Raw genomic sequence first — 123,396 nt, 5'->3', positions numbered from 1 at the left:
AACTTTTATGTCTATATTATATCTTAATACCGTTTTGCTTTTTTATATTCTTTAGCTCGGCGAGTGCTTTACCACTTTTCAACAACTGTATGATACCGCAGAGACGACTATATACAAGTAAGTTTATCAATATAAAATTAAGGATGAGCACAATTTAAGGTATTGCAATTGCCAAGTGCTATTTAATGGGAAATAGTTGCAACTTTTAAAAAAGTCAATACTTAACCAATACTATTTCACTAAAAATTTATTTTCTCCTGTTGCTGTAGTAAAAAGTATGAAAAGTAATTGCAAAAGTTCTAAATATTATATTAGGCTGATTTCATTTTAATTTCCAAAACACGTGATTTTTAATTTTAATTAGTTATTAATTGATTCAAATATAGATTGAAATAGTGTTTTCAAGACTTAAATGCAAGTTGTCCTATGAAATTTAGATGTCAAAATCAGTGTGTGAGTACATGACACATTGCTGTTTGAAGAAAATAAACTTAAGGTGGCTCATAAATTCAAAAAATAACTTCTGCATTTTAGTGATTAATGTTTCCAAACAACTTTAAATGAAAAGAATTATTAATTTTACTTACACAAAAAAATCTCTAACTATTAATATTAATGACACTCAAAAAAATTATGATTATATACACACACATTTAAAACGCTGTAACTTATAAAATATACGTCTAATGACCTTACAAATTTCAGAACATCTTTATGCTCATAACACAAAAGGTCTGAAGCAGAATTTTATTTAAAAAAATTTTCTATTAAAAATAGCTGATAAAAGCAACGAAAGCAAAAAAAATCATTTTTTATTTAAAATAATTATTCAAAATATTATCAGCTTTATGTAACTCTGCTACAATCCGTCAAATAATTGTTAAGGAGCACACCCTGAAGTTATCATGTGCAATATTGAAAAAGAGGTTTTGACGATAAGATCCATTTTTTTAATTGTATAAAACATTAGGGATCTTTTTAGATTTTTTCATCTTCTTAAGATTTTTTGTTTGTTTATGTCTTGATGTAAAAAAGTTTTAAACTTCTAAAAGGTTTTAATGATAAGATCGTTATGATCTTCTTTCAAAAGCCTTGTTTGTTTGTTTTTTCAAACAACGCCCAGTGGCAGAATTGCTTCAAGACTGGACATTTGACGAAAATGAAAAAAGGAGTTATACAACATTTTTTGGTGGTAATGTATGAAAGAGTCTCTGGTCAATATTATCCACGTGTGTTATTTTAGGGTAAGACTGACCTTTAACACTGTAAAACCCATAAACGGTCTTGTCACAGAGCACCGCAGAAGTGCATTAACAGGGAGTTCACGCCTCCTTCCTTGCCAGAGTTCGTTTCGAACCTGGATCTCCTGCTTCTAAAGCAAGCGCTCTAACCAATGCGCCACGGCCGCACAATTATATTAAAAGGTCTTACATATTAATAGGTCTTTAAAAAAAGCGCATTTAAAATTTTTTATTTAAATTTTACTTAGACACAGTTTCAATTTTTTTCATGAAATTCCTTATGATTACAGATTATAAAACTTTTTTTTTGCACTTGTTGAGCCTTTTTGTGTGTATTTGTGGAAATGTGTTAGTTACATCATTAGAAACTGGGTAACAAAACCAGGTCATGAACGCATGAACTAATGAGGTTCTTTTTTTTTGTGTAATATTTATTTTTAGCATTTTTAAACGAATAAAACTAATCGAGTTTTCGAGTAATTTTTTTGAGTGACTTTTTACATTTGAGTTACTGTAATTGAAACGATTAGAATACGTTTTGACATTACTTATTCATGGAAGTTTTTGATTTTCTTCTTTGTTCTATTATCACTTACTGGTTTTTCAAAAAACTATATGCAAAGTTACTCGAAAATACATTAAAAACGTCTGACAATTGTAAATAAATGTTTAAAAATGTATGGTGTAGTTTTTCTTAAGTCTAACAAGTGCCTTAAAAATGATTATTAAACTTAAAAATCCAAAATTAAAAAATTATTTTTGTTAAGTTTTATAGCTATTCTGCCTCACTATGCGACGGCAAATGTAAACAAGCAGAAGATTTAAAAAAAAAACGCTTCTATAAAAAACAAAGAATAATATACAAATAATAAGTAAAAATAAATAAATAAAGGTACTAATACACTACCAATAAAGGTACTGATACACTATCATGATGCAAAAGCGATTAGGTACTAAGTTAATTAGATAGTAATGGAATATAGTTCACTTTAAAAAACAGGAAATCCCTGTTGCAAGAGGCGTTGCTATAGAAGTTAAAATGACTGTACTTTAAAAAAATGAATTTTACGTGTAATATTGTGTTTAAATGTACATGAAGTTATATATTTTCTGAATCTGAAATAAACTTCAGTTAAAATGCCATTATAAAAAAAAATTTTGATTTTTTATTGTTATTTAACCTACGAGCCACCTTTTTTGATCACACTTTCATACACCCTATAGAGAGTAAAAGATACCATGAATGAAAATGTCTTATTTAATGTATCTGCAAAAAAAGAATAAAAAAATGATGATTAAAAAAGAAAAAAGAATAATCAATAGTATTGAGCAATGTAAGTAAAATATATTGAATTATTTTCTAATTCAAAGTTTCTCACATTTACATTATTAAATTGGCTTGTATACGTTGCATGATTATGTTGTTGCAAGCAGGGCCGCACAGTGAGTCAGAAAGGTGAAAAAACGGCAAAAATTATATAACTATCATATATAATTATGTGATACATCAATATTATCGTATTTTGGGTCAAAAAATTTAAATTTTTTATTACAAATAATTTTTACGCGTACCTATGACGCGTAAGGCGCGCGCATACGCGTGTAACTGTCTTTTACGCGTGTAAAATATAACCTAAATTAAAAAATCGAATTCCTTTATCCAAAATACCATATTAAAGAATACCACATATTTTTTAATCTAAATATTTCTTGTGCCTAAGGTTCGCACTACTTACGCGTATACGCGTTAGAGACTTTTACGCGCACAATGACTGACTTAATTTAAAAAAATTAAATTCCTCAAACCAAAACATTTATTAATTAAAAAGAAAAACTGGTTCGAAAAATATTTTAATATTATATAATATTAAAATATATTAAAAACAAAATAAATATTTATATTATCTAATTTTTCTTTCAAGAAAACAAAAAAAGAAAACCTAATACTAATAAAAAGGCTTTATTTCATTATTACAGCATTAACAAAGATAAAACTTCAGGGGTAAGTGTTTTTCCATTTTCAACCTTGTCTTTTTTAAAACAAGTGTTTGATATTACAGGATCACTTATAATCAACAAGTATTGGTACTGGTTTTTCATAACATTCTTTCTAGATATCTTGGCTGTATGGTTTAATCTAGCTTTGCGAATTTCTTTATTTAGAGCCTCTTGTGACTCTTCAGAGAAGCAACCAATTGGCAGTTCAACTCATAACAGGAGCATACTCCTATTAGGATTGTCCTCAATCTAATAATTACATCTACTGCCACTCCCGTTATATCAGCAAAAGTTTCAGCATTTTTTAAATGCTCTTCTGGCAGTGTTTCCATTGTTAGTGTTGCCAAAACTCTGTTTGGGCATATCAACTATAAGACTTAGCTCTTCTCTAAACCTCAGTTGAATGTTCGTTTTTTTACTTTTTACTAATGCTTTTTCAGCAGGGGATTTGGCAAAGTATTTTTTAATGTTTAATTTATATCATAAATGTAAAATATATTCAAAACATCTGAGCCAGCAATGCAGAGTAGAAAGACCCAAAGATAAAGCTTTTTCATTGATTGGTTTAGATCTGATCAATGCTGGGTTATTAAGTTCACTGGGCTTACCTCCGCAAACATTACATGATTGCGAGGACAGAGTGTTAGTGAGGGCATTAACCACTTTACCATCAAACATGGTTAAATCTAGTTTGAACTTAAATGTGATAGTCGTATCCAGTTTGACTTTCTCTACTTCTAACTTTACTTCAAACTTGACTAGTCTATTTTTTTCTGCTTTTAAAAGTTCATATTCATTTCTTATCAATTCTTCCGTTTCTTTTTGATATTGGAGATGGAGGGGTCTACAGTAATGTGTACTAGAGGGCTTTTTATTTAACCATACATTTTTGTTCATGATGGGTAATTTAAGTGGAACAACAGCTGTCTGGAAAAGACTTTGTTCATTAACTTGGGCTTCACCAATATTTGTATAAGTGTATTTTTGTTTATAGACACTTTGACTGGAGGTACCATCAAAACCACCTTTAAAATGAAGTAGACCTTTAAACCTCCCCCTAATTTCAGCAAACATTCTCATAGAGTCTTGGCATTCCGTAAAAGTTAACATCCTTGTCAGAGTATGATTAAACATACCCTGTAGAGAAGTTGAAGCAGATGTTTCTGTCACAATTAAACCCTCAGGATAACATTTGTGTCTCTCATTCTTAATTTCATGAAGTGAAGGATAAATATCTGCATTATGTATTATCGATGAATTTCTAATAATTTGATACTGTTCATCAGAAAGGTCACACTGAATTTTTAAGCTCAAGGCATCTTCGGTTTTCATTTTTATCGGAAAATTTATCTTTTTGATTCTATCTTTTTCAGAGTTTGTAGCACTTTTCACAAGATCAACGAAGTCTTTTTTGCTAGGATCTCTAGTGGCTTTTTTTATTGAAGCTAATGCCAATTAATGTAAGCAATGAACTATTTTAAGTTATTTTATACACAAGTTTTAATTTTAAAACATGCACTATGCCATCAAACGTTGCATATATTGGTTTTTGAGGTTTGATAATTAGCACCATCTGCATGAGCGTGAGTTTTCTTACTAATAGGAACTAAATGTATAATTTGTGTAATGAATGAAAGCAATGAACTAATATTCGCTACTTTATACGGCAAGTTTTAATTAAAAACGAAAAAAAAACCACAAAAAAACCGAAGTATTTGAAAGGTCTTATTTTAATTGGGGCAAGTTTGGGCAAATGATTTTTATTTTTTCTGCCCTCATGTATACCTATTAATGGGAAAATATTAAAACTACTATGGAATCTAGTGGAATCGTTTAGTTTTTAAACTAAACTCATAATTAAATTAATTTAAAAAAATCAATTTATGACACATTTTTGAGATCTCAGTAATGAAAAACTAAAAACAAAATTTATTGTCAAAAATGTTGTTAGTAGTTGCCAAACATCTTAAACATATGACTTCAAATTAAATTTTGAACTGTTTTTACCCATGTCAATCTTAAAAGAGTGACGCAAAAGCTAGATTTTTTTGAACGAGTTTTCCGATAAATAAAATAAAATAAATAAGTCTCGGAAAAAGACGTATAAATTGGTGAAATCTTGAAAATTGTTCACAAAAAAGTTAATTATTGACTTTTAGTGGTATTTAGTAACATTATAATTAAATTAATTAATTTCCAGCAATACTTTTTTTATGGGGGGTTTTTTGCCGTTATTTATGGATTTTGACTCACTGTGGGCCGTCCCGGAGAGATTTTAAAGGAGGAGGGCGAGGGGGTGACGTATCTGTTTTTAGCCAACTAAGGCCAAAAAAAACTTTTTTATCGACTAAGATCTAAAAAAAAGGTCCTCGTTAGCGAACATCAGCCGACTGCCAACAATAGATCCAATTTTGCCAACTCCGGTGAGCATATTGGTCACCGGAGTCGGTGATCAATATGCTCGCCGGATAGTGATCTATTGTTGGCGACTATTAAATTTAGTAGGATACCCCAACGCCCCTCCCCCTTGGGACGCCTCTATTTGTAAGGTGGTATGCCACCCAGACAACACAGCGTATAACGCAGAATTCTCAATTGGTTTAAAAATTCCTAAATATAATAAAAAAACAACCTATGTCAAGCATGGATTTAAGATGGTACAATAAACACGTAAAATACATCTATGTTTTATTTTACCACTTTTATTCTTGTTTATTTTATATAGTTAACGGAACTGCTTATTTTTAAATTAAACTTAACGGAATTTATCAAAGGGCTTGGCGATAAGATATATTAGTCTACTTCTCATCCATGCTACCTATATATCTTGTTTGTAACTTACGGAATGTATATATTTACACGACAAAAAAACAACAATTACCAAAATATAACAGGTTAAACTTGTGATGCCAAGGGATCGTCCATAAAGGACGTCATTCAGAATTTAAATACTAACTAGAAGTAGGAGTTTATTGGTTCCCTTCCGCGGAGATTTTCATTGAACATAATGCGCTATTTTTATTGAATATAAGAAAAATTTTTTTATTTTTTTCTTGCAATAAGCATTCAAGAAGTGCGGACTAGTGTTATTCTAGTTTTAAAAATCTTTTTATTTTTTATTAAATTTTTTAGTTTCAGTTTTAGTTTTTGAACTCATTTTAGTTTTTATTTCGTTTTTGTTTATTCTTTTTAGTTCTAGTTTTAGTTTTTATTAAATTTTTTAGTTTCAGTCTTAGTTTTAGAACTCATTTTAGTTTTAGTTTTTATTTCGTTTTTGTTTATTCTTTTTAGTTCTAGTTTTAGTTTTTAAAATCATTTTAGTTTTCGTTTTTATTGAAATTTTTTAGTTTTAGTTTAGTTTTAGTTTTAAAAAACCAATTTTGCTTCAGTTTTCGTTTTTAAAACTTTTCAGTATTGTTTTTTTAAACATTTAATGTTCGTTCTTTTTTGATCGATGTAATTTTATATAAGCTAGCCTATATTTTGTAATGTGTGTAAGTTAGTGTAACAGTTTAGATATACTTAACAAAGTTAACAGCATTGATAATCATTGCTCAATATTTCATATTATAATATTTTATAAAATCTTATTCTTATTATTATATATATTCTTATTATTATAATATTATAAATCTTATTATTATTATATTATAATATTTTATAAAATCTTATTTAATATTATAATATTTTATAAAATTTTATTCGATAATCGAAAGTGGATATAAAATTCTTTAAAAGAGAATGTACAATACCCCGCTAAAACTTTAAGCAATAAAATACAATTGTAGTATAAAATAAATATTGTTGGAATTAGATTTATGATGTATAAACTATAAAACTTAGAAATAATGTTGGTTACAATAATGTTTCACAATAAAATTTTCACAGAAATGGTTAACTATTCTTTATTTGTAACATAATTTATTGAAATAAAACATTATTCTTGACATAATATCAGCTTTTGCCTAGAGTGTCTATGAAGCATACATGAGCTAAATAGGGTACATAATTAATCTAACAAATAATGGATTTTTATTACCTAGATTAAGAAACTAGATTATTATTAAGCTTGAGAAAAACTCTTGTTTCCAATAATGTTGACATTCTGTTTCTTTTGCCCATTGTTAGATCCCCGCAAAGCGAAAATATTCTCTCAACGTATGCTTCACTGGCAGGAGCTGACATTAAGTCAAGTGCTAGTGGTGCTAATATAGGATAAGTCGTTTTGCGTTCAATCCAAAAGTTGATAGCACAGCGATCGCCTTTATATTTATTGCAAATAGTTGAACTATGAATTTCCATTTGATAACACAACAGTTCTGTTTCGCAAGCTGCTTGCATAGCATGTACAGTTGACTCTCGGCTGGTGGATGAATTATGGCTACAAAGATTGTACAAACAACAAAATAAATAGATTGCAGTAGGCTAGCTGTTCAGTCATAGAATACAGGTAGTACATCGTAAATTTATAATATGTACATATAATTCTTCTAATATTCTTTTTTGCTATATATATAAACAAATGTATTAATGTTATTAAAACACTTAATTATTTATTGATTTTAAAATTTCAACTAATAATCAACAATTAAAAAATAGAATATTATTATAAATGCATAGCCTATATCATTTAATTATGTCTACTTTTAGAAAATCTTTTCTATCTAGTAACTACCTATCTAGTAACTACCTATCTAGTAACTACCTATCTAGTAACTACCTATCTAGTAACTACCTATCTAGTAACTACCTATCTAGTAACTACCTATCTAGTAACTACCTATCTAGTAACTACCTATCTAGTAACTACCTATCTAGTAACTACCTATCTAGTAACTACCTATCTAGTAACTACCTATCTAGTAACTACCTATCTAGTAACTACCTATCTAGTAACTACCTATCTAGTAACTACCTATCTAGTAACTACCTATCTAGTAACTACCTATCTAGTAACTACCTATCTAGTAACTACCTATCTAGTAATACCTATCATCTCTAACGATGCTTATTTTGCCAATCAAGTACTTAAACAGCTTAGGAGGTGGCTCAGATAGCAAGTCAGATGTGGGTCTAGTGGCATTGGCACCAGTTGAAGTTGAAGCAATAGCCCCCATATCCAATTGTTCATTTTGAACTTCTGGTAACTGATAGCTATCAGCTGGAGTGTGAGCATAATCGATCCTACTACTGCCTTCATGCTCAGTTTGATTTTCTGGGCCTGGCTGAACCTGATATTGATCACAATTGTATGACAAAAGAGTAATCTAAAAAAAATCACGACTACGCTGACATGACAATTGCAAACAGTTAAACATTTTTTTATATAAATACATGACTATGTTTACAATGCGCCTTTGAACCTTGTAAACAGTATTCCATACAAGGACGGATTAGAGACTTATAGAGATAAGGCATGCTATCGGGAAAATCTGCTTACCTTTCTTGATCAAAAAAGGATGTAAGAAAGCTTAAATGTATTTAAATCAATATATTTCTGAAAAATTAAGACTGTAAAGATTACATATTAATAGGAAAAAAACAAAAAAAAATTAAGTTCTACAAAAAATTCTGACTTTCTTATTGATGCCTCCCATAAGTTTCTGGAGTGATTTTTGTAAGTTTTAGCAGCGTAATTCCATTTTTTCTTCAAATCTGTAGCTGATTTTACTGTTTTTCCACTTAATTTCAATTTCTTTTTTATGATGCCCAATATTTTTCACTAGGACGTAATTCGGGGCAGTTTGGAGGATTCATCTTTTTCGGAACCAACATCACTCCATTATCATCGTAAAACTTTTGAGCATTTTTTGAGTAATGTATTGTGGCTAAATCAGGCCAAATCAATACTGAAGTACTTCTATGAGCGTTAATTAGTCGTTTTATACGAGAAAGACAACATTTCACGTATTCCGAAGATTTCATTGTGCCCAAACAAACATGAATTGGCGATTTTTTGCCGCAAGAGCAAAGTGCCTGCCAAATCATCAATTTTTTCGAAAATTTATCAGTCATTATTTTAGAAGCATAGTAGCACTACCCAGGAATTTGTTTAAAATCCATTTTAACATAAGTTTCGTCATCCATTAAAATGCATCCATTATGTTTTGTTAACAAGTTGTCATACAACTTTCGAGCTCGACTCTTTGCAGTTGAATTTTGTTTATCGTTTCGACTTGGCATTTTAACTACTTTAAAACTTTGATATCCAAGTCTCTGTCGCCATTTGTGTACAAAAAAATTGGAAACCTTCAGTTTTTTTGCTCGATATCTATCAGACCAATCAGGATAATCTTCCAATGAAGTCTCCAACCGTTCGAGAGCTCTAGGATTTGCTGTGCGTTTTTTTCAACCATTTCCTTGTTTTCTCTGAATAGTTTTCTGTTCTGTAAACCGTTTAAGAACAGTATCTACAGTTCTTCTTGATATTTTTAATGATCTCGCCAACTTTCTATTCGATAAAGTTGGATTTTTTAAGTGTTTGTCCACAACCAAAAATCTTTGTTTAGTTTGCTCGGTTGACATTTTGAAACTAAATAATATTTTTAATTATTTTTTTCTGCCAAAATGTTCTATTATACAAACACTACCGTTATTATACAAAAAACGACCGTTAACTAGCTTTACCACACCGCAAAAGGTGGGCAGATTTTTCCGATAGCATGCCTTAAAAAATATATAACTTTATTAAATTATTATAACATTAAATTTAGTTTTTTTCTTATTAAAACATATATTTAAATTGATTAACCAAAATTACGTAAATATAATAGCAATATTTATTTATTTATATTTTATTGACTTTGTCTTATTATCTTAATTGTTTAGCTTAATATTTATTAATTTATTTTAAATACTTTATATTATAATTAGTTTAGTATTTGATTCTTTTATATAGTTACGTTTAAATCTTATACATAACAATACATTAACTTTAACACTTTACTCATTCAATAAACTCTATTATGGAAAGTTTTCCTTGCATTGTATGCCACAAAAATGTTGCTAAAAATCACAAATCTATTCAGTGTGACAAATGTAATTGCTGGGTACACATCAAATGCAATAACATTAGCAGCAAACAGTATTCTGATTTAATTTCTGATCCACAGACCTGGTTCTGTATTATTTGTGATCCTCAACCTAGTTCAATTAAAACACTTAATTTAAATGTTTCAACTAATTCCCCTAATCTCAATTATTTGTTTAAATGTCTAAACAAAGTAAACAATCGTGTCTTAGATTGTAAGTACTACAATGTTGATGATTTTAATGCCTTAGATCTTAACCTAAACCCATTAAATTTCTTACACTTAAATATTTCCTCACTTTCTTTTCATATAGATGAGTTAAAATCTTTAATTAGTTCCTTTAAATTTCCTCCCTGTGTTATTGCTGTGTCTGAGACAAGGCTGAAACAACATGAATCACCCATAAGTAATGTAGAAATTGAAAATTATGTGATAGAACATACACCAACTGAGTCCAGTTGTGGCGGTGCCCTACTTTACATTAGTTCTACTTCTATATATAATAAGAGAGATGACCTTTTATTGTACAAAGCACATGAACTTGAATCAGTTTTTATAGAAATAATAGATCCTAAAGGAAAAAATACAATCGTTGGTTGTATCTACCGTCACCCTTGCATGTCAATTCATGATTTTAATAAAAATTTTCTTAATTTATTGGAAAAACTTACAAAAGAAAATAAAAATGTTATGCTTATGGGTGACTTCAACATTAATCTTCTTAATTATGAAAACTCGCCTGAAATATCATTTTTCATTAATAATAACATTAATATTTTTCATTACATTTCATTGCCAACGAGAGTCAATGTAAATTCAAAAACTCTAATTGATAATATTTTCATTAATTTTCACTCTAACAATATTATATCAGGTAACCTAATAATTTTGTGCTAAATGATCTCAGATCATTTAGCACAATTTGTTCAAATCCCAAGTTTTCACTCCAAATATACAACAGAAAAGATATACAGAAGGTGTTTTCGAAGGTTCAACAATGATGCTATTCTAGATGATGTTAAGAGTATTCCTTGGTCCCAATTAATAAAAGAAGAAGACGACCCAAATCAATCTGTTAAATTATTCATGCAAAATTTTGAAAATATTCTTAATATACATGCGCCATTAAAACCTCTTACAAAAAGACAAATTAAATCTAAAAGTAAGCCGTGGATAACTCAAGGCATTTTGAAGTCAATTAAAATAAAAGATAAACTGTACAGAAAATTTCTCAATCATTCGTCAACTATAATAAAGGAAAGAACATTTAATTTATTTAAAGCATACAGAAATAAAATCAGTAATTTATTAAAAATAAGTAAAAAAAACTTTTATTCAAATTTCTTTCAAAACAATTTACACAATATGAAAAATACATGGAAAGGAATTAGAGAAATAATTAATATTAACAACAGTTTCACAAAAAAATAGTCTTTTAATCTTATGATCAACAACAACTTAGTTATCGATAATAAAACTATTGCTAATTCATTTAATGATTATTTTTTAAATATATCAGTGAATATTTCTGAAAAAATTGAACCTTCAATTAATAAATTTAACGATTTTCTTAAAATCCCAAATTTTAACTCATTTTTCCTTTCACCTGTTACAAAAGAAGAAATTGAAGCAATTATTTCCGTGATGAATGATAGGAAAAGTATTGGCCCTAATAGTCTTCCCACTTCAATTCTTAAACTATCTTTAAAAATTATATCTGAACCAATCTCTAAAATGGTTAATAACTCATTTAAAAAAGGAATTTTCCTGACGTTTTTAAGATTGCTAACATTATTCCAATTCACAAAAATGGGTCAAAGCTTGAACCATCTAATTACAGACCTATTTCTTTGTTATCCAACATCGGAAAAATATTTGAAAAAACTATGTACAAGAGACTATGTACAGCTTTTTTGATACCTTTAATTGCTTTCATAAATTACAATACGGATTTAGACGTAATCATTCTACTACACATGCGCTAATTGATTTTACAGAAACTTTAAGAAACGCCCTTGATAAAAATAAGTTTGTTTGTGGTGTTTTCCTTGACCTGCAAAAAGCATTCGACACAGTAAATCACGATGTTCTTCTTGCTAAATTACAATACTATGGTGTACGTAGAATTCCACTTAAATGGTTTAAATCCTACTTAAATAACAGACTTCAATACAGTTAAGGAAACATCCTCAATAACCAAAACTATAATTTCGGGAGTCCCACAAGGGTCAATATTGGGGCCTCTGCTTTTCCTTGTATACATCAACGAACTAAACACCTGCATTAATAATGTTTTAACATACCATTTCGCCGATGACACTAACCTGTTAATTGTTGAAGATTCGCTTGAAAAAATGCAGTTAAAAACTAATGAGGCCATATTTTCTGTTATTAATTGGCTCAGAGCAAATAAAATTTCACTAAACGCTACAAAAACTAAAATAGTTATCTTTAAAACCAAAACCCAAAAAAACAAGGAACAATGCACTTTTAACATTAATGAAAAAATATTAACTTCGTCAAAAACTGTGAAGTACCTTGGAGTTTGGCTGGATGAGAGTCTTTCTTTTAAGTACCATCAAACTTACTTACAGACTAAGCTAAGCCGATCAGATGGAATGTTAGCCAAGATCAGACATTTCGTAAATTTTGAAACACTTATGAGTATTTATAATGCCATATTTGGATCGCACCTTAGGTATGCGTGTCAGATTTGGGGTAAAAAAAAAAAAAAAAAAGGTCCGTTAAACCAGCTAGTTTCACATCAAAACAAAGCCCTTAAAATTATTCACTTTCAAAATTTCCTATTTGACAATGTTTCTCTACTGTATAAATTGTCTAAAATTCTTCGGCTTAACGGCAATATTACTTATTTAAATTGTTTATTCGTATGAGATTCTTCATAATAAACTTCCAATTTCCTTCAAGAATTTTTTCCTTCAAATATGTTTCCTTCAAAACAAACATTCTCACTTCCTAAGATCCTCTTCATGCTACAATATCTTTGTAGAACATACTAGAACAGTAAAATTTGGCAGCGAATCAATTAAACATCAGTGCACCAATGCTTGGAACAATCTCCCTCATTCTTTTAAAACTGAAAACTCAATTTCTCGATATAATTTTCTCAATAAATTAAAAAAACACTATTTGGATAGCTACTAGAATAATAACATCAATAAAAGCAATATATCACTGTTAATAGTCTTATTAAAAATACTCTCTCTTGTATATTTTATTTATTTTATCTTTTTTTTTTTTTTTTAGAATCTTTACATTTATGTACAGCTTTTTTGTCGTCCTTGTACAATGATTGAATGTGTATATGCGTATGCCTGTGTGGGTATATGTATGCGTGTGTGGGTATATGTATGTGTGCAAATGTGTGTATATGTGTATGTATGTGTGTTGTGTCTTAATATGTGTGTGAATGTGTATGTATATTTATGTATGTGCGTATGTAGATAAGTATAGACATATTTAAATATGCCATTGTTATTATTATTATTAACTTTATTTTTATTAATATTATTATTTTTATTAATACCATTATTTTTATTGTTATTAATACCATTTTTATTATTATAGTTATTATTAATGTTATTATTATTGTTAACGTTATGATTTTTAGAGTTGTTATTATTTTATTCTTAAGTTCTTTATTATTATATTCATTATTATTAGGTGTTTACGCATCATTAGTAATTATACTATTTGTAAACATCCTTGAATTGTAAAATCATGTAATTCAGAATATATTGATTGATTGATCGATACTGGATCCATGCAACATGAAAAATATTTTGTTACTGCTGCTTGTAACCGCTGTTGATTGTATTGCTTGCTGTCCATTGCTTTTCATTATAAAACTTGTTCAATTTTGTTTGAATTTTAGTAATTGATGTCACAGATTCAGATGCGGACTTCCCGACAGTTACAACTTTTTTCTTGCAAGATTCTGCTTTTCGTTTATCATCTTTTACTTCAAAATCTTTATATACTTCCTTATGTTTTGCTTTTAAATGTGTTTTCAAGTTGGAAGAATTTTGGCCTTCTAATTTAACATTGCAAACTGTGTTATTTGATATTTGCACGCGGCAAATTGATTTACCCATCGACTCGTTTTTAATCCAAATTGTGACGCCCAGATAATTGTAACATTAAAAATAATTAGTTCACTAAACTACTGTTTAAAACTCAAGTTTTAATACCGTTACCGTGGAAAAGTGTTTACATTTTTACCGTTACCGTGTTATTACGGTAGAATTAATACCATAACTGCGGTAATTACCGCGGTAACCGCGGGAAACCGCTATAACCGTTCCTGTGTCACTCTCAATTGGACACATATAATACCTGGTAATTAACTTGTGAAGAGTAACATTAATAGAGGGGAGAATGAAAGGCAAAAAATACCTAGGACGGCCTCGGAAGCAGATGTTGGATTGTATCCTTATGAACGCAAGTTATGAAGTAATTAAGAAAAGAGTTGGAGAAAGAAAAAAACGGAGACAATGGAGTAAAGGACATGCCTTTCGGCGGAGAACTGCATGAATAAATAAGCCATATGGCGCCTATATAGTCTTTGTACAGTTATACTTTATTAATATTTGTTACAACGTAATTATTGACGTGAAGAGCCAAAGTCATGCAGTGCAGCCGCACCGGCTGCACTGTATGACTTTGCAGAGTTCTTCACTATTGAAAAACGCGCGCGCGTGAAGCTGTATCGCCGTTTAGTATATTGTGGTTGTATCAGCAATAGTGATCCCACAAGCATCAGATCTCATTACAGCGCCTGCGTCTGATCGAGTATTTAGCATATACGTAAGGTCCCTGGAATCGTAAACGGTGCGTGATTTGACCATTGACGGCTGGAAATGAAAACCGCAATTTTATCATTCTCGTTTTCATAAGTCTTTCGTTTTAGTTTTTATTTCGTTTTTTATAAAATCTTTTTAGTTTTAGTTTAGTTTTAGTTTTCAAATTTATTTTCGTATTAGTTTAGTTTTAATTAAAAAAAAATTTTTTCGTTTTAGTTTTTTAGTTTTAGAAAAACAGTTCGTTAACGACACATTTTCGTTTTCGTTTTCGTTAACGAGAATAACACTGGCGCAGACGCGTTTTTATCTGTTTAAAAAAAAAATTGTTTTACTTAAGAAAATTTAAAAAAATAAATAAATAAAAAAAACTTGTTGTACGTTAAACCATTATAACAAATGGCAGTTACACTTGCACAAATTAAAAAAATGCTACAGGAAATGTTATTGGAATTTAGAAAAGAAACAATGGCGATGCTGAAACAGCAAGAAAATATATTTGTCGAAATTTTAAGTGCAAACACGAAAATCATCAATAAGCGGCTTGATAAAGTCGAACAAAATTTTAAAGAAAATGCTAACCAAATCATAACTTTGGTAAAAGATATTGAAGACGTAAAATTATATTTAAATTTTCAAGAAAAACTTTTCAATAAAAAAAAATCGTCTACGAAGAAAACAACAAACGCTTTGAAAAGGAAAACATTCTAGCGGAGAATAGAAACGAAAAATACAGAAAAATCGAAGATAGACCTCGAAAAAAAAATCTGCGAATTGATGGAATACCAGAAAGTGCAAAAGAAACTTGGATTGAAAGCGAAGAGAAAGTTCAATCATTTTTATCTAATAAATTAGGACTGAATGGAGTTGAAATCGAGCAAGCTCATCGGACCGGATTGAGAAAGAATGGGCGTCCAAGAACAGTTTTAATTAATTTGCTTAGACATAAAGATGAAGCCAAAATCTTTCAAGAATCGCACAAATTAAAAGGAACAAACATGTAAATAAAACGAAGATTTTTCGCTTGATACCGTAATTATTAGAAAGAGATTGCTGACTGAGGTCAAAAAAAAACGTCAAAACGGTGAGAATGTTGCCGTCAGGTATGACAAAATCAATAATCTAAAATATGCTTTCCTAAAAAATAACAAAAAACTTATTAGTAAAACTAATAAAAAATAAAACATGATCAATCTCATAAATAGCTGTAAGAAAATAATTTTTAACAATACCATGGCTGAAACCAATATATCAAACATTTTAAATATGTCTCACAGAGATAATATTCTTTTAACAAATGACATCGATCCCGATGTAAACATTTTTAACAAACTTTCAATCAAAACTAATTATTTTTATGTCTGAGGCTTCTTAATTCTTCATCGTCTTCTTTTTCGCTGTTAAACCTAAATATCCGATAAGCATAAAGTACTATTAAAATATTCAATAAATGCGATAAGTACTATTGTAATAATCTTATTTGCTTGTTTTATTATATCTATTATTGTTTGTATTACTATTTTTATAATTATAAATGCTGTTTTTATTTCAGAATATAGTAATATTGTTTAGTATCATTATCATGCTAAAACGTAAGAAAAACGAGGTATGGGACTATTTTGAGATCGATTTAAATGACACTAACTCTGCAATATGCAGCATTGACAAAACGGTTATATCCAGGGTGGTGGCAGAATTTCTTAGTCATGCACAACATCTAACATGCTAAACCATTTAAATGCTTTTCATAAATCTGATATCAAAAATCAGAAACAGGATAAAGATAGTGTTATCGATTTTGATATATGCGCAGATAGCTCTACTGCAAAACCATCTTCTAAATCCAGTCCTAACCCTATTTGTGATACTCCTACGACCTTGCCAAGGGAACCTCAATCTACTACACTCACATCCGTTTTACAAGTCTCGGACCTAAGTCTGAGGATGTGAAGATCAATACTAGAATCTCTTCTTCTACACTTAGTTCTGTAAAAATGAAGCCTAGATCTTTATCTCCTAAACAAAGGACATCAAGGTATACAATACCAAGCAGAAAATATTTCTCGACTATTGAAATTCTTAACATTTATCAGAAGGTATCAAGTAAAATTCGTTTCTTGGCAAAGAAAGCTGATCATGTTAGAATAACTACCGACATGTGGAGCTCCACAGCTAATGTTGATTACATGAGCCTAACAGCACAAGATATGAAACAAATTCACATTTGTCTTGACGTCGTACCTTTTCTTTACGAGTCCTACACTGCAAATAACCTTGTTAAATTTATGAATGAATCACTTGAGCATTGGGAACTACTTGAGAAATTCAATGTAGTAGTAAGAGATAACGCCAGAAATATTGTCTCTGCTATGGAAGGGAAGTAGGGAAGTTTTCAAACATCCATTGCCTTGCTCATACACTTCAGTTGGTTGTAAAAGATGGCTGTCTCGACAATCAACGGATTTCTTTACTAACTGCTGCATTTAGAAGAATAGTAGGACACTTTAAACTTTCGGTTAAATCGTACAAACTTTTGAGACAATCTCAGGAGATTTTGGGACTTTCTAAACACAGGCATCATTCAGGGATGAGCCAACTATCAGGAAATCAGGCAAGGGATCAGGCATCATTCAGGGATGAGCCAACTAGATGGAAAAGCACCTTCCACATGAGAAACCGTTTAATTGAACAAAAAGATGCAATTCTGTTGGTAACGCCACATTTCCCAAAAGCTGCTCGACAAAACGAAGAATTGTCAACCGAAGAATGGGACAGTCTGGTTTCTCTCGTTGCTGCTTTTAAATTTTTTGAAAACGTCACGCTTACAGCAAGTTCGTTGAAAGTAACCACATCAGAAGTTACCCCAATAATAAATGCAGTTAACATGTCACTTGATTGCATCAAGGACTACGAAAATTTTAAAGAATCTCTGTGTGAATCTTTGCATCGTTGTTACGGAGATTGCAAGAACGAACCTATATATGTTTTTGCAACAATACTAAATCCCAGATTTAAAAACAAGATTTTTAAGAGCAGGAAGATGGCTGAGAAAGCTGTTACTTTATTGATCGGTGAGTTGAATGCACTGGAAATAGACGAAGGTCTTGAAATTAAAGTTGCTGAAAATCAAGAACGAACCATACCTGCTCCAGGTGCTGTCTGGTCATTATATAACCAAATAATAAACACAAATTCTGCAGTAAGTATTGTATGTGCTTCTATATTATTATTGTACTTTAAATATTGCAAAATATTTGACTATATTTTTCTGCGTAGCGACCTTGTTTGTCAAAGTCCGTGTTTCGGATTTAAAGAATTTAGAGAGGGCTGTTACCACAATTAAGAACACAAAATAATTAAAAAAAAAATGAGTAGCCTCCTCGACTGAAGTGGCCCCCTCCGCCTTGGGGAGGTGAAAAATATGAAAAAAATTAATTTTTTTCTAAATATTTTAGATACCTACTGCGTATTGCCCTATGTCAGACGAAGTAGCAGTGTACTTGATAAAACCTCGCAAGTCACGAAGACGTGTTTGATTACTGGAGCAAATCCAAGTTTCCTAATATTAAAAAACTAGCACGAAAATATTTAGGGACGCCTCCATGTTTGCGGGGGCTTATCTACGACCGGAAACGAAGCCGGTTAACTCAGGAACGAGTGCAAATGCTTGTGTTTTTGTGTTTTTCTAAACTATCAGTACTAATGGCAGTGACTTATGTAAATACTGAAAATACAACATTCTGTTTATCTTTTTTTTTTTTTTTTTTTTACAACACTCATTATTATATATTTCAAAAACAAATAATATTTACATGTCTCCAGTTTATATACATGTCCACCACAAATATTTACAATATCTAAAGAGCGTTAACAATGCTGTTTTACGCATGCGCGTTTGACATTTTTACTCATGCGAGTTAAAATAATAAATTCGTGGTTTATAATATAAAGTGCTGGCTATTAACCCATGCATTTTAAAAATATACGCAAGTCCGTCGCACCACAGGGCTACTAGGGACTTGCTTGTCGTTGTCGTTGAAAATATATGTTATTTGTTGAAAATATATATCAACATATATTAGTAGTACTATGTAGTTGTAAGGAAACTCGCACAAGACTAAGAAAAGTCTTTTCATCGAGAACCTTTAAAATACAAAATAAACTAAAAATTTAAAGAGTAAAGACATACATTAATTTTTTGAGGTCTACTGTTCAGAAAAAATTTAACTATGTATAGTTGCTAACATTTTTTATTTATTTATTTTTTTATATTTTATGTTTTATTTCTTTTTTATTTATTTTTATAGCTTAAATTGTTCTTTTTACATTTTATTATATTAATTGTTCTTTTATATTTAATACATATCGATAAAATTGGTTTTGTTAATTATGAGATCTTTTAGTTTTTTCTTCAGGGCAATAAGATTATCCAATTTAGTAAGTTCTATATTTTGAGGTATTGTTTTGTTGTATAAATAGGGGCCACGGTATACAATGGGGAACTCCGCATTTTATTTTTAGTAAATTAGAATACTTATTATCGTTCGAAATAACACATTGTTGTCTGTTGCACAGATAACTTTTAAACCAATCTAGGCTAGTATTTTTTATTCCGTATTGTTCCATTTTTTTTAGTAAGATATCATGATTAATTGTGTCAAATGCTTTGATGGGGGTTTAAAACCCCCAAAAATTATGACAATATAAAATTTGCAACCCCCTCATATTGATGGGGGTTTAAACTTTATATGGTAATAATTTTTGAACGCTTAAATATTTTACTATGGAATTTAAAATTTATCGATGAATATAAGTCTAGTTAAGAATAGTACAAAAAATATTTCGTCAACTTGTTGCTCTCACGTTTGGGGCAGGGGGCTAAATTTTTGGGGCTTTTTTGTTCCGAAGCTCCAATCATCGCAATTTTTTGCAAAGCACCCTTATTTGACATAAGTATAAACATATAAAAGTTTGGAGTTTGCTCCATGTCTGGAAGTTTGCTATCTTAAAGACCGAAAAATGCTTTGGGCGCCCCTGGCAAGAGTAGTCCCTATTTATAAGAATGGCGATGACTCTTTAGCATTCAACTATAGACCTTTATCAATTCTATCTTGCTTTTCAAAACTTCTTGAACGCATCATGCATAATAGATTATATAACTATTTTGAAATAAATAATATTCTGTATAACAAACAGTTTGGTTTTCGCAAGAGCCATTCAACGTATCATGCAATAATTGAATTAGTCAAAAAAATTTTGAATGATTTTGAAAATAATGAATATACTCTAGCCTTGTTTATTGATTTAACCAAAGCATTCGATACAGTTGACCACGAGATCCTCCTACACAAGCTAGAGATATATGGACTAACAAACAACAATCTAAAATGGTTCAGATGCTACTTAAATAAAAGAAAACAAGGAGTGTTGCACAACTCAGCATGTACACGATTACAAACAATTAGTTGCGGTGTACCCCAAGGCTCAATTCTTGGACCTTTACTGTTTTTACTCTATGTAAACGATATCTACTTGACTTCAAGCATACTAAACTTTACTCTTTTTGCTGATGATACGAATACTTTCTTTACTCACTCAAATATAAAAACAATACTTTCTACAGTTAATCACGAGCTGCAAAACTTAAATGAGTGGTTCAAAGCTAATAAACTTTCCTTAAATATCCTCAAAACCAAATATGTGCTATTTCACAAGCCATCTAACTCTGTTAACTTACCACTTCAACTTTCCAAGCTTATGATCAACAACATTAATATAGAACGAGACCATTCCATGAAAAAATTTTGAGGAGCTTTTCTTTGGAACAAAATAGTTTTGAAAAATTTTGATTTTTCCCATGAATGGAATTACACTTCATTCACAAAAAAACAGAAAGAAATAATTTTATCTTTTGAAGACTTAACTTTATATTTTTAACATTTTATGAAAATATGAAACTTATTATATAATGTAATATACAATCATATCGGATTCACTATTTATGTGTTTATGAAATAAGTACTATTTTATACAAACTTTGTATTTGTATATAAGAATCAATTATAATTTCTTTACAAATTTATTTATATATTCTTACGAAATTTATGTTTTTCGCAAATTTGACATTTTTGTTTTATTCTTTATTTAATGTTATTTTAATGCAATTAATATTCACGAGCGGTTCTCGACGATAAGACCTAAAAGTCTTCTGCGAGTCTCCGCGTTCTATTTATTATGTTTTTTATTTTTATACTTATATATAAGTTATATACAATTTTATACAAAGTTATATACAATTTTATATATATAAGTTATATACAATTTTATTTTTATACTTGTATATAACTTATATACAATTAAAAAAATCGTTATACAATAACAAATATAATAAAATATATATATTTTATTATATTTGTTATTGTATAACAATTTTTTAATTGTTACTGTATAACGATTTTTTTAATCTTAACTATCTTATTGTATACATTTATTTAATATTTAAGAAAAGAACAAAAAATTCTAAAAAAAAAAAAAAAAAAAAGACTTTACCTAAAATAACTGACTTCTCTATCTCATCTCGAGGACCGAGGCTATGGAATTCGATCCTTAAAAAGGAAATAAAAAACATGAAGTCATCAGATCTTTTTAAAGCAGCAGTCAAACAGCACCTATTTAACTTAAGTGACTTCAACATACTCTCCTATTTTCAAAGATGAAATCAATAATAACTAACTAAAACAAATTTATCCCTTTTGGATGACTACAAACGATGATTATACCATGGTTTATTTCTACTTACGAATTCTACTTATGGATGATTATATCATTGGTTTATTTCTACTTAGGATTTTTTAATGTTAATCTCACGTGAAACTTATTGCAAAATTGCAAATGAAAGGGGGCTTGATGATAAGACTACAGTCTTCTACTTACTCCTGTCATTATTCTAATTCTTATCTAATTTATAAATGTATTAAAGCTAATTGCATATAAAATAAGCAGTGACGAAATAAATTACAAAAAAAAAAAACTACTCTAAAAATCTCTGCGCACCAGAGCCAACATTCTCCTTTTTCTAGCCGTTAGTTAAACTTAGTGTGACGTCCTTTATGAATGACCCCCAAGTTTAAGCTGCTTTATTTTAGTATTTAAAAAATTTTATTTTGTATGTACAAGTTTAATCTTCAAGCTACGCCAATCGTCTAAAAAAAAGTGCGCCTCATTTGTAGGGAAGAGTGGGGAACTGTGTAGCGCCTCACTCTCCTCTACAACCTCATTAATTATTTTCTTGTAAAATCTTATCAAAGATGAACCTATAATAATGGGTCCAATCGCCATTCCCTCCAAGAACATTTTAGAAATAATTTTTTTTTAAAGAATTATATATTCATCATAACATGTTGTTTAAAAACGTAAGTTAAAAGGGAGTTTGTTTAAAAGTCATATGAATCTTTAATAAAATTGTGGGGTGCAAATTTTGAATCGGACGAAATCAAAATTTGCACTTTAAAATTCAAAAGTTATGTCATATTTTGGTATCCAATATATGACATTACTTCATAGTTACATAGAAAAAAAAATACATAAAAATAATAATATTGTACTTAAGAAAGTACAATATTATTATTTTTAAAAAAATTAACTAACTAAAATTTTTGGGCTTGTCTGCACACAAATCATTTTCCCTGAAAATTTTCTCCCCACCCTCTTCCGCGCTAGATGGTGTGATCCACAGAATAAAACTAACCTGAAAGTGCCCCAACCCCCTTACTAGATGGTCTGGATCCAACCCTGTATATAAAATAAGAGACAAGCTTTAAATGATGTTTAATGAATATTTAGTTATTTAAAAACAGTTAAGAGTTGTTCAATAAAATAATTTTTCAGGCGATAAAAAATATCCTTAATTTAAGTTTGGATTTTGCTTTTACCAAAGCTAGATATTTTCATGGCTTTAGAGTGCTTTTTAAGTAAAAGGATTTAAATGATTTATAAGTCTAGTTTATATAAAACTAAAACATAAAATTTAAAAAAGTTGTATAAAAATAAACAATGAATTAAGCTAAATAAGTACAATCGTTTTCTTTTATATAAAATAAGTTATTCAATCAAAAGTTAAAAAAAAAACTTCTTTTTTTGACATTTTTTTTTAATTGCAATTTTTAAACGTATTTATATTATTTAAAACTCTTTATTTATATTTTATCTATTTATTTACATTTTTACTGCTGCTGATCTTAAGTTAGGATAATTACAAAACTCATTATTTCTACAATAATTAATGTAAACGGAAGCGTTGGTTTCCGCAACAAGTTTTAAAGCTTAATACTTTTAAGAAACTGTGTATTTATATTTGTATACTATAAGTATGTATACTATATATTTATATATATATATATATATATATATATATATATATATATATATATATATATATATATATCATGAAACAAAATTTTCATATAATACTACCTTCCACTTCAGATAATATTAGATAATAAGCTTCGGCGTCCCGGAACGTTATTCCCGAAATGAACCGGGAATCACGTTATCCCGGTAGGAATGTACCAGTAAAAATCAATCGGGACAAAAATTTTTAAAGTGCGGAAACATCTTGGTTCAATCGGGACGAGGTTGGTGCGGTAACGGTTAAAATCGCACGTCTCGGTTCATTTCCCGATTGGGAAACCGCACCAACCAAGATCAAACCGCACCAGTTTTTTTTTAATACCGTGACATAACGTGACGTTCCGTTACGTTACCGCACTTTTCCAAAAATTTTGTTTTATAAATTTTTAAAATAAAAAGTTTTTAACACAAAATGCGCGTTAAAGGCAATTGTTATTTAACAAAAAAAATGTAAAAAACCAAGAAGTAACGGTTTGTCCCGGAACGCCACGGTTTGTCACATTAATCTTGATAAGTTATAAACCGAGAATCACCTAAGTCCCGAAACGTCACGGTTTGTCACGTTATTCTTGGTTCGTCTTGGTTCATAACCGCACCAAATATTCGAGTGCGGTTATTCAATTGGAACGTCACGTTATTCCCGGAACGTAACGTTTCAATCGAAACAATTTAAAAGTGCGGTAACGTCTTGGTTTAATCGGGACAAAAGATGCTGTCACGTAACGTCACGTAACGTTATTTTTTTGAACCAGGAGACCGAAGCTCATTAGATAACATAACTTTTTTTATGATCACGTAGCTTTGTTATTACTTTTAACCAATCCATGACCTGAATAAATGAACTCGTGTGTCGAGAAATGGTCGAGAAACTTTATTACAGCGAATATGCATAAGTGCAAACTGGAAAAAGTGCAAATTGGTGTTATTTCGAGCTTGCATTAGTGTGACTTTGCATAAAGTAGTCCAATATTTGAAACTTTTTTTTTTTTCGCACTTAAGCCAATTCGCACTTATGCCAGTTCGCACTTATGCCAGTTTTTGTAACTGCCTTGCACTTATGCCATTTCGCACTTATGAGTTTCGCACTTATTCTACCATCCTAAGAAATTCTCGTTTAAAACGCGTATGGTGAGCCAAGCGAGTCGCTCATCAGAAAGTTTAAAAGCGAAATACGTTTATATAACGCAGTCTTACAACACAATAAATTTATTTAAAATTTAGACAATAAAGTTTATTTAATAATAAAAACTATATAAAAATTTGAAGAACCAAAGTATGAATATCTATGTAAAATATAAAAAGTATGAATATCTATGTAAATATAAAAAGTATGAATATCTATGTAAATATAAAAAAAGGTGAAAAAAAAGTTAAAATACTTTAAATACTTATATAAATAAATCGTTTTTAAAATTTAAAATAAATCGTCTTTAAAATTTTGTCTTTTGTGATTGTTTTAAATAATCGCAATTTAAAAAGTTATTTTTTAAAAATTTAATACTGTTAAAACCGTTTTTATAATATAAAAAAAAAAATATTTTAAAAACATAATTTATTTACAAGAATAAGAACATAATATATTCTATATATAATATATTTTATATAAACATATTTTATGCACGTTTTTGTAAACAACATTTAAACTTTTTGGAAAAACTATATTCAAAAGCGATTTAAATAGATCAAATGGTCAAACTCATTCATTTAAAGTTGATTTCCAAACAATTTATTTTTCTTTCTCGTTTTGTCTCGTCGTTTCACGCAAAGAAAAAACTATCTATGTAAGAAAGTACAAACTAAATCTATTTAGTTGATACTTTCTTACACTCCCAGCAAACATTCTATAACGGAGTTATAGTGGATCTATTTAGATATTTTGAGCAGTCTTTAGTTTTGTTCAACGGTTACTTAATGAATTATTAGTGGCAGCCGCCAAAAGTGGCTAGCCCATGATTAGCCACATGTAGAAAAGTTTTTGGCTTCCACTAATGGTCCACTAAGTAACCGATGAGCTAAACTCCAATGAGCCGCTCAAAAATGGATATGTAGGTCCACTGCAGTTCGACTAAAACAATGTTTGCTGGGTTAAGTAGAAAATGATACTAAAACCAATCAAACAATATCAGATAAAAATATTAACAAAAAATACTAATCTAAACTTAGCAACAAAACTAAAAAAAAATTTTAAACATTGATGACACTCATACGTATGAGTGTCATCGATGTTTATAAAATTTTTTAAATTATAAATTAAAAATTTAAAATATTTTATATTTTTATTATATATATAATATATAATATTGATATAATATATAATATATAAATTATATATTACTTTGATGTATATAATGTGTGCATATAATGATGATTAAAAAAGAGATTTTTGATACTTTTAATAAAGATATTTTGCTAGATCTTCAAGCGGCAATAGAATATAATTGTTTTTATAAAATATTGCTCAGTATTATACAATTACGTTTTTCAAAACTAAATCAATAATATTCTAATATTATCCTAAAAATACAGCTTCAGGCAATTTGCAATGGGATAAAACGCATTGATGACCAGATATTAAAGTTATGAAAGGCTACATTTTCAAAAGTAAAGAGATTTGGGTTTCGTGGGCAACTTTCAATGACCTGTTGAATACTTAGAAAATATATATATATCTAGAACTTTGACAAAGTATATTATAATATTTTTCAGGGAAATCTGATATAAATAGGCCAAGAAGAACATAGTTTTGTGTAGTGTTAAATAGTTATCTACATAAATCTATTGAGCCATAGCGAGTTTGATGTATTCAACTTGCAGTATCTTTAGAAAACTGCTTATTTATAACAGCTTGCAAAGCGTTCTTATGCGTTGCATCTGCATTAGTAGCCTTAACATTAAAATTTACCACTAAATAAAAACTTTATTGATATAAACAGGAGCATTGTTTACATCACCATAAATCATGTGAAAATATTGCAAAAAAATACCCAGCAAAAATTGCTTTAGTAGATTTGCAGTGCATCTATATAGGCATTTTTAGCGGTTCATTGGAGTTTTGCTCATCGTTAACTAGTGGATCATTAGTGGCAGCCGCTTAATAGTGGCTAATCATCATCTAGGCGCTTTTGACTGCTGCTACTAATGGTCCAATAACCGATGAGCAAAACTGCAATGAACCGCTCAAAATTCTTATACAGGTTTAATGAAATTCCGCTATAGATTGTTTGCTGAGTAGCGTAAGTTTAAAAAAAATTGTCTTCCATGTGAAAATAACCGAATTTTTAAAAATATGCAAACTGAAGTCTCAAGCTTCGCTGATTTTTCCATCACTCAAAGATATTAATAAATGATCATCCAAGCTTTATCATCTATTTCTGACTGGTTCCTAGCATATAAATATTTTAAGTTTACCTAGAACCAACAAAAATCTGCCAAATTAAAAAATGATTTCAACCTTACCTTTCTGCTCTGTCTTTTTATAGTTTTTATAATTAGGAGAACATTCATCAGAGAAATAATAAAATTCTATTCTCTAAATAATTTTTAATGCCCTTTTCAATTTTCTTTAGAAATTTGTATAAGATGCTTTAAAGTATTCTGCTGCATATTTTTAAGGTGTAAGAGTTGATGTTTAATTTTACATTATAATGGTTCAACCTTAAGTTTTGCATTTATTAAAATTGCCAATTAATCAAGTTCATTTGCTTTTTTTATTACCAGGATGGCTGAAAAAAGTTGGGGGTTCACAAAAGTTATCTGATAAACCTGAGTGTCGTTCTCAGATTTGTCAATCAACTAGTCCAAAATTGCTCAAAACTTGAACTTGAGTTTTCGAAGAAACCCTTTGGGAGGATTAAAGTACACATGTTCCCATTTCAAAAAAAGAAAAAATTGAAATCAAACTATTTCGTCCAAGAAAGAAAATTGATTTTGAATATTTAACATTTTATAAAGAAATGACGGTTGACATAATTATTGAAAAAATTGATTTTGACTCATCTAAACTGGAAATACCATCCAAATGTTTCTATATGTAGCATATTTGTGCGCTGGAACATTCCGTTATTACGTGAATGGGTTTAGAAAAATCCTTAGTTTAAAAAAAATATTAGTTTACTAAGTGGTAGTTGTAGAAATTTTGTTTGCATATAACAAAAGCATAATATTCATAATATTGAGTCTTTTTTATCACAATTAAGTTAAAATGATAAACACTAAACAATTTTAATTCACATTTATTCTTCCAAACAAATAAAAATCACATTGATTATTTCTTTTTACATTCTACAAATGTTTACTGTTAAATTCGACCTCTGATGGTTCCAATTTCATTCCATATTCTGGGTGATGAGAGGGCCTTTTAAATCTAGTCCAATGAACACTGAAGCTGTGATGAATTTTGTTCAGCAAGCTGTTGCTACACAACAATGTTTTTCAAAAGTTTGTGACACTTATTCCCAACCAATTGACCTCCATGAAAAGGCTGACATTTGATGTGTAGAGCTGATAGCCACTCATGAACCTTTGACCAGAGGTCCTTCAGTGCTTTGTAGAGGTGATTAACAACACACAGGAGTAGATGAAGTTCCATTGGAAAAATAACGTTTAAGACAAGCATTCTATCTTCCACAGAGGTAAGGGGATGATGAATGATATTTATGAACTGCTTTGCTTTTTTTAGATCCTTGCCAGAATTTTCAAAGGCTTTGAAACACTTCCGTAGTGTACCAAAAATGCGAAAAATGCCTTTGAAGGACAGATGCTTGGAGTCTATATCACACCATGTGCATGGATGGGTACTAGCATATGACTGCAATCCACACAGGATATTAGCTACTTTCATGTCACATGAAAGAAAGTATTTCGTATTATTTGGTGTAATTAGGCTTGGGATTGTTCTCAGATTTTCATAATTTTCTGGAACATCTTCAGCAATGGCTACAAGAAACTGACGTTTAACACTACTGTCTTTTCCAAGCTGAGAAGTCAATAAATATCTTTTAGGTGGACAGAGTGGTTGAGACGATAGATCCTCCTGGATTCCAAGAGTGATTTTAAGAAAACCGCCGCCTCCATCTATGCCAAGTTTTACAATGTGATCAGTAAAAACTTGTCTTCTCTTCAAAATTTTATCTGTAAATGCAGAGAGTTCTTTGCAGTGGACCACTGTTTGATGACTGATTTTATTCTGTTCATGATGAACATCAGTTGTTGCTTGCGTAAAGTGATCAGAAAGCTGTTTACCAAGTTGAGAGAATTTCTCACGAAAGTTGGTCTCAACTATCTTGGATTTTTTGACGCTCGATTGAAAGCTGTAGCAAGTTTTTTAATTCCTGTATTTGACAATCCTGTGTTAGATTGCACATGCACTAAATCTTGGGCAGTCAACTCAGATTCTTTTTTGAAGAGTTCCTTTTATCATGCAGGGCTTAAAAACCTAGTAGAAGTGAGAAAAATGAAATAGTCCATTCTATGTAGAATTTTCTTTTACTTTTCATCAATTTGGTCAAAGGTAAGTATTACTGTATTCCTTTAAACAAAGACTTGTTCATGGGAAGTTGATAAAAGTAAATCTCCCTGAAGGTAGATTTACTGTGTGTGGAAAACCTCTTCTAATGATTGTTAAGCAGCCTGATCACCTTTTCTCAGATTTTGATGATGATGATGATGATGATGATGATGATGATGATGATGATGATGATGATGATGATGATGATGGAATGCTTGATATTTTCAAGGGGTGTCTCTCATTTAGCTTGAGGTGGTTAATTTTGCAAATGAGACAATCGTAGTCCTAGCCTCTTGCTGAGGGACGGGTTTCAATTTGTTCAAAATTAAAGATACTTAGAAGTGTCACATTTTCGCCATTGTGCCTTTTTTGAAGGTTAACTCGGTAAGTTACTAAGCGGTACTTTATACGAAAATCGAAGAAAGTTTCTAAACATTTTAATATTATCAAAAGTTAAGCATTTTTTATAATTATATAACAAAAAAGAACAACAAAATTTATGTCATATTTTAATTTTTGTTCTGTTTTTAAAAGTTTTCAAACAGTTAAAAACCGTTTTTAAAAACTTTAAAAAAAAAAACATATAGATTTCGTTATAATGTTATTTTTTTAATTTTAAGCATGATTGACAAGTTATGAAGAAAGCTACCTACTATCTCTTGGTTTTAAAATAAATTAAAAAGCTTATGTGAAATGAGATGGATTGAACAACATGATTCTGTGTTAAGTTTTAAATCTTGTTCGTTAAATATGGCAGAAACTCTTGATCTGATATCTCAGTGGAAAGAACAGGATTCTTTAACAAAGGCCGCATTACTAAAAAAAATGCAATATCTGAGCCCTTATTTGTAATAACACTTTGTTTATTAGCCAAGGTGTAGCCACGCCTGTTAGACGCCTTAGGAATGCCTTTATATATCCACTGGGTTATATAAAGTTTGTAATATAATATTATAAAATAAAATAAAAATAAACGTGGTACATAATATATGAAAAATAAATATAAAAACTACAAAATTAAAATAGAAGAATTATACAACTTAACAAATAAGCAAGTAAATAATTGAAAAAGAAGAAGAAGAAGAAAAAAAAAGAAAATAACATTGAAGCAAAAAGAAAAGTTAGAGATGAAGAAAAAAAAAAGAAAAAAAAAAAAGAGGTGAAGGGGTTAATATTCATAATTGTATTATTGATTACATTAAGTGATGTACATTATATTAAGTGATTTTATTGCAATAAATAAATGGTTCTGTTTCAACAAATAAATAATCAACAATAAAGCAAATAAAGTGGTTATGTTCAATACAACAAAACTAATAAAGTGGTTATGTTCGACAAAATAAATAATAAGTGAGATCATGACGTGATATATTTTTGGTTTTTTAATTATTTAAGATTTTTAATTATTATGGACATTTTTGTTTGCACTATTTGTTTGGAATAACTTCAGTAAAAAGTGTAACTTGTGTAATTTGTACGTAGCGTTAGTAATTCTAAAGATGGCATCAGAATTTCATATGGGTGACCAATTTACTTCATTTAAAGAAATCCAGGATACTTTAGAAAATTACATGAAAAAATATCATGTCCAATATTATAAAAGAAATACAAGAACTTTATCCGGTTTCAAAAAACATTTTCCATCAAAGAAACATCTTGATATTCCTGACTGCCTTATGGAGAATATAGGATTCAACTGCATCCACGGTGGGAAGAAGTTTAAATCAACCGCTGTTACAAGACTAAAGCAAAGGTATGCTTAACTTATTTAATTTTATATCTACTTTTATGTATTAAATTCATATATGGCGATGAATAGAAAAAGTCTGTTTACCTTCATTCAACACGAACTCAACAGCCTCAGATGAAAAATAGAAAAAATAGAATTAAAGCAATAGGATTTTAATAAGTATATATAAGAAGACAAACAGACGAGTCAATTGATTATGTCACAACTAAAAACAATAAAACTTTTTTCAGACTCTTTCTAGCTATGGATGTCACAGTTTTGTTTGCTTCAAAAACTAGGCTTTCTTCAAAGCTGCAATTCTGTTAAAAACATTACTAAGCAAAAAAAGAAAATAATTTTTATAGTCTAAATTTTTTGTTAAAGAAGTATGTAAAAAAATTATTTTTATTTCTGCGGTTTGTTGGAATTTATATAAAGTTACATAGATATATGGACTACGGAAGGGAAAATGAAGGAGAGCCGTGGTGGATATGCCCCCTCCTCCATTGTTTAGATGGATATTTTTGTGTAGGTTTTTAATTGAACAATATGGTGTTTTATGATTGTTTTTTTGTACTTCGGCCCCCACTAAAATATCACGCCTTTTCCGATGTTATATATGTATATATATCTTTTTTGTATATATATCTTTCATTGAAATTCACATATATATATATGTATATATATATATGTATATATATATATATATATATGTTATATATATATATATATATATATATATATATATATATATATATATATATATATATATATATATATATATATATATATATATATATATATATATATATATATATGTCTATATATATAATTATTGTAAATATCGCAAAAATATGGTGTTTTATAAAATTTTGTAGTAGATTTTACTATTACGTTTTAATCATTAAAAATATTTTGTTATTTTAATTCGAAACTTTTTTAATAACGTTTTCAAATCGTTTTGCACATTTCACTATCCAAAATCATGCGCAAATTTAAAAAAATTCTATTACAAAGCTACCGTTAGCCGAAAAGCGAGTTTTATACGTAAGTTGCATTTTTCTTAAGCAATGCTTCATAAAAAATAATGTTACTTATATGAGCATAACTTTTTTTGTAATTATTCTTTTTACATAAAGTTTTCACCATTTTATTACAAATTATATATGGTTTAAAGCTCTTTCGAACCATATATAAAACTTAGATAAATAAATGGTTTGAAATTTTTACACACGTACCTAAATATACAACCTAATATTGAGCTCTGGCAAATCAGTAATGTAACATAGCAGATCATAAATTTGAACTTTCTATATGTTATTCTAATACGGTTAAGATTGGTTATTATGTAAGAAAATTGGTTATTTTATTTGATAAGATTGGTTATTATGTAAGAAGATTGGTCATTATGTGAAAATCAAAATTATGTTAAAATTAAAGAGACAAACAATATTTTTTGTTAAAAAGTTTGTACTTGTCATTTTTATTTGTAAGAAAAAGTTATTGGTCTTGTTGCATCTACCTACCCCATAACAGGGTTGTATACTTCTCACATGGCGATTAACAGAAAAGTTCTGTTAACCTTTATGCAACATGAACTAGGAAATATAAAATTAAAGCTATAGAGTTTTAGAAGGTAATAATAAAAAATTAGACAGATGTCTAAAAAGTAATCAAGATTATCAAGGTAAGTCAATTGATTATACTACAACTAAAAGCGATAAAACTTTTCTATATACAACCTAATATAGTTTATATAAAATTAAATAAGTTAAGTTGTACTAACTTAACTTAATTAATTTTATATCTACTTTTATGTATTAAATTACAATTTCATCAGTGATAATTTTATCATTAATATTACCTGTATATATATATACATATATATATACATATATATATATATATATATATATATATATATATATATATATATATATATATATATATATATATATATATATATATATATATATATATATAAGTATATATATATATATATATATATATATACATATATATATATATATATATATATATATATATATATATATATATATATATATATATATATATATATATATATATATATATATATATATATATATATATATATATATATATATATATATATATATATATATATATATATATATATATATATATATATATATACAGGTCTTGTGATGAAGAAATTCGTCAAGCGTGTTATATCGCGCTCGTAAAATTATAATATGTTTTCATCGGGCGTGATTATGTGCGCTCTAGATAACGTCGGCGAGCGCGATTATGAAAATTGCTAAAGGCGATACTCATAAAAAGCTTTTTCCTTTTTTTTTTTTTTCATTTGTTACATAATTTTTTCGTCAAAAAATGTTTGAATTAGTATCACACTTATGAAACTACTTCAACGAAAGAGATTTTTATAATTCCAAACTTCTTGTATATTGTCAGATCGCGATTTTATTTTTAATTTTATGTTATAAAAAAATAATATCAAACAAAAACGCAACTTCTTATAGATTTAGTATTGAAGTATAATTTAGTGACTTAGTTTTGCTTCGTTGTTTTGATATATGTATTTTAAAATGTTACTCTGTAAACTTAATTAACGGTTAATGGTTTTCATATTTCTTGATATTTTTTATTCAAATTAATTATTTAATTTTTTTCTAAAATTTCTTTTTAAATTACGTTTTTTTATCTTAAAAATATAACGCAAGAATAATTTGAAATAATAGTAAATAAGAATAATAACTTTTCAATTAATAAATATTGACTTAATCATTGAATAAATCATTACTTAGTTTTCTTTTCGAATGTCCTTAATTGCGAACATTCTAAAAAACAGAATCGTTTTAAATTTGAGTTAAAATAAATAATAGTTAATAAAAAATCTATACTATGAACAAAAACTAATTTTAAAAATTACTCTATTATTAATATTTATTTTTATCATAAACGATGTGTGGAATATTACAAACAATAAATCAAATAAATTTTACTTGATATTTTCACAAGATTAAAAATACTCCGCAGTTTTAATTTTCTTACAATGGTTTTCTAATTTTCTATTCTTATTTTATTTGCGCATTTTTGTATTCACATTGTGTTTCCACGTGCACATTCCATTATTGAAATTAGTGACGATTAACGACTTTAAACTGCTCATTCATTCATTACGTTAGTGCAAAAGAGAACGACGTTGTGCTTTTTATATTTTATATCAGTTGTTTGATAACAGAATATCTTTAATAAAAAATCTTTTTTAAATATTTTATGAAAATAAAAAAATAGTCTTGAACTATTGGACGAGCGTTATTTTATACGCTCGTTATAAGCTGAACGAGTGTTGTTTATCGCGCCTAGAACGTTTGAAAATATATGTATATATATATATATATATATATATATATATATATATATATATATATATATATATATATATATATATATATATATATATATATATATATATATATATATATATATATATATATATATATATATATATACATATATTGATCCTTTAGCATTTTTGGAAATTAACCAATAAAAAACAATCAAAGTTAATAAAAAGTGAAGTTGTCGAAAAAAGTTGAAATAAAAAGTGAAGGTTAAATGGGTGGGAAAAAAGTTTAAAGTTGTTAAAAACATAAATGAATTTTACAACTGCTTAAAGTAAATGCTTCTTGCATTTACTTTTTTTGTGTCATATATATATCATCAGTGTATACAGCCTTGTTACTATTGGTAAATATAGCTTCAGCTTTGGCAAAATCTTGGATTCGGTACATTCTTAGATAAAAACAAAACAAAAAAAAAAAATATTTACTTTTCCAGAACATTCCGACAAAATTGCAAAGTATGCATTAACTTTCAACTGAGTGATGATGGGAAGAAACTTCAAGTTGTTAAAATGATTGAAGAACACTCTCATTGTATCACAGAGGTAATTTACTTGTAATAATTTTATAAAATAGTGATATAACGTATTACAAAATGATTTTAAATAAATTTGTTGCAGGAATCATTTATGCATCTCCCACATCAGCGTCAATTGGATGTAGATGAAAAAAATGAAATGACTCATATGCTTGCTGTAAAAGCTAACAAAAAGTTGATACAACAACATATGATGAAATCTACTGGGAATATTATTACACTTAAGGATATTCAAAATATAAATCAAGCTTTTAAAAATCAGGATGATAACAATTTGACAACTCTGTTAAGTGAAATGCTTAAACAGAAGGATTCTGTGACAGAGGTTGTTATTAATGATGACAATCAACTTCAGGCATTGTATTATCAGGAAAACAATATGATGAAGTTATTTGCATATTATCCTGAACTGCTTCTCCTTGATGCAACATACAAGCTTAACAACTTGCGTATGCCACTTTATGTTTTAATGTGTGTTGATGGAAATGGTGAAGGAGTAATTATTGCACTCTGGATTGTTGCTAATGAGGAGAGAGTAATCATAGAAGAGTTAACAAACATATTTAAAGAATATAACGATACCAGTGGTGTTCAAGTTGTTGTGACAGACAAAGATATGGTTGAGAGAGATGTGATTAGTGACAAAATTCCAAATGCTTCTCTTCAATTATGTCTTTTTCACACCTTGCGCACATTTCACAGGGACATAACTGTTGAAAAAATGGGTATAAAGGCAGAGCAGAGACTTCTTGTCTTAGAAATTCTGCAACAGTTAGTTCACTCTGATAATGAGGTTGCCTATGATATGCATTATGATGACCTTAAGGCTCTTAAATTGGAGCCTGTCATAGACTATTTTAATGTAAATTGGCATGGCATAAGAATGCAGTGGGTTGAAGGTTTAAAAAAGAAAAAGTTGAATCTAATGAACAGCACAACAAACCGTGTTGAAAATGTAAACCAGAAGTTAAAAAGTGTCATATCCAAACACTCTGGGATGGTTACATTTTTTTCGGATTTGATTGTTATCATAAGAGTATAAGAAAATGAGTGCAGACATAGAGCCATATGTGTTTTTCATAAATCATTCACTAGTTTAATGTCCAGTTCACAGGAAGAGTATGCCGCTTTAGTAACACCTTTCGCAATGACTCACATAAATGCACAGTTTTTAGCTGCAGAGGAGTCTGATTTAATTCAGCAGGAAACAACCAGTATTTCATGCAACTGTGATTTTGCTACTTCAACGGGCTTGCCATGCAAACACATTTTTAGATTCCGATTGAATAGTGGAGAGAGCTTATTTAAAGAGTGCCTTGTTTTAAAAAGGTGGAGATTAGATTTTTTTCAAATGACCCAAAATTTAACCAAGTCCACTGAGTATTTGCAGTCAAATTTCATTAGTGTTTCATCTATTCAGCAAGATTGTAGAAAGCCTCTGTCACAACAGGCAAAATATAGAAAAGCGTTCTTGATATCTCAGAGAATTGCTGCATTGGTTAGTGAAGCACAGGGAAAGCAATTTAATATTTTGCTATCAAAATTGTTAGAATTTGAAAATTCTTTACAGGTTTTTCCAAATAAAGAAGTAAATGATATGGTGTTAGATATCGGTGAAGCTGATGATTTTCAAAATTCAATAGTTTCTAGTGATGAGTTGATCTCCAATTTTTTGGTTCAACCTCATACACAATCTCCATCTGTGAGTCAAAGCAAAAAAATCAGCCTATCAGCCAATGAGTCAAAAGTAAATGTGCTTCCTCATTTACATTTACAAACTCTGTTATTGAATAACAACACTGCAGCTAACTAACTATCATTTGATGAGTTTATTCTAGGTGAGTATTTTTCCTCATTACGTTATTAAAATTTATAATTGTTCATTTTTTTAGAATTGATTTTTTTTTCTGCCAGATCCCAACCTAATTAAGATGCCGTCACATATACCCAGGCGTGGGCGACCAAAAGGATCAGAAACAACAGTTATTGGATCACCCAAAAGAAAGAGAGAAGCCACTTTTAAGTTGTTGTCATTTTTAAAGATGTCCCCGACAGATAAGAATACAAGTACTAATAAAAAATATATAATGGTAGAATAAATAATCCTATAAGATTTACATTACCTAATTAATAAAAAGATTTATATTACATAAATATCGTAATCCTTGAAGTTTTTTCAATACTGTATATAAACTAAATATGTTATACTTATTTATATATTGCTTTTATAATTTTTTAATTCTGTTTCAGTGCTGCTTGGGTGGTTAATAAAACCAAATATCTTGGTATTAGTCCTCAGTGCTGAGCAACTTGTTGAGATTGTTTATATTCTACCTTGGCTAAAAATTCCAACAAAAGTGACATATGAGCCAGTTGAAATAAAAAGAGTAAGAAAGTATTTTTCTTCGGTTTCTCGGTCATATCTAACTTGTAAGCTTGAAATAATCAAGCAAAGGAACCTTTGGCTGTGCCAAGCTTGTGACAACGAACTCTGTGACACATTTGTGATATGTTGTGATCATTGTCTAAGTTGGTTTGACAGAAAATGTGTCGGTTTAAAGGCTGCTCCTAAGAGCAAAGCATGGTTTTGCAAAAGCTGTTTAAATAATAAGTCTATGAATTTAATATCCAATCAAAGGTAATCAAGTTTTATGTAAAAAAAACTGTTTAATGATGTGCGGTTAGATATTTGTTTTTCAACAAGTTTCCTATTTTGAAATTAAATGTTTATTTACAAGTGTTACATGCATAATTTGGTGTTACATTTTTGTATTTTCAAAGTTTTTTTAAGTTTTTTCTTTTATCTAGCACTATCTATCCAGCTGAACTTTCATCTAATAATGAGGATCAATTTTGTACACAAAATTGTGACATCTTCCCGGCCAGCATGCCCAGATGGGTTGTATCCCGGGATTGCGTTGGCATCCGGGCATGGGCTTGATGTGGGCTTGTCATACGATTTTATATGGGTCCCATATGGGCAAATTATTAAAATTACGGAACTCATTATTTACTATTATTATTATATAATTTTCGTATTCCGTCATTTATTTTGATTGGAATATAATAAAATAGCATTTAAAACTTGTTTTAATTTCGAGTGTTCAGTTCATCCAAGGCAGCTAGATTATGAATTATTATATTATGCATCAGGAATTTGTTAATTTGCAATTTGCAACGCTATAGTTATAGTGAAATATTAATTATCAAATTATTTTGAAAAAAACAGCGAACATTTAGTAAGTATTAATGTTTTGTTTTGAAAATAGTATATTTACTATACATATGTTTTATAAGAAACTGATCAATTTGTTTTAAACGTCATTGCTTGTATAATATATTATTTTATGATAAAAGGACAGAAAATAACTTACTAGTACTTGTACTGATGTAATTATTACCGTCAACTGGGGTGACTATGAACGCTTTTTAAACATTTATGCATCATATAACAATACAGTTAGTCTAACAGCTAATTTTTTTTTTTTAACAGAACATTATACTATCTAGCTTCCATAATTGGTTCTAGGCCTGGTAAACATTATAAATTAAATACCTTAGTCAATTTTTTCAATATCAAGCTTATAATATTGATCTTTTTCATAGAAAAGGCCACAACACTGGAGGTGATAAGGTTTGCTACATTTGTCGCATTGAATCCATACGTCGTCACTTAACTCCACCCATTTTTTGTTACAGAAAGCACAGTACCAATCACTATCTTTGTTGTTTTTCTCTGTTGAACTTGATGGCATTGACTCATCTAAACAAAGAACTCTTTTTCCTGGTTCAACCTTTGGACCGCGTGTTTTTTGTATTGCAACTGGATTTGTACCTAAGCCTAGATTGTTTTTCAGAATCTCTAAAACGGATTCGTTAAGAACCATTACAGTGTTTTTACCACCAGAGTCTTTATTTTTTCCAGGAAGTCGTTTTATCACCTCTGTTTTGTTCATAGGGTAGATTCCTGTTGCTCGAAATCCGGAAATTAAAGCTTCTGGTTTCAAGGTGTTTACTAACTTGTTTAAAAGAGTTGGCATGTGTTCTTTTGGAATAGCCCCTTTAATACGACTTTCTATTCTCCACTTTGAAAGTACTGTCCTCCACGACTGCTTTAGCCCTCTAAATACAGCAACATCTAGTGGTTGGCAGAGATGGGTTGCATTAGGTGGCATTGTTACAAACTTGATGTCATGTTGAATCGTGGCTTCAATAACTTCTGGAGAAAAGTGTGAAGCCAGATTATCACCAATCAGCAATGTTGTTCCTGTTTTTAAAATAGCAATAGGCAAGAATATCTCCATGAACCATCTGGTAAATGTTCTACCATCAAACCACCCGTTAGTGGTGATATCGTATACGGTTCTAGGTGGTCCACCATGAGTCCAACCCTGGTAGAGATTTTTTGCTTTATAAATAACCATAGGCGGCAAAAATTCTCCAACAGCGTTACCAGCAAACATTATACTAGTTGATTGCTTTGAATGTTCCTGTTTGTTTTCAACGCGGTGTCCATTTCCACGACGAACAATAACAGCTTTGGACCCTGGATTATCTGTTATATTGGTCTCGTCATAATTGTATATGTTTTCTGGAGGTATATCCATTAACTCTTGGTATAAGTTGTTAAAATAACGGTTAAGGGTTTCTTCATTGACTAAAGCCCTACTATGCTTTACATTGTCAGCAACCCTTTTTGTCAGACAATGTCTTTTCATGAAAGACTGAACCCAATCTACACCAGGCATATTATTTTTAAATATAAAGTCTGTTATTTTCTTTTTATCACAATAACATTTAACTAAAAGTCGAATGTCCAAAGAATCAAGAGGCACCCTCCAATCTGTCATATAAGTAATTGTTTGAACAATTAAATTTTCTGTAGAACTGTCAAGTCTGGTTTGTCCACCATGCTTTTTTGGAACTTGATTTCCAAGTTTTACGTTTTTATGGAGAGTTCCTAGCGGAATGTTATAAGCTTTGGCTGCTTTCCTTATAGTAAACCCGTGGTTTTTCACTTTATTTACTGCTGCTTGTAAGTCTTTTTGAGTGTATTTTGTTTTGTAAGCTCGGCTTTTTTCCTTTCTTTTGTAATTTCGAGGCATAGTTCCTTAAATTAATAAAAAAAAACTCGAATTCTTGATAAAAAAAAATGCTATTTTTAAATGAGCAAATAATCATTTACAGACAAACTACACCCTCAGTTTTGAATTCATTAGAACAATATGTACCTGAACTTGATGTGTAGCAACTTTTATAGTGTTTTGATACGCGCTTCTTAAGATATAGCTTGATAAGTCAACAAACTACCCGAACAATGTAACTCATGCTGTTGATATGCGATAAAGAAAAGCCGAGAAAGGAAAATATTTTGCGCAGCCTAAAATTATGTTGCAAATATTATATTTAATGCAACTGGATCAAAATAACACACAATTTAGATCTATTATGTGTGTTGTTTCACCTTTTAGTTAACTTGGTACTGATGTTCATAGTCACCCCGCTGTTCATAGTCACCCCCCGTTGACGGTAGGCTTTAATTTATTGGTTAGTGGTTAGTAATATAATGCATTAAGTTAATTATCCGGTATCTTTAAATAATTTCAATTTAAGCTTTCAACAATTTTCCGAGATGCCATCGATCATAAAATATGTTGGTTATGTTGTCATAAAATTTTTAATAATATATTTTATTTGTGAATTCACATTTTACTGCGATAAATTTTTTATTATCTAAGTTAAATATTTATAGAATATGGCCAAAAATTTTGAATGTTGTTAAAGAACAAAAAGGAGGCGAGTGAGAAGGGCAGTGGATGAGTTACTAAAGAGTGTGAATGAACGTAATGAAGAGCCCGACATTAACAATGACTTAGGTCTGTGTTATGAATCAGTTAATAATATAATGACTAGTGGAGATGTAGAAATACGTTCTTGCATATTGGATGAAAATGAAATTGATGAAAATTTCAAAATAATAGATAATAATCTTTCAGATGTATCATTGCAATGTTTAAAGTAAAAGCCAATTATTTAATAGTGAAGCAAGTACGTATGATCTTACTGATGGAAACTATAGCGACAATGAATCCAATTTCAGTGAATATTCTGACAAGTTCGTAGGCAGTAGCAATGATGAAGAGAATGTTTGTAAATGTGATATTCGTGATCAGCTAGCTACGTGGGTAGTTAGACATAATATTTCTACTACTGCAGTAACAGCTCTATTGCATATTCTATGGTTGGCAGGTTTAAATGTTCCTAAAGATGAACGCACTTTGATGGAAACACCTAAGGTTTCTAATATCATCGCCAGAGCTGGTGGATCATACTATTATGTTGAAGTAAAAACTGCCTTATTGAGTGCATTATCGCAATTAAATGAATCGACATTATCAGACATTTCTGCACTATCTTTAAATATAAATGTTGACGGCATTCCACTCTTTCATAGTTCAAATACGCAACTTTGACCAATACTCGGGTATGTAAATGAATTACCTAGAAAACAATTTTTTTATTATTGGACTTTATACAGGCAAGACAAAGCCAACATCAGTAGAGAAATATTTAAATGATTTTATTTTAGAAATGAAGTCTCTGTCGGAAGGTTTAGAATACCGTGGAAAACAACATGACATATTTATAAATGCAATAATTTGTGACGCCCCAGCTAGAGCTTTTATTAAATGTATAAAAGGACATTGCGGTTACAATGGCTGTGAACGCTGTATACAAGAAGGGGTCCATTTGAAATATAGAATGATGTTTCCCAATACAAATTCAACACTACGTACTGATGCGGACTTTATCATGCAAAAAAATGAAGATCGCCATATCGCACTTTCACCGTTAACTGAATTGCTAGTAGGACTTGTTACACAATGTCCTCTTGATTACATGCACCTTGTATGCTTGGGAATAGTTAGGCGGATCATATCTTTATGGATCAAGGGCGATTTAAAAAAAAGATTGTCTGCTAACACAGTTAATAAAATATCTGAAAAACTTATATCACTTAAAAAATATTTTCCTAAAGAGTTTGCGAGACGCCCAAGATCACTGTATGAGTACCAACAATGGAAGGCAACAGAGTTGTGCCAATTTTTATTATATACTGGACCTACTATTTTATTTAAGTTGGTTTCTGATAATGTTTATCGTAATTTCTTACTGTTAAGCGTGTCTATGACATTTTTACTTAATCCAAAGTTGTGTAATAAGTTTTGTGATTATGTTGAAAACCTGCTAATAACTTTTGTGAAAAACTTTGAAATTAAATATGGGTCGCATGAACTTGTATATAATGTACATTCAATTATTCATGTAGTAAATGAATGTAGGAAGTATGGCAGTTTGGATAATGTGGCAGCATTTCCTTTTGAAAATTATTTAGGGCAATTGAAAAAACTGGTTAGACACCCACAAAATCTTATTAGCCAAATACTTCGTCGATGTGCTGAAAAAGAAAGATGTTGTAAAATTGAAGAAAACAAGGAAATTTGTAAACATTTACATCAGCACTACTTAGGTCCATTGCCTGAAAATCTTCCACAAAATATTTACGAACAGTATGGCCAACATAAAGGAGCTAGTTTGTTTATTATGGTTTCACCTGGAAATAATTGTTTTAAAATTCATGAAGACATTGTTCTTGTGCGAAATTTATTGAAGTCATCAAATTATGATACAGTAATTGTATATGAAAACTTTTTGGAAGCTGTCCCCTTTTTTACATATCCTTTGTCGTCATCAAGTTAGGAATTTATAAAGTGAGAAGATTATCAAAGAAACTAAGTTATATATCTATAAAGGATTTGAACCAAAAACATATTTTATTGCCATTTGAAGATGGCAATATTGCAGTACCATTGTTGCACAGCAATTAATAGTTTTTGATATTAAGACAATTTTTATTAATTAATAAACTTTGCAACAACATAATTGGTACAGCTGTGTGAATTGAACTAAACTTTTTTAGTAGGAAATGTTTGCAGTTGTTGAATTCATAACTTACGGAACAGTAGACATCATTCCAGTAGAATGGTTTACTTCTGCAGAAGAAGATGAGTGTTTCTGGCCCGACACTGAGGCAAAACATAAGGTTTCGAAGTTAGTGCAGACCAGTGCTAATCCCAATAAGAATTGGAATAAGTACAAAATTAGAACACTTGGAAAAGCAGGTTTACATAACTAAATGTAGTAATATTGTATATATAGTTTATTAATGAAATGTGTAATACAGAATAATTTTTCAAAGTGATACAAATTTTTTGTACTTATTTATAAATTGCAGTTAAATTAATTAAATAATAATATAAATATAAAATTTTATAGAAATGAAACGCATGCATGGTATACTTTACAATAATTTTAGTTACGTATCAGAGAGCGGTGGAAAAATGCAAAGTAGCTGAATATTCGTCTGATTTGCAGACAGATCGAGAAGAAGATGGTAAAAGACGTAAAAGGTACATTTCTGCATTCATATTATATAAAAGAAATCTTGTGATGTATTTCACATAAAATTTACAATTTAACTAATTGAAGTAATATATTACAGAGCAAACAATGATAAATTCAGAGTCTAAACTAAATTGATTTACTTTTTTAAAGTTAATTTCTTATGTGCTGTATAGTATAATACCTACAAACGTGTTACTACCATAGGCCAGTGGTAAAGGTTAATGTAATTATATATTGCAATTTGCATGGTATTGAGACAGTCAGCATGTTTCATGTGTCGTATAAATTATATATTAGAGCTATTATAAAATAACTGACAAGGCAAAAGGTTTGTTAACCGAATTAGTAAAACTATAGCAGAATTGATTTGATCACTAAACTAGCTTTGTATCAAGTTTCTGTACCGTCTCATTTTTTCACAAACACTTTGTACTTTTTAGAAAAATTATTGCACCGGCAGATGATACTAACAGTGATAGTGATACAAGTTCAAAAATGACATCAAAAAAACAGAAGAAATGTCATAAATTATCTGACCGGCAAACTGAATTTTTACCTCCAGCACCCCCCACTGAATTTAGTAAGACAATATCTGCTGCTGAATTATCCGTGCAGCCACACCAAACCTCACAAGGTCAGTTTTGTTAATTAAATTTCTCATAACAAGAGTGTATATAAATTCTGCATTGTTGAAGTTACGGAAATTTAATTAATATATTGATGTAACATTTTACCTTGGCATAATTTGTAATTTTGAATGGCTAATCCAGACATTTATAATTTAATTATACTATATATATATATATATATATATATATATATATATATATATATATATATATATGTATATATATATATATATATATATGTATATATATATATATATATATATATATGTATATATATATATATATATATATGTATATATATATATATATATATATATATATATATATATATATATATATATATATATATATATATATATATATATATATATATATATATATATATATATATATAACGTCTGTTCACAAAAAATCCGGAATGAAAAATTGTTCTTAATTGAATACAAAATTAATCGATTTTTGACAAAAATTTAACTAAAATGAGTGACTGGACATTGTTAACTATTTTATAACTGAAAGTGGTCCTAAATCAGCGGCTTTTCGAACTTTAGTTTTGACTGAATCCATTAGGTTGAAAAAGTAGTCTGGATCAAACTCTTTCAACTTTAATCGAATTCTATTCTTAAGGTGGTCAAGATTTTTCGCAGTAAATCCATTTCCATAAACTTTTGCTTTTTAATGTGCCCAAAAATTTTCAATTGGCCTTAACTGCGGTACATTTGGGGGGTTATCTTTAGCGTCGACAAAGTTAATACCTAAAGTGTTGTAAGTTTCTAATGTGTGTTTTGCATAATGACATCTCGCTCCGTCAGGCCAAAATAAAATTTTCATGTTTTGATGCTTGGAATTTATAAATGGAAGAAGTCTTTTTGTAATACATTCTTTAGAATAAGTTTTTGCATCCAGTGCACAGTTTTTTACAGCAAAATAAGGCGATGAATGACCAAAACGACTGATTGCAATCCAAACGAGAACTTTCTCGTCAAACTTTTTTTTGAAGTTGAATTTAATGTTAGGATCAGTTTGAGAACTATCCTTTGTATAGTAGCCAGAGTTTTGTGAACAATTTGCACCATTTACACAGAAATAAGATTCATCATCCATGATGATTTCAAACTCATTTGATGGCTTGAAAAAAGTTTTTGAAAGTTTTAATAAGTTTTTCTTTTGTTTAATTTCTTGCTTTTCTGTTGTTTTTGGTGCATTTTTTCTTTTGGTATACTTTAGTCCATGCATACTTAATAATCTATTTACGTATGAAACGCTTACCTTATATTTTAGTGCCAATTTTCTTTGCGAAATCCCGATTCTCTCTTCTGCTCTTGCAATCATGGACTCTCTCTTTTCTGGTGTAATTTTAAAAGGTTTTCTGCCGCAACCGATTTTTCTATTCATTGGCAAATTATTTTCAGACCTTTTAATTATGTCATAAATTGTAGATTTAGCGATCCCATTTTCTTAAAATGATCCACTGTAAATTTCTTTCCACTGTTTATGTTTTGTTTATAGAAATTTCCAATCACATTTCTAACATCGTTCTCTTTTAGATGCTCCATGTTTATTTGAATTAATTATTTAAACTCAATTTTGCCACAAAATGAAACTGTTGTTGTTGACCGATTAAATTTAAAAATTTTGAATCGAAAATTCGAAATTTAGAACAATTTGTGTACATTTGAAATCAGTCCGGATTTTTTGTGAACAGACGTTATATATATATATATATATACACACACACACATATTATTGAATATGCAAAAGAGATGTAATATGCTAACGAAAACAAGATAATGGCTTTTTTAACGACTACTTTTTAATTCATCCAAAAGGTAATATTTATAACCAAACTTTGAAATGATTATTATCGATCTGGTCTGGTGATGACACTAAAAGAAATAATTATTTCTGTGTTAAATTACATTACATTAATCTAACACTTAAATAGTTTTACTTCACTGAAATTTAAAATTTTCAAGACTACCTTTTTAAGCGTGTTACTATTTATGAAATTATTGTTTACAATTTGATAATATATGCATTAGTTAATTAGTTATATTGTTAGTGAAAGTTAGTATATTCTTTAGGATGCATTGCAATGGACACACGTTCAGAGAATGCAAATGAACGAACTGAAGTAGGAGACACAGTTTCAGAAAATGCAAATAAACAAACTGAATCAGAGGAATCAGTTTTATCGCAGCAAAGTGAACATGTTAAGTGTATGTTTATTTTACGGTTTCGATTACATTTTATTTTTACTAATGCCTAAAAAAGTAATTGTTATGGCATACAACTTTAATGTTGAGATGCATAGTTTTGATTATATAGTATTATTGTTTATGAACAGCTTCTGGTGATGTATTGCGAAGAATAGTTCATGCAGACCAAACATCACCACTACTATCAAACCAAACTACACCGGTGGGGCACCAAAAGAATATACTGACCCAGAAGCGTCAGAACATTGTTCAATGTTAGCATTTAAATTTTTGTTTTGCAGTGTATCTATATGTAAGACAAAATTTACGAATTCATTACTATTATGCTTTTTTTTCAAATATAGCAGCAAAATCGGCAACTACTGACTCTTTAATATTACGAATTTTAACGTCAATGGAGGAGATGAAGCAAACTCAAAAGGAAATTCAGGAGACTCAACGCATTCAGACCAACATGCTGCAAATATTGCTGCAACATTGCAACAAGAGTGCAGATAAGACAGAGCTTCCCGATGATGTAGTCTTTCCAATGCAATCAATGGATAACTTTCAAGAAATAGAAGAACGGCTGAAAAATAATGACTTTGCTAATGCATTAGTAAGTTAAGAAATTTTTTTTAAATATTATAAAAATAATGCTTGAAATTTTTTGCATTAAATCAATTCTGAATATAGTTAATATTGAAATTTGTCCATCCAATGTATTGAAAGGATGTTTTACAGTTATCGCTAGTTATGTAGATTTTGTTTATAATTAAAAATTTGTTTGTTTTTTTTACATAAAAAATATTGCCCAATATATTTCATATTGTGCATAGATTGGCTATTTGAGTGATTTGGGTGGGCGTGATATTTGGGAAACAACAAAAAGGATTATGAAATTCCTCATGGTAAAAAACTTGGCTATCTTGTTTAACATGCAGGGAACTAAAGGCAAAAGATCGTTCAGCACATCAAAAATTTTCACCGTCATTTACAGTGAGTTGGGGTTTTGATACATCAATGTAGTTATGCTTGCTTCTAACTGATGTTACATTCTTTAGCTTTGTTATTGAATTAGAATATCAGTTAAATGTCAGAATTTGAATACTTATTTTACACTTTAAATAAATAATAATTGCCAAAGTTAATATTCATATAATAAAATGAAAATATTACATTCATGTTCAACAACCAAATAATAAAAATAATAATTTATTTTTATTATTTGGTTGTTGAACATGAATGTAATATTTTCATTTTATTACTAATTTTTGCTGTTTACATTTTAATTATTTGTTTTATTATTAATGTTAGAAGCCATCAAGAAAAGTGCTTGCACAAGGGACTGTAACCGAAAAGATGTTGAACAACAAGTGGGAAAATGGTTGGGAGGTGCCAGAGACCGGGACGGTGGTCGCACAGAAAGAGATAAGAGAGAAAAGCAAAAGAAAACAAATAATGTTGATGCAGATTAGCACTTGATCTTATTACGTGCTCATGCAGATATATACTATTATTCCGTTTTATTGTTCAATGTTCATTATGAACAATTATTATGCTTTCTTTACGAGTAATAGATACAAATTGTATTGAGCATTAAAGTGACAGTCCAGCCAATTTTAAGTTGAGTGTCATTATTAGAATTGTGTCTATAAAATTATTTTGATTATGTTATTTGTTTTTTCTAAAGTTATATTTTTAAGAAACTACTTTGTTGAAAATTGCAAATTATAAATAAATCTGTAGCCAACGAGTGCACAACAATAGCTAGTATTCTAAGCCGTGATGTCAATAACACGTGCAAAGACGAAAACGGACCAATGCATGTTGCATAGCAAAGCATTTACGCTGTCCTATACTTGATATTCTGGTTCAGTGACGTCACTAAACCAGAATATTAATTAGATTTTACGTTAGAAAAATACATTTTTTAACTTGCGAGCAGTTAATAAACAAAAAATGAGTTTCCAATAATGCTTATTAAAGCGAACACTATAAAATAACATCAACTTGAAATTGGCTGGACTGTTACTTTAAATATACAGTCTTATTTCATTATTTTTGGTGCTTCAATTTACTTGCTGCATTGTACATAATTATAGTTTTATCATGTTTTCAATAACTTTATAAAGTCATCGAGAAGTATCCACGATGCCATTATTGAGCTGTAAAATATTATATATATAAGTGTTTCATTCTGTAAATTCATAAACAAAGTCAATAGTACAACATTTTTTATGTACTCGTGTAATTAACAACTTTTGTTTTTAGAGTACTTGTTAGTTGTAATATTTCTGGATTTTATGCATAATCTAGCTGTAATATATTGTTATATATGATGCAAACTTGATTTACTATATTGTGGTGCTAAATGCATTCGAGTTTTTTGAGTTTACTATTTGGTGAACAAATATTATGCTTTCTATTAAACTTGCAGTCTTATTTCATTATTTATGGTGCTTCAATGTATTTGCTGCATTGTACATAATTACAGTTTTATCTTGCTTTCAGTAACTTTGTAATGTCATCGAGAAGTATCCACGATGCCATTATTGAGTAATAAAAAACTTTAAAATATGTCTTTAATTAAAAGGGTCAAAATTTTTTTATGTACTCGTGTGATTAACCAGTTTTATTTTTAGGATACATGTCATATTTCTGGATCTTCTGTATAATCTAGCTATAATATAATGTTTATATGAAGCAAACTTGGTTGAGTAAATGCATAAAAAAACTATATAGTCAAATTATTTACTGTTTTCCCACTATAAATGCTTTATTTCAAAATGTAACAGTACAACACAAGTTTTGTTTCTGCAATTGTATTACCTGCATATATATTGTTATAACATGCAACTAACTTTAATGGCTTGTTCTGCCTGTAAGCATTATGTATCACCTGGTATTACTAATATGATGCTTATTTTCCTATGGTGGCTATAGCTGTATACATACGTATATGCAATGTGATCTTGTTAAATAAACTTGTAACTTAATGACTATCACAATCTAATGTAATAATTATAAAATTTTGATATTTAATATGCTATATAAGCTATCCTAAATTCGTACAAAGTTTTCAAAAAACTATATAGGCCCCACTTAGGTTGTCCATCTGGGACCCGTGCGACGGCATATGGGCCCTACATGGGCTGCCCACTGGGGCAGCCCATATCGGGCCCATTTGCGCCCCGCGGACACTTTTGCAAGGGCCCCAGATGGGCACCCCATGTGGGGCCCATGTACAAGCCCATAAAGGACCCATATAGGTCCCATATAGAATGCTGGCAGGGTTGTTAACATCTAAGCTTTCTGCAGCTGAATTGCAAGATATTTCAACCAAACAGATGCTATCAGACAATGTGATTCACACAGTTCAAAAAATGATAAGAAATGTTTGAAATTTTTTAAAAATTACTGTCTCATTAACAACTAACTATATAATAGTTATTGAATTAAAATTTATTATGATTGATTTTAAATATGAAATAATGATTATGATAGAAAACTGATATTAATAGATTTAGGGATATAGTATTAATAATAGTTATTGAATTAAAATTTATTATGATTGATTTTAAATATGAAATAATGATTATAATATCGTAATCCTTGAAGTTTTTTCAATACTGTATATAAACTAAATATGTTATACTTATTTATATATTGCTTTTATAATTTTTTAATTCTGTTTCAGTGCTGCTTGGGTGGTTAATAAAACCAAATATCTTGGTATTAGTCCTCAGTGCTGAGCAACTTGTTAAGATTGTTTATATTCTACCTTGGCTAAAAATTCCAACAAAAGTGACATATGAGCCAGTTGAAATAAAAAGAGTAAGAAAGTATTTTTCTTCGGTTTCTTGGTCATATCTAACTTGTAAGCTTGAAATAATCAAGCAAAGGAACCTTTGGCTGTGCCAAGCTTGTGACAACGAACTCTGTGACACATTTGTGATATGTTGTGATCATTGTCTAAGTTGGTTTGACAGAAAATGTGTCTGTTTAAAGGCTGCTCCTAAGAGCAAAGCATGGTTTTGCAAAAGCTGTTTCAATAATAAGTCTATGAATTTAATATCCAATCAAAGGTAATCAAGTTTTATGTAAAAAAAACTGTTTAATGATGTGCGGTTAGATATTTGTTTTTCAACAAGTTTCCTATTTTGAAATTAAATGTTTATTTGCAAGTGTTACATGCATAATTTGGTGTTATATTTTTGTATTTTCAAAGTTTTTTTAAGTTTTTTCTTTTATCTAGCACTATCTATCCAGCTGAACTTTCATCTAATAACGAGGATCAATTTTGTACACAAAATTGTGACATCTTGTTAACATCTAAGCTTTCTGCAGCTGAATTGCAAGATATTTCAACCAAACAGATGCTATCAGACAATGTGATTCACACAGTTCAAAAAATGATAAGAAATGTTTGAAATTTTTTAAAAATTACTGTCTCATTAACAACTAACTATATAATAGTTATTGAATTAAAATTTATTATGATTGATTTTAAATATGAAATAATGATTATGATAGAAAACTGATATTAATAGATTTAGGGATATAGTATTAATAATAGTTATTGAATTAAAATTTATTATGATTGATTTTAAATATGAAATAATGATTATAATAGAAAACTGATATTAATAGATTTAGGGATATAGTACAGTGTAACAACTGTGAAGATTGGTTTCATGGTATTTGTCAAGGCCTGCTAGAAAATGTTTCCGAAAATGAGATTTTTGAATGGTCATGTCCAGAATGTTTAGTTATGTACAGTTTGTAGTTGCTATTAATAATTTTGTAGTATTTGACATGATTATCTAATAATTCTTCTTGTGTTTTAATATTTTATTTTCTTGAAGTTTTATAAAATATTGATTACAATAATAAACAAAATAAATGTAACAGTTGTAAAAATGATTATAGTCATATAACTAATTGCAATTTGAATAAGATTAGATTTAGAATATTATTTAAGAATATTATTTATCTAAGATTAGATTATTAGTGTAGAACTCATTAAAATATGAGTTGAGAATCCATTAAAATATGAGTTTAGAATCCATTAAAATATGAGTTTAGAATTCATCAGAATATGAGTTAAGAATCCATTAAAATATGAGTTTAGAATCCATTAAAATATGAGTTGAGAATTCATCAGAATATGAGTTAAGAATCCATCAAAATATGAGTTTAGAATCCATTAGAATATGAGTTTAGAATCCATTAGAATATGAATTTAGAATTCATTAGAATATGAGTTGAGAATTTATTAGAATATGAGTTTAGAATCCATTAGTATGAGTTTAGAATCCATTAGAATATGAGTTTAGAATTCATTAGAATATGAGCTTAGAATGCATTGGAATATGAGTTTAGAATCCATTAGAACATGAATTTAGAATTCATTAGAATATGAGTTTAGAATTCATTAGAATATAAGTTTAGAATTTGTTAGAATTGCAGCAGCATTAGATTTTTTTATTTGCTTACATTTTTATATTTGTATTTTTAATGTTTTGAAAATTCTGCTCCTAATAGCAGAATTTTCAAAACAAGTCCTAAGGCTGTTTAGCACGTTATGTTTAATAATCTAAGTTTTTATGATATGAAAGAGGTATTTTAAACAATTTTCAAGTAAATTTTAACAGTTTTCAAGAAAATCGATATAAAGAAATTTAATTTTATTATAAAAACATATATGACACCTTTTGGATCTTTAATCACCCTCTACAACATGACAAGAGCCCTTGTAACATAGTTGCATGGTGAACGGCATATTGTGTAAATTCCGTATGATCCATTAATTAGGCAATGTGAACACACACATCCTAAGGGTTGCTTTTGTTATGGTTTTTATGTGTGTAATTGTGTTGATGTAAACTATGCTCATTACAGCTAATGGTAAAGTCTGCACACGCTGATTTATTTTACTTTTTGATCAAATAAATCCTTTTTCTCAATAAGTTAAGATTACAATATAACAATCGTTAAAGAAATCAATTTTAGTATTTTTTGAGTGCGTTAAACGTTTTTAACTGTCCTAAACCTATTAGCGAACATTATTCTGCGAGTGTATACATATCAGTTGCTGAATGTATTTTATTTTTTACGTTTGCTATTTTGCCAGTGTTTGCAAATTCTTTTGATGCGCTATGCCGCTTGTTTATACTTTTCGCCTATTGCATTTTCAATTTATGTTGCAAGATATAACAATATTTTTAAAATAAAAATCTCATCAAGTAATAAAAAGGTTCCCTTACCCTTGTTTTTCGAGATAGATAGCTTAGCAATAATTACCTTCCGTAAGATCTTTGAAAGAAATTTATTGGTAGTCTGCTCGCATATCGTTATAAAAACTTCCGTAACAAAATACTGAAAATTTAAGTAACTGAACCAAATTAAGTCTTTATCGGCTATCATTTTCACCTATATATGGTATTTGTTTTTAAAATTTCGCCTGAGGCTGTAAAGGTAAGGCCAACACTAATGTTTGATCATAGTCCAAGGACTTTAGTTACATACAGTTTTATGGACAAGACTTACGTATTGTATGAGACATTATTCCAGAGCTATTTTTTCCCTCAAATTATTCAATTTTAAGCTATGTTGTGTAATAATCTATACGCAATCAATAAATAAGAAAAAAAGGCAAATCAATTTCAGATTTGAGGTGTTTTTTTTTTAATATTGCTTTTCCATTAACTCTTTATATTCTGAGCTTTATATTCAGAATATTTTTTATTCAGGATAATATCAGCATCTGTCCGACAGTGTTATATCCGCCAGAGGAATAGCTGTCAAGTTTGTAATCTGGCAAGTGTATCTAGACGTAACCTAACGTAAATACTCATCGGACGTATATCCCTATCACTGTTTGTCCGGTTGGTCACGTGGTACGCTCGCCGGACGAATAGTGCAGAAGATATTCCTCCGGTCGCCGGACGCGTAGACACTGCCTATTATTAAACAAGGTCTTTTAACAAAACTTCCGAGGTTAAAAACCGTGGCACCACTAAAGGTTTTTAAAAATTGAGGTAACTCAGCTTCAATATATTACACGGCACTAGCATGAGCGGACAACAGCAACAACAAATTTTAAAAAGGTAGTATATGATTCAATATACGGTATAATAATAATAATAAAAACAACAATTATAAAAACATAAAAATTTCAACAACAACAAAAAAAATTAAATAATTAGAAATAAAATTTAAAACCAATTTAAATTTAGATTTTATATTATATATATATATATATATATTTTTTTTTTTTTTATTAATAATATTTTACGTGCATACAAATTAAATTTTAATGCACGAAACATTAAAAATAAATTTTAATTAATGCTTCACGCAGTAGTTTATAAATACATTTATTAATAATATATATAAAGAAAGTAAATTGGTTGCTATTTGAAAGAATTTTTCCAAACATAACGTTTTCCATAAGTTTTTGACAGCTTTTTAAAAGAAAGTATGTGAAAATGTAAAGCTTTACAAGTTTTAAAAGAGGGGTATGCAATTGTTGCAATATTTTCCCCCAACTTATTATTTCTGCACAGCAGGATAATTTTTCCAGAACTTTGTGAAAGTTCTTTGCCATTAACTTTCTTTTAACATGCATTTCAGGAAAAGTGTTTCATAAATGAAAACTATTCTTATATATAACTATATTCTTATATCTATCAATGGTAGCATGTTAAATAGTAACATAGCCAAGGATTCTTCTACTTTTTCACAAACTTCTTGTTTGAGCCATTTAAAATCTATTTTAAAATTAGCATCCGCTAAAACTTTCACTCTTTATTGTTTTTTATATTTGTTTTATACTCTATGAATCTGTCCATTATCAAAACACTGTTGTCATATTTGGAATAATTAATATGGATATTGACAAACTAATTACAAAAATTATTTAATAATTTGTAATGAAAATGCGATTTTTTTAATTAATTAAATATCTGTTGAGTTGTTTTTTTAGAATATTTTCACCAATTAATAACACTCATCCAAAAGTATGGCATCTAAAAGCTTGCATTTAAATAAAACCTAAAAAGTTGTCCAAGAAATTCTTTAAAAAATGAAATATTTCAGAAAAGTACAAGAAGTCACCAACATTCTTTTTATAATTGTTTATTGCAGCCAAAATTCGAACCAATTATATTGGTTAGACTTCTGGCTCAGAACCAAGAGGTCCAAGGTTTGATGCATGCTCTAGCCAAATAAGTGATATTGGTAAGAAAAGAGATACCCAGAAGAGTGTTTAATTTCCTGGTTAAATACCTTTGTGTTGCTCTATAATAAAACTATTAGGTCTTATTGGAGCACATTTGTAATACAAACAAACAAAAAAATAATGATAATTAAAAATGCTATATAAAACTATGTATTATACAAAATTTTAGGTCTTTTTTCCCCCCAGAACACCATCATAACAGTCTTTATAAGGCATCCTTATTTGACACAAGTATGCACATATGTATGTTTGGAGTTTGCTTCGTGTCTGTAAGTTTAATATAGCTCAAACACAAAAAATGCTGGATTCACTCCTGCACTAAAAGTTTAATCATGAAACATTTGTCTACATATTTATTGTACAAATAAAAATGAGTTGGTAACTGTTAATTTAAAAAATGCCTTGTAGATACTAGTGATCAATATATGTGACATGTTCATTAACATCAGCTATTTATTAAATGTTTTTTTTATTATCTTCAATTATACCAAGTCAAATATTGTTGTTCTTATATTGATGAATAACAATACTTACTGACTTCTCTACTTTATGTCTTCTCAGATTATTATTCATTACTGACCTTCTATTGACGTCTACTAATGTTGCCTTTTTTTTATTGCACTCGTCATATTATTACTCCTGATTTCATTCTCTACCAATATAAATCTCTTATTTGTTCTTTATGGGATACTGTTTTTAGGATGGTTAATTCAATAGGGACCTCTTTTTTTAAGGTCTAAAAATTCAATGTAAACGTTGTTGGACCTAATGTACATACTTGAACCTCTGTCTGTATTATTGTAAGGGGTCTTCCATAAAATAATTATTCTAAGGGGTCTTCTATAAAGTACATATGCAGGTTTGGGGGAAAAGGATTACCCAAAAATGTATGAATGCGTACAAGGTGTTTAACATATCAAGTATGTACATGGTTTGAATATCTTGTTCTTTTCATCTTCTAAAACTTCCTTTCTTTCTTTTAAAAGCATCGAATTTCATGATTTTTAAAAATCAATCTTTCAGTTATGTAACATAGATATGTCAAATTAACTAAAAGTTTTTTTACTGATGTTTTGAAAAATTTATGCATTGGGGAAAAGAGGGTGATTTTGTAATTAAAAGCATACAGGCATGTATTAGGGGAGATAGGGTACTAAATCTTTTATTTTACTGCCTGCTTTTGAGTGCTTAATACAAGGGAAGGGGTGGGATAAAAGGGGTTTAGAACTTTAGTCCAAATCTAATTAAAAAAAAAAAAAGGGGGGGGGGGTCTTAATAAAAGGGTGGTTGGAGTTTTTTACAATACAGGAATAGAATTAATTCTATTGTAGTTTGTGGTCAAATGCACATTTTTTACCAGCTGTTTCATTATAATTTCAATAGAATTTGATATGTTTATTTAAGTTTTATACTATAGTGAGAAATAAATGAAAACCTAAATTTAATACATTTTGCAAATAGGAATTTACGAGATTTTTTTAAGGACAATTTTTAAAGTCTAGTTGCACTAAAAGTTTTTATTCTTATCAGTAACTGATGTATACTTTTTCTGATTCTTTGTTTTTAGTTTTGAGATGTTTTTTTGTTGTTGATAACAAGTAAAAATAATTAAGAGAGGGGGGGGGAAGGTCTAAATGAGCATGAGGTAAATGGAAAAAATTTCCAAACATTAATAAAATCAGTCATTAAGCACCTAAGACTGTATTTTATGAATGCCCTCTAAGATTGTCTCTTTTTTCTTCACTGCAAATAATATTATGGTCACTTCGCAAAAATTTTTTTTACTTAATATCAACAAAAAAAAATAGTATCTCAAAATTAAAAAAAAATCAAAAAACGTGTACATCAGTCACTGATAAGAATAAAAACTTTCAGTGTAACCAAGCTTTAAAAATTGTTGACATTTCAAATAATCTTGTAAATCTCAATTTGTCAAAAATTAGGTTTTTCGTTTATTTTTCACCATAGTATAACACTTATATAAACATACTAATTCCTATTGAAATTATGATGAAACTGCTGTTTAAAAATGCTCATTTGACTGCAAGCCACGCAAAAATTAAATTGCTTTATTGATATTCTTTAAAAAATTCCCACCCACCCTTTAATTGAGACCCCTCTCTCTCCTGTTTGTAAGATCTGAACTAAAATTCCCACCCACCCTTTTAGTCCTACCCCCTCCCTTATATTAGGCACTTTAAAGTTTTTCCATTTTTTTGGGGTAATTTAACTGAACAAAACATATTTTACCTATTTAAAGTTTAATTTAAAAAAAATAACAACTGCATTTTAGAAAAGTTACTTAGACACCTAAAATAGAAATAAAAGTTACCTACCTACTAGGCGGTGTATAAAGTAGATTTTAACAAGATTTAGGTGATTAATAAGTCTAAAACTGTTCTCTGTTTGGTTACTCTTGGCCCACTTTGTGGTGTAAGCTAGTAGTTAATGAATTTAATAAACATTTAATAATGAATTTAATAATTATTTTTGTAAAGATCCTCTATACTTTGTTATGTAAAGACCACTATTAATCTTCAATTTAAACAGGTTGGGTTTAACTCAAAGAATGCATTTAAGGAGTTTTGTTTCTAATCATAGAACTATAGTTTATAGAGTATACATTGTAAGAGTATGCTCTAAGATGCCAAATAAATGTCCCTGTACAGTTTGTTTGACACCAAAATTCCTCAATATTTTTATCAAGCTTTCTGGACTTTAGTTTAAAACAAAAGAAAACACTTGTGTTGATAAAGAAAATAATAAATCAAGGTCACTTTCTGACTTTCAGTAAACAGTAATCAAAGAAATTTCTTTAAGACACAAAACATTAAAAGAAAATTTTAAGATTTTAAATATATTTGACTAACTAGTCTTAAGAGGCTTATCAGCTTGTTTATTATCTTATCTTAAAAGGCTTATCAGCTTGTTATCAGCTTGTTTATTATCTTATCTGCTAGTTTAATAATAAAATACAGATTAGTGTGATGATGCACTAAGTACTTTATATTATCAGAAACCTTTTCCAACATTTTACAGATTATAGTGTCGGCTTAAAGATGGTCTTTGTCTAATTAAAACTTTTTTAAGCAATAGAAAAAAATAAATAAATACAAACATAACTTACTTTAATATGTATTGATCGCTTTATATTGTTTTAAATGCTAAAGAACTTTATTTTGCTTTAAACATAAAACAAATAAGTATAAACAAATTTAGAAAAAAACAACTTGAATTTATAAAATATCTAAACAAATAAACTAAATATCTAATAAAATAATCTGAATTTTAATAACTAATAATTATTTTCAAATGGAGGTAGTTTTTTATTTTTTTTATTAGAATAAGAATCAAATTATTTACCAAATGTAATCCATGACATTTATTACTATTATATTTTCATTAAGATTTATCATTAAAATGTAATCCATGACATTTATTTTCATTAAGATTCAACAAAAATGCTTTTTACCCAACTTCAAATTGAAGACTTTGAATTTTTTGAAAAGTTGGGATCTGGAAGTTTTGGCTCAGTTTATAGAGCTCGATGGATCTCTCAAAATAAAGAAGTAGCAATTAAAAAAGTACTGTCTCTTGATAAAGAGGTAATAAATTTTATTGCCTTACTTAAATTGTCTTATAAATATTATTTTCTAATAATTTGAACTATCATTTTTTGTTGTTATATAAATATTTCATATATAACTATTATTCTATATTTTCTATAAATTATATATAGCTATTGTTTTAGGCAGAAATCCTTGGTGTATTAAGTCATAGAAACATTATTCATTTTTATGGAGCAATTATCAATGCACCGAATTTCTGTTTAATTACAGGTTATTCAAAAATTTTCTTTTTTTAAATATCTTTATTAAATTTTATTAAAAAAAACACTTTTTAAATAATATACAATATTGTATTCATATATGTACATACATTAAGGTCTCTATATTCTCATATTCCTATGTAAAATGAAATTTTAATGATTTTTATAAATAATTTATATTTTTTATATTTTTAATATAAGTTTTATAATAAAGGTTCCTTTTTTGTTAATTAATTTGAAAATGCTTTGATTGTGCAATCGACACTTTTAAGTATACAATACAGTGTTGGCCTAATTAATTGAAATTGCATACAATCACTTTGTTTTTGCAGATATGTCATTAAATAAAAAATAAACTGCAAAAAAAATTTTATAGTTTTGAATTATTCATAATGTTAAGTATGGGTGACCTTCAGGGCCTTTATTGGGCAATGTTTCCACTAAATTTTTCTAGGACGGTTTGGAAAGAAGCTGAATTTAGGATTGAATTTATGACCTAGAGGCAACTAGTAAACTGCAGGGTATTATGGAGAAGCATTAGGGTATTATGGAGAAGTATTTTTATGAATGATTGATTAGCATGTTAAACACCCAACGCAGGTATGGAGTGTAAGGAGTATTTTTGACATGGCTAAGTTGTATGTTGTAGAAGGTACAATGAGGTAGGACCAGTGCAAAAGTGTGTTAAAGAAGCGTCTCTTTGCACAGTGGAAGGAGTGCAAAGAAAGAATTGCGGGGCGTTGGAGACCTAATTTTTATGCATGATGGAGCATATTGCCATAAGAAGCATAGAGTTGCCCAGTATCTGACTTTTTAGGCATTTTACCATGGCCGGGCAATAGCCCAGACATGAATCCTCTCCAGAATTTGTGATCGATTCTTAAAGCTGACATAAGAAAGAAAAAGATTACAAACTTTTAAGATTATTAACTTTTGAAATGTTGAAATAACTGGTAACTGCAAATTTCTGGTTCGCTCTATGCCTGAAAGAATGCAAACACTTTTGAAGGATAAAGGTTCCTTCACCAAGTACTAGATAACAATCTCATTACTGAACTTTATATGAACAGCATTTTTGAATGCTCTTCATAGAAATTTTATATAGTTTTGGAAATGAATAAAAATGATTTGTCAAAAATTTGCTTATTTGTAACTGATTTCAATTAATTTGGCCAACTCTGTATATTATTTATACTTTGTTTTGAAGATGTTATAACAAAAAATTAATGACACAAGTTATTTATTACTGGTATTCGTATAATGCGTATTATCACACATTATATGTACTCAAAAAATATGCCTAAAACGTGATATAATTATGCAGTTATTTTTTTAAGTTTGTATTAGTTGCCTTAATTATTTAAACAAAATGTCTAAACACAGGTTTTGTTAAGGTGAGATGTAAAAAGTGAACAAGTATGCGCTTTATTCTGTTTGTATTCCTGAGACTTTTGTGTATCTAATTTTTTATTGTTTATTTTTATTTGTTAATAAAAGTATTTGTACTTATCATGAAATGTAAAAACTAGACATAATTTGAAACTATATTGTGTTTTTTTGTTGGAAAAGTTAGTTTGTTTGTCTCGTTGGAGGTACTCGCAAAATGATTTAATTGATCAAATTAGAATTGTTGTTTTCTTGCTCCAATTATACAACAAGAATTTTAGGTCTTTTATATTTTTAATAAGTCAACTCTCTTCACAAAATAAAAACTCCTACTCTTACACATATTCACCCAAATTTATATGATATAGTTATTCAAAATATTGACATTAAAAATGGTTACTTGCAAACTCAATATTCATCAGCAAATGCTTTAGAGTTTTCTGCAATGAAATTACAAGAATTCGCTTAAAGATGCAAAATTAGCATCTGCTAAGGTTGCTTTATTAGGTTGCATCTCTTTATCGTACTCGCCACTTTCTTACTCCTGATTCTATTTTTTATCTCTATAAATCTTAAATCCATCCTTGTATGGAATACTGTTGCCATATCTGGGGTGGATCTTCCAATGATGCTCTTTCTCTTTTAGACAAGGTGCAAAAATGTATTGTAAACATAGTTGGTACTGGTCTTGCAGCCAACCTCCAACCATTATCACATTGTTGTAATGTTGCTTCTCTAAATACTATAATGGGCACTCTAAAGAGTTAGCGTCTCTTGTGCCATCTACTAAAATTCATTCTCGTGTTACTTATCATTCAGTAAAGTCTCATCCTTTTACTGTGACTGTTCCTAATTGCTCCAAAAATTCTTATTTGTCTAGTTTTTTTCCTCGAACATCAGTTCTTTGGAATTCGCTTCCTTCGTCTTGTTTTCCTGATTCATATAGTTTGCTAATAGTGGTTGCTTGCAGCTTTGTTGTAAGTAAAGGTGTTGGAAAAAAAAGAAAAAAAAAGAAATATATATATATATATATATATATATATATATATATGTTGTTATTCTTATATTATACATATTATAACAACTTGAACAATATTTTTAAGAAGTAATCGCATTTTGAAACTTTTATATTCTGTTTAATACAATTTATTTTTATGTTTATTAATTAAACTTGTATTTACATTTTTTGACTTTTAATGCAAAAAAAAAACAAAACAATAAAAACAATGAGCAAAAAATTTAGGATGTCTGCATCAGTTTAACATATCTGCTAAAAACTTAACAAACATGCTAAACTAATGACAGTTCAATGGTTTAAAGAAAATGGCAGTTCAACGGTTTAAAGAAAATATTCATTTTAAATGACCAGTGACAGTTTCTGAAAAATCACTTGCACCAAAGTTAGAGGCTCAAGATTAAAATATCTAAGTTTTTATTTTTTACAACCCACAAGAAAGCAGTCAAATAAACATTGATCTTTTGGTTATAAATACATTAACACTTATATTACTTTTTTTCGATGGGGCAAAAATGGTATTGGGCAATTTGTATAAAAAAAAACTAATTAACTCAGGCCGAAGACATTTAAGTTATATCTCATGATGATTTAACAAACAGAAAATTTGTTGTTTAATCTGATTGATTTGTAAAAATCTTAAGTATGTAAATGATGTGACAGTATATAAGCAGTATATATATAAGCTATAGTTGTAAGTATGTAAATGATGTTGAAGTTATATATCTATATATTATATATCTATAGTTATATATGTATATAGCTATAGTTTTAAGTCAATGAAGTGACAGCTATAGTTTTGCTCCTCTGCAAATGGAACTTCTAGTACTTGATGAGAATGACATAAAAACCTAATGCTTATATTATAGATATATAAATGTAAAATGCATAAATTCAGGTAAACTTTCTCCTGATCTTGCAAATTTCAAATGTGGATCTTATCTTATTGATGAAATTATAATAAAATTTAACAAGTTTTAAACAAGTATGAAGTGGAGTAATTGTTTTATAACCATTTCCAATACCTTTGGGATTATACCATTGTTTTTTTTTGAAGGGTTGCTCCTAGGTCCTAATTGTTAAAAAATCTAATTGGTTTCAAAACAACTTTGTTTGATTTTGATTCATATTTATGAATATAAAGATATTTGAAGTTTTTTATATATTTTTTAATATTTGAATATTTGTTTATTATTATTATATTTACATTTACTTTTTATTGTTATTCATTTAGAGTTTAGTTTTATTTAGTTTAATTTTACATTTGCATTTGAGTAAGCTGTATTATTCTTTTCAAAGTAATTTTTATATATATATTATATATAGTCTATTTTTTCTATATTTTTCTATATTTTTTATATATATATAAAATTTTATATATATATAGTCTTGCATGGTCGTCTTTAGGTTTTTACCATAAAATGTCAGTTTTATGTTTTTTTTAATTTCAAAGGCCTGAAAAACTTTTTTTTTAATTATTTGATAGACTGTCTGCCCAAACCAAACCCTCAGTTTATGTAGCAGCAATCTATTGCGAGTCAGGCTATTTGTCAGTCGATGTAGTAGCACTTCGTTGAGAGTCAGGTTATAAGATAGTCAATGTATCAACACTCTGCATATGTTTTACAGTTAAAAAATAGAATAAAAACATTCAGAATGTTTTTAAAAACATTCTAGTCTTTTAATTTGTGGTTTTGTGGTTTAATTACTTCCTGCAATTAAATTGATGTGTTTTGACATAATCTAACCTTAATTTTGTCAGCTTTAAAACCACAAACAAGTGAAGAGCCATTTTTTACCACAAACACGTTTTCTTAGCTGTAAAGTATAAGAATATATATATATATATATATATATATATATATATATATATATATATATATATATACATATATATATATATATATATATATATATATATATATATATATATATATATATATATATATATATATATATATAAATAATAAAAATAATACTTTTTGTGACAGTAATTACTACTATGCCAAGTTATAAAAAGTATTGTTTAAAAATTATGTGTTTAAAATAATAAACTGGTTTGAATAGGTCTATTTTTATTTAAAATTTTTTTTATACTTTAGAATATGCAAAACATGGATCACTTCATGACTATTTGGTTAATCATGAGCTTGACTTTCTTCAAATTTTGACTTGGTCAGAACAAATAGCTTTAGGTAATTTTTTTTAAGTTTCTCAATTATCAAATAATTTTCTCAGTGGTAAATGGTTCCTTAGTAGTCAGGTAGATTTATTTAACTTTTAATTATTTTAGGAATCAGTTATTTACATAATGAAGCACCATTTACAATCATTCACAGAGATCTGAAGTCAAAAAATGGTAAAAAAAAACAAAATACAATTATTATAAATGATTATCATTTGAATTGTTAAAAGCTCAAATTTTTACTCTAATTTATTTAGTTGTAATTACTGGTGACATGGTTGTCAAGGTAAGAAAAACATTTGGTCAGATTTTGCCTAGGATTGTAACTTGGCATGGCATAAATAAATGATTATAATAATAATAACCAAATGAATAATTTAATGAGTGATATTAAATTATGTTCATTTTTTAAAGCTTTGTGATTTTGGTTCTTCTCGCTATTTGGATCAAACAACTAAAATGTCATTAGCCGGTACTTTTCCATGGATGGCGCCTGAGGTAATTTTATGTAATTAAAAATCTTTAAGAAAAATTGTAAAAAAGTGTGTAGAGTAAAGAAAAACTAGTAAATTCAAATTTGCTTTAAATTATGTTGCTAATTTGGTTTCGTGGGTAAACAAAAAAAACTATAATATGTTATCTCACTTCATTATAGTATACAACCCCACTTCACCATACTATAATAAGTAGCCTCACTTCATTATAGTATAATACAGTATAACCCACTTCACCAATTGCATATCTCATCTTAATTTTATTTTATAGGTTATTCAGTCAATGCCAATATCTGAAGCTTGTGACACTTATTCTTATGGGATTGTATGAAAAGCTTTTTTTCTTTTTACTGTTATGGTTACTTTTAGAGTCTAGACATATTGTTAATTTTCATGAATGAAAACATTTATTGATTATTGTAATTAATTATTGAGATTTAGTTATCTAAACCTTAATACAAATATAAGTAGAAAATTTCACTAATCACAAATGTAGTTCAGGCGCAATGGTAGCTTCTAAAGATCTACAGAAATTAATGTAAAAACATTTTAAAATTTTAAAAAGTTGAATGATTTTAATCATTATTAACCATTTATTTTACAACGTTAACTTTTCTTTTCTTTATACATTGAATACAATCTTTTAGTTTGTTTTTAGGAAAGTTTCTTAAAATTAATCAAGTTTATTTTTGATTTGTTTTTAACAACATTCTAAACACTAGTAACATTTTTTGATATATTTTTTACAGGGCTGTAACAGTAGGTTGCAGCACTCTAAAAAATAAAGTGAAAAATGGTGGTTTATAAAAATATCATATATATGCAGAACTTTATCCTAATGTATATAACACCTTAATAATCTTGATAAACAATGCTTGATGTATAACTAGATTCAAGAAAAAAACAATTGTGCAAAATTGTGCCAAATTGTTTTGATATTAATTAAAAAAACTTTTTTTCTCATAGAAACTTGTTAGTTGCAGTATGATAGTAAACTTGGTAGTTGCAGTATGACTGAAGACTTTGTAGTTGTAGTATGTTAGTGATCTTGGTAGTTGAAGTATGATTGTAAACTTTGTAGTTGTAGTATGATTGTAAACTTGGTAGTTGTAGTATGGTTCGAAACTTTGTCGTTGTAGTATGATTGTAAACTTAGTAATTTTTAGCACGCCATTAAAAAGTTTAATGGCATGCTAAAAAAAAAAAAAATATGGCTAACAATTTATTTAAATCTTCAAAGAAAATTTGACTACAGAATTTAATGTTATGTCAATCTATCACCAAATAATTAGGCATTCTCAATTCAAATACTTTAGTACATTCCAGGTTAAAACTAACTTCAAATAGCATAATTGGTCTTTCATTTACAGTTGATCCAACCAAAATCTAAACAACAAACATAGCAGTAGTCATAGCCTCTTTCTGACTATTTGGGACAAAGCCAAAAATTAATGCAAATCTTCAATAAAATACCACATATGTCTGCAGGCTAACAACAATGAATGTTTATCATATGCCTACTGTATGATAGTAATTGAACTAGCTCAAATACCAATGAATATCAGGAACTTGTGTCAAAACAAAGATCTGCCAGCTAATCTGGAACATTTTTTCATTCCTTCAATACTTTAACAACCTTTTCCCCAAAAAGCACTGGTCAACTTATCTTACAGAATTACAAATACATTTCAATCAAATACAAATACAAATTTTTAATATATTTTTAAATCAAATACAAAATGAATACAAATACTTTAATTTAGCCCATAACTACCAAATTTAAAACAAAAACGTGACCCCAACCCTGATTAGTGTATTTGACACAAAAGTCACTTGAATATTTTGGGCTATATATTTTCTAATTGTTTTACAAGCTCTGTATATTGAGTTTGCAGATAGTGTCATATCTTTGATGTCAATGCTAACAGCTTTGAGGACTCGCACATCAATGTGCATTGCTTGTACCGATGTAGTTTTTGTGTGATCAAAACTAACAATAAATAATGAATTATCACTATGTGACTTTGGTGCTTCATTTTGTTTCATTTTGTTTGTCCTTAAATGGGCAAACAATTTAAACAACTTAGTTTATTTTGAAATGGTTAGAACTGTGACCATTTAACCATAATTAGTGTCACATCTTGCTTTAATAACTTTCTTCTTTGACATTTTGACTTTGATTCAGTTGTTGCTTAATTTTATTATTTCACTAAAAATATGAGCATTCATTAACTACTAAGCAAATTCATGTATGTATGTATAACTGTGCCAATAGATACAATGGTGTCTACTGGCAGGGTTATTCATTACTGGTATATACTAGTATGGTTAGTTAGTTGATACTGATATCTACTGGTTTACTGATACAATTATCTGTTTCTGCAACCCACTTTTTTTTTAAAGTATTTTACCTATAAATTCTAAAGTTATGGTTTTTTTTATAATCAAAAAATGAGTAGACATTATTTCTAATACATGGTTTTTATCATTTTAGCTATTATGGGAAATGTTAACTAGGGAAGTGCCATTTAAAGGTATGGAAGGTGTTCAAGTAGCATGGCTTGTTGTTGTAAAAGAAGAGGTCAGTATTTTTCAACACTTAATTCTATTGGACAATATTTTTTGCTATATTCAATGTATATATATGTGTATGCATAAATATGTATATATAGTTAGAAATATGGTATAAATATAAGTATTTATAGTTTGTCTGTTAACTGGTATTCTATTAAATATTTTTCTATTTATTAGTTATTTTTGTTTTAGTTTTGAAACTTTTAAAACACTCCGTAATTTTAATTGCAAAGGAGGCTACTTTAGTTGTGGTTACAACCCTCTCTCAACTCTATAACTCCAAAACACAAACCTTGACAAACAAGGCCGCTGTGCGGAGAAACAAGTTGATAATATGTAAATTAATTAAATATATATTTAGAGGTTAACAATTCCATCATCATGCCCACCTGAGTTTTCAAATCTACTAGTCTCATGTTGGAAAACTGATCCAAAGGTTTGTCTGATTCAACAAGTTTCTTGTTTCTGTTTTATATTTACTGGCCAAACTGCAAACTACAAACAAATAAAATCTAATACTAAAAGACTAAATAATAATATTGTTTGCAAAAGTTTGTTTTTCTGTCACATGTTTTTCTGGTTGCAGTTTGCTGTTCACAGTATTAATTTTACTCTTTAGCATTTAAGCACTTCATAAAAATGCTTGATTTTAGCTCCGACCAAATTTTAAACAAATACAAGCGATTATTAATAAAATGCTTGATAACAATGCTTTGGCTGAAGAAACCAATTCGTTTATACGTAACAAAAAAGATTGGCAAGCAGAAATTGAACAAACTATGCTTAGACTTAAAAAAATGGAAAAAAACTTATCTTCTAAAGAACAAGAATTACATGAGCGTGAACTTCGCCTCTTAAAAAAAGAACAAAAAATAAACATTGTAAAAATGCTCAACAAAACAAAGCTTGTTGATTGGGATGAATCTGATGTACATTGCTGGATTGAGCAGCTGGGTAATGAAGCAATTGATCTGTACCCATATAGTCAAATTTTCTTTGACAATCATATCAATGGAAGGAGGTATTCAAAAAAATGAAATTTTTTGCATCTTAGTTATTAAATATTGTAAAATTAAGAAATTAAAATATTATAAATTAAATATTAAGAAGTAAATATTGTAGATAAACAGGAAGGTATAGATAGATAAGAAGGTATAGATATATCTATGAATTGCTAAAGATGAAAAAATGGTTTAGTTAACTAATATAAAAAATTTAAAATTCTTTCAAGTTTTCATATCTAGATTGAGTTTACTTACAAATGAAGATTTGAAATATATGGGAATTTTATCACATGGGCATAGACTTGATCTCTTGGTTAGTATACTAATTTAGTATATTAATTGTATTTAAATAGTTATTTTGGTCACAAGTCATACATTTTGTATATTAATATACTCATCTCACAAATTTTAAAAAGTTTTAATGAGGTCTGATAAAATTATATCTATTTCTGTATTTTCATAAAATTCTCAAAATTTGAAAATTGTTTGTTTTCTCTGTTTATGCAATAGTTGTTCTAAATCATTAGAAAGTTGCACACAAAAATCATTAGAAAGTTGCACAAAAAAAAATCATTAGAAAGTTTTAAATAATAATCTAAATTAATGTTCTATTATGTAATAATCGAAATCTATAGTGTTCTATCATGTTCTATAATATTTGATTTTGTGTTAAACATGTAGTTAATTTATGTCCATTTATTTTGTATTTCTAACAATTTTTTTTTTCTCCAAATTTTTAAAAATCTTAGAACTTTTTTGTATTCAAAAGAACTTTTTTGTATTCATAATAATTTGGTTTTGCATTTTCAAAGGTTTGATGGCATGTAATTTTTTTGATTTGCAATCATAATTGTTTTTATTTTTGTTCTAATCTTTATTAAAGGTCTGTATGAATATATTAAAAAGATAAAAGTACAAATGTATTGAAAAGATAAAAGAACGATATTAAAAAACAAGCAGTGTTAAGAAAAATAAAGGCACTTGGGATGACTGGTTAAGCAAATTTAGCATCTACACGCCAACAATGTAAAGAGAAAAACAATGAGAACATTTTAATGTTTTCTAGAAGCTTAAAATTATTAAAAAAAAAATTTTTTGATATACTTTTGAAAATACTGAAATAACTCTCCATAATTTTTAAAAATGTTTTTAAAAATTTGTAAAATCATGTTCATACATAATGTTCATAAGAAAATTTTTTCAATCCTGTTGTTAGTAGTCATGTACACAGTGCACATATACAGTTTTTTTATTTGTCTAAATAATGTGTATGGCTAATAGAATTTTTTAAAGTTTTTTTAACACCCTCAAATTTTAATTTGGTATATATTTTAGGATCAAATCAGTAAATTAATTGAAGAATTAGAACATTTGCATCATTTCCCACCTCTTCATCAGGTAATCTTTTTTCATAATCCATTCTTTTTTGTTACCTAAACCTTGAATATTTTGTTAGCAAAAAAGAGTTTATAAGAGAAAAATATTCAATTTATAGTTTTATATTCTTCTTTTCTTTGCTTATCTTTTTGTATGTGTATGGTTGTTAAGGATTTTGTATGTGGATGGTTATTAAGGTTTTTATATGTGTATGGTTAAGATTTTTGATGTGGATGGTTTTTTAAGGTGCTTAAAAATGTTTGTGGGTCTTTACAGCACCATTAAAACTCAGTTAATAATAATAACACTTATCTGGCTGGAGCAAGCAGACCTCTTGAATGTGAGCCAGAACTCTGCGCCACGGCTGCGAAATAAATATTTGCGGTCTTTTTCATGCAGGTTTTTAGACATGTTTTAATAAAGGTTTATTAACAAAAATTATTACTATGACCAACAACTGTAAAAGCTCCTCCTTTTTTTCTCTCCCCTCACTGAAAGAACAAAAAAACAGTAATGCTTGTACATTTTACAGTACACGTAAAAAATTTTCATGTATACAATGGCTTAGTTAATAATAGATCAAATGTATAAAACACTTCAGTTTTTTTACAAATTCTTTTTATTAATTATCATGTTGTATTATTTTTATGGAAATTTTAAATATATAATATAAATTATATAATTTTTTAGGCTCCAAGTATTGAAAGTCAAATCCGTAATCAAAAAGTCCAAAATTTAACCCTAATCTTTGGAAACCACTGTAGACTGGGACCTACTCCAATGGTATTTGACACATATATTATTACCATTTTTAATATTCTTTTTGATTTTTCTATATTTTTTATACATAATTTTATCTAATTATTTATTTGTTATTATATTATAGTTTATTCAATTTATTATTATGTTATTGTTTGTCTATTTAATTTTAAAGGACCATAAATGGAAGTTGTTTATTGAAGTAGATGGCGATGATGAAGCTATACTTGCAATTAAGGTTAATCATTTGTTACGTTTTTTTGGAAGTTAAAGCTTTATTTAGCTAAAAAAGTTATTAATTATTTAAATTTTGATTATATTATTTGTAAACTTTTGGATCATTTTAATATATTTTTTCCTTATATTTTAATAGCTTTATATCTAAATATTTTAATAGCTGAATATATTTATTGGCGTGTAAATAAGTTATAAAGGGTTTACAAATGGTTGTGAAGCTAGCACATATGCTTGTAATTATAATTATGTTAAAGTGTTGTCATTTCCTTTAAAAATTATGCCACTAATGAAGATGAAGAATTTTGTTAACAACAGACATTGTGCTCTAACCATGTCAACTTTTTTGCCAACAAAAAATATTTTGCAGTAAGATGAAATTTCTTTTCAACTTGAATTTTTAAAAGAGCAGTTGATGGACATAGATCAAATGAACAAACAGTTTCTTTGTATATAAATGTATTAGGAGATTTAAAGCAGATCCATTAAAAAAAAACAGTGCAGAAAATTGTGGGATATGATTTTTCTAAACGAGGCCATGAGTTTTTTATACAAAAAATATGTTATTTTCTACCTGAAAGATAGGTATTATTTATGGGCAATACTTTTAATTAAATTTTGTACAAATTTCATTGAACAAAATTTCAAAGTTACAAAAAAAGCTAAAAACTTTTTTTACCTGAAATATTTTAGGTAAGTTATCAAAATTGCAATTTTATATAATGTTTGTCATTCATTTGTAAATAGTTAACTATTAAATTAATTAACTATTAAGGAATTATAATTATAAATTAACTAACTAATTAATTAATGAACTGTTAGGTTTGTCAATCATTTGTAAATACAAAATCAGCTAGATCACAGTCAAAATTTGTGACAAGTTCACATGGTTTAGCTCTAAAGCTGTTCCTAAAAAGCAATTAAACACCAAAGTAGTTATGGCTGACATTGTTCCTTGTTTAGACATTATTGATTCAAACTGTGTACTTGCTGTAGCTGATAGTGGCTATGCTAAATATAAGTGTATGTTTTGGGATTCTAAATTTGCTAAAACATACCATAAAAATTGGATAAGCTGAGTATATGATTCAAATCGAAATAGCTCCTTGTATTCAAAAAGTTATTGAAAATGAGTTGAAATATTTATATTCCACATTACGATTTGATGGAAAAACTGCATTACAGAATAGCGCCTTGTATTCAAAAAGTTATGAATTGAAATGATTATCGTTCACGCTCTGATTTGATAAAATAACTGCATTACAAACAAAAAAACAATATAACGTTTATATTCATCCCATTCAAATAATTTACAGCAAATGATAACATTGTACTTACAGACATGTGTGTTGGGTGGTGTACTGTGGATCATTTTAAAAAGTTGTAAATTCAACTACAACAAGAGTCAGTTCTTTCCATTAGTAGGAATGGTACTAATGTCAATAAATTGTTTTTAAAAAGGTTAGGAAATGATCTTAAAAAAAAAAAAAAATTATTATTTATCGTTATGGTCACGTCCACTTTATACAACTTCCAATACTTTTTTGAAAGACTTGAAGATATTGATTTCTGATGACATTGATTTGGACCAATAAGTATTTGTTTTGCACAGTTTTATTTTAATTTTCTCAAAACGTGTTGAAGAATATTTTGCTGTGGAATAATCATTCACTGAGCTACAAGGACAATGAGTGTCTCTACAAGGACAATGGGTGTCTCTACAAGAACAATGGGTGTCTCTACAAGGACAATGGGTGTCTCTAAATGTTTGATAAGCAAGACATATTAGTCAGAATAATGGATTTTTACAACTTGTGAGAATCTTTTTTAAAAGATTTACTAAATCAAAAAGAGTTCAATGATAAAGTAGATATTCCAACAACTGAAAGGTACATTCGTATCAAGAGAGCACTAAAGTGTACATTTTTGTTGCTTATGATTTTAAAAGCTTCACAGTTGCATTAGAAACAAAACAGCCAATGATTACAGTCCTGTTCCTAAAAATATAGAAACTTCAAAATGGTTTACTCTCAAAGTTTGTTATCAATGATGTTATTCTGCAACCATCCAAACAAGGCCTATATTAAAGTTGAAAACCCTTGAATGATTGAACAGCTCGAATGATGCAGAGACTTGAATGATGCAGAGACTTGAATGATGCAGAGACTTGAATGATGCAAAGATTAAGGTAATGTGCATTTCACAAATGCAGATTCGAGAAAAGATCTTTTTATCAACAAAAGATTACTCAAGGTAATTTCACATTGTTTTGTGTCAAAGTGCAGTTATATAAAATCAATGTTTGAAGATGTTTAAGATTTTATAAAAAAGGTAAGAATCCAATTAGATTCTGCCAAAAAACTTATGGAAGAGGGAAACAAAATATTAAAAATTTATGTGACAAAAAGGTCAAGGTTGTATTTATAGATAGCCAACAAAAAGTAAAATTGGGACAGAAACTTAAAAGAAAACTAAGTGCAGATTAGATATAGAAATTAGAAAGAAAAGAAAGCTAGAGTTAAAATAATGAAAGAATGTTTAAAATTAAAAAAAGTTAATAATGCAATTATATTTTATATCTAATTTCTTTTTTGTTTACGTTAGTTTTTGAAATTTGATACTATCAGTCATTCAAAAAGCATTTTTTTATATTGTATTGTAAACGGTATCTATTTTTGTGAAAAAGATATTGATTTCTTTTATTTATTTTTTTTTTTTTTTTCATACTAATATTTTATTTAATATTTTTTTGTTACATTTGCTATATATGGTATATATGGTACATTTCGTATGTATATATATATATATATATATATATATATATATATATATATATATATATATATATATATATATATATATATATTATATATATATATATATATATATATATATATATAAACAAACAAATTTATTCTTTGTGGCTGGTGAGCCCTGACTTTTTCCAATGGATTTGGTTATGGCGCTCAATAACCTAATGACTATGATGACACTCACGCACACATTCATTCGAAAGCTCCACAAATCATGTTGGATCAGCGCTTGACTATGTGCTTGGATCTAAAATCTCATTCCATAGCACATCAATCCATACCAGCACAGGGCAGTAGCTCTTTTGGCTAAGAGTGATGGCTTGTGGCCTATGGTGACTAATGTGTGCATTTGATCAATTGAAATCCATTCTGTAGGTCTTATGTCTGGCTTTGATGTGCTAGCACATAAGCGCATAGAGTGAGTGTGTTTAGCTTTCTATTCATCCGATTTGAAAGTGAGCGAAAACATAACGAGACCATACTAAATGACCAAACGGTACATACTAATGCACTACACCATCACACCTGTAGACATCAACAGTCTCTAAAATTAGTATATCAAATATTTGTTCTTTGTTGCATATGTTCTACACACAGAGTGACTAGAGCGTTTCCTGATATTTGTTTTTTAAAACTACAACTTGCAATTCTTTCTGACTAATCTTCTTGCCATCAAAACGTTGTGCCCATAAAGATTTTTTTATAATTTTTTTAAATTTTTCTTTGATTCTATCAGCTTCTTTCATAACTGCTTTGTAAATACCTGCCTGTGTTGGAGTTGCAATATTAATACTTTCTTCTGACAATTGATGATATACTTTTTTGCTCTGGAGTGTACTTAGCTTTACATTCTTTACTAACAGCTGAAGCAGTTGAAGCTTTTCTTTTTTTTTAGGTTGACTGAAATTGCTACTAGATGGGGAAAATTCATTGTCAGTCTCTCTTTCGCTGTTAATCAGAGTCAGTGGTTTCTATTTGATGCATGGTTTTGCCGACAACAGTTACATTATTTTTGATACATTTAGATGGATGAGTTGATACAATTTTTGAAGTAACATATCCTACTTTTCCATTACTTTTTTTTTTGCACTTTGTAAAACTTTTTTTCTTTAGTACTCAGCCATACACCTTTTTTATTTGTAATATCAAATAATATTTCATTTTTTAGCTGATACTGATTATCTGTGCCTTCTGATCTCCGTGGTATTTATTCACCAAATTTTCAACTTTTTTTGAAACTTAAATTTTTATTATTGCTGGAAAATTCAGTTTAGTCCATAATAAAATTAATTCGCAGGCAATAACTTCACAAAAACAGATTTCTCTAAAGAGACTAAGTAAGTGAATCCCTAAAACAACTAGTGCATTTGAAAATCTAATTGTCTTCTAATTCTGCTTGCCAAGTAGTTCTTCAATTTTACTAGTTTATATTCTTTTTGCCTTTGCTTTCTCAAAATAAACTAAATTGTGTTGGCAAGTTTTCTTGGTTTTGTTTATGATATCACTACTTATTTTATAAATCCCTACCTAAAAAGATTTAAATAATGAAATATTCTTTATAATTTTAAATATTACATTATAAAGAATGTACTTACAAATTAAAAAATAGCTTTAGCAAGGTTTTGTATAACGAAAGAAAAACTGAAAAATACTGAATTAAGAGAGAATTAAAAAGTATATAGCTAGTTTTAAAAAAGTGGTCTATGGGGACATTTTGAAAACAATCATCAAGTATATAATATTTTCATAGTCCCTAAATGAAGTTTCATCTCTTAATGTTAAGGTCATTAAAAAAATTAAAAAATTTGATTAATTTATCAGCCTAATATACATACATATATGTAATATATGTATTTATATTAGTTTTATATACACACACACACGCACGTGCACACCCAAACACATAAATATATATATATATATATATATATATATATATATATATATATATATATATATATATATATATATATACATAAACATATATGTACATTTATATATATATATATATATATATATATATATTTTTTTTTTTTTAAACATCTTCGCTTCCAACAAGACTGCAAGCAACCACTAATTAGAGTTGGAAGTTACTGGAAGAGACAAGATGAAGATTATAGAGCAAGATAACGATTGACAGATGACTTAAAGGATTGCAAATTATATGAATCAGTTAAGTGAGATGAAGGAAGCGAAATCCAAAGAACTGATGTTTGAGGAAAAAAACTAGACGAATAAGAGTTTTTGGAGCACGTAGGAACAGTCACAGAAAAAGGATGAGACTTAATTGAATGACAAGTAACACGAGAATGAATTTTAGTAGATGGCACAAGAGATGCTAGCTCTTTAGAGCAGTGCCCATTATAGTATTTGTAGAAAAGAGAAAGAGAAGCAACATTACGATGATGTGATAATGGTTGGAGGTTGGCTGCAAGAGCAGGTCCATCTATGTTTACAATGCGTTTTTGCACCTTGTCTAAAAGTATTCCATACAAGGCCGGATTTGAGGTTTTTAGAGATAGAGAATAGAATCTGAAGTAAGAAAGTGTTGAGCTCGGTAAAGAGATGCAACCTTAGCAGATGCTAATTTTGCAACAGATTTGATATATGGTTTCCAAGAAAAATCGGAAGTAAGAGTTAATCCTATTAGATGAAGAGTGGATGACTCATTGAGTACATTACCATTCTTAAATATAGGAAGATCTAAATTATTGCAAAAATGATTGGCTAAAAAGATTTGAGTTTTATCTGAATTGAGGTTCACCAGCCACTGTTAGCCCCTCTGGAAAATTGTTTTGCTGATAGATATGAAAGTAATGGTTTCGATTGGTAATTGCAGCAGCACAATGTGAGGAAAACCATGGAGGAGAGTGAAGCTTGACCTGGAATTGTCGAGAGGGAATAAAAGATTCCATGCCAGCCTGAATCCATGAAGTTATGTAAGAAGCACATTTGTCGACAGGAAGATGAAAGATTTCTACCCAAGGGCCATCACGAAGAAAATCACGGAAAGAGTCCCAGTCAGCTTTAGGCAGTTGTAAAAGGTACGATGATAGGGAGATTCAGATGATGAAGAAGAATGAGATAATAGTTTTAGAGAGATCAAACTGTGATCAGAAGCACCTAAGGGTGAATGTGGAGAAACTGAGCACTGACTAGGATCAAAGAGAAGTTAAATGGTGTGGGTTGTCTGGAAAGCGAGTTGGAAAGTTGACTATTTGAGTTAGGGATTGAGAAAGGCAAAAGTTGTGGGCTTTAATGCCTGCAGAGTCATTGACACTAGAGCCAAGCCATTCATTGTGATGAGCATTAAAGTCACCGACAACAACAATATTGGCTGATAGATAAAGAGAGAGGACTTGGTTAATATGATCAGAATTAACATCAAAAAGAGTACAGTTTTGTGATGAAGGAGAGCAATATAGAACAAAGAGAAAGGCCATAGAGTGAAGTGGTGCTAAACAAAGCACATAAAAGAATAGTCTGTGAATTCAAACCTAGTTTCTCGACAAATGGCTGAATTCTTACGAATGTAAATGCCCAGGCCAAGCATGTGACTATTGGAGCCTTTACAAGTTAAAGAAAAATAACCATCAACACTAAGATTGCAAGATGAGACAGCTGAACTCAAATTAGTCTCACAAAGAGCAAGTAGATCTGTTATAAAAAGACTAAACAAAAGAAAAGTTATTTCGAAGACCACAAATAGTGAACAATATTCGTGGTCTTCGAAGTAACTTTTAGAGAGCTTGGTGATGGCGATGGTTTTTTGTGTTTAATAGTTTTTGAACAATATTCGTGGTCTTCGAAGTAACTTTTAGAGAGCTTGGTGATGGCGATGGTTTTTTGTGTTTAATAGTTTTTGGTACTTTATTCATTTTTAAATTTGTTAAAGAACTTGACTCAAAGCATAGATAGTACTCAGTACACTGTTCAATAGTCCAAGCAATTGCCTCATCACTATTAATAAACCCTAAGCCGTAACAAAGAGCTCCAAATGTGGCCTTGGCAATACACACCAAAAGTACAAACAAGGACACCATCCATGCGCAACATGACACTGTTAATACTTTGATATTTTTCAGCTGTTGATGGAATCAGCCTGAGAGCTACCACAGAGTTTGGGAAACCTGACTACCAGCCGGCCTCAGAACCATATAACTGAGATTTAGAGCTATACCCTCATTAGGAGATAATAGAATGAGTTGTCTAGTTATAAAAACAGAGATACAAGCAAAGCCCATGCATTGAGTCAAGAAGATCCAACGGTCAACATCCTAAACTGGAAACAATGTATTAAAAATACATTTGTGTCAGCCTAATAGATGAAGAAGGGGTGCGAGGCTGGTCAACAGATAGAATCTGTTTACCCCTCAAGTCTTTGCCTAGGAGGCCTTCTACAAGAAGTAGCCGTATGCATTTAACATCTGCTCAAGATGAGTATTTTTATCAAGACACCATTTCTAGCCTTTACTCAACCAAGAGCCCCAAGGCAGGGGGTGTTTTAAGTTGGAGTTTGCATCTCCTAGCTTTTGCCTAAAAAGGTGTATCCTACAAGGCAGCAGGACATGAAGCAGATTGTACTGGGTTACATGTTACCAGTAGCAGGATAACCTGACTTGACAATATATATACATACATATATATATATATATATATATATATATATATATATATATATATATATATATAAATATATATATATATATTTATATATATATATATATATAAATATATATATATATATATATATATATATATATATATATATATGTATAAATAAATATATATATATATTTAAAATATAAAGCACAAAATAACAGCTGCGTACAAACTAAATTTATTCTTTGTAATATTTCAACCTGTTTTTGCACAGATCGTCATCAGATGTAAAATATAATACAAAAAACCATTACAAATATTACATAAAAACGTCCAAAAAGACATTAAAAAGAAGCCATAAATGATTACATAATAACATTAATATAAAATTAACAAATATTATTTAATTCTGTTTTTTTGGATAACTTTTAAACTTTTTTTTTTAAACAGAGGTCTCCAACTGTTGAAACGGTTGAAAAGTATTGGAGCGTGTTTTATTTCTTGGTATGTTGAGGCATAGAAGCTACGATACGAGAGCTATCTGTTTATTCCATTTAAAAATTTCTTATCAAATACAAAATACTTGGTTTTATACTTGTTAAAACATATGTTTGTAACGTTAATATTATAAGAATATATACATAACAAGCGTCATGAAAAAATTCTTTAGACAAGCGTTATTTTTGGGTTTTTACACTATCTATCTATCTAGCTAACTATCCATTTATTTGTTAACAACATTTTACTTATTTATAACACTTACATTATTTACGACATTTCAATACTTATTTGATAAAAAATTTGACAAAAAGCTATAAAAGTGTCTATAAGTCTACTGCTTATAAAAATTGTTTTTCATTTTCTTATTGTAATAGAATGCATTTTAACAATTATTACAACAATCAAAAATTCCTTATTAAATAAATTATAATACATACAATTCATTACATAAAATAATAATTATTATGCAATAATATAGTGAAATATTTTTATATTTTATCAGTTAAACAGTTTTATATTTTATCAACATAATTTAGAGTGAATAAAGTTATATTTATCAGTTAGTCTAATCTAATCAAAAACATGTGCATTTCAATTAGCGCTCTTTTTTAAATATTGCAAAAACCAATTCTTTTAAAATGCATTGCAATTTATTATGCATTTAATTTATATTTTTTTATAAAAATTACTTTGTATTTTTCATTTGAGTTACAATGATAATTATACTAATAAGAAAAAAAATTTTATACTTTTGCGAGAGCTGTAAATTGCTCCTGTAGACCATTTTAGGGAAGTGCGGGTGAGAGCTAAAGATCTCACTTCCCGCTGAGGCCTGTAAATACATCACTACCGCATCTTAAAGTGAATGATAAAGGACAACTCACGTTCATGTGGTTCATTAAAAATGTGAATTATGTTTTGATTAGTTATTCAGTTTATTTTTGAAGCTTCATCGCATCTTGATTAATTTATGCTTTAACTGTATTTTTTTGTTTTAACTATAATCTATTTATTTTATACTCTGGAATTTACTAATCCTATACTCAAAAATTATTATAAATATAATTTATAATAATTCCTTATAAACTATTATAATGTCTTAAATGTTAAATATATGTTTTAAATGTGTATATACTGTCAAAGTTTTTAACTTATTTTTACATTTGTCATTGTTGTTATTCAATTATTTATTTACCTTTTTTTTTGTACTTTTTTTTATTTTATAGGAAGTTCATTTAACATGGCCTGAAGATCAACTGACCATTCAAGAAGTATTGATAATTTGATTTGGTGATGATGTTTTTTTACTTATTGTTTTAATATTAAGTTCAAACTAATATATTTGTTTTTTTTTTTTGTTTCAGCCACCATATGTAATGCATAGATGGATACCTGTTCCTGGAAATAATTCACCAATATTTGTGGATTGCATTGTTTCTTACAAGGTATACTCCTTTTTTTTAAATTATTTTTCATTATGCAATGCTTAGGTGTTTTTAGATTCTAAAAACTTCATTATAAATAATAAAAAAAGAAATTAGATAAAGAATAAAACTTTAAAAATATTTTGTTAAGTTCTTTTAAAGATATTTAACATTCACAAAGTTTAAAGTTAAATACATTACTGTAAATTTTTCAAAGTTGGAGACAAAAAGGGAGATAAAAAGTCGGGATAAAAGATAAAAGGTTGTTTTTAAATTTAAAAAAATAAAAAATGTTATTAAAGTAGTTAAACAAAAAAACATTTAAAAAAATTACGATAGTTAAATTCTAAGTGTAATCAGTATTTATCAGTTAAACCGTCTACTTAGAAATATGACTACCTGGTTTATTATCTGTTTACTACAACCATATTTTTGATGTTGTGTGTTTCCCTAGAAACATACGTGTTTTCATAGAAAACAAAGGTTTCCCAATTGAATAGGATAGTTTGCTTCATTTTTTTAAAATCGCTAATTTTTATTTAAAAAATAATAAATCATGTAACAAGTCAACTAGTTTATATAGTTTAGAACAGTTTTGACAAAATCTGTGCATTCATTCTTATTTACATTTTATTCATTTCATTCCTTCATTCTTCTTTACTATTCTGCATTTCATTTTCATTCAATCCTTTCAAAACTTCATATCCTAACATTTCCAAAAGTTCTAAATGAAAATCATAATGAAAAACTTGAAATTAACTTACACTTAAAGGGGTCCAAAAAAAATGTCTTGTTAATTGATATAGTAAAAGTAAAAAAATTAATATGGTAAAATACAACTTTATGACAATTGAAAAGAGGCTCAAGCTCAGCAGATTTGTTTCAGAGGTTGTTCCAGAAAGCTCTTTCAACTGTTTTCAGGAGGTTTATAGATCTTTCTATAAACCTCCTGAGTATTCTAGATTCAAAAGTTCCAGTTCTGAGAAACAATTTTTAACATCACAGTGGAAAACCAATTTGAGGATTGTAACCCATGCGGTATCATGTGGTAGTGGTGTAGTGGTAGAGCGCTTGCTTCATACGCGAGAGGTTCCAAGTTTGATCCCCACCATGTCCCTGTTAGTACTGCGTTCAACTTGTTTCTCCGCGCAGTGACCTTGTTCATCAAAGTTTGTGTTTCGGAGTTATAAAGTTGAGAGAGGATTATAACCACAATTAAGTAGCCTCCTCTTCTGTAGTGGCCTTTTTGGCCTTGGGGAGGTAAATTAACAAAACAAAAAAAACCCCTTTGATCATATCACAGCTTTTTATGGCTCCAGGGGTAACCTACTCTGCAATATTTATCAGTTTCACAGCTAACCCAAAGAACAACCTTAGACTTTAAAGCTAAGCTCAAGTTTTGATTTTTTGATAGCTTTTTAATTAGGGTAGACTCCAAGGCCATCTCTAAATGTGAACACTTACTGGGATAAAATTAGCCAAAAATCTAATTTTGTGTCAAAGGTGGGTACCTCAAATAATACTAAGGCCACAACAACAGGTGTGGAGGACATTAAAGGAATACAAACCCTTTAACTTTAATTTATAATCTTTCAAAAATAAGTAAAATATAATAAAATAAAAAATTAAAATATAGAAAAAAATAATTATTACTTTTTTAATAATTAATAAATTTTCAATTCAAATTCTTTCAAATTATTCATTTTTGTTTAAAACTTTTAAACAATCTAATTAACCTAAAAAGGCCCATTCTTCTATTTTTTACCTTTTATATATCATATCATTTGAATTTTTTTGTAGTTTTATCATATACAGTTATGGCCACAAATGATTGACCAATCAAAGTTATTAAAGTATACTTATAAATGCAGAATATGTTACGTTGGCTCTTAACAATAAAGTGTTGCATTGAAAAATATCATTTATTCTTTGTTTACATTAAAATCATGTGTAATTCAATCATTATTATCTTAGTATAAAAAAACCAACAACATGTATACAAAAACAATGTTCGCTAGCAAATAAGTTAAAAATTTAATCGCAAATACAATGCATCTTCCGTTAAGCAATTTTCAGCATTAGAGTGCCAGCAGTCATGTTGGTTTTATCTTTCTTATCTTGTTGTAAAAGGTACACCTTTAACAACAAAATAAGAATGCCAATTCCGTAAATTTTTTGTTTGTTTTTTCAAATAAAATTAAATGAAATTAAAAAAATAAAAAAGTTTGATATTTCATGCAAATATTGTCAAGATATGGCTACAAAAGAATATTAACTGAATTAGTTAATATTCTTGGCCTGTGGTAAGGCAATTCACTTGATTTAAACCCTGTCAAAAACTATTAGATAAAATCAGAAGCAGAAGTTTCTAAACAGAACCCAACCTCACTAACAGATCTCAGATAAGCCATAATGAAAGTGTTATAAAATAATGCCTCAATGTTTTTTGTTTAATTTATGAAACATGAGTCTCTTGTTGTCACAAATAATGGAGCTTGTTCTAAAAGTTTGTACAAAGTACAAAGTACAAAAATATGTTTTATACTGTGACTTCTTTTTTCTTTTTTTGTTCAAGCTGTTTTTTAAATTAAAAAGTTTTTAGTTAATGCACACACTATTCAGTATAAAAATGGTCTGTCATTATAAATATTGAATGGTCACTATAAATATTGAAGGGTTTTTGATCATAACTGCCACAATAATTTTATGTGAAAGAAAATTAAGCTTATTAATGAATTTTCTTACTTAAAAACTTAAATTTTTTACTTTAAAAATAGAATTTTTATTTTATTTATTTATTTTTTGTCATATAATAAGATTTTTAAATTTTTTTAAAATAAAGTATGAATAATATATTTTTAAGAAAAAGTTTTTTTTTTATCAAAAACAAAATATTTCATTTATAAATATGTATTTCAGGAAAACAACAGCAGCAAAAACATAAATATATATAGCAACAATGTCATATACGTACATTGAATACAATTTTATTTAAATTGGTAATTTTACGTTTCTCAAGACAATAAGCACGTAAAAAACATAAAGCATTAAGTGTTACATCATTTAACCTTGACCTTGGTTTAGTGACAAATAGATCACTTGCAGAAAATGACCTTTCAGCATACACTTTTTACTTGGATTGACTTCAAACCCGTGCACAACAAATCTAAGTTGCTTGTTCGTATTTTTGTTAGCTCAAATACTGCCATTTCTTTGAGAATTAGTTTGCAAGTTGGTTCTATTTTTTGTTTCTTTGGTGAAACCCCTTTGACTGTCTCTCTTATGGAGAACTCGAGCTCTTCTGACAAGGAAGAAAATTGTTGTACTTGTTCCTGACTAGTTTCATTATATGACAATTTTTCCTCATCTATAGACTCACTTCTCTTTTGCTCAAACAAACGATTAAACAAACTTGATGTAGTAGTAGCAATTGCATTTCTCTTTGGCATAGAATTTTTGAAAATGTCATGAGTTGCTCCATTAATGACATCAGGATTATTCAGATATTTAACTAAGTTTACTAATATAACATTCCTCCTCTCAGTGACTCTTTTAGTAAATGAGTCAACTAGCTCTTGACTAAAGGTGTTTTCCTGGCTTTTTAGCTGCTTGAAAATGAACTTCAGAATGCCATCAGATAAGAGCAAAGTTTGAATCTCTTCTGCAAAATGCTTCAGCACCAACCTTGATTGGTTCTAAAGCATTTACTAGACTTTGTAAGGTGGTAAATTCAGACTCAGAAATCATAATATCGCTTGATAACTCAATCAGTGACATTTTAATACATTTCTTAAGGGTAACAAATCTTGAAATCATTTTTTCAAAAGGATTTAAAGAAAACATTACTGCCTTTGCCAATGATTCTATAAAAGTTGCAAAATCACGTGCACGAAATATTATTTGGTTTAACCCTCCGTTTTCAATTAATGTTAAGACAAACGTAGCCAAACTTTTCCTAAATTTAATAGATAAAAACTTCACAAAATCTCATAAATTCCATAAGCTGTTTAATCGAAAAAACCTGAAAGTTAGCTATAGCTGTCTTCCAAATATTCGCAACATCATCACTTCACATAACAATAAAATTTTATCAAATTCTTCAAACCTTAATGCTCCAACGTGCAATTGCCGACAGATTAATTTCTGTCCACTTAATGGAAAATGTTTAACTAAAAATGTCATCTATTTATGTATTGTTAAGACAAATCCGCAAGATGAAGGCAGATATTATATTGGGCTTATAGAAAAAACTTTTAAAGATCGCCTTTACAAGCACAATAATTCCTTTCGTTATGAAAGTGGGTCAAACTCTACTGAACTTTCTAAATTTGTGTGGAGTGTTAAAAAGAAAGGTTTAAATCCTGTCCTTTCGTGGAAAATTTTAGACAAGGCTGAACCATTTAAACCTGGTGGTAAGTCATGCAATTTATGCTTAATGGAAAAATATCATATAATTTCATCCCCATTGCCTTTACTAAATAAGCGAAATGAACTTGCATCTAAGTGTCGCCATGAAAACAAATATATAATGAATAACTTTAATGTCATCAAAGAAGACACTCCACTGTATTTTAAATATATACTTTTTTTGTCGTTGTTTTCTTGAGATTTGTAACATCTGATGATCGCTATTTGCGTGAAACTCTGAGTAATGTTTTAAATAGATCGAGTGTTATAATTATTTAGTTTTTTTTTTTTTTTACTATATATATATATATATATATATATATATCAGGCTTGGACAGGAATGATGTGCGATCGAGCACTATTGCTGACCACGCAATTGATTTTATTTTTTGACAACTTGACCGAAACTGATGTTTAAATGATTTTTAAACATTTTAGAAATGCGCTGAAAAAAGAAATTTAAACTAGGAAGAAAATTTAAAAAAATAATTATGAAAAAAGAAAACAATTTCTTATGAAAAAGAAAATATATAAGCACTAAAATAAAACTCAAAAAACTCATTTTAAAGCAAAAATTACTTGGCAAAAATATTTTGATACAAATAGTTACCATAAAACATAGAAATGAGGTTGGTGATTTTTTACCGACCGATATATATATATATATATATATATATATATATATATATATATATATATATATTTTTTTACGGTATTCACTCGATTGGTCGGTTGTTTCAGGGTCGTATGCGTAGACCCAAGTCTCATCACCAGTAATAATTTGTTTGTAGACGTCTTGATAGTCAGAAAGCATTGCTTCACACGTTTTAACGCGACGCTCTTTTTCAAAGAAATTGAGAAATTTCGGCACCAAACGTGATTTGATCTTCTGAGGCCCAAATGATCCTTCAAAATCGCTTGCACCGACCCAAATGATATTCCAACCATGTCAACAAGGTCTCGAATGGTTAACCGACGATTTGCAAGCACCAATTCTTTGATTTTGTTGATGTGGCGATCATCAATCGAAGTCGATGGTCGTCCGGAGCGTTCCAAGTCATCAACACGTTCTCGGCCTTCTTTGAAGTCTTTGTACCACGTGTAAACATTTTTTTGAGACATAGTCTCTTCACCGAAGGCCTTTTGCAATATTCGATAGGTTTCAGCAGCAGAAATATCATTCCGCAAACAAAATTTAATAGCACTTCTTTGCTCAACAAAATTAGACACATTCTAGTTAGACAGATCGCCGAATGCACTTTTGGTACTTCAGAAACAAGCGTAAACAAAAAAAAATAATTATGAGTTTGACATGTAATTTGGCGCAAATGTTAATGACATTCCTACCAACTTAAAAATAAAAAAGATTGGGCGATTCGAATAAGGCGGGAAGTTTAAATTAAAAATTCACCTTACTTTTTGATCACAGTAGTATTTAAGTTGTTTTTAATCCCGAATTTAGCAATTAAGTTATTGTTATATATGTTGTTTATGCCTAATTAATTTAAATAAGTTAACTCTATCTGTTTGACATTTTTAGTAGAAGTTTTTCTGTAAAAAAAACCTTTTCTTAATAAACTCACTTAATTAAGCTGTTTTTAATCCTGAGTTTGCAATTAAATTATTATTGAAAATTTTTTTATTGAAAACACTTATTACACATTAATGTGTAATAAATAAGTAAATATTAATGTACTTTAATTATTTATTTGAAAACTCAAAAATAGCAATATGAAACTTACTTTTTGAGGTCGTTTTTCTTTTGTGAAAGTTTCAAGATTTATTGTTGTAAGGTTGGATTATCAACCCTTTTTAAAAAAGCAAAGCTAAAAATAGATAATATCAATAAGATAAATCTTTATGTTTTTATTTGAAAACTGAATTCATGGCCTTTAATGAATGATTGTATGTAGTCAGTTTCAGTTATAAAATTACCCAATAATCATTTTTAAACTATGACACCGACGTGAAGGTAAGCCAAGTCTTCTATCAACACAAAACAATAACATCACAAAATTAACAAAAAATATAACATATTCAGCTTACAGAATTATGGTCGGCATTTGGCAATGTCGACCTAAATGCTGACCTAAAAGTGTTTGAGGTTCATAGAAACAAGGTCGGCAAAAAAATGCCGACCTTGTTTCTATGTTTTATGGTAAGATCTTTGTGACCTGATGCTAACCTTTAAAAGATTGAGGTCAGAAAATAATTGCTGACCTCATTATTCTTAATTCCGAGGGTTGCATATTACAGTAAACACTCATATACTCATTCTAACTCTAGCATTCTCTAAAAGCTAATTTCTTGGTCCCACTTCCGTGGGACCAAGAAATTAGCTTGTTAGAAGTTAGCTTGTTATTGGGAGTATGATTATACTCCCAATAACAAGCTAATTTCTATATAATCAAATTTCTATATAATCAATAAATAACGAAAAAACTAAAAATCCAGTTAAAAATTAATTTTTTAACTGGAGTTGAGGAGTTAATCTTAATTTTAAAATTAATTCAAGTTACTAAGGGTTATCGAGTTATCCAGAGTTTATTGTACATATTTTAACAACTAACAGCACACATATAGAAACACTTACAAAATATAAACCCATATAACCTTATATAACACATAATAAAAACACACATTACCACATCATATGACACATAAAAATACTTATCAAAAATAAAGTATGAACATTTGCCAATACAACATTTGTATAATATTTGTTCAAAGACATACCTTGTAATGTATGTTTATCAAACTTCAAAAACAAATTATCAAATGACTTGGTTCTGCAACATGCTACATAAAATTGGTTGTGTGAAAAGCAAGATTTTTTGAGATTGATAGCAACTTTATCAAATGTTTGATCCTGACTTTTATTTACACTGTTCTTGCAATTTTTTTTTACATTACATATACTTGCAATGCATGAACGTATTTCATTAACCAAAACAAACTTCTAAGTTTGTTTTGGTTATTTCTAATAAAAGCAAGGCGCTGTCTCTCGATTTTGATATTTTCATCAACAGCATATTGCTGAAAAAGTTTCTTACCATAGAATATAGGATTAATAGTTTGTTTAATGACAAGCCTATAATTATAATACTGAGACAAAGTAACATGGTTTCTAACATGAGTTGTACAGTCACAGTTGGGTTTCAGTTGGTTGTGCCATCCATCATCACCTCTCGGGAAAAATATTGAATATACCATAGGATCTAAACTTGCAGACATAGATGAATTTGTTCTTAAAGACCTCAAGGGTTTATATAATTTTTCTGGATGCAGGTGGAGCACTATCATCTCCCACAAACACAATAGCAACTTCCTCATGGGAAAGAAGATTGTATCAGAGTTTATCATGACCTTCAAACAAAGACATTTTGATAGCAGGTTGGTCTACCTTCTAAAGCTGATCAGCTGATTTCTTCATCCTCTACTTTTGCCATGTTTTTAAATGTCACAGTGAAATGTAATTCTCTATCATATAATCCCTTTTATTACTTTAAAATGCATTTAACGCAAGATTTGCAATAAATAAGTACAAAAAAAATAGTAGGAAACCTCTATAAACAATCATATATTTGCTTCAAGTGAATAAACTTAAATGAAATAATGAAACTTTGTGAACTATTTTAATTTCTTTTTATATTTAAAAATCTAAAGAAAAAAGGTCAATAATACAATGCAAAAAAAAAAAAAATGTGTTTATGTATGTATGAATATAAATATAAAACATTAAAATATTATTATGGAGAAAACATTCTCTATACAAAAAATCCTAAAAATTTAATGAAAGTTCCTAAAACTTATGTTATAACACTTATAATAAACTTACCTTTATAAAAAAAACAATAGATTTAAGTTAAACATATTTAATGAAAAAAAAACAAACTTTTAAATGTTTAAATAAGGAGGAGCTATTAGTAAAAAAGAAGCCTGTTTTTTATTTATATTTATTTATATATATATATATTTTTTAAACAAATTTTTTTTTAAATTGACAAAATACAAATTGTTAACAAAAAGGAACAGAGTATATATCTTTTCAACAAAATTTACTTAAAAAGTAACAGTATATAAATATTTAATGAAGTATATATCTTTTCAATAAAATTATAAATATTAAAAAAATTAAAGGTATTAAAAAACTACATATCTTTTAAACATCTTTTTTAAACACATTCTTTCAATAATATTTTTTCAACACATTTCATGATTACACTAGCTACAAACAGATTTAATTTATGTTTCATCATGACAGTACACCACTTGACTGGCAAGGATAACATTTTTGCTCTCAACTAAGCCAAGTCACATTATAGCAAAGTACACCACTTGGCTAGGAAGGTCAACACTCTTGCTGTAAATTAAGTCCCGTCGCAATAATTTGAAACCATGCAAATAACATAATAACCACTTACAAACTATAAACACTTAACATTATAACACATCACAAACATACTATGTTAAGTAGAAACATTTCAATTATAAAAGATATTAAACTTTCAAAATATAAACCCATATAACCTTAACACATATGAATATAATAAAACATAAAGATAATTAAATATATAAATTAAGAAAAATATATATTTTAGAAACACTTACAAATACAACCTTATTTTTTTATTTTGTCTTTCTTAATTTTCAAACGAATTTTCTGTAATTTCTTCAAAATAGTATTAAATGATCTTGTTCTTGAACATGCACCATAGAGTTGAAAATGTGAGATGCAAAGGTTATGGAGATAAACACCATTTTTATCAAAAGTTTGACCTTTGATATGAGCATTGGCTTCTAGTTCTTAAAAATTACAGATTAATATACTTTACATACAATTGATTAAGGAATTGAATTGTGTTATTATTAAAATACATGAATTAAATAAATAAACTGACTTTAAAAGTTACTATACTAATTTAAAAATAACATAAGGTTTATCCTTTACTACAGAAGCCATCAAATTATCTAATATAAAAGTTTTCGATCTTTTTACTGATTAAGCAGATATTAACAGATTATAAAGATTTAAGAATACCTTATTGCGTGATCAAAAATATAAAGAAAGATATCAAAAGATCAATGGTGCTAAATCTTCTTTAAAAAACTCTGTGTCAAATGTGCACGAATGAGTAATGGCAGCAACAGTAGCAGCATTAAGTTAAACATTAATTATAAGCGATTAATAAAAGATATTAAGCAAATTTTTTGTTATTTGCCAAAAAAATCTTTTTTTAACAAATCTTGCATCTTGGATGGCATACTAAAATATAAAATAGCATATAAAAATGTTATCAAACACAATAACAAAATATATCAATAAAAAACTACGATATACAATAAATTAAAGCAACAAAAATAACATCTAAGCTAGTATTTAAAATATCTGCCACCAGGTCTTAATAAAATATTTAAAACGGCTTTAAAGGGATCCCAAAGTGCTGAGACAAGTTGTGTTCATATTAAAGACAATGGTAAAAAAAAAATGTTTGCGCTAAATTTTTTTGAGTAAAATAAAATAATTAACATATACCAAGAAAAACTAACTTTGTTGTTTTACTTGAAGCTCGCCATCTCCAGTTGCTCTTAAGCCTTTAAAATATACGCTGCAATCTACAGACTTAATAACTTATTCAAGCTCGTTTAATTCCAACGAGTTTTAGTATATGACATCATTGAAGGATTTTTTTTTTTTATTCAATACTTTGTTTTTTTTTATTTATTTTTTTAAATAAGCATTTATCATCAATTGCATAACTTTTCTTTAAATTTTATAGGAAGCTAAACAAAAGAATTTTCTATTAAGATTTTTATGATACACTCTTAAATATAATAAAAGATGTTGATCACCTTTTTATATATTCTGTATATATATAGTTTATCTAAGCTGTTTATCGCTAACGTTTTTGTTCTTCTATCGAAATGACGTTTTACAAATTCCTTAATTTCTAATTGATAAATGGTTTTGGTAAAAAACATCATTTATTAGAGATATTTGCAGAATTCTTTAATTTTTAGTTAAAAATATTTATAGATTTCACACTTAACTAATTTACAGACGTCTTTTTATTAATTAAAGTAATAGTTAATGTTTTATGACAATAATTCAAGTCAGATGGTGATTAAAATTGTCAATGTGTTACAGTGCACATTAAAAAATATATTTAATATTTCCCAATTTATTTTGAATTTGGCAAGTATTTTACCTTAAAACCTGACTCTTAACATTATAAATCAAAAAACTACCAAAATTGTTATTAAAAAGTTTTTTCATTAAATGATTTCAATTTTAAAATTGACTCTATAGTCAATTGTTTTGCAATCTTGACCAATAATTTTTCAATTTAAAAAATAAAATAAAGAAAGCAATCCATGTTTTACAGAATAAAGTTGATTAAATATATTTTTGCGTGATAATATTAAAATTTTGAGAATATTTGTACACAATGAAAAGTTTAGTAACTGCTGCTGTTAATTAAACTTTCATAAGCTTAAATAATACAAAATAATTTTTTTTTACAATCTTTTCTCAAATGTTTTCTTTATTCCTTTGAAAAAAGTAAATTATTAAAAAAAATAATTAAATATGAACATGTTAGTTGTAGAGAAGTAATTTTTGTGTTGTTCAAAAAAAAATTAAGTCTTTACAGGGAGGGAACCCAGACCTGTTTATTAAAAATAGGAAATAATTTTTCGGTTTCAAATGTTGTAGTATATAACTAATTTTCTGTTTATTGTAGCTACTTCATTTTTTCTTCTTGACAATAAAATGAATTTAATAATAATTACATTAAGTTTAACGTTTTAAATCATTCATTCATTTACTAACCAAGTGTTAGATTTAAAAAAATTAATTTTGTTTCAAAACTCAATTTAAAAACTTGTTATGAAGTTTTAAATCAACAGAATGTATGAAAAATTTGTTTTTATGAAAGAACAATTTTAAAATATATCTATTAAAGTAACCTTCTGTTTGTTGTTAAGAGTTGACGTTGTGTTTGTTGTTAAGAGTTGACGTTGTGTTTGTTGTTAAGAGTTGACGTTGTGTTTGTTGTTAAGAGTTGACGTTGTGTTTGTTGTTAAGAGTTGACGTTGTGTTTGTTGTTAAGAGTTGACGTTGTGTTTGTTGTTAAGAGTTGACGTTGTGTTTGTTGTTAAGAGTTGACATTGTGTTTGTTGTTAAGACTGTTTTTGATAATAAATGAGCAAAAGTAAAAGTTTTAGTTTTATATAACGATATAGTAGTTGTGCAAATTTAATTTTTTAATGAATGAATTTTTGATCTTTAGCTCCCTATTTTATTTTACAATAAGAAAAAAAAACTTTTTTTTTCAAAAAGTTTTTTTTCTTTTCCATATTCTTTTCAGCTTGATAATAATAAAATTAACGATTACAATAACTTCATAATAACTTCATGAAAGTTTTATTAAAATTTAATTATTTTTAAACTTCAATGTCTTTAATGTTTAAAAAAATACATAGTAAATGTAAATTATTTATGAAATGCAGTTTATTTAGTTATACTTAATGATTAAAAAATATATATTTTTTTTTTATTCAAAAAAATTTGATCAAATTGTTACCATTTTTGTTACATTAACTTATACAGCGTTTTCAAAAAACAAAATGAAAGAAAAGATTGCTGACCCATGCCATATATATATATATATATATATATATATATATATATATATATATATATATATATATATATATATATATATATATATATATATATTAGTTCACTTTGTTATAGTGGTAGATATTAGCTTTGTATTAGTTATAGCCTAATAACTCTACTTAAAGTTTAATGACTTTTTTTATAGATTTATTAATGTTTAGAATTCAATTAAGAAGCCTCATTCAACAAAACACCGCCACGAAGTTTTAATAAAAGAAGGTGGAAATGTCATTCAGAAAACTATTCAATTAACATTAAAGGAAACTGCAACACTTAAATGTTTCCCAAGCTTAACTTCTGGATTAGATGATGGATACTCCTCGGCTGCTGTTGTAAGTAAAGAATTATTTTTTAATGTTTGAAAAACTATTTATTTAATAGTTTTTTTTATTTTATTTGTTTTTTTTATTTGTTTTTTTAATTGTCTATTGTAAAGCGTGTACACGAAATAAATGTGAAAGTAGAAAAACTACTATAAAAAGGTACTCATCAATTTTTATTTAGAACTTAATAATAATATTAATACATTTATTTAAGAAGATAAAATATTTCAAAGAAATTATTTTATTCCTGTAAGCATTTAATAAAATTTCAAACTTTTGCTTTGGTAAGCTTGCGCCCAGAACAATCAAGCATCAAAGCTATTTGATGCTTATTTGAATGACACTTTCAAGTCTTCAGCATAGTTTTTTTGTTTTTTTTAATTTTTCCTTCAATAATTGTGTGGTTCTTTTCCTAACTCTCAATTATGGGCAGTGCTCAATTATGGCAGAGGATTTGCTATTTTAGACATAACTTTCATATCATTTTGTTTATACCATTAAAAAGCGCCAGGAATACGCAACAGGTTCTTTCTGCAGCTGTTGCTTGCACCTTTTTTTTTGAATTTCAGAACAGTTGGGCACTTTTTGTGATTTGAATCAATGAACACCATGTTTTTTTCAAATTTTTACAAACAACTATGAAAAAATGTGTATCTTTTTGCCCATTCTTTTAGTGAGAGGATTGGGTTAATCTTAAAACTGTTGACCAACTGTTTTCTAACCAGTTTATATCTTGAAAATCCTCCTTTCTTCTACTACCAGATTTGGGTTTAATCGATTTTGTTTAGGAAAAACTTCGAATAACACACCACTAACAGTGTAGATGTATTTGTCATCAAATTGCTTATATTTTAATTTACTTAATATTTGTGCATATTTTTTTCTCTACCGTCTTCTTCTTTTGTTATTTTTAAAATTAATTATTGGTTAAATGGGAAAACTAAAGCATCTTTTTTGAAATCACAACATGTTGTGAACAAAATACAAACACAATTAAAAATATGTTAACACAACCACTGAAAAAATGTATTTATTCTTTCACATTTATTTTGTGCACATGCTTTATCTCTTTGTGTTTAATGAATAAAAAATTCTTATTTTTGTTTGATAAGAGTTCTTATTTGCATTAATAGTAAATAGTACTTTTTGAGAATTTTGTTTTGCGTGTGTGTGTTTTTTTGTTTGTTTATATTTAGGAATTATTTGTGTATTTGAAACTAATTAAACATTGTTTTTTTCAAAAAAATTTCTGAAATTGATTTACTTTTTAATTCTTTAATATAAAAACTATGTTTATTAGGGTAAAAATATCTTCTGAGACCTCAATGTGTTTTATATAATAAAATAAGACGGAGTTTAAAAAATGTTTTTCACATTAATATATGTAGAAAATTTTAACGAATAAATGCCAAAAATTTCTCTTAACCATATTGCAAACCCTCAGTTGATGTAGCGTCACTTCTTTGTGTGTTCACTATAAATAAGTTGATGTATGAACTGAAGCTCCCAAGTCCATTACTCTATTTTTGCACTTTGTTTCTGCATTTTACTGAAAACCATAAAAAAATAATAAACAGATTAACCTGAAAAAACTGAAAAAATAATAAACAGATTAACCTATTAAATTTTAATTGATTATAGAGTGGGTTTGTTGTGTCCGGTTTAAGGTGAAAACTGAAGAAAATCTTATTTCCGTCATAACTTTTTAACGAAATAAGATTATGAAAATCTAAAGCTATTTTTGAAATAAGCAGAAAATTTCCAATAAAATTGCTTCTTTTGTTTTTAAAATGCCTTTTTAAATCTTTCATGCTAAGAACCTAATTTCCAAAAAAAAGTTTGATTTTTAGGGTTTAGATTTTGAACTTAAATATTTTATTAAAGCAATCATCTGAATAACTTTTTTTTTTGAAATTTTATAATTATCCACACACTAAAAATTAAAAACTTTTTTAAATTTTACAAATATATTTATTTTTAGTGAAGATATTTAGTTTTTTCGATAAGTGTCCGCCTTTGCGCACTGTGCAGTTTGTGGTACTTTTACTCTATTAATCTTGAATCAAAATATTTTAAATTTATGTAGAAGTTTAAACTTGATAGAAACCAAATAATATTTCCCTAACTTTCTAAATTTAAAACGATTTTTAAGTTTTATATTAGATTTGGAAACCGAAAGCTGTTCTCTTCTTTTCAGTGTGTTTATGTTTTATTTGTTTTTTGCAAAAAATTATTGCAATAAATAAAATCAAAAGTAAAATTGAACTTTAAAATAACGTTATTTCTACATTCTTGCAAACTCAATCCATTACTTGAAAACTTATTTAACGAGGTTTAAGATTTAGTATATTAAACTTATGGATTAAAGATTGCTTTAAAATGCTTAAAATGTTTTACAATTTGACAACTGAAATGATTTTAATGTTTAATATTTCGGAGTACTCATATTCAAATAATGCTGATTTTTTTTTTCCTTTTTGACTTCGTTCACTAATATTTTTGCTTTTGCTTAATACACATTTAGTATACAGTTTACCGTATAGTATACAGTTTACCGTTTAGTATACAGTTTACCGTATAGTATACAGTAAAATATACTGTAAAGTATACCGTAAACAAAATTTTTTTTTGGCGAAACTGTAATACAAGTTTGTAAAAAAGTTGCAACGGTTTACGTAAAACAAATGTTTCTTTTTTTAATTTAATCTGTGTGTGTTTTTTTTATTTATGTTTGTGTGTTTTATCATACTATTAAGCATTGGTCACATTTTCACTAGATAAATAAAAAAAGTTGAAGTCTTTGATCAAAATCAGCAATCATTTGATAATGGGTTGTTATCTTGCTACATTTAAAAATCTAGTTAAAAATAAAAACACTTTAATCATGATAAGTCAGACAATAAATGTGTTATAGTAATTTAATTCATTAAGATATATTACAATTATTAAATTATCAAGTAAATCCAAAAATAATTTACAAATTTAAGTAAATAGATGTACTAAACTGTATATATTAACTTTTAGTATACCAAATATACGGTAAAGTATACAGTATAGTTAGTATACCGTATACTGTAACCGTCTATTCTATTCTATATTATTTATATTCTGTTGATTTGTTTGTTCATAATAAATAAACATGTTTTTTAGCAAATTAATCTTCATTTTACTTTTGAATTTATTTATTGCAATCATTTTTTGCAAAAAAAAAAATAAAACAAGAGCATAAACACACTGAACAGAAGAGAACAGCTCTCGGTTTCCAAATCTAATACAGGGTGATTTAATCAAAAGTATAAACTTTAAATTAACATTATTAATTTTTTGATTGCAAATACATTGCATGCGATAGTATATTTTAAAGCTCATTAAAAAGGAAATTTAATGTTAATAATTTCAAAAAAATTAAAATAACAGCATAGCCATGAGATACGATATTCAAAAACGCATATTTTCAACAAAAAAATTGTTGAAAAAATGAGTTGAAGAGCGTAAGTCTGGTTCAGAGAGCTTATAGAAGTAAATTTAAGAACAGACCATGTCCAACGGCAACAGCTATCACAAAATTATCTAAAAGATTTTATACAACCGGAACAATACTTGATTTGCCACCAAAACCGAGGAATGAGCGAGACATTCGAATTAATGCCAGAAATAAGCTGAAAGTACTCTTCTTTGAAGATCCTACATTGTCGATCAGAAAAGCCTCAGTTAATGTTGAAATTTCATACAGCCTTTGCCGTGATATTCTTCTCAAAGATTTACAACTCAAACCGTATAAATACCAGAGTGCTCATCAACTATTGCCACTTGATTATGAAAAAAGGTCATTTTTGCTCAATGGTGGCTGGACTTGGAAAAGGATGTTCACAAATGGTTGATCACTACAGATGAAGCCTATTTATACCTTACTGAGTCGATCAACAAGCAAAATAACAGAATGTGGCTGAATGAGAGACCTGAGGATTGGATAGAGAAACCGTTGCACGATGCAAAAGTTTTGGTTTGGTGTGCCATTTCCTGACGAAAAATCTACGGATCCTACTTTTTCGAAGGAACGGTAAATCAGCACAATTACCTGGATATGCTTAAAATTTTTTCTGGCCTAAGCACTATAGAGTTGAGAGTCACAAAAAATACTACTTTCAACAAGATGGGGCTACTCCGCATACAGCTAATATGGTTCAAGAGTGGTTACAAAGTAAATTTGGGGAGAAATTCATTACCAAGCAGGGGAGAAATTCATTACCAAGCAACAATGGCCTCCACGATCACCAGACCTCAATCCATGTGATTATTTCCTATGGGGTTATCTTAAGTCTAAAGTTTATAAGCCATTACCGAAGACTTTGGATGATTTAAAAGAGAACATCACAAGAGAAATCCAAAAAATAAACACTTCGGCTTTGGAATCAACGTTTTTGAATTTTACAAAAAGATGTCATTTATTAATTGAAAAAAATGGAGGTCATATTGATAAAAAATAAAAAATAAATTCTTATCACTCAATTTCCTTTTAATTTATCTTTAAAATGGTGTATCGGACTTAATAATCCGATTTGATCTACAATTTTTATTCAATTTTAAATCACCCTGTATAAAACTTAAAAATCGTTTTAAATTTAGAAAGTGAGGGAAATATAATTTGGTTTCTATCAAGTTTCTAAGTTTAACTTCTACATAAATTTAAAATATTTTGATTCAAGATTAATAGAGTAAAAGTACCACAAACTGCACAGTCCGCAAAGGCGGACACTTATCGAAAAAACTAAATATCTTCACTAAAAATAAAGATATTTGCAAAATTTAAAAAAGTTTTTAATTTTTAGCGTGTGGATAATTATAAAATTTCAAAAAAAAAAGTTATTCAGATGATTGCTTTAATAAAATATTTAAGTTCAAAATCTAAACCTAAAAAATCAAACTTTTTTTTGGAAATTAGGTTCTTAGCATGAAAGATTTAAAAAGGCAATTTAAAAACAATCATTAAAGAAAAACAATTTATCATTAAAGAAAAATATTTTTTTAAAAAAGCGTACTTTTTTTTTTTTTAATCTTCTTAAAAGATATCAAATGTGATTTGTATCCTTTTTGAAAAAGTGTTCTTTAATTAACTTAAATGTAATTTAAGTTTGTTAATTAATTTGTTTATAATTTGTTTATTTTATCTCGTTTTGACTATCTATTTGTTTTTGTTGACTATCTATCGTTTTGAATATCTAGACTAGCTCTGCCCCTCCATCGCGTTCTTCGACAGTTTCTCTTAAAGTTGATATACCAGCACCAAATTTAGTTGGAGAGTCAAATGTTATTTCTTGGGCTAATAAAGTTAAAGGGCAGTCGCCAAAGTTGTTTATGCCAAGAATAATCTCAGATGCAAACAATGAAGTTTTCATGAGGAATCTAGACATCTCTCGTGAATGTATTTTTTTTTCCTTAAACGTTTATTCTTTCTAAAAGTAAAGATGTAGATAAGATTCAATCTTCAACACTTTCACTGTATGCTGTTCTGTTTTTTTTTAATTATTTATCAAATTCCTTATCTTATTATTTTTGCAGGTTCGTCACCTATAGTTAAGCGCCAGTTTTCAGGAAAGAACTCGCCTTCTGGGAGAGGGAAGGGGTCTCCTTTTTTTCAAAACAACTCCAGTAGTAGTCGCTATTTTGCCCCAGTAGAGAGTCCTATAATTGATGAAGAAAATCCAGATAAAGCTGGTAAAGTTGGCCAAGTCTGGACCGTTGTGAGACATAATCGAGAAACAAAGAGTATTAGCAGTGCAATTGAAACAAACGCGTTTCGTGGATCGCAAACTCGTGGTCGCGTTCAATCGAATCGTGGAAGATATTGTAGAAGTCAAAGCGATCAACAAGCTGGAAATAAACAGGATGCAGGGAATACGTTTAAAAATAAATTGAACTATAGCGATGGTGACCGTCCAGTTAGAGGAAGGGGAGGATTCCGTGGTAGAGGAAGAGGTTATCCGAAGACATGACCTTTTTGTTCAATTGCTGTACTCCTTATTAAGTTATGTTCATTAAAGATTTTTAAGTTCATTAAAAATTTAGAAGAGATATTTACAATATTATTTCAATTATAGTTGAAATTATTTTACATTTATATTTATCATGGAGCGTTGTAAATTTTATTATATTTTTTAATTTTTTTTTAATTTTAATTAAGTATCATTTCATTCTATATGCAATTTTTTTAAATCTTTTTTTGCTGATTGGGTCGAAATGAGGGACAAAGCGTGATGGAAAAAAATTAACTTGCTAAGTTGCTAGGTTGCTCCCCAAAAAAACAACAAAAAGTGAGTTCTTTTATTGATTATTGTTTTCTCTAAAAAAATTTAACATTACTTTCGGTCGTGTATTATCAGTAATAATTTTTTTTTCTCGGAATATTTCCTTATTAATAATTGTAATAAAATTAATTTTCAGATGAATATTTTTAAATATATTTATAAACGTTTTATAGCATATATACATATATACAAATGTACGAATAAATTAGACATTGTTTCAGAAAAAAGATTTATGTGACATTTTTTTTATATCTTTAGAAAGTATTTATTATATAAATTTATTCTAAAAATACTTTGCTGTAGTGCCTTTAATATGTGTGCTATAGCTAGGGTGACCAGATGTTATCTGGGTTGTCCTTATTTTAGGTATGGAGTCTTTGCATCCCGAAAAAGGTCTTTGTGACAGTCAATTGTCCTGGTTTTGAAATAAAGCTATGGCTTTAAAAGAAAAATTTAGAAATAATAATGATGTTACTTGGTTAAATTACAGCACTTTTTACGTGTAATTTATGCAAAAATAAGTATGTAAATACAAATATTATTCTTCATATATTTCTTCATATATTATTATGCTTCATATATTATTTCTGTATATATATATATATATATATATATATATATATATATATATATGCTTTATATATTATTTCTCATATATTATTATGCTTCATATATTATTATTTTGTTAATATTTTGAGTTAAAAGTAATTGAAAAAGAAATTAAACATAATCAACAAAAAAAGAAAGGATTGAAGCTAACATCAGAGTAATTCCATGTCAAAACAACCAGGCCATGCAACCCTATGTCCTTGGATTTTCTTTATATTTTTACCATAGTTAGTACATTATAAAATAAGATAAATCCCAAAATTTCAAGGTCTAACTCCCAACGGTTCTTGAGTAATGGTTGTTTTAATTTTGGCTACTATTATTGTTTTTGTCATTTTCCGCCATTTTTAAATTTACATTTCTCCTTATAAAACCAAGTCTTTAAACATGTGAATTCTAAAAATAATTGACTTAATTAATCTCAAGGTGAGGAATTTGAATATATAAATAAAAAACTCATTTTATAATTAAAAAGTACCTTAATATCAATTATAAATGTTAAAATAATGGACATCTGCCAAATGCATAGTTTAAAAATTAAATGAAAAATATTACAAAAAAAGCAAATATAGTATATTTCGCTTATCGTGGTATTCAAAATAAATAAAATTGATGCATACTTGAATTGATATACAATTTTTTATAATAAATCCATTAAAAAATTATTGATTTACAAATATATACTTATTAATTTTGTAAAAAATCTTTTTTTGAAAGTTCATATTTGTCTGATATTATTGTTGGTGCACTTATTAATGTTATTACATTGGTAATTGGTATCCAACAATAATCATCGCTTTTCAGCCAGAAAAACTGTTCAGATGGACCGTGTGGATGCATAAACTTTATTTTTATTATATTATATTCTTCATTTTTTTCTTCGACTACTGCAATCCACTAAAACGAGTCATATGTACATGCGTAATATTCGTACTTCTGCATTAGCTCAAAATTTATTAAACTTAAATTTTGGTTACTTGATTTTTTAGTTATATTAATAGTTTTTGGATTTATATCGTTACTAGTTTTTTTAAATAACATAGATGTTTTCAAAACTGGTATGCAATGATGAAATCCTCGAGTTCCTGGTATTGTTTTTCCCTTCTCAAATCGTTTATTTTGCGTAGCTCTAACATTAACCTTAGTTTCTTTATCAATTTTAAAGAAATTTATTGTGAGCATTTTTTGAGTGCAAAATTCAAAATTTGCATCGATTGTTAGTATTTGATTTTTCTTTGGACGTTGCAAACTTTCTCTTGCTATTGTTCATTTTACTGTACCGCCTATTGCATCGCAAGAAGATTTGCCGTGACTGGTTGCAAAAAATATCCATTCAGCTTCCAATAAAAAATCTTCTGAGTGATGGCATAGATTTAGAAAATTCCACATCCATCAGAAAAGTTATACAATTTGAAAACTAAACACACTTATAACTGAAAACAAACCTTTTTCATTAAATGTTTATAAATTATATCCCATTTCATTGCATATAAAAGAAGAACTGCATTTTGATGATAAACACATACACACACTGAGTAAGCACCTGTGACTCCAACACTTACGCACCACTTAGGACGCAGACTGCAAAATTTAGAAATTCCAAGATTAATCCCTGGATTTATAACTTTAAATTGGCTGTACAATTCTTTCAGGTTACACAATAGCAATCGTTTTTGTACTTGTATTCTGTTATTTTTTCCTTTTTCAACACTTACATAATCTTTTTTATCAGACAATGTTTGTGAGTATTCATCATCTTCATAAAAACTTTGAACAATGGAGACAACATTAAGTGGAACACTTTTTTCAATTTTGTCCAATGGGAGTAAAAGTATGCCACTCTCCTGTTTCATACAACGTGCTGTTCGAATAGCATTCACACTAACTTCAAAGTAGTTAGAAGCATAGTCTCTAGACCAAGATTCAGGAGTTAAAGTGAGAATTTTTAATTTATTTTTATAGTCAGAAGCATTTATCTTTACTTTCATCAAGAGTGTCAGTTTATCCAGATCAGATGCTTTATTTTAATCTGTTTTCGAAGAAGACGCAGTAGAATTATCTATAAAATGCGAATTACTTATTCCATAATGGGCTGCTAAATCTTCACCAATCTTTTTTATTGATTTTTTATATTTTTTCATTGGAGATGCAACACGTTGATGTAAAGCAACAGAATGTAAATTAATTGGAGATTCTCCTAAAACTTCCAAGGATAAATTAATATGAGTAAATGGTTCATCTTCTTCTGTCAATATTTCATCTACTTCATTTTCAGTAGGGTGTTCTACTGATAAAACTGCCTTTGACTAACAGCTAGCACATAACTTCCACCCAGGTAAAACTCTTAATCCTAATGACTCAAAGTGTCTAGCCAACATTAAAATTTACCTAAAAAAATAAAAAAGGGTATTTAAGATACGTGTTGTATACTATTACAGATAGTATTTATATATTTGAAATCAAATTACCTTTTATTTTTTTTATGCACTTTATAAACATCACAACAATTGCCATTTTTCTTTTCAAATCTTTTTTCAAAGTAGTGAAAATGGCGATTACAAATGCTGAATAGTTCTTCACAAGCACGCAACTCAGATCTCCATAAAATGTTTTGACGAATATCAGTGCCTAGGTCATGTAGTAAAAAAATCTCTTTATTTCTAGAATATGAGGTTTTATGGCATTCTGACTTCAAAACTTTACCAATATCACATGAAATCATTTTGATAATGAATTAAAAAATGTTATACTTGCAAATTTAAAATGCACAAGTACTAATTACATTATTTATATTGGATTAGTTGCAACATTTAAACTAGATGATTATGTCTGAATTCAGCAATTAAACTTTGATAATTTGGAAAGACAAGGAAACAGGAAAACAAAAAGAAAATTAAAAAATGCATTAAAAAACTTTCATAACTTAAAAAACACTTCAAATTAGATAGGAATTATCATTTTTCCTAAATTACCATGGCAATATATATACATTTATAGTACAAAATATTGACAAAACTATGTATTTGGCAGAAATGACTTTTTCACACAATGTTCTTCAAACATAATATGATCTAATTTGAAATTTTAAGCGTAAAAAATATACCGCACACCTTAAAATTTTACTGGGGCAGGTGTCAATTATTTTAACATTTATAATTGATATTAAGGTACTTTTTAATTATAAAATGAGTTTTTTATTTATATATTCAAATTCCTCACCTTGAGATTAATTAAGTCAATTATTTTTAGAATTCACATGTTTAAAGACTTGGTTTTATAAGGAGAAATGTAAATTTAAAAATGGCGGAAAATGACAAAAACAATAATAGTAGCCAAAATTAAAACAACCATTACTCAAGAACCGTTGATAGTTAGACCTTGAAATTTTGGGATTTATCTTATTTTATAATGTACTAACTATGGTAAAAATATAAAGAAAATCCAAGGACATAGGGTTGCATTTTTTAAAAAAATTGGTTGTTTTGACGTGGAATTACTCATCATGAACATTAATATTAAATTTATAATCTTTTTTATTAACTAAAGTTAGGCTAAGTTATTCAAAACACAACGTTATAATATACAATCTGAATAATAATAATAATAATTATATATATATATATATATATATATATATATATATATATATATATATATATATATATATATATATATATATATATATATATAATTAGGAACTAATAATAAATAAGAACAAAAATAATAATAAGAACAAAAAAAACCAAAAATTTTCGCGCCCCCCTGCCCCAAACGTGAAAGCAACAAGTTGATGAAGTATTTTTTGTACTATTCTTAACTAGACTTATATTCATCAATAAATTTTAAATTTTATAGTATTATCTATAGCGTTTAAAAATTATTACCATATAAAATTTGCAACCCCCTCAAATTGAGGGGGGTTTAAACTTTATATGGTCATAATTTTTGAACGCTTAAATATTTTAAAATGAAATCTAAAATTTATCGATGAATATAAGTCTAGTTAAGAATAGTACAAAAAATACTTCATCAACTTGTTGCTCTCACGTTTGGGGCAGGGGGGGGCGAAAATTTTGGGGCTTTTTTGTTCCCAGCCTCCAATCATCGCAATTTTTTGCAAACCCTCTACATGCAAATACTCTTTCACTATGTCATTTGTTTGTAGAGTTAAATGAACTAAAATCTGGTTCTAGATACTATTCAGGTTCTATTAGAAAGTCTTTTGTAAATTTTAAAAGTTGTTTAGAAATTAGAAAGTCTTTTGTAAATTGTGAGATTTTCAAGGTTGTCGGTTTTCAATATTTAAATCATAATGTAGAAATACTAGATGGTATAAGTCAGCTTTGCCTTATTCACATTTGTACTAAGTGGAAATCATCTAGCTCTGGAAAACTGACTCAATCTAGATGGCTCACCACTGTTAACAATCTAATTAGTTCCATCACCACCAAGCAATTACAAATCATCCAAAATAATATTGTGTTATTTAGAATTCTATAGAATTTGATATTTTAATGCTTCAGCTGTTATTTTCAAAAAAGACCAGTGTCTCAAAGCCTCATCAAGATTCCTGAATCAAGGGTATGTGCTTTTCCACTATGGTTATCTTTTTATTGAAATTAATTAAGTTAATTTTTAACATCAAAGAACAACACCTTTACTTGAACTTCAGTAAGTTTTACGTAATTCCCCGGTTCCCCGGCCCCCCGGTGTCATCGGCTCTGCCATATTGGAATAATTTATATCACTACAAACTGTAATATATAATATAGTTCTGTTATTATTAAATATTACTAATTTATAAAAAATATATTTGATTTAAACTAAATACCATTACACAGTGGTCCAAATGGTGAACAAAATGAAAAAATCTATTTTTCGGGACAAAAAATATTTTATGATTTTTTGAAACTAGAATGAAATTCGAATTAAATGCAAAAGACTAGAGGTCATTATCATGCCTGGTTAAGAAATGACAACCTTTTAAAGTTTTAAAAAACATGTAAAAAAAAAAGTTCATACCGCAGAGTTAGATTTTTCACATACATTTTCTAAATTGAAATATATGCACCAGATTTACAGTAAAAAATGAAAAAAAATCATTTATTTGCTAAGAAATTGAATGAAAAAATAAAAACATTTATTTTAATTTTTTTTTTTTTTAACGTTTTAAATAAAAATTTTTCCATTCTTTTCAAAAAATTGAATGGTAAAGTCCGTTTCCGTAAAAAAAATCTCTCAGATTTTGTATACTTCCTTGGAAACAACATATTATTGCTTTTAATTTGGTATGCAACTTATATTTACCAATCACCTGGTTTTTGAGTTATTTGTGATAATAAGAACTATGTTTTATTGTTTCTTTAAGCATGTTGCACTAGATATTTTATGTAAATTTCTAAAAAGACAAAATACAAGGAAATAATCAAGTTTTATTTTTTCATTTTACATAAACAAAGTATTAACAATGTCATTTTCATGTACTTTGAATCATGTTTTTTTACTTTGCCCTATCTCACTACACGTTTTACATTGTGTTCAACCTTTGTTCCGTTGCTCGGTAACTAAAGGATCAGAACCCACCCAGAGTCTTTTAAAACAATCTTCCAAGTTCTGTAACTGATTTGTTTTTCTTGATAATTTTTCTCTAAGTATTCTCAGTTGTTTGTTGTTGGCCTCCATGCCTTCCTTACTCCATGATTTAAGTCCTGTATCATTATTAAACTCAGTTAGCTCCCAAGTATGTCCTAATAACTTATGAATAGTCGGTGTCAAACTATCCCAAGGGCAATTCTTTTTGAAGAAGAATGTTTGTCTCCTTACATATGTCTCTGTATGTTAATTTTCTGATTAGATGACATAGCACGAATAATATAAGACAACAAGAGACCATACCGTTCTGATAATATTCTGTCATGTTTATTTGAAATGTAATCAATAATCAATTTTCTATTTTTCTCATTGTAAAGAAGACTTCTAGCTACATTGCCAATTGTAGTACTACCCCCTTGACCTGATGAATCTGCAAAATCCCATTGATTCCTGTTCTTTTGCTAATTAACTCCTGAATACATTTTTTCTCTATTTCAAGGAAGTGGGTAGTACTGCCTGTCTTAGATTCTGTCCATGCGTGGACTCCTGCAGCCATATGAATTATCACTTTTATGAAGTGGTCAAATCCACGGAGTAATGCATGGAGTACTTGTACAGACCTTACATTAGATCCAGATATAGGACTTGCTGTTTGCCCATGGCAAACATCATAATCCTTTGACTTTTTAGTTAAGGAACCATCTTCATAAACTAGGTCCAAAAATATCTGCTCCATGGTTTTAATGTCTTATTTATAATGAATCCCTATTCATCTGTACATATATCTTCACATCGTTCCTTAGATAAATCATAAAAATCACAGTAGGCACCTCCAAGGCCCTAATATATATTTGATGCTTTTCTGTCAAAACTATTTGCAACAATGTTTACTTTAATATTTAAATATTGTCCATTGAAGATAGTTATGAAACCTTCCTCATTCAATGTTCTGATATCCGCATTAAAAAAGGTTAAAGACTGTGCATTCTCACGTGATTCTTTTCCCATTTGGATCATCAGAGGCCTCTGTGAAAAATCTGAGTTTGGGGATATTTGTTCCCATATTAAGTTATTTCCATCAGCATTAGAATTTAAGAGTTTCAGAGGGCAAAACATTGCCATGATTATATTATTGGTATTTACATTGTGTAGCTGATTATACACTTTATGTCCTTCACTGCCATCATAACCAAATTTGATTTCAATAACTAAATTTGTTAGTTCATTTGTGATATGGACATTTTCAAGCTTAAGAATTTGGGATACTATGGTTTTGATAGACTCTGTAAAAGTAGAGTAAACTCCAATATATGGTTCAGGTAGGGAAAACGGTTCTCAGAGGAGTAATAGAATTTTTGAAGTCTTAAACTTCTTTCCCGCTTGGGTAAACATCGATATTGTTAGCTCTCAGCATTTTTCTCAGTCTTCTGTATGCTAATTGACCCAACAGTGAATCACAGCAGATTGAATTAGCTGTCACAGTTATTATTTGGGTAGTTTTGACACAGCTAGAGGATGAACATCTAGATAATAAGAAATCACAAACCTCTTTAAAATCAATATTCTCGATTTCAGCAAAGTTTGTTTACATTTTTCCAGAGTTCTTCTGTTCTCCGAATTTTTGACTTTCTAGAAATACTATCCCCTTTTTTTCTCTTTCTTTGCGTATCATCTTCTGAATTGTAGTCATCTTCTTGGTTTATCATATTTTCATTAAATGACAGCAAAACCTATATAGGAAATTAAAACATTAAATTTTTCTAATTATTATCATTATTAATAATAAATTTTATGATTTATATTCACGAAAGTCATTAACGTTTGAAAATTAAGTTTTGTTTATAAATGCAGTAATATCTGCAGTAATTGAAAAATATTCTATAATAATGATGTCATTTTATTATTTAATTTACAAATATACGTTTTAAGTTTGTGTTTACCTTTACTTTTCCTAGCTTTATTAGAGCTTATTTGTCAATCTTGATACGTTTTGCAATAAACATTGATTTTTTTAGGTTGCTGAACTGCCTAAATGTATTTGTTAAAACTAACTCTGAATGTTCATCAAGCTCGTTAATATTCTCCAACTTTTTAAACACTGTAAATAATGTTTGTACTGAATTAATATCGTTATCTAAAATTATTTTGAAAACTTCTTGTTCTGTGTAGAGTACCATCTTGAACAGCGAAATTAACAAAAACAAAATAAAATATATTTTTCTGAAAGGTTTTTTTTTAATGTGTTTAGTGTTTAATGTTTGTTCTTATTCTGAAATGAATAATTTTGTTGTAAAAAGTTTTAAGCCATTTGGTGAAGATTATGTGATTAAACAGTTTTGATTATTAATTATTGTTAATGTGTATCTATGGTTTTTAATATTAATTTTTGAGGATTTTAATTCAAAATAAATGAAATATTATATAATATTTCATATTATATATACAAATCATTATCAACAATTTTATGGTTTACAAAATTACATAATTAAAAAGTTTGATGCTATGTTTCTTTATAACACTAGAGTTATGGAAATATTCTTTGTATTCATCATTATGATAAAGAACACTAAACAGTTGGCCGGCATACGTATTTTGACCAGGAGAATCCGGGTTTGGCGAAGTTTCTCCGGGCTCCGGGTTTTCAATAAAATTCTCCGGGTTTTTTTCAAATTTTAAAACTATTTTCCATTAAAATACAATTTGCCATATTCTTAAGATTAATAAATATGTTACTGAATTACGGAACGATTCTAACTGCTCAAGTGCCGAAAAAATCTGGGTTGTTATTTTTAATGCGGTCGATAATCTAAACGAAATAAGAATAGTCTCCAAGACAATATCCATTCCAATAAGTAATGCGTTTGTGGAACGTATTTTTTCTATTATGGAATCTGTTTGGAGAGGTGATTGGAACAGAATGCGATTGAATCTTGTAAAAGCCGAACTTGCCATTAGAATTTATTTCGACATGACCCGCGAAAAACTTTTCTTATATTTAAAAGCTCCACAGCAGAAGTCTTTGTGAAAAGTGCACAAAGTGATAAAAAGTACTATTTTAGAAAATAATATAAAACATGTTCATTGTTTTTCATAACTTAGTTAGATATCTACTTATTATTTAAGCCAGAATTATTTTACTTTATGTTAATTTTTCTTTAAATTTATGTGATTTTTTTTAATGTTACGATTGTTCAAGCGTAAAAAAATTGTGATTTAATAAAGTTAATTTTTCACATCAATTTTTTATGTTATCATCAATTCTTAAAGCAAAATAGTGGACAGTGTGTAACTCCATACAGCTTTTTGGTTATATGACGACTCGTTATATGACTATAATACTGATTTATATCTGTGGTTTGACCATAGAGTTGCACATAGTGCGCTATTTTGGTTTCAAAACTAATGATACTTTTTTTTTCTCCGGGTCAGCAATGTCTTAATGTTGGCAACCCTACTAAACAGATTCTTTTGAGCATTTTAAACAAATAAAGAACTTAATTACAAAACTGGCCGACTGTTTATCGGACTTGTAGAGCTGTGTATCTAATTAGTCTGTGATATTAATGTAAGTCTATTAAAAATAATTGTTATACTTTTTAAAATAATTAAACTGATCAATAATATAACAACACTAAATTTACATATAATGCTGCTTAACTAACCGAAACTTAAAACTTTGCATTAAAATTTAACTGCACCATCATTTGATGCATCATTAACTGCAATATTGTAACAAAATTAAAAATATTAGAGGTTGCTCAAACGTACTTATAGATTGTTCAATATTTTATTATTCAATATTTCAAAAACTAAAGTATATTTTTAACAGTAGTGCCAAAATACCCTGCTAGATTCGAAACCATTCCTAAAATTTTAACTTTTAAATGTTTTTGCACCAAAAACATTTGAAAGTTATAATTTAAACATTGCTGGCTGATACAAGTTTAATATATAAATGGATTGTCCAGCACACTTGAAGGCTTTAAACCTTTGGAAAATATGCAAAACTATTATTATCCGTTTAGGTAACAGTCAGCCGTATTCTCATCTCTCCGTTAAACTTAACGGAGCGTTAGTCAAAAACTTATTATTATCTCCATTAATAAAAAAATTCTTTAAAAATATAATTTTTTAAACATAAATGTTTTATTTTGGTATTAGTTTTATTTAAACGAATTTATAGAAATTTTCGTCGTTTCTTTACTTAGAAATATTGTAATAAAATTTTAGACAAAAGCTCCGTTAAGCTTAACGGAGAGACGTGAATACGGCTGCTGGTCAACCAGTTTAAAAACTAAACACTTTACAGATAAACGGTTTAAAAACTAAATTTTATTTTCAAATTTTGTCACCCTGAGCACAAATTAATTTGATGAATACATAACTTTTCTTGTTTTTTTTATTCATAGCTTCTGTATTGATTTTAAGCGTTCCGAATCAGATTTTCTGTTGACGTAAAGTTCTTGTAACTTGCGATCAAAGTTTGTTAATTCTTTTTTTGCTTTTATCTTTCTGCGTTGGACATAACTTCCAAAAAACAAAATGCCAAACACTATTAGTAAAGGTATTGCTATGCTGAATCCAACTGTGGCATACTTGTTAAAGCTGTTAGCTGCAAAAAATAAAAATCCAAATATAGTTTTAAATATCATCATGTTATTAGACTGGGACAAAGTCAGCTAGACGTAAGCTGAAGTATTTTTTATAAACTATCCAATTAATTTAAAGTAATTTTGATTTGTTGTGTTTTATAAATTTAGCTTAGAACAAATTCTTCTAATATTCTGCAAAATAAAAAATTAAGATAAAAAGCTTTTACTTAGGTTCAGACCTCCACAGCATTTAACTTTAAGGAGAGATTTTTTTTATTATTTTTCTTTTTTAGAAAAACTGTTTAAAGCCATTTAAAAAAAATTCGAATTGAAAGTTTAGGTAAAAAGAATTTGTTTTAAATTTTGTGATATGAATAAGTAATATCTCATATTCTTGAATTTTTATATATTTTATTATAAAAAAGAAAATTAAAATTTTAAACGTAAAATTAAATAAAATTAGTATCAGTATATATAAAGTTCACACAAAAACAATTTTAATTTTACTTTATCCCAACCTTAGAGTTACCTTCAATATTAATTACTTTTAAACATTAAAAATTGTTTATGTTTATGTTATAAATTTTTAGCCTTACTAAAAACGTAATATCGTAATATCGCCTAAGTTCGTACCGTAATATCGCCTAAGTTCGGCCACAATGTAGCTTCGGTCATATAAGAAAAAATATAAAAAAAGCATGCAAAACTTAAATTTTACAAACTTTTTTTCTCAAATCATATTTGTAATTAGTTCGTGAATATGAATCTAAATATACATATAAAAAAATAACGTTTATATGCAATCTGCTGAAATAATTCTTTAGCAAAACAACAGTTTGAAAAAATGCCTACTATTAAAATCTAAAATAAGCAAATTATTATAATAAAGGATCATATTTAATCTTTGTATTATTAAGAATCACCAAATTAATTATATTTACAAAAAAAAAATTATTAATTTTTGTAAATTAACTACTTTTTTTTATTAAAATTAGTGAAATTTTGAAATACTCTAACTTCAGTCATTCAAGGATAAACAACGAAGGAGACAATTAGCAGTAATATTGAGAAATGTTGATAAAACCATTTATATAACATTTAAATAACTATAAAAATGCTAATGTTTTGGAAGATTTTTACATTAAAACATTAAAACATGCAAAACAATACGTTTATTGATTTCCAGGTAGTCAAAATATGTACAATTTTTTTTCTTATAAGTAATACTTACAATTTGATTCCGTTTATTTAGTATTTTATTTAGAAAAAATCCTTTATTCAGTAATTGAAGTTGAAAAAATAAGTTTTTTTTCCTGGTTGCTTATGTTATGCTTATATTTATAACTTGATAATTAGTCCTCATTTTTTTTAGAAAAAATCTTTTCGTGGAAAAAATAAATTTGCTACTAACATCAAAAGTTCAATCAAAAAACAACTCATCAGTTGTTTTTTGAAGAGTTTGATTTACTTTTCAATGATATATTAAACTTTTATTTGACACACCTAGAGTTTGATTTGCTTTTCAATGATACATATCCAGATTAGAATTCAATCAGAAGATAAGCCAGGATCAAGATCCTGAAAAAGTTCTAGAAGGCTTAATCTTTCTGGAAGATTATAGAACAATTTATAAGATTATAGAACAGATTATAGACATTTGCACAAGAAAACAAAAATTACTTGAAAAAAGTTTCGAACATCTTTTTGTATGTGAAACATGCTTTTTTTAAACTTTTTGTTTTTTTTTAAATTGTTTTTGTTAAGATTGAAATGAAGCTTGAAAATTTAGATCGTCTTGAATATATGCGTTTTAAAGGAAACTGAGATCATTTTAGAAAGTGAAGTTATAGTATCCGAATATTTTCTTTTGGATTTAGATGTATATTTCTCATACTTATGGTTCCTTGTTGACAGAATAAAAACAATAGAATAAATTCTTTTAGAGATTACTACTGAAAAACTAATTGAAGCAACACGTGGTACAAGATAGAATATAAATCATAAAGGTCATTTCAATATGTTAACTAGTTATTTTCATGCTGTTAATGGTAATATTTAAAATCCTAACATTCATATGTCAACACTGATATGTAAGTATTGAAAAGCTTTTTTATTAAAAATGAAATCATAGATAACATAAAAGACAAGTGATTAATGTTACAAATTGTAATGTAACTCTAAAATTGTAAAATAAATAATTGAGCAGAGATTTATTATGAGGTAAACAAGTTAGAGAATACGATAGTCTTTATTTGGAGCACTCTGACGTTTTATTTTATGAAAGAGTCATAGAAGTTCTAGTCTACTTCACTTATGCGCTTTATAATATAATAACTTTGCCAGAGGTAAGTTAGTCAAGGTAAGTATATTCTTCCGAAAAGGGGGAGTAATTGAGAGCTTTAGATTTCCGCAACCTGATGCATGACACGAGACATTATTCAAGGTTGATGCGTTATATTTTTTGAAAGTTCAAATGATCATTGTAAAGCACAAGATACTAAAAGTATAGTAAAAACAGTTTAGAGGAAGAATTTTACGATGCTTGCTTCTTTATAAGTGTTATGTATGTCAAACTTTTCCTGAAGATTAGAATAGCAGCTTCAGCTCCAAGATGTGAGTTGAAAATATTTAAACACTCTTTTGTGCAGAGCAAATCCTTTTGCTCTGAAAAATTTAAAGATCTTAAAAATTCTCTAATAAAAATCTTTATTTGTCTGACTTGGTATTTGAATGAACAACTTGTTGAATGAATGAACTAGTTTTTTTTTGCATTAGCAGACAGAGACCAGACTGATCCCACATAGGTAGAACACAAAAGTTTGTTAGTTGGACAACAGTTTGACTCTTTCTGATCTTGTCAGCTCAGAAATGCAAGATTTATTTTGACACTTGTTGATTTCTCCGAGGAAGACGTTTATAAATGGGCTAAAAGAAATTTTAGGAGATGGAATAAATTGGAGAGCAACAACAAGTTTTTCAGTTTGTGAATAACATGCAAGTAACAAATGATAGCGCCAAAACAAATATTTGCATAATGTTTGCAAGACTGATGATTAAAGGTTGCTTGTAGCAAAAGAAGAGAGAAATAAAATAATAAACTTACCAAGAAGGTGGTTGAAAAAAAATTACAACATGGTGATTAGGCAGACTGATACTTTGTATTCAGAAAACAGCAACTTTTAATTGTTTAAAGAATGAAAAAAAAAAAAAAAATTCATTTTTAAGCAAAGGCCTTTTTTTTGAAGGCTACTCAGTTTTTTTTTATTTGTGCTACAAAAGTAAACTTTTTTAATGAGTACCATTTTCCATAAAAATGTTTAAAAAAAAGAAGTGAATAATCAATATTGACCTGTTGCGCCTAGCCTTAAGGTTTTTTTTTTTAATGGTTTTTGCAATTTATTATAATTCGAATGTTTTTGGAAATTTTTCCGATGTAAAAAAATTTGTAAAAAATTAAAATCTTTCTAAAGTTTATAAAAAATTCTTGTTTTAGTTTTATAATGATAAAATTACTATAACTTTTAAAAACAAATTATTGATTATTTTTTAAATGTCGTCAATTTATTATAAGTTGTTATTCGGTTTTAAAAATACCGACGAAAAATTCTGTATGACTAAACTTTTTGCAGGTAAAAGATAAGATTAAACTGTATCTTAGTAACTCAAATAACAAAAATTAATTTGAAGGTTTTTACTTACTAATGCAAGCATAACTTCCTTCTCTGTTCACGCATTGTTGCTCTGATTTGTTGCAGAGAAAAATACCCAAATTTAAACTTTCCTTACATTCATCAATATCTATGCATCTTTTATTATCAAAATTCAGTCTGTATCCTTGGTAACATAAACAATTGTAACTACCTATGAGATTATTACATTGCCCCATTCCGCATATATTTTTGTTTTTACATTCATCAATATCTTGACAAAAGGTTCCGTTTCCAATAAATCCAGCCTTACAAACGCAATAGAAGTTATTATACATTTGTTTATAGCAGTTAGCATACTTATGACACGTGGATCTAGTGTCAGAGCATTGATGACAGAATTTATTATCATCAAAATAACCTTCATTGCATATACACGAATAACTTCCAATAGTATTTAAACAGTGTGAGTTTGCTGTGCAGTTGTAACTTTTAGTTTCACATTCGTTTACGTCTAGACAACTTATTGCCCCGTCTCCTGTAAAACCATTGCGACATTGGCATGTATAGTTATTTGATGTTTTGATACATACTCCATCGACATGACAGTTATACGTTTTAAGTGCACATTTATCAATTTCAATACATTGACCGAATTGGTTTTCCATAAAACCTTTGTCACATACACATTTATACGAACCTTCTGTGTCCATACAAAAAGTGTTGTTACTGCAATTGTATGTACCTGTTAAGCATTCATTAACATTGTTACAAAACCTTCCATCACCATCATACCCAATTTTACACAAGCAGTTGTAGGAACCTTCTGTGTTTTTGCAATAAGCATTTTTATGGCAAGTGACATTTGTGTATAAACATTCGTTTAAGTCTAAATTGTTCAATAAAAAATTTAAAAATTTACTATTTCTTGCTTTAAAAATAAGTTTGTATTTATGAAAAATCTTGAATTAATTACCATGATTATTTTAAAATTTATATACCTGAGCATTCGGAAGGACCAGAAAATCTGTACCCAAGTTGACATTGACATCGGCTGCCATTTTCTGACATTTTTGTGCAAACTTGTAACTTTTTGCAATACAAGTTTTGTGGATCGCAGTGATCACCAAATGCTAATAGAAAATAATATATAATTTGATTTATTAAAAACAATTTTATTATTATTTAATGTTAAAACAATAATAAAACAGTATTAAAACAACGCCAAAGCAATATTTAAACAAAATTAAACAATGTTGAAACAATATTAAAACAATGTTAAAAAATGTTAAAACAATATTAAAAAATGTTAAAATAATGTTAAAGGAATATATTTATGCTATAAAATCTTTATTAAATAGATTATAAAACTTTGAACTTTTAAGATTTAAAACTTACTATCAAGAATGGCATTAACAACATCAACAATTCTCATGTTAGCAACTTCAGTTGTAGGTCGCGTTAAGAGCATTCCTAGGTCGTTTAAATCTTTTTCAGTCAGTATTATTGTAGCGGACTCGGAAGTAGACCACCTTTTTATAAAATTCAAGAATTCATCTATAGTTTTAACTACACCATTACCTATCTCATGTACAATTTGAGGTATGCTGAGCTGAAAGTTTACAGTTTTATTATTGCTTGAAGCTAATTTTACGGGGGTCATAAGCATTATGTTAAAAAATATAATATTAGACTTCATACTTGCAATGAGTTGATTTATTGCTAAAAAAATTAAATCCTTTTTTTCAAGTTTTAACAATAAACCCATATCTTTTATAGTTGTACGGTCAAAGAAACTATATTGAGAGGGTGTAACACCATAATTCTCAAGGAAATCATTATAGTTTAAATTAAACGATGCATAAGTTAGTGATGTTAAAGTCGAGTTTATTACATACTCATGCGATAAATCGAAAACAGCTGCAAATCGAGATAAAGGAAATTTGCTCATCAAAATAGAAATATCATTATATTGATTGGACAGCGCAGTGAAATTTATTTTTACAGATAACGCATTCAAAATGAGTTGAATAGTTTGAAGTTGTAAAAATTTCAAACCGATTGTTTGAATTTTGTTTTCTCCGCTTATGAGTTTTGGTAGATCTCGAAAAATTATAAAGTTTGCCTTAACAGCAACATATTCTTCAATTTCGTATAGTTTTACTAATATTGACCAAGGAAGATCGTGAACACGTGTTAGAATATTGCTTATAGTTAAGTAAATAATTGAATTTAGAGATAGACCGATATCATTTAATAGAAAAATAATACAACGTGATTTTGCAGTGTTTACGATTTCCATTACTTCGACCATTTCTGCAAGTTGGTTTTGAATAGGAATTAAATTTGAATTTAACAAGGTTTTGTTAACTAAAATGCTTGACTCTTCTACGGTCAACAATTTAAAAACATTTGAATATCCAGCAGAAAGATTGTAAAGAATTAATCCAACAGTTGAGAAATCTTGTTTAAAACATCTGTTGCTAATATAATTGACTACTTCCTGAGAATGACTTAAAGAATTTTGGTTACAAAGTAGACTCCATTGGTAAAAACTTGATCTATACAACTGAATACGAACTAATATATTTAAAACTTCTTTGTGATAGTAAGAAGAGTCTTGTTTATGTAATTTACAGAACACTTCATTTGCCATTATTTCATTTATTTTATCGAATGAATCAAATGATAAAACGGCTAACCGACTTAACGTAATTTCAAAAGCTTTCATAATGCGCAAAGTCTGGTTAAACTGCAGTTTAATGACAACATTTTTAACATAAGGGTATATGTATAATATATACGGTTGACTAATATTGATCCCTTGAAATTCCAAAATCACAGATTTCTGATTTTCAAAGTAAACACTCTTCAACAAGATTATAACATCTTCAATTCCTGTTTCTTTTAAGTAAAAAGAGGATTGATATAATAAAGCTTTTACTGGTGCATTCCAAAAGTCTTGAAGATCATAGCGTGGCATTTTATTAACTAAATCACCTAACAGCATTTGCTCTATAACTGAAACAACATCAAGTGTAATATGATTGTTTTGCAAATATTTTGAAATATGCGAATCCCAATATGGTCCAACTGTTTTCTCAAAAATCTCTCGCATTGTCAAGTTTGATATACTAAATATAGTTATGTTTGCACGAGCAGCAAGAAAAGATAAAACTTCATCAAATATTACAGGAAAATCTAAATTATATAACTCATGTAAATATAACTCATGTAAAGCATTTTTGTCATTAAGATAGTTTGTATAATAAAAAACAACTCTTTTTCAATTTAAGAATGATCCATATTAATCAATATAATCACATAGTATGAGATCAAAAGATCAAAAATAAATAAAAAGTTAGATGAGAAAAACAAACAACTTTTTCAAAATTTAAGCACCAAAAATGTAAATATTTATAAACAAGACAAATTTTTTAATTTGTAAAACCATTTGAATAATAAAAAACAAAACATGTTTCGACTGAGACTAGTCATCTTCAGTAAAATTAAGTATTTAAAATTTGTTAAAATACCTACAAAAGATGTTAAAAAATATATACAAAACGGTTGTTCAAACTAATAATAATATAATTACAAAAAAAAAATCAAAAGGTTATATTTAAAGAAATATTAAGTAACAAAATACGTAGTATGTATAGAAAGTTGTAGCTAAACAGAAAGTTTCATTTGTACATGGTTAATCTGTTTATTCATACCAGGTTTTGACCATTCTATAATCATAATTTCTTTAAGTTTTAACGCAAATTTATTAGATGCTGAATCTAAAACAGAAAAACACTTATCATCTATTTGTATGAAACAATTCTCATCAGCATAGAGATGCTTACAGATACGAAATTTTTTGTTCCTTTTGTAATATTCAGATATCCGCGTCTTGAGATGGCTAGTAGTTTTGCCTATATAACAGGAGTTATATCCTGCATATACGTGTTTTTCTGTGAAGGCAAAATTGAAACGGAGGGACAAAACGGTTTGTAAAGAATAAGTTTGAATGATTTCAATAACTGAGAAATGGTACTCTAAACATTGCAAAAAGGAAAAATACAGGAGGAAACCAATTTTTGTTAGCGAAGTCTAAAAATTATAACTTTCGAGCCATCTTCTGACTGTCTGATTGGAATGAACGGAAGCAGATATCAACCGGGAATAACATGGAAATAAGAGCTCTTTATCAGAGAGCTGCATCCGAGAACCTCATAATTTGCATGTGAAATGCAAGTATGGACTGGTACACACATGAGGCAAAACAGTCCTATTCCTTTGGTAAGAGATGATGAGGATCATTTTCAGTCTTGTCTTCAGTATCAATATACTCGGTCAAAAAAATTGGAAACTGATCAATCATCAGAACTGAGAAAATTGAGCCACAGCTCTTTCCAGCGAATTCAAAATTCTGTTCTCCAACAGAAGATCCACTGTTCTGCCATAAATATGAATTGCAATGCAGATAATTATTTCATTAAGCCTTGCTATATATATATTGCATTTTGATAAAGGATTAATATTAAAAATGAACCTTGAGAGTCTAGATGAGATTTATTATCATGAGGGAGAATTAATCATGCCAACTCTTTACTCAGTTGAGCCAACCTTCTTGTGGCTTGATTGAAAGCACTCGATCATGGTCCATTCGTCAAAAGCATTCAAAATTAGTTGAAAGAAAATAATGAGTTGCTGTATGGGTAATTCCATGTCAAATCATCCAGGTCATGTCACCCCATGTTTGGGATTTTGCTAATTTTTTTATATGTTATAGGGTTTATAAAAATTAAGAAAATTTAAAATTTGGAACCTCCAACCCCTTACGGTTCTTGAGATATTCAGGTTTCAATTTTCTTATTTATACTGACTCAGCATTTTTTGCAAAATGTATTTTTGTCATTAAATAGCAATAATTAATGGACGAAATAAGGTATCATTCTGAAATTTGGTACATAGACAATCTTCCATATGGCGGATACAAATATTAAATTAAAAAAATTTTTAGACCACGTTAAGTACATGTAAATTGAATAATAATGGCATTTATTTTGGGGTATTTTGACGGTCAAATTTGTGATGTCACCTTGATAATTTTTTTTTAGGCATTACTATAACTTACAATATAGGTATCAAACTTCACTATTAATTAAAAATATATTATTGCATTTTTTGACTTTTCTAAATTCAGCCTTTTAAGTAAAGCTTATATAAATGCTGAGTCAGCATAAAATTTATTGCTAACTTAATTATAAAAAAATTAGCTATATCTTAATTTCTGGTTGTAAAAAGTAATTTTCAAAGTCATTTTGAAGGCAATAATAGATGTATATAAATATAAATTCTAAATTTTTCGTACTTGGGGTAGGCCCCCCCGCCCTCCCAAAAAAAAAACGAAAATTTTCCTAATTTTGTAAAAAGTTTTTTTTAAGTCATTTTGAGGGCAATGATAAATGTATACGTATTTATAAATATTTGGTACCTGAGGGAGGCTTCCCTTCCCCCTCCCCCATTTTTATTTTATTGCTTCTGTTTAGACTTCATTCTGTAAATATTAGTTTACTGTTACTTTGCAGGAATTTTATATTTGCTTAACTAATTAAAGAATGTTATGAATGATACAATATGATTGGTAAATAAAATAAAATTTAATTACCTTTTAATCATATATATAAGGAAGTCATATAATATGACACATCCTAACAAATAATTTGTAATAAGAGTTTTCTATAAACCAAATAATGTTCATGGTATTTCTAAATAAATTTATTTAGTAAAATATATAAAAATCAGATTTTTTGAATAGATTAAAAACTTTAAATGATGGATTTAGAATGTAATGTTGACTGCCACAAGCAAGGTTAAACAAAAATTTCGTGTTGTAAATATTAGTTTCCTATTACTTTGCAGCAATTTTATATTTACTTAACTAATTAATGAATGTTATAAATTATACTAAATGATTGGTAAATAAAATAAAATTTAATTACCTTTTAATCATATATATATATAAGGAAGTCATATAATATGACACATCCTAACAAATAATTTGTATAAATAGTTTTCCATAAACTAAATAATGTGAATGGTATTTCTAAAAAAATTTATTTAGTAAAATTTTTCAAAATCAGATTTTTATAGATGAATAGATTAAAAAGTTTAAATTATGGAAAAGTGTTCTATAGGATTAGAATGTAATATTGATTGCCACAAGCAAGGTTTAACAAGAAGACAAGGTCTTTTAGATCTATCAGCGTTTTCAAGTGTTGAAAAACAAGAGTTATTATGGAGAGCTGGTTTATTTGATTGTGAAAAAGTGTTTACAACAGTTTGCTATTATCATAGAGAATACTTTGGAGCTGCATTTGAAAGAAAATTTCAGAAATGCTGTAATCTATATAAAAAACATGGAAATCGAAAGAAAAATGTGAAAGGTAATTTTTATACTATTTTGATGAAACAGTTTATTATTTTGATTAAAATAGTAATTAAATAAATTTAAAAAAAATTAGGTACATTTATAAAGTAACAATTACACTCATTTGTTCTTTACAATGATGGTGAGTTGATATTAGTTTTTAGAAATGATTGTTTCCTTTTTTTCATAGGAAATGTGAAGATATCGCTATCAATGGCAATAACTCTAAAAACACAAGACATTGCTGCTGTACCTGGGTGGAAATTATGCAGTAGTTGTTTCAAAAGGGTACATTGTATAAATAAAGAATTAAAATCAATTGATCAATGCTATAGTAGGATTGAGCCTGAACAAGAACAACGTTCATCTCTCAATGAAAGTCTTGGATCTATAGGTGTGTCACCTATTAAGCTTAAATCAATTCCAAAACACCAACGATTACCAGCTGCCAAAAGAAAATTTGATCAAATAACTGGAGCAACAGCAAACAAAATAAAAAAAGTTTATGATATTGATCCTATGATTACATTGACACCATCTTGTACACCATTAAGTTCTTCAATTGATAACCAAATTGACGATCTATACTCACTTTTAAATGAATTGAAAGATAAGATAAAAAATGTGACATCATACTCCGCAAAAATTCAGATATTAACACTAACTCCAGAATCATGGTCACTCGCAAAGTCTGCAGAATTTTTTAATGTATCTAATTACCTAGTACGAGAAGCTAGAAAAGCTAAAAAAAAACATGGAATTTTGCATAAACCATCATCAAAAAAAGGAAAGTCGCTTTCCCACGCAACCATTGATCTTGTTCATAGCTTTTATCAAAGTGACGAGTACACACGAATGCTGCCTGGAAAAAAAGATTTTGTCAGTATAGGGTACAGGCAACACATGCAAAAAAGACTAATATTGATTAATTTAAAGGAACTATATGTAGCATTTAAATTCCAACATTCTAACTTAAACGTCGGATTTTCTAAGTTTTGCAGCCTTCGCCCTAGATGGTGTATAACCACAAACTCGTCTGGCACCCACTGTGTTTGTGTCTGTACCTATCATCAGAATGTTAAGTTGTTAACTGATGCTCTTAAAATTGACAAAGACTATAGAGATTTGATGGAAATGATTGTTTGCAATAGGGATAATGTAGAGTGCATGTTACATCGATGTCCGTTATGCCCCGGTATTGCTGCTTTAAAAGAATTCTTAACAGCAAAGTTTGACAACAGCGATAAAGAAATAACAATTAACCAATGGCAGTATACAGATAGAACTACGCTGATCAATCAAAAAATTATTATTGAAGATGTTATCGACCTTATATGCAATAAAATAGATAAATTAACATCTCATTCACTTATAGCTAAAAGTCAAGCCAAGTACCTCAAAGACTGTAAAGAGTTATTAAATTAAAATGAGTGTATAGTATTGGGTGACTTTGCAGAGAACTTCCAATTTATTGTTCAGGATGAGGTGCAAAGTTACCATTGGAATAAACCAAAATGTACACTTCACCCTATTATTATTTACTATAAATCAAATGATAAACTACTATTAAAGTCATTTTGCATCCTTTCTGATGACGCTGAGCATGATGTATACTTTGTATATAAAATACAACAGCTCATTACCAATTACATTAAGGCAAACATTCTACAGATTAGTAATATTAAATACTTCACTGATGGATGTGCAGCACAATATAAAAACTTTAAAAACTTTATTAATCTTTGTCATCACAAAGAAGACTTTGATATTGATGCTGAATGGGTTTTTTTTGCTACTAGCCATGGTAAGTCTGCTTGTGATGGCATTGGCGACACAGTAAAACGATTAACTGCACAAGCTAGTTTAAAAAGAACAGTGACTGGACAGATTTTGGAGGTAGATAAGATGTTTGAATTTTGTGTAACCAATATAAAAAACATTCAATTTATTTTAGTTTATAAAATAGAAATAAATGAAGTACGATCATCATTGCAACCAAGGTTTACTATGGGAAGAACCTTGCCAGGAACAAGATCCTTTCACCATTTTATACCAATTGATAAATATACAATTTCTTTTAAAAGGATGAGTCAACAAACTGATGTTCAGACATTTAAGCTTGTGCAGATACCAAATGAGCTGGTTGTGCAGCAAGTTATTTATAATCATATGGACTATGTAGCTTGCATGTATGACAGCTTTTGGTGGATTGGAATTATAAACAAAAAAGATGAAGGAGAAGGAGATAATAAAATTCAATTTATGCACCCACATGGTCCCAGTCCAAGTTTTTCTTGGCCTGCACGAGAAGATATGTGTTGGGTCCCATCAAATCATATTTTATGTACCATTGATCCGCTATCTACAACAAATGGTCGTGTATACAAAATTTCAGAAGTTGAGTTGGCAAAAATTATTGATTTTTAGAAAAAGTTTCTATTGCGTCATTATTTTTATACTTGTATATAATTTTTTTAAATATAGTTACAATATAATTGTACGTGTAATTAGCACAATTTGGCCTCACAAATAAAAATCTCTTAGTAACTTGTCTTTATATATTTTCATTAAAACATTTTTGGAAAGATTTGGTAATATGCCTAATTGCGACCCCCAACCTAGCTGGCATCCAAAAGCTTGATGGAAAAATTTTAAGAAAGCAATCCTTATTTTATTGGTATAACAAAATTAGCAAAATATATATATATTTTTCGTGGTAGGGCGGGTGAGGGGGAAGCCTACCCCACAAAATATTTATAAATACCTAAAAATTTATCATTGCTCTCAAAATGACTTTAAAAATAACTTTTTACAAAATTAGGAAAATTTTCGTTTTTTTTGGGAGGGCGGGGGGGCCTACCCCAGGTACAAAAAATTTAGAATTTATATTTATATACATCTATTATTGCCTTCAAAATGACTTTGAAAATTACTTTTTACAACCAGAAATAGCTAATTTTTTCATTAATAAGTTAGCAATAAATTTTATGCTGACTCAGCATTTATATAAGCTTTTCTTGAAAGGCTGAATTTAGAAAAGTCAAAAAATGCAATAATATATTTTTAATTAATAGTGAAGTTTGATACCTATATTGTAAGTTATAGTAATGCCTAAAAAAAAATTATCAAGGTGACATCACAAATTTGACCGTCAAAATACCCCAAAATAAATGCCATTATTATTCAATTTACATATACTTAACGTGGTCTAAAAATTTTTTTAATTTAATATTTGTATCCGCCATATGGAAGATTGTCTATGTACCAAATTTCAGAATGATACCTTATTTCGTCCATTAATTATTGCTATTTAATGACAAAAATACATTTTGCAAAAAATGCTAAGTCAGCATAAATAAGAAAATTAAAACCTGAATATCTCAAGAACCGTAAGGGGTTGGAGGTTCCAAATTTCAAATTTTCTTAATTTTCATAAACCATATAACATATAAAAAAATTAGCAAAATCTTAAACATAGGGTGACATTTTTTGATTTTTTTGGATGATTTGACATGGAATTACCCGTAAACAAAATTAATATATGAGTTAAAAGAAACATAATTTTTACAATTTTTTTATAACATCATTTTTACTTTATTGATATCAGGCAGAAATTTGTTTGCTAGTGAAAGAACAACTATTTGTTTATCTAAATGCCATGTTGACGTTTTAAGCTTTTAATCAGAGCATTTCTAAGATTCTTTTTACTTCCTAGAGCAAAAAGATATCTTCAGCTCAAAAGAGTTTTTTAATACCACCGCATTGCATCTTGGAGCTGCTATTCTAATTTTTAGAAAACATGTTGCATATATAACAGTTATGAATAAGGTGGCATCATTAATCTTTTCTTCCTTGTCCACTGTTATTATCTAGTGTGTAACTTTGGTCATCTGAATAGTTAGAATATATATTGTATCAGCCATGAATCTTGCGCCATGCATTGTACCAGACTACAGGAATCTAAAGTTCTGAAAAAATCTGCTAAGAAAGAATATACTTAGTTTGAATAACTTGCGGTAATCATTTCTAGAAAAGATTTTTTTATGATGTGCACAGTTAAGTAGATTAGGATCTTTTTTGCTTTTACATAAAAATTAAACTAAAGGGTTTTAAAATTTGAATTAACTTTTTAATTTTTTAATAAAATAATAACTTTTTTGATCTTTTTTATTGATTAATAAAGTAGACACATGGCAGTTTATTATGGAGAAGAATGTCAGATATGTGACCACCTCTTGCTGCTCTACAGGCCTCCAATCTTTTAGTAAAATTTTCCAACACATTATGACATAATTTTGGTTTAAATTTGAATAAATTCCCCGACTAATTTCTTTCAAATGTTGAATGGTTTGAGGATTATTAACGTAAAACTTGCTTTTCTAAAAACCTCATAAAAAGAAATCTAAAGGTGTTAGATCACATGAACTTAGTGGCCAGTTAACTGTTCCTCTTCGAAAAATTATTCGATCACCAAATTTCTCTTTCAAAAGTTGATTGTTTCTGTTGCTGTATGACATGCTGCACTGTCCTGTTGAAACAACATATTCTGCACATCAATATGCTTCAGTTCGTCAAACAAAAAATTTACTAATCATCGTTCAATAACTCACAGTAACAGTGTGTCTAATTTTGTTATCAATGAAAAATGGACCACACAAATACCACACCAAACAGTTACATTTTATGAATGCAGTTGTTTTTCCGATGTTACTCGTGGATTTTCTTCATACCAGATTCAACAATTTTGTTTGTTTACAGGTGAAGAACTTTGTGCAAAATAAAGTGGTTTGTTTTATGCCTAATTGCTGTAAACGATAAAAATTTGATGTTTTTGACTCTTAAAAACTAGGACTGTAAATTTAATTGAACTAGTTTCCTCAAATTTGTTCACAATATTTTAAAAATTATTATGATGGAGTTTGGTGGACAATTTCTTCTTGTACAAAATTTCCTTTTAACTTCTGCATAATTTTCACTAAACTTAAAATAATTTTTAACAAAGAAGACGCGTTGTTCAATTGTATATTTCTCCATATTTACTTACCGAAATCATTGGCATCACTAGGGGGATGTGGGGGTCGCGGAACACACCGGGTGGCATTATCACAATCTGAAACAGGGGTGACACCAAAATGAAAAAAATGCAAGTATGACAGAACTTCTCATGCTCGTGTAATTGTATGCCTCAACTTTTTTCTAAACGAACTTTTTTTATTTTGTCAATAAATAGAAACCATTTTAGAACGAAAAATACAAATAGCTCAAATTTAAAAATGTTAATTTAAATTTGAACACCCTGTAGAAGTTAGGGTGCTGCAATCAATGATGAATACATTATTAAGCTTATTTACCTCAATAAATATCTCATGCAAGACTTTATAAAAACTTAATCTAAAGTGATT

The 123,396-nt window shown here is 28.3% G+C and overlaps 6 protein-coding genes across 9 annotated transcripts; 5 read left to right on the top strand and 1 right to left on the bottom strand.

The window, feature by feature from the left end:
- The first annotated feature begins 15,843 nt into the window (after positions 1 to 15,843).
- On the top strand, positions 15,844 to 18,878 carry LOC136087292 (zinc finger BED domain-containing protein 4-like). The gene is made up of 2 exons (XM_065809736.1): positions 15,844 to 18,289; positions 18,546 to 18,878. Exons 1-2 carry the CDS (start codon positions 17,678 to 17,680, stop codon positions 18,624 to 18,626), a joined length of 693 nt encoding a protein of 230 aa, XP_065665808.1. The 5' UTR covers positions 15,844 to 17,677; the 3' UTR covers positions 18,627 to 18,878.
- A 15,395-nt stretch (positions 18,879 to 34,273) lies between these two features.
- LOC136087291 (uncharacterized) lies at positions 34,274 to 36,763 on the top strand. Its single transcript, XM_065809735.1, has 3 exons — positions 34,274 to 34,686; positions 34,762 to 36,517; positions 36,594 to 36,763. The coding sequence occupies exons 1-2, from the start codon at positions 34,654 to 34,656 to the stop codon at positions 35,719 to 35,721; spliced, it is 993 nt and encodes a 330-aa protein (XP_065665807.1). The 5' UTR covers positions 34,274 to 34,653; the 3' UTR covers positions 35,722 to 36,517; positions 36,594 to 36,763.
- A 5,902-nt stretch (positions 36,764 to 42,665) lies between these two features.
- LOC136086733 (uncharacterized) lies at positions 42,666 to 47,603 on the top strand. Of its 4 annotated transcripts, none has more exons than XM_065809091.1 (8): positions 42,666 to 42,862; positions 43,057 to 43,150; positions 43,586 to 43,779; positions 45,859 to 45,993; positions 46,122 to 46,247; positions 46,338 to 46,591; positions 46,812 to 46,971; positions 47,290 to 47,603. In XM_065809091.1, the coding sequence occupies exons 1-8, from the start codon at positions 42,667 to 42,669 to the stop codon at positions 47,448 to 47,450; spliced, it is 1,320 nt and encodes a 439-aa protein (XP_065665163.1). In that variant the 5' UTR covers position 42,666; the 3' UTR covers positions 47,451 to 47,603. The 4 variants fall into 4 exon arrangements, with proteins under 4 accessions (XP_065665163.1, XP_065665166.1, XP_065665164.1 ...); XM_065809094.1 differs by having other exon boundaries at positions 46,812 to 46,997; positions 47,290 to 47,409; XM_065809092.1 differs by lacking the exon at positions 46,122 to 46,247.
- Positions 47,604 to 52,946: 5,343 nt separating this feature from the next.
- Positions 52,947 to 97,371, top strand: LOC101235377 (mitogen-activated protein kinase kinase kinase 20). Its single transcript, XM_065809090.1, has 20 exons — positions 52,947 to 53,084; positions 57,668 to 57,822; positions 57,969 to 58,056; positions 62,550 to 62,642; positions 62,741 to 62,806; positions 62,890 to 62,918; positions 63,047 to 63,130; positions 63,398 to 63,451; positions 65,621 to 65,707; positions 66,062 to 66,136; positions 66,354 to 66,721; positions 66,945 to 67,017; positions 68,040 to 68,102; positions 68,772 to 68,864; positions 69,016 to 69,078; positions 78,217 to 78,261; positions 78,355 to 78,435; positions 90,667 to 90,837; positions 96,052 to 96,250; positions 96,388 to 97,371. The coding sequence occupies exons 2-20, from the start codon at positions 57,679 to 57,681 to the stop codon at positions 96,819 to 96,821; spliced, it is 2,310 nt and encodes a 769-aa protein (XP_065665162.1). The 5' UTR covers positions 52,947 to 53,084; positions 57,668 to 57,678; the 3' UTR covers positions 96,822 to 97,371.
- A 10,265-nt stretch (positions 97,372 to 107,636) lies between these two features.
- On the bottom strand, positions 107,637 to 122,024 carry LOC101238128 (uncharacterized). Its single transcript, XM_065809089.1, has 5 exons — positions 121,517 to 122,024; positions 112,972 to 116,271; positions 112,575 to 112,706; positions 111,626 to 112,462; positions 107,637 to 107,946 (listed from the first exon to the last, which is right to left on the bottom strand). The coding sequence occupies exons 2-5, from the start codon at positions 114,689 to 114,691 to the stop codon at positions 107,738 to 107,740; spliced, it is 2,898 nt and encodes a 965-aa protein (XP_065665161.1). The 5' UTR covers positions 114,692 to 116,271; positions 121,517 to 122,024; the 3' UTR covers positions 107,637 to 107,737.
- Positions 117,589 to 120,421, top strand: LOC136087101 (uncharacterized). The gene is made up of 3 exons (XM_065809607.1): positions 117,589 to 118,010; positions 118,185 to 119,375; positions 119,433 to 120,421. Exons 1-3 carry the CDS (start codon positions 117,743 to 117,745, stop codon positions 120,419 to 120,421), a joined length of 2,448 nt encoding a protein of 815 aa, XP_065665679.1. The 5' UTR covers positions 117,589 to 117,742.
- Positions 122,025 to 123,396: the final 1,372 nt, after the last annotated feature.

Source organism: Hydra vulgaris, chromosome 11 (genome assembly GCF_038396675.1).
Source record: "Hydra vulgaris chromosome 11, alternate assembly HydraT2T_AEP".
Lineage (NCBI taxonomy): Eukaryota > Metazoa > Cnidaria > Hydrozoa > Anthoathecata > Hydridae > Hydra > Hydra vulgaris.
The sequence above is the reverse complement of the archived record's forward strand: the minus strand, read 5'-3'. Positions and strand labels throughout refer to the sequence as shown.

Coding starts and splice junctions, on each gene's coding strand:
- LOC136087292 (XM_065809736.1), top strand. CDS start 17,678: ATGAGCCAACTATCAGGAAATCAGGCAAGGGATCAGGCATCATTCAGG. Junction 18,290..18,545: donor TAATAAACACAAATTCTGCA/GTAAGTATTGTA, acceptor TAAATATTTTAG/ATACCTACTGCGTATTGCCC.
- LOC136087291 (XM_065809735.1), top strand. CDS start 34,654: ATGATTGAAGAACACTCTCATTGTATCACAGAG. Junction 34,687..34,761: donor ACTCTCATTGTATCACAGAG/GTAATTTACTTG, acceptor AATTTGTTGCAG/GAATCATTTATGCATCTCCC.
- LOC136086733 (XM_065809091.1), top strand. CDS start 42,667: ATGTTTGCAGTTGTTGAATTCATAACTTACGGAACAGTAGACATCATT. Junction 43,151..43,585: donor GATGGTAAAAGACGTAAAAG/GTACATTTCTGC, acceptor TGTACTTTTTAG/AAAAATTATTGCACCGGCAG. Junction 45,994..46,121: donor GCAAAGTGAACATGTTAAGT/GTATGTTTATTT, acceptor GTTTATGAACAG/CTTCTGGTGATGTATTGCGA.
- LOC101235377 (XM_065809090.1), top strand. CDS start 57,679: ATGCTTTTTACCCAACTTCAAATTGAAGACTTTGAATTTTTTGAAAAG. Junction 58,057..62,549: donor GAATTTCTGTTTAATTACAG/GTTATTCAAAAA, acceptor TTTATACTTTAG/AATATGCAAAACATGGATCA. Junction 62,643..62,740: donor GTCAGAACAAATAGCTTTAG/GTAATTTTTTTT, acceptor TAATTATTTTAG/GAATCAGTTATTTACATAAT.
- LOC101238128 (XM_065809089.1), bottom strand. CDS start 114,691: ATGCGAGAGATTTTTGAGAAAACAGTTGGACCATATTGGGATTCGCAT. Junction 112,463..112,574: donor TGGTCCTTCCGAATGCTCAG/GTATATAAATTT, acceptor TGAACAATTTAG/ACTTAAACGAATGTTTATAC. Junction 107,947..111,625: donor AGGAAGTTATGCTTGCATTA/GTAAGTAAAAAC, acceptor TATTTTTTGCAG/CTAACAGCTTTAACAAGTAT.
- LOC136087101 (XM_065809607.1), top strand. CDS start 117,743: ATGGAAAAGTGTTCTATAGGATTAGAATGTAATATTGATTGCCACAAG. Junction 118,011..118,184: donor TCGAAAGAAAAATGTGAAAG/GTAATTTTTATA, acceptor TTTTTTTCATAG/GAAATGTGAAGATATCGCTA. Junction 119,376..119,432: donor TCATTCACTTATAGCTAAAA/GTCAAGCCAAGT, acceptor ATGAGTGTATAG/TATTGGGTGACTTTGCAGAG.